Source organism: Castor canadensis, chromosome 8 (assembly GCF_047511655.1).
Source record: "Castor canadensis chromosome 8, mCasCan1.hap1v2, whole genome shotgun sequence".
NCBI lineage: Eukaryota > Metazoa > Chordata > Mammalia > Rodentia > Castoridae > Castor > Castor canadensis.
Genome location: NC_133393.1, coordinates 97,108,279 through 97,216,788, shown reverse-complemented (window position 1 = coordinate 97,216,788; position 108,510 = coordinate 97,108,279). Strand labels below are relative to the sequence as shown.

Sequence of the window (108,510 nt, the reverse complement as noted above, 5' to 3'; positions counted from 1 at the left end):
GAGAGAAAAAACCCAAATTAGTAGAATCAGGAATGCAAAAGGGGAGATAACAACAAACACCATGGAAGTCCAGGAAATCATTAGAGACTACTTTGAGAACCTATATTCAAATAAATTTGAAAATCTAAAAGAAACTGGACAGATTTCTGGATACATATGATCATCCAAAACTGAACCAAGAGGAAATTAATCACCTGAATAGATCTATAACACAAAATGAAATTGAAGCAGCAATCAAGAGTCTCCCCAAAAAGAAAAGTCCAGGACCTGATGGATTCTCTGCTGAATTCTATCAGACCTTTAAAGAAGAACTGATACCAACCCTCCTTAAACTGTTCCACGAAATAGAAAAGGAAGGAAAACTGCCTAACACATTTTATGAAGCCAGTATTACACTTGTCCCAAAACCAGGCAAAGACACCCCCAAAAAAGGAGAACTATAGGCCAATCTCCTTAATGAACATTGATGCAAAATTCCTCAACAAAATAATAGCAAACTGAATTCAACAACACATCAAAAAGATCATTCACCATGACCAAATAGGCTTCATCCCAGGAATGCAAGTGTGGTTCAACATATGAAAATCAATAAATGTAATAAACCACATTAACAGAAGCAAAGACAAAAACCACTTGATCATCTCATAGATGCAGAAAAAACCTTTGATAAGCTCCAACACCATTTCATGATAAAAGCTCTAAGAAAACTAGGAATAGACGGAAAGTACTTCAACATTATAAAAGCTATATATGACAAACCTACAGCCAGCATTATACTTAACAGAGAAAAACTGAAACCATTCCTTCTAAAATCAGGAACTAGATAGTGGAGATGCCCACTATCTCCACTCCTAGTCAACATAGTACTGGAATTCCTAGCCAGAGCAATTAGGCAAGAAGAAAAGGAATACAAATAGGTAAAGAAACTGTCAAAATATCCCTATTTGCAGATGACATGATCCTATACCTTAAAGACCCAAAAAACTCTACTCAGAAGCTTCTAGACATCATCAATAGCTATAGCAAGGTAGCAGGATATAAAATCAACATAGAAAAATCATTAGCATTTCTATACACTAACAATGAGCAAACAGAAAAAGAATGTATGAAAACAATTCCATTTACAATAGCCTCAAAAAAAATCAAATACCTAGGTGTAAACCTAACAAAGGATGTGAACGACCTCTACAAAGAAAACTATAAACTTCTGAAGAAAGATTGAGAAAGACTATAGAAAGTGGAGAGATCTCCCATGCTCATGGTTGGTAGAATCAACATAGTAAAAATGTCTGTACTCCCAAAAATAATCTACATGTTTAATGCAATTCCCATCAAAATTCCAATGACATTCATTAAAGAGATAGAAAAATCTACCGTTAAATTTATATGGAAACACAAGAGGCCACGAATAGCCAAGGCAATACTCAGTCAAAAGAATAACGCTGGAGGTATCACAATACCTGACTTCAAACTATATTACAAAGCAATAACAATAAAAACAGCATGGTACTGGCACAAAAACAGACATGAAGACCAGTGGAACAGAATAGAAGACCCAGATATGAAGCCACAGAACTATAACCAACTTGTCTTTGACAAAGGCGTTAAAAATATACAATGGAGAAAAAGCAGCCTCTTCAACAAAAACTGCTGGGAAAACTGGTTAGCAGTCTGCAAAAACTGAAACTAGATCCATGTATATCACCCTATACCAATATTAACTCAAAATGGATCAAGGATCTTAATATCAGACCCCAAACTCTAAAGTTGATACAGGAAAGAGTAGGAAATACTCTGAGTTAGCAGGTATAGGTAAGAACTTTCTCAACGAAACCACAGCAGCACAGCAACTAGAGATAGCATAGATAAATAGGACTTCATAAAACTAAAAAGCTTCTGCTCATCAAAAAAAAAATGGTCTCTAAACTGAAGAGAACACCCACGGAGTGGGAGAAAATATTTGCCAGCTACACATCAAAGGACTGAAAACCAGAATATATAGGGAACTCAAAACACTAAATTCTCCCAAAACTAATGAACCAATAAAGAAACAGGCAAGTGAACTAAGCAGAACTTTCTCAAAAGAAGAAATTCAAGTGGCCAAAAAACACATGAAAAAATGCTCACCATCTCTAGCAATAAAGGAAATGCAAATTAAAACCACACTAAGATTCCACCTCACCCCTGTTAGAATAGCCATCATTAGCAACACCACCAACAACAGGTGTTGGCAAGGATGCGGGGAAAAAGGAACCCTCTTACACTGTTGGTGGAAATGTAAACTAGTACAACCACTCTGGAAAAAAATTTGGAGGCTACTTAAAAAGCTAAACATTGAGCTACCATTTGATCCAGCAATACCACTCTTGGGGATATACCCAAAAGACTGTGACACAGGTTACTCCAGAGGCACCTGCACACCCATGTTTATTGCAGCACTAGTTACAATAGTCAAGTTATGGAAACAGCCAAGATGCCCCAGCACTGACGAATGGATCAAGAAAATGTGGTGTTTATACACAATGGAATTTTATGCAGCCGCGAAGAAGAATGAAATGTTATCATTCGCTGGTAAATGGATGGAATTGGAGAACATCATTCTGAGTGAGGTTAGCCTGGCCCAAAAGATCAAAAATTGTATGTTCTCCCTCATATGTGGACATTAGATCAAGGGCAAACACAACAAGGGGATTGAACTTTGATCACAAGATAAAAGCGAGAGCACACGAGGGAGAGGTGAGGATAGGTAAGACACCTAAAAAATTAGCTAGCATTTGTTGCCCTCAACGCAGAGAAACTAAAGCAGATACCTTAAAAGCAACTGAGGCCAATAGAAGGGGACCAGGAACTAGAGAAAAGGTTAGATCAAGAAGAATTAACCTAGAACTTAACACACATGCACAGGAAATTAATGTGAGTCAACTCCCTGTATAGCTATCCTTATCTCAACCAGCAAAAACCCTTGTTCCTTCCTATTATTGCTTATACTCTCTCTACAACAAAATTAGAGATATGGGCAAAATAGTTTCTGCCAGGTATTAAGGGGTTTGGGGGGAGAGGGAGGGGCGGAGTGGGTGGTAAGGGAGGTGGTGGGGGCAGGAGGGAGAAATGACCCAAGCATTGTATGTACATATGAATAAAAAAAAATGATTATGGTAGAGCACCTGCCTAGCAAGTGTGAGTCCCTGAGTTCAAACCCCAGTACCATCAAAAAGAAAAAACACACACAAAAAAATGATTATGAATAAAACTGCTACAAATAAATAAATAAATAAATAAATAAATAAATATATCCATCCAAAGTTAAACAACAGTGTTGGGAAATGACACTTTTCCTTTTTTTTTTTGGTGCTGGACACCGAACTCAGGGCCTTGCACTTGCCAGGCAAGCGCTCTTCACTGAGCTAAATCCCCAACCCCAAGAAATAACACTTTTAAGAAGTGGTTAGATCATGAGGGCTTCACCCTCATGAATTACTACTGTTACCATGGCAGTGAGTTAGTTATTGAAGGAATAGGCTTCTGATAAAAATGAGTTTGGTCCCCTTTCTCTTGAATGTGCTATCTGGCCCTTCCAACCTTCTATCTTGGAAAACACAGCATAAAAGCCCTCACCAGATGCCAGCTCCTTGCCTTGGACTTTCCAGCTTCTAGAACTATAAAAACTAAATTTATTTTCTTTATGAAGTACCCAGTCTTGGGTATTCTGCTACAGTAGCACAAAATGGACTAAGACACTTGAGAAAGCAATAAGTCATGAAAATTAAGTTCAGCAAATATTTTCTGTTTGTTTTGCAGAGCTGAGGATCAAACCTAGATCCTTGTACATGCTAGGTAAGTGCTCTGCTATAGTGAGCAGTACTGGAGATTGAACCCAGGGCTTCGTACTTGGTAGGCAAGCTCTCTACCATTTGAGCCACACCCCTAGCCCTTTTTAATTAAATTAATTTATTTATTTGGTGGTACTGGGGTTTGAACTCAGGGCCTACACCTTAAGCCACTCTACAGCCCTTTTTTGTGATGAGTTTTTTTCGAGATAGGGTCTCTCAAACTATTGTCTGGGGCTGGCTTCTAACCTCAGTCTCGCTGATCTCTGCCTCCTGAGTAGCTAGGATTATAGATATGAACCACCAGTGCCTGGGTTTATTTTGTTTTTGAGACAGGGTCTTACTTCCTTTTCCTGGGCTGGACTTAAAGTCATGATTCTCTTGTCTCTGTCTCCTAAGTATCTGGGATTACAGTTATGCACCGCCACGTCCAGCTTATAATTTGAATCTTGACCTGTCTCCCCAAAGGTCTATGTGCTGAAAGCTTGGTTTCCAGATTGTGGCACTATTGGAAGAGGGTGAAATCTTCAAAGAAGTGAGATTTATAGAAGTTAGGTCATTAGACTTGTACCCTTGAAGTAAATATTGTGACCTAGGCCCTTCCTTCCCCTCCTTTTTTTTTTTTTTTTTGTGAAGTGTGAGGGATTGAACCCAGTTCCTTGGGCATGCTAGGCAAGCACTTTACCAGTTAAGTCACACCCCAGTGTTTAAAAAAATTTTTTATGTTGCTGCTAATTTTTCTTTCTGAAATTTAGCAAAGGTTCATTTAGTAAAGTAGAGCAAAACAGGGAGAAATAGAAAGGGTGAAATAACCCCTGATATACAGGGGTTAGAAGCAAAGAAGCTAAAAAAAATTTTTTTTTGTGATACTGACATTTGAACTCAGGACCTCACACTTGCTGGGTAGGCATGCTCTACTTAAGTCACTCTACCAACCCTTTTTTAGTCTTTTTGAGAAAAAAAATCTGATATGTAGCTCAGGCTGACCTCCAACTTGCGATCCTCCTGCCTCTGCCTCTCAAGTACAGGGATTATAGGTTTGCGCTGCCATGTCCAGCTCCTCTTTCTCTCTTTTTGATTTCTGGCTGCCAAAAAGGGAACAGTTCCTTGACTATATGCTCCTGTATTGCACTGTATCTCCCTAGGTTCAAAGGCAATGGAACCAACTGACCATGGACTGAATCCTCTGAAAGTGAGCCAAAATAAACCTTTCCTCCTTATAAACTGATTTATCTAGGTATTTGTTACAGTAAGGGAAACCTAATTAACATATGCTCTACTACCCAGCTCCAGCAAACATTTTTCAAAACCTTTCTATGGGCTAAGAGAATGTCACATTGATTAAGTTTTGGTACCTCATTTCTAGAAACTCAAGGAAAACAAAGATGTAAGTACCCACAATGATACAGTGAGAACAATACTCTATTAGGGGCATGCACGAGTGCTGTGGAAGCCGAGAAGAGACCCCCTAAGTCTACTGTGAAGTGAGGGCAGGAAGGCTTCCCAGAGGAGACAACTTCCCAGAGACTGAGTCTGGAAGGATGAGTAGGAGCCCTCTAAATGTTGTCAAGCCCCAAGTATCTACTGTACTCAAATCTCCCTTGGTGACTTCATTTACTCCCATGATTTCAATAATTACCTCTATGTTATTACCTCCCAATCTTTTTCTATCTCAGTCATCTCTCTTAAACCTGCTCCCCCACCAGATGTCTCCCATTTGACAGGTGGTGCTTCAACTTGTCCAAATCTAAACATTGAAAGCAGCCTGAGATTGTGGATTTTTATTACAATTATGTAATTTTTATTATTACCCAGGTAGATATTTTTTTCCTTCCTTCCTTCCTTCCTTCCTTCCTTCCTTCCTTCCTTCTTTTCTTTTTTTTTTTAAGTACTGAGGGTTTGTGTGTGTGTGTGTGTGTGTGTGTGTGTGGTATCAGAATTTGAACTCAGGGCATACAACTTGAGGCACACCACCATCCCTTTTTTGTGATGGGTTTTTTCAAGATAGGATCTCTCAAACTATTTTCCAGGGCTGGCTTTGAATCTTGATCCTCCTGATCTCTGCCCCCTGAATAGGTAGGATTACAGGCTTGAGCTACTGGCACCCAGCCTGGGTTTGAACTCAGGGCCTCACACTTACTAGGCAGGTGCTCTACTACTTCAACCATGCCCCCCAGTCCCTTTTGCCTTGGTTATTTTTTGAGATAGGGTCCCACTACCTTTGCCCAGTCTGGCCTTGAACTCTCATCCTTCTACTTCCACCTCTGGAGTAGCTGGGATTACAGATGTGAACTACCACACCCAGCTCCCAGTATGTCTTAAACACTGAGCTTTACCTCCCTAAAGCCCATTGCTGGTATCATTTTGTTGAACCTGAACTTTCAGTAATTTGTTTTGGTCTACCCAACAGAAATAAGCTCCTTTGTTGAATAATCAAGGAACACAATATTCTGGTCCTGAATTATACTTTTAACTTTCTGATTCCCTTAAATGCCTTTTACGGATAAACTCACCTACTTACACTGGAGGCATGACTCAAGTGATAGAGTGACTGCCTAGCACGTGTGAAGCCTTGAGTTCAAGCCCCAGTACTGCCAAAAAAAAAAATAATAATTCACCTACTATTTCCTGAACATAGCTTATGCTTTTCTATTTCAATTTCTTTCTTTCTTTTTTGTAGTACTAGGGTTTGAACTCAGAGCCTATACCTTGAGCCACTTCACCAGTCCTTTTTTTGTGATGGGTGTTTTGAGATAGATTCTCATGAACTATTTGCCCAGGCTGGCTTTGAACCATGATGCTCCTGATCTCTGCCTCCTGAGTAGCTAGGATTACAAGCGTGAGCCACCAGTGCCTGGCCTCTATCTCAATTTTTTAGTTTATGCTATTCCTCTTGTTTGTCAAAAAGTTGTCTACTACTAAAAAAAAAAAAGTTGTCTTTTTTTAGATAGAAATGATTCCCTAAATATAACATTAAAACAAAGTATATTTTAATATATAAAGAGTTCTTGCAATTAAACAAGAGAAGACATTTACTCCAATAGGAAAAAAAATAGACAAGATACATAAATAGATCATTCCTATTGATATGGCTCAGTTTAAATCTACTGCAATGCTGTGATTTTTTTCTCTTTTTTTGGCAGTACTGGGGTTTGAGTTTGTTAGGCAGGTGCTCTACCACTTGAGCCTGCCTTGAGCTGCTAGGCCTGCTGTGATTTTTTTGTTTGTTTGTCATTTCTTTTTTTTTTTTAACCTATTTTTATTTTCTCCCCTCCTTTCCTGCTGCCTTTGGATTGTTTTTGATATGTCATTTTATCTCTCCATAACTGTATTTTTTCTCCCAGTGCCTGCTCAAGGGTTTCCCATATACATCTTTAACTTGTTACAGTTTTGTTTTGTTTTGGTTTTTTGGCGGAACTGGGGTTTGAACTAATGGCTTGTAAAACAGGCAGTCTACCACTTGAACCATACTTCCAGTCCATTTTGCTCTGGTTATTTTGGAGATGGTCTCAAACCCAGACTGGTCTCAAACCCATATTCTCCCAATCTCGCCTCCCAAGTAGCTAGGATTACAGGTGTGAGCCACTTGCACCTGGATTAACTTGTTACAATTTATCTTCATATAATGTCATAAATAACATTGCCATTTCATGTGTAATGTTAAAACTTTGTAAGGCTGGAGGCATGACTCAAGTGGTAGAGCACTTTCCTAACAAGCATGAGGTTCCCTGAGTTCAAACCCCAGTACAGCAACCATAATAAAAAAAATAAAAATTTAAACTGGGGGCCTGTGACTCCCACCTATAATTCCAGCTACTCACAAGGCAGAGATCAGAAGGGTTGATGTTCAAAGCCAGCAAACAGTTTGAAAAAAAAAATCACAAAAAAAGGACTGGTGGAGTGGCCCAAGGTATAGGCCCTGAGTTCAAACCCCAGTACCACAAAAAAAAAAAAAAGGGCAGATGGGTATAATGCATGCCTAGCAAGTGTGAATCCTTGAGTCTTCCAGTACTGCCAAAAAAGAAAAAAAAAAAAGCTTTGCAAATTGTAGTTCTGTTTTTCCCTTTTCCCATTCTTCTACATATATTATATCCCATAATTCATTATGGTTATATTACTGCTTTTGTCTTCAAGAGTCAATGATGGGCCCGGCATAGTGATTTACTTCTGTTATTCCAGAAGGTGGAGATCAGGAGGGTTGAGGTTTGAGGCAAGCTTGGGCAAAAAAGTTATTGAGACCCACATCTCAATCAATAACCTGTTTCTGTTGGCATATGTCTTATGATCCTGCTATGCTGGAGGCCATAAGTAGATCAAGGTCTGAGTCATCTCTGGCAAAATCAAGAGACTACCTGAAAATTAACTAAAGCAAAAAAGGGCTGGGGCATGGCTCAAGTTGTCCAGTGCCTGCCTAGCAAGCATGAAGCTCTGAGTTCAAACTCTAGTACCAACAAACAAACAAACAAAAAGCAGTGAAGTCTTACTCCCATTTCCTGTCTGGGGAGCAGGAAATTTGTCTCTCTTTTATCCTCCACTTTATTCTGTCATACTAAAAAATCCTTGCTTAAAAAAAAAAAACAAAAAGCAAAACAATGAAAACAAACAAAAATAGTCCTTTTTTGTTTTTTCTTTTTTTTGCAGTACTGGGGTTTGAACTAATGTCCTCACACTTACTAGGCAGACATTCTACCACTCGAACCACTCCTCTAGCCCTTCTTTTGTTTTTGGAATAGGGTCTCACTTGATGATTGGGCCAGCCTGGACTGTGATCCTCTATTTACATTTCCCCTTTGTAGCTGGGATGACAGCGGAGTGCCACCATTGGTTGAGATGAGGGTCTTGAGAACTTTTTTTTGCCTGAGCAGTCCTAGAATCTCAATCTTTCCCCATCTCCCTTTCCTGAGTAGCCTGAATTACAAGCATGAGTCACCTCACCAGGCTTGTTTTGGCTTTTTAAGGCAGGGTCTCACTGTGTAGCTCAGGGTGTCCTCAAACTCAAGATCCTACTGCCTCAGCCTCCCAAATGCTGAGATTACAGATAGGCAATATCACACCTGGCTTAAATAGTCAATTTTTTAAAAACAATTTTTAAATATCTTTTTATATTTATCCACGTGTATACAATTCCCATGTTCTTTATTTTTTGTGTGAATGTAATTTTTAAAACTTTTTTGTGAAACTCGTTTTGTATGATCTCTTTTCAATAAGAATAAAGTCCCTTAAAATTTCTTATTGTGCAAGTCATAAGTTTTTGCAACTATCATTAGTCTTAAGTTATTCTTTCCTTTTGAGGGAATATTTTCAGTGGATATAGAATTCTAGGTTGATATCTTTATCTTTTAGCACTTTATTTATTTATTTATTTTTGAGACAGATCTCAAAATATCTATTTTGAGATAGAGCTCAGTATTTATCCCAGGCAGGCCTTGAACCGTCTGTATAACTAAAACTGGGCTCAAGCTCTTCCCACCTCTGACTCCTTAGTGCTGGGATTGCAGCCACTATGCCCAGCTTAATAAGACTGCTTTGTTTTATTTTATTTTTTTTTGTGGTCTCAGAGTTGAATGTAGGACTTTAAGCTTGCTAAGCAGGTGCTCTACTACTTCAGTCATGCCCTGGCCTTTTTGCTTTAGTTCTATTAAGAAAAGTTTTCACATTTTTTGCCCATGGCAGGCCTGGACCTTGATCCTCCTGTTTATGCTTTCCTTGTAGCTGGGATTACAGCCCCCACACCTGGCTTGGCAAGAAGTTTCCAAGAAATGGGCAGCAGGCAAGCACACACATTCTTAGGAATAACTTCTGGATGAAAACAAAATGAGCCGGGGTACGGGTGGCTCACACCTATAATCCTAACTATGCAGGAGGCAGAGGTCAGGAGGATCATGGTTCAAAGGCAGCCCAGGCAAGTAGTTCATAAGACCCCCATCTCAAAAAAAACTGTCACAGAAAAAGGGCTAGTGGAGTGGCCCTGGGTTCAAGCCCCAGTACTGAAAAAAAAAAGAAATGACTTTCTTGCTGGTTGAGTGATTCAACTGGTAAGAGCGCCTGCCTAGCCAGGGTGAGGCCCTGAGTTTAAACCTCAGTCCTGCTAAAAAAAAAAAAAAGAAAAAGAAAAAGAAATGACTCTCATTCCCAGAAGGAGCAAAACTCCCTTGTGCTGTCAACATTCCCCTGACATCCCAGAAGGTGAAAGAACACTGAAACTCCTTATTCTTTTCTCTTACTCCTTGTTCAGGAGCTAGAATGTATTCCTTTATACAGCAGGCAATGTGCTGCATAATAGAACCACCAGCAGAGGCCTCCAGCTCTGCTGGAGGAAACTGTCCTGTAGGATAGCACTTTTTTCTGTGAATTAGAGAAGGAAAACAGATCTTGATCTCCCTCACACTTTGGAAGGAACTCAAGAGCTTCAGGATTTGGGTCTGATGTTTTCTCAGCTGAGCTGATTTACACCAGGACCGCAGGTGTGAGCTGCATAGGTGGGAATGCCAGGAAGTGTGACTCAGGGGTGGGCTGAGGAAGTTTGGGGTATCATGGAAACAGAATGTGCAGGCCCAGTCCCTGAATCATCCCTAAGTCCCTCCCACTCCCCTGATCACTAACCAGTTTCAGCTGTGCAGTACTGGCCATCACTTCCCATATGGCTTGTTGGAATTTATGACTAATTAAAGGAGTGTGTTTGGGGAGTGCAGTAGGGGACTTCTAAAAAACAGAGGTTTCCAGGGTAATAGCCTGGAAAACTCAGCCCCATGGACCAGGGAAAGATCCCTTTCTCCTGACCCCCTCCGGAGTCTGATGGGAAAACAGGCCAGAGACTAACCCCCTCCCACCTTTCTCTATATCAAGGATGGGGTCTGGTCAGCCTTAACTTGGTCCAAACTCACATTTTTTCATTCCTGCGCTCCCCAGTTTCAGGCCCAAGACTTGCCATTTATGTATGTATGCATGTAGACACACGTGTATGTATGTATGTGTATATATGTATGCATGTATGTCTATATGTATGCTTGTGGTGCTGGTGATTAAACACTGGGCCTAGAGTGGGCTAAGCAACTGCTCTACCACTGAGCTACATCACCAGCCAGACTGGTCTTACCTTTTATATATTAGAAAGTCCAGTCCCTGCCCACCTCCATAGAGCAAGGGTGGCAGTCAGAGGGCATAGGTGATGGTTAAGAGATTGACTTCTCAAAAAAGTAATGAAAGAGGTGGGGGGAGAAAAAGAAATTGTATTCTCAGCCAGATGTGATGACACTTACTTGTAATCTCAGGACTCGGGAGGCTAACGCAGAGGATTGTGAGTTTGAGGGCAGCCCTCAAAGAGATAAAATGCAGAGAAAGAAGAGAGAGAGAAAAACAGAGAGAGAAACAGAGACAGAGATAGACTTCTCATGGGCATGAAAACCTCTACATCCTTTGACCTCCACCCATAGTCTCATAGCCCTCAGTCATTAGAAAATACTCTCAGAAGTCTCCCTACTCCTTCTTGCTAACATTTAATTAAAAATACTTCTGTCATGCATCGTAGCTCCCGTCTATAATCCTAGCTACTCAGAAGGCAGAGATCAGGAGGACTGAGGTTTGAGGCTGGCCTGGACAAATAGTTCATGAGACCCTTTCTAGAAAAAAAAACACCCTAGCAGCACAGCAATTAAGAGATAGCATAGATAAATGGGACCTCATAAAACTAAAAAGCTTCTGTTCATCAAAAGAAATGGTCTCTAAACTGAGGAGAACACCCACAGAGTGGGAAAAAATATTTGCCAGCTACACATCAGACAAAGGACTGATAACCAGAATATATAGGGAACTTAAAAAACTAAATTCTCCCAAAACTAATGAACCAATAAAGAAATGGGCACGTGAACTAAACAGAACTTTCTCAAAAGAAGAAATTCAAATGGCCAAAAAACACATGAAAAAATGCTCACCATCTCTAAGCAATAAAGGAAATGCAAATTAAAACCACACTAAGATTCCACCTCACCCCTGTTAGAATAGCCATCAGCAGCAACACCACCAACAACAGGTGTTGGCAAGGATGCGGGGAAAAAGGAACCCTCTTACACTGTTGGTGGAAATGTAAACTAGTACAACCACTCTGGAAAAAAATTTGGAGGCCACTTAAAAAGCTAGACATTGATCTACCATTTGATCCAGCAATACCACTCTTGGGGATATACCCAAAAGACTGTGACACAGGTTACTCCAGAGGCACCTGCACACCCATGTTTATTGCAGCACTAGTCACAATAGCCAAGTTATGGAAACAGCCAAGATGCCCCAGCACTGACGAATGGATTAAGAAAATGTGGTATCTATACACAATGGAATTTTATGCAGCCACGAAGAAGAACGAAATGTTATCATTCGCTGGTAAATGGATGGAATTGGAGAACATCATTCTGAGTGAGGTTAGCCTGGCCCAAAAGACCAAAAATCGTATGTTCTCCCTCATATGTGGACATTAGATCCAGGGCAAACACAACAATGGGATTGGACTTTGAGCACATGATAAAAGCGAGAGCACACGAGGGAGAGGTGAAGATAGGTAAGACATCTAAAAAATTAGCTAGCATTTGTTGCCCTCAACGCAGAGAAACTAAAGCAGATACCTTAAAAGCAACTGAGGCTAATAGGAAAAGGGGAACAGGTACTAGAGAAAAGGTTAGATCAAAAAGAATTAACCTAGAAGGTAACACCCACGCACAGGAAATCAATGTGAGTCAATGCCCTGTATAGCTATCCTTATCTCAACCAGCAAAAACCCTTGTTCCTTCCTATTATTGCTTATACTCTCTCTTCAACAAAATTGGAGATAAGGGCAAAATAGTTTCTGCTGGGTATTGAGGGAGTGGGGGGGAGAGGGAGGGGGCAGAGGGTGGTAAGGGAGGGGGTGGGGGCAGGGGGGAGAAATGACCCAAGCTTTGTATGCACATATGAATAATAAAATAAACAAACAAACAAAAAAAAAAAACAAAAAAAGGGCTGGTGGAGTGGCTTGAGGTGTAGGCCCTGAGTTCAAACCCCAGTACCACAAATAAATAAAAAATTAGAAAAAAAGGGGTGGGGCTGACCTAGTGCTGAAGCAAAAGAGGTCCTGCCTATCAAGCATGAGGCCCTAAATTCAAACTTCAGTGCCACAAAAAAAAAAAAAAAAAAAAAAAAAAAAAACTTCTACACAAACTCTTGCTACAGTTTGTGGACAGAGAGGGAAGGGAACAAACAACACAAAGCACCCAGGAATTTGTTCTCTTGGAATCCAGTTCTTTTTTTGGGACAGGCTGGCCACATGTCCTAACCCTTTGCACTCATTACCACATCCCCCACAGCAAGAGATGACGTAGTCAGAGGGTAAAAGAGCTGGGTCAACCTGGCTCTCAGTGCTGGGGGCTGGTGGCAGGGGTAGTCATGACAGTTGGTGGGAGCGGAATTAGTCACGCAGTCCTTACACATGTGCCCTGCCTGTAGCTACTGGCTCTAGGTTGTCTTGAGTGTCTGTGGGAAATTCCGGGTGTGGACAGCCATGTGCAAAGATCATAGCTTTAGAGTCTGTGCTTCCTAGTTGTGTGACTTGAAACCACTTATCAGAGACTCCTTCCTTTTCTGTAATGAGGCAGTAATAACCGTGCACAAGGTTGTTACTGAGATTTAAATGACATAAAGTATTTGGCAGCTTCTAGTATTTTATTCTGCCCTGTCTGGCTCCTTAGTTTTTAGACTGTGGTTCCACCTCTTAAGCCCTCCATGATCAGTGTGAGTGATATGAGGGAGGAAAGAGATGAAAAAGAGCCTTGCAGGGCGAGCAGGAGCTGTTCCCCAAACTCCATTATTTTCTGGGTGCCCCAGCCTGGTGATGGTTTCCAGCACTCATTGCTCAGAGGCTCTCTGTTTTTTCTTCCTTGCTGTCACTGGTCACCTGCAACTTAGTAACCCAGTTGGGTGCTGGGTGGGTCATTGAACCAGCATCACTGAGGGTAGCAAGATGAGTCAGGAGTATTTCCCCACCTTGACCCTGGATGGGAGGATTCCCTGTGGCCTCCCAGCCTTTCAGCCTGGGGTGCTGGGAAGGCTCAGAAGTGAGGTCCTAGTGGGAGCATGAGTTTAGTAACCCTTGCCCACTTTCCTATGCATTTGAACAATAGGTAAGTGTTGTGAATGCATAAGTGCTAGTGGCTCCTAGCAACTTAAGGAACAAAGCTTTCTGAGATCCTGAGTTCAAACTCTAGTACTGCCAAAAAAAAAAGAAAAAGAAAGAAAGAACAAAACTTAAGGGTTAGTGTGGTATCTGGAAAGAGGACATTTTGTGGGGTCAGCAGAGGAATTAGAATATAGGCCAGGCCACTTAGGAGCTCTATATTTTTGTTCAAATTTTCTGGCTGGGTGCTGGTGATTGGTGACTATCATTTGGAATCCAAACTACTCAGGAGGCAGAAATCAGGAGGATCATAGTTTGAAGAAAGCCTGGGCAAATAGTTCAAGAGACCCTATCTTGAAAAACCCCATCACAAAAAAGGGCTGGTGGAGTGGCTTGAGGTGTAGGCCCTGAGTTCAAGCCCCAATACCGAAAAAAAAAAAAAAATTCCTTCCCTGGGCACTGGTGGTCACACCTGCAAATCCTAGCTATATGGGAGGCTGGTATCAAGAGGATTAAGATTTGAGGCCTCTCAGAGGAACTAGTTCATGAAACCCCCATCTCCAAAATAACAAAACAAAATGGATTGGAGGTGTGGTTCAAGTAGTAGGGCACCAAAGCACAAGCTCTGAATTCAAACCCCAGTCCCACCAAAAAAAAAAGCCAAAATAATCCCTCCCTCACAAGACAGTTGTGAGAATTAAAAGAGACAATAGATAAAGCAACTAGCATTTCATTTTAATTTTCTTTGCAGTGCTAGGGTTTGAACTCAGGGCCTACATCTTGAGCCACTCCACCAGCCTTTTTTTGTGAAGGGTTTTTTTGAGACAGGGTCTTGCAGAACTATTTGCTAGGGCTGGCTTTGAACCACGATCCTCCTGATCTCTGCCTCCTGAGTAGCTAGGATTACAAGTGGAGCCTGGTTTGCAGCTAGCTTTTTAAGTGAACTGTTTCTCCTCTTTTGTTTATGTAACATTCAAGACCATCCGATCCTCCCAGTTATTCTCTGGGATCTATTATGGCCTCAGGCAGGTACTAGGGAGTCAGTGGGGAATCAGGCAGACCTGACCCTTCAGGGTTAGCACTGTAGACTTGCACAGTTCCTGTCCCTCAGTACTTTTTTACCCCATCTAATTCTTAGCCAGCATTCAAAGCTCAGCTCAAATCTGTCTTCTCAGCCAACTTCACAATAGTCTCATGTCCCTAGGGCGAGTCACCTGTTTAGTGCCTGGCATCTGAGCTTCCCTCTTTCAAGGTACTTGGGTCTGCCTCACCCGACCTGTAAGCTCTCTGAGGACAGCTCTGGGCCCTTCTTTGTGCCCTTAAATTCTCCTCTCACCCACACATTCTGGGATCACTAAGTGCTTGAAATAAACTGAAATTATAGGCTCACATCTACAATTCTAGTTACTCAGGAGGCAGAGATCACGGTTCTACACCAGCCCAGGCAAATAGTTTGTGAGACCCTATCTCAAAAAAAAACCATCAGAGGGTAGGATGTAGCTCAGTGGTACAGCACTTGTTTGGCATGGGCTGAACCCATGCCCTGAGTTTGATCCCCAGCACCATGAAAAAAAGGAAAAAACCCATCACAAAAAAGGGCTGGGGGAGTGGTTCAAGGTGTAGGTCCTGAGTTCAAGCCCCATACCACACACACACACAAACACACACACACACACACAAAAAAAGCTTGAAACAATGACTTTTTAGTAGAACAGACATAAGTAGACTTCAAGAGCATTTAAATTCCCAACTTGGCAGCCCTCAGGAGGCTGGGTACAAAGAAACTGATACCTCACTCTTGATCACTTCACCTGAAACCTAAGGTACCTCAGCTAACTCCTACCTCTTTGATTTTATTCAGTTTTCCTGTTCAAGAGCAGACAGGGAGCCGAGCGATGATGGCTCCTGCCTGTAATCCTAGCTACTCAGAAGGCAGACATCAGGAGGATTGCGGTTTGAAGTCAGCCAGGCGAATAGGTTGCAAGACCCTATCTTGAAAAATTCTATCACAAAAAAAGGGCTGGTGGAGTGGCTCAAGGTGTAGGCCCTGAGTTCAAACCCTAGTACTGAAAAAAAATAAAAGAGCAGAAGCTGAGGGATTAGCTGGCCAGGGTTCCTGGGACACAGAAATATCCAACTCAAGGCGGCAGCCCTGTTCCTACCCCTATCTCTCCAGAGATTCTACTCCTCATCCTGCCCAGAAGCCCACCAAAGGCAGTACAAAAAGTCTTCTGGTCTCCAGCAGAGGACTCTGAGGGGAAGAGGCTCTCAGGGGCTCTTTTTGGCTTCTGTTCTCTGGTAGGGCAGGGGTTAATGGTGAGTTGCAACATATCTCTAGGCTGAGTCACCTTCCACTGCCACCCCCCATCCCCCTCAGTTGAAGTTTTATTAAGAGGACCAGAGACTGACAGTGAATAGAACTGGAGGTAAGAGGCCCCTGCCTAGCTCTGCTCCCACAGGCTCCCAGAAATCTCAGTTCAGAGGACACGGACTGCCTCTGGAACTCTTGTGTGGTGGGACCATGAACTGGCAACAGCTGTGGTTGGGCTTCTTACTCCCCATGACAATCTCAGGCCGGGCTCTGGGGCCTGCAGAGAAGAAGGCAGCTGTGGTGAGTCCCCTAGGAAAGAAGGACCTTGGCTAGGAGAGTGACAGGGGTTCTTATTCCACAATCCCTTCCTTTTCCTCCCACCCTTTAACCTGCCTACCTTTCACTCTTTCCTCTACTCCATAATTACCCCACCCACCCCTTGGTCATTCCCTTCCTTCCACCTGAGCACCTCTCTAAGGTGCCTTTCCTTTAGCACTTCTTAGTATGTATTTGTCCTCTCTTCTCCTGATGGGCTTCGAAGCTTTACCCTGAGACTAACCCCCTTTTATCCTATTTACTTGCACTCCATCACAGGATTATCTGTTGCAATATGGGTACTTACAGAAATCTCTAGAAGGACAGGATGATTTCAGGCCAGAAGATATCATGGAAGCTCTGAGGTGAGAGGTCATATGTTTTCATAGCTGATGTTCGCATCCCTTCCTCTCCTCAGGCTTACCTATGCCTGGCCTAAATCCATGTTGAGAATCTGTTGGACAGGTGTTATCATTGTTAGGATGGTTGTGCAGGGGGCAAGATGGGGATTCAAGATGAGGAGCACAAGCCAGGTATTGGTGGCCCATGCGTGTAATCCTAGCTACTCAGGAAGCAGAGAGCAGGAGGATCATGGTTCAAAGCGAGCCTGGGCAAGTAGTTCACAAGATCTATCTCAAAAAAACCACCACAAAAAAAGGAGTGGCTCAAGGTGTAGGCTCTGAGTTCAAACTTTAGAACTACAAAAAAAAATGAGGAGCACAAAAGGCTGGGCATGATGGTGTACACCTGCCTGTAATCCCAGGCAGAGCAGGCTGAGGCAGGAGCATGGAGAAATTAAGGTCAGCCTGGTCTGTACAGCAAGTCCTTGTCTCAAAAAGACAAAAAAGAAAGAAACCAACAAAAAGATAGAGAGACAAGAAACAGAGAGAGAGAGAGAGAGAGAGAGAGAAAGGGAGAGAGAGAGAGAGAGAGAGAGAGAGAGGAGGGGAGGGAGGAAGGAAGGAAGGCAGGCAGGCAGGTAGGCAGTTGGGAGAGTGGCTCATGTGGTAGAGTATAAGCGTGAGGCCCTGAGTTCAAATCCCAGTATTGCAAAAAAGGAAAAAAAGAAAGAAAGAAATGTTCAGATCCCTTGAAAAGCCCATAGACCCTATAATAGTCCATAAGTGAATGAAATTGTCCCTGGCTGGGAGGTGGGTCCAGTCAAGAGGGGGAAGACTGAGGGAGGGCAGGCCCTCAGGTAGGAGCACTATTGGAAGACTTTTCAAATTGGGGCATGGGGCGGTGTCATTCCCCCAGCACACAAGAAGGTTAGAAATTGGGGAGGAGGGCTACACTTGAGGACAATCTTACTTAAATAAAAGACACTGAAAATGGACAGATGAAGTTGAAGTACTACCATTTTTATAGAAGAAGAAGAAGAAAAAAAATTGTTAGAGGCTGGAGTGACCCCCATCAACTTCAAAGATTCCATACCCTCCTTGGCCACTACTTTGGGTTATCCCCAGTTCCTAGTTACTCCAGATTCATCTAGCCTGGTAGACCCATCCCTTTCCCTCTTTTCCAGAGTTTTTCAGGAAGCATCTGAGCTGCCAGTCTCGGGTCAGCTGGATGATGCCACAAGGGCCCACATGAAGCAGCCTCGTTGTGGTCTGGAGGATCCCTTTAACCAGAAGACACTTAAATACCTACTTCTGGGTGAGGATTGAGCCTGGGAAAGAGAGGGAGAAGAGAGAATAGTGTGGCTCTAGTGTGTTGGTGGCACTGGGATGACTTGAACAACTAGGTCATTGTTAGAGGGCTGTGAGTGCTTATACCTAGGGGAGCTCTCTAAGCCTGGTATATATATGTATATATATGTGTATATATATATATATATATACATAATATATACTATATTATATATATTTTATATATTTATATATATAATTTGTATATTTATATTTCTTTCTTTTTTTTGTAGTACTGGGATTTGATCTCAGGGCTTACACCTTGAGCCAGTCCACCAGTCCTTTTTTTTTTTGTGATGGGTTTTTTCCAGATAGATCTTGTGAACTATTTTGCCTGGGATGACTTTGAACCAGGATCCTCTTGATTTCTGCCTCCTGAGTATTTAGGATTACAGGTGTGAGACACCAGCACCTGGCAGAAGGATCTATATTTCTAATCTACTGTTTTCTGGTTTGCTAACCAGGCCGCTGGAGAAAGAAGCACCTGACCTTCCGCATCTTGAATCTGCCCTCCAGGCTCTCATCCCGCACAGCCCGGGCAGCTGTGCATCAAGCCTTCAATTACTGGAGCAATGTGGCCCCCCTGACCTTCCGGGAGGTGCAAGCTGGCTGGGCTGATATCCGCCTCTCCTTTCATGGCCGCCAAAGCCCATACTGTTCCAATAAGTTTGATGGGCCTGGTAGGCAACAGTTCTCAGCTCTCACCTCACAGATCACCCTGTCTCCTTGAGCCAGTAATTTTGGAACCTAAATGTTCAGGCTGTCCCTTCTGCCCACCTGCACCCTGCACCCTCTGACCACTTTCTAATATTCCCTAGAGGAGAAGTTGGTCCACTATCTGGGCCTTTACCCAGCCTTCTTTTTGAAGCTCATCCCTCCTTCCCTGGCATAAATTTCCCTATCAAAGCACACACGAGAGAAGACTGTGCTAGAGAGGACAGAGTGGCTGGATAGGATAAGGGACTGTGATGGGCTTCCTGAGAGAACTGGATGATGACAGAGGAATCTGAAAAACATTCAAGAGACAGTGAATATACATGGAGGAATTTTAAGGGGATGGAGTAATTCACATTTATAACAAGCAGGGTATTCTCCAGCATAGTAGGTTCTGACTTCCTTCCTGTGTACCTTTGCCTTTGTCCAGGGAGGGTCCTAGCCCATGCTGACATCCCAGAGCTGGGCAGCGTACACTTTGATGAAGATGAGTTCTGGACTGAGGGGACCTACCAGGGGGTGAACCTGCGCATCATTGCAGCCCACGAACTGGGTCATGCCCTTGGACTTGGGCACTCCCGATACACCCAGGCACTCATGGCTCCTGTTTATGCTGGCTACCGGCCCTACTTTGAGCTGCACCCAGATGATGTGGCAGGGATCCAGGCTCTCTATGGTCAGTCTCTCTCCCTAGTGAGCATGAGGAGCAGTCTAACTAGCATCTCTGTATGCATCTAGAGACAGGCCTAGCCTCCATGGAGGGAAGTGGCTTGGTTTCTTCCTCTTCCTTTACCCACTGGTTCAGGCTTCTTCATTTTCAAGAACTGTTTCTTTCTGATTCTTCTGTGTCTAATCTTCCTTCTAGGCTTCTCCCCTTATTCCCATTCTTGAAGATAGACCATATACATTCCAGAAACCTCCTTCTGCTTTTCTGGTGCCTCTCCAAACTAAAAAATATCTCTGCTGATAACTGATATATTATGGACTATCACTTCTTAAGATTCCCTTTTCTCCTCTCTATGCTCAGCAGAACTTAGAGTGTACGGGTAGAGAGGCCCAGGTGCTATGACTTCTTTCCCTGAGTATTTCACCTTGCAGGCAAGAAGAGTCCAGAGACAAAGGATGAGGAGAAGGAAGAGACAGAGGTCCTCACTGTACCACTAGTGCCCACAGAACCCAGTCCCATGCCAAACCCCTGCAGCGGTGAACTGGATGCTATGATGCTGGGTGAGGCCCTTTCCCAACAGGCTATAGGCAGGCAGTGGGCGCAGGCTGCTGACCCCAATGCCTGGATAAATGGGAGGACATGGGACCATAGAATGAGCAATGGAGGTTAGATTCCAGGCAGGGATTGATGATCATGGAAGATACATGTAGCACGGAGAAGGATGGTTCATAGCCAAATTAAAAGAGGGCAGGCAAGTATTTACCAATGTGGCCACCATATCAGGGCCACTAAAACATATGTAGAAATGCAGCAAGATGGAATTGACTGGAATGCCTAGTAGAGAGGGCTTTGCACCTGGCTGGAAGAACTTACAAGCCACTGGGGTAGAGAAGGAGGTCCTCAAGGAGAAATGGCTATCTTCAGGGCTTTTGTTTTGTTGAGTGAACCAGAACTAAAATGCTCTGAACAATAAGGGAGAGGCTGAACATTGGGTCCTTCTTCTCTGCTTTTAATTTTTCTCCTTGAGTTGAAGATGAATGAATTTTTGAAGAATCAGCCTACCTGAGATACTCACTTAAGCTGCACCTCCAGCCCAGTCTTTGTCTTTTTGATCCTGTCTTTTTTGACTTGTTGGCCTACCTTTGCTCTCAGGACCCCATGGGAAGACCTACGCTTTCAAGGGGGACTATGTGTGGACTGTGACAAATTCAGGTCGGGGCCCCTTGTTCCGAGTGTCTGCCCTTTGGGAGGGTCTCCCAGGAAACCTGGATGCTGCTGTGTACTCTCCTCGAACTCAATGGATTCATTTCTTTAAGGGTAAGGGGGTTAGCTATGTAGTTTTACATGGGGATGGCCTAGTCATAGGGAAGCCCTAAAAGGGAGGGGGAGTTGAGAAATTTCTGAAAGGGTGGAGTACAGGGATCTAAAGCTCTACCTGAGGACAGAGGTGACTTGTTCTTTCCTTATACATTCTCAGGAGATAAGGTGTGGCGCTACATTAATTTCAAGATGTCTCCTGGCTTCCCCAAGAAACTGAATAGAGTAGAACCCAACCTGGATGCAGCTCTGTACTGGCCACTTAATCAAAAGGTGTTCCTCTTCAAGGTATAAAGTTCAAAGCAAGGGAAAATCTCATACTGAGAAGCAAACTCTTTCTCTCTCTTTTTTTTTTTTTTTGGTGGCACTGGAGCTTGAACTCAGTGCCTTCACCTTGAGCCACTTCACCAGCCCTTTTTTCAAGATAGGGTCTCACAAACTATTTGCTTGGGGTGGCTTTGAACCTCGATCCTCCTGATCTCTGCCTCTTGAGTAGCTAGGATTACAGGTGTGAGCCACTGGTGCCTAGCACAAACACACATTCTGTGGTTGCAGTAGGTTTGGGATCTGGGGTCCCTAAGCTTTCTCCTTATTTTCCTCTTCTCCCCATCCACCCTATACCTAGGGTTCAGGTTACTGGCAGTGGGATGAGCTGGCACGAACTGACTTCAGCCGCTACCCCAAACCAATCAAGGAATTGTTTACTGGAGTGCCAGACCAGCTCTCTGCTGCTATGAGCTGGCAGGATGGCCGTGTCTACTTCTTCAAGGGCAAAGAGTACTGGCGCCTCAACTGGCAACTTCGAGTGGAGAAAGGTTATCCCCAGAATATTGCCCACAATTGGATGCACTGTCCTCTCCAGACCCCAGCCACTATCTCATCAGTTGGGGATGAGACTGCCTCAGTCACAGGCACAATCTTGAGTACACTCCCTCAGCCATGGATACTACACCGTTCACCAACAGACTCAATCATGGACATTACCCTTTCAGATACAGACTCTGCCACTCTTTCACTCCCTGCTAATGTCACCCTCCAAGAGGTCTAAGACCTAACCAAATGTCTGCTAACTAAAACTAAGCAGGTGCTACAGTCCAGGCATGAACCATAGACCTCATGTCTCTAAAGTTCCAACTCTTGTCACAATTTCCTGAGTTCTTTCCTTTCTGGGAAGTACTCCTTTAATTTTCATTCAGTCACCAACTCCATCCATTTTCTCCTCATATTAGATGGCACTTCTAACTGTGCCATCTACTCTCTGGAAGACAATGGTGGAGGGAATTGTCTACCAGATCTTTAGCAGATAGGAGCCAATAGCTAGGGAGGCTGGATACCTGGGTCCTGTTCTTCCTAGATATAATGCAAGAAAACAGCATGGCCAGTTAAAATGAGAAAGGACTTTGGAGTCCTTGAAAATCATATTCACTTGCTCGTAACTTTGGACAAGCTTATTAATCTTGTTGAACACTGAATTCCTCATTTGCAAAATAAGGCTAATATTAACCCTGCAGGGTTATTGCATTAAATGAAATACTATATGTGAAATGCCAGGCACAGTGTCTGGCACACTTGTGTTTAATAAAGGCTTATTCCATGTTCCTGAGAGAGGACTGAACAGCTCTTCCTCTAGCTGTCTGAGTGTCTAGCACATCAGTGGTCTGATAAGGGTAACTTTCTCAGATTTTTTTTTGTTGTTGTTGTACTGGGGCTTGAACTCAGGGCCTATACCTTGAGCCACTCCACCAGTCCTTTTTTGTGAGGGATTTTTTTTGAGGTAGGATCTCCCGAACTATTTGCCCGGGCTGGCTTCTAACCACAATCCACCTGATCTCTGCCTCCCGAGTAGCTAGGATTATAGGCTTGAGCCACTGGCACCCAGCTCTTTCTCAGATCTTTAGGGGACAGATTTGTTAATATGGCTATCTCTTTGTTTTGGAGTACAGAGAAAGAAAAGAGCAGCAACGGTGGAAGCTGGACTTCTTGGGTTGAGTTTTCAATGCCATTTTATTCACGTTTCCACATTCTTCCTCTCTCCCAACATAGCCTTTCTGCCCAGGGGAGGGATATGTCTTTCTTCATGCTGTCTGGAAAACCAGGGAACAGACTTTGGGCAGGAGAGTCTGGGGGGAAAAGGTTAAAATAGTTAGTGGCTGGAACAAAATCCTGATTAAGGCAAAATCTAGTATCACCTATATTGAGGCAGAGAAGGCACTTGTCTCTCACACAGCCCTTGTGAAGACGAGGTTCCTGTGGGCAAAATGGTAAGAGTCTGACATGTGTCCCAATGCTTTCTTCTTGTAGTGAGAAGCCAGCTTTTGAAAGGTGGGTAATGAGGCAGGTGCTGTGACCTTCCTCTGGTTAAGGAAAGAAGGAGAAGCACCATGGAGTACAGTGTTCTTTGCTGAGGTAGGAGAAGGGGGCTCAAACCTATGGGGTCTAGGAGGAAAGAGCAACCAGCAACTCAATTACTCCCTAATGAGGGGCCTAAGGGGGATCCTGGAGCTCTTCTGTGCCATTCACCCTATCAAAAAGCTATCAAATACCTTTAAAAGCTCCCTGATTTTCTATAGGTCCTTACAAAAATAAAGCCCTTAATTTTACCATTGTGATGCACGCTGAGACAGGCATTTAAGGCTATTTGAGGGTTGAGAGTGCAGCTCTGTGGTACAGTACTTGCCTAGTATGCATAAGGTTGTGGGTTTGATCTCCAGCACTGTTAAAAAAAAAAAAACTATTTGGGTAAGGGTCCTCCTTGGTTTGGAGGAAATTAGGGAGTTAGTTTCTTAGCAATCAGGGCACTGGACAGAAGTAGGTTTTCATACTTCTGCCCTCCCCCTCACCCAACAAGAGTCTTCTCTGCCTATCTCTGAAACATTACTACCGTGTTGGTCTGGAGCACAGATCTCATCCCTAAGACCAAGAGGTGGGGAAGTTTGTGTGTGGATCTTGTGGGTTCAGGCCCTGTCCATTTAGCATTCCCAGACCCTGACTAGGAGTGGGGGCATGAGTGATGTTTAGGCTCAGGTTGGGGTGGAGCTACAGGGTGTGGTGAGGGGGACAGAGGAACTTCAGTCAGAATCCAGGTCCAGGATGGTGGGGGTGGGCTGTGGCCTGGGTGCTTGGTCCCAGATGGCGCTCTTGAAGACTCTGGAGATAACTCTGAAGGGGTACAGGGCAGAGAGGGTAGAAGGAAGGTTCTGGGTCAGAGCCCTTCTACCCTCCCAATATGTTCTCTGCCCCGTACCCACAGGGTGCCCCATCCCTACTCACAGGTGCCAGACTGTCAGCAGGGCTTTGCACATTGGTGGGGAGCTGGTGCAGATAGCTGCCTTCACACAGTCCCACCCCAGAGGGGGTCCGGTGCCACTTGGCCTCTTGCTGATGGAGCCGAAGGAGTTGGAGATGCCTTTGCTGATGGCTTGAGACCACTGCTTGAGAGGGGGCAATACAGACTCAAGGAGGCCTTAAGCCCTGAATCCCAACCCCAAACAGACTTACACTCTGCAGAAACCTATTTGGCCTTCCTGTTATTGTTTCCTTAAATCTTAACTTCCCCTCAGTTACTGGAATTCTACTCTTTCCTCCTGGACGTCCCTAGGTTCCTCCTCTCCTTTCATAACAGCTCCAAATAACTCTTCCCTGCATCTTCTGATAATTTATTTTCTCATTATTATCCAGACCTCCTTTGGCTACTTCATTCTAACTTTCTTTTAATGCCCTGCCCCCTTGACCTTGGATATCCTCCCCAATTCTTACCCCTCAAGTGTATTTCTCCCTTTCCCCTCCTCAAGTTTGGGAACCAGGGACACAAGTAGGCACAGATTGGCCTGTACCACAGCACTAACTCACCATTGGTGTGGCATCCACGTTCCTCAGTCATGAGTTTCCACTGGGCCAGGGTCCCAAGAGCCCCCAGGGCTGGCCAGGTCCCCAGTAAGACCCAGCTATACCAGCAGAGAGGAGGCAAGGCTGAAAGAGCCTGCAGGCGTTCACCCAGCCGAATGCCCAGTGCCAGCCCCTCCAGGAAGTAGTCAGCACAGGCCACCAGCACTGCAGCACCTAGCAGGGCTGTGCCCAGAACTGTGAATGGACGTGGCCACCGAAGAGTGAGCAGGGCTCCTAGTAGTGCTAGCCCCACCAGCCCCCCGGCTGGCACCCAGGCTGAAGGTGGTTGGTAGATGGGCTCAGTGCCCAGCAGGGCCCCAGCACCCAGAGTCAGACCTAGCAGGAGACCAGTCAAGAAGAGCCCAACACTGCGAACCAGCATGGTGACAAGGCCAAAAAGGAGGCCAATGCCTAGCGCGATGCCCGCGCTCACCTCTAGGCTCAGCTGTGTCTCCAGAACCTGCTCCTTATGGCACAGCAGGAAGATCACCAGAGCTCCTGACAGCAGGCCAGAGAGAAACATCACTGCCTTGAAGCAGCGATAACCTGAGGAGAGAGGTAAGAGGCACTGAGAGGCAGAAGGGGCTTTCAACAGGGATGACTGACAAATTAGGAGAGAAATGGCTAACCAGAGGAGCAGAAGATAGTAGCTGCACACCAAGAGGACTTCACGGCAAGGTGTAGAAAGGGATAAGCTCAGGGAGGAAGAATGGGTATTCAGGAACTGTGAAGGAATGGGAAGGAAAATCAGAAGGTAAGATGGAAGCACTGAGGAGAGTAAGTATAGGAAGATGGTCCAGTCCTTTCAGGGATGGCATATGGAGGAAATCATCACAGGCTGATTCAGGTTTCTGGATGTTTCTTCAAGCATGGAGGATAATTTGGAAATGGCAAGAGGCAAGAGGATAGCAAATGACAGATGCCAGAGGTGAGAAATGGAGGGATGGGCAAATGGGGATAGCCAAGAAGATGGCAAGGGCAGTATGGGCCACTCTGAAGCTAGGTGTCTCCTCACAGAGGAGGTAAAGTGGCTGAAGAGCAAAGAAGAACTTTATCCTTGAGGGTAACAGTCTTGGGCAGCTGCCTCCCAGGACCTTGGCCCTGCCCTCACCGAAGCAGCAGTAGATGATTCCAAAGCAGCAGCAAAGGGCACACACCAGGGCAGGCGCCAGTTCAGGAGGGTTGTCCTGGGGTTCCAAGACACATCTTGGGTCTGGTAGCTCTGAGAGTTGTTGATTAAAAGGTCTGGGGTCAGATGTCACAGTCAGAGGCAGCAAGGCTTCCTCCATGGCTGAAGAGAAGGTGGTCACAGTGTGGGAGGTTAGTGTCAACTCCTCTCAATCATCCATGAATGTCTTGAGGGGGTTGAGAAACCTGCGAGGGGACAGGAAGAAGGGACTCAGGTGCCCATGAATCTTGAGAACTCTGTACCTTTTATTTCTTTTGAAGAATGGCAGATATCAAGAGGGAGAATGGTCCTGTTGGGTTAACTGAAGAAATCTATAAGATTGTGTTCAGGGGGCTTTACCAACCTCCAAAACGAGGATACACAATACAACTTACACAAGTGAAACTCTTGTAAAGCAATGGACTTTTGCCTTCCAGGGCCAGGGTAAGAGGAATAGGAAGCCCTGGGTCTGTGAAGGGAGGGGTGCAGGGGCATAAATGGGACTGGGGCTAAAGGCCAGCAGTCCATTCCAACTATAAAGAAAGCTTGTTTCGTCTGCAGCTGGGGCTCAATAGTACTCCACGGGATTGGAAAGGGTGGGGTTAATAGAGAGGGAGAGGGAAGAGGAAGAGGAGAGAATGAGTCATGTGGGGTTGCAGGACAGCTGCTTCAACCCCAAGGAAAAGAAGGAAAAGCAAACATCAAAAGAGTTTGAGACAAGTCACCCTCAGTTTGTGAAGGTTTTGAAGCCTTGGCTTCATGCTGAGATGGAGTTGTTGGGGGAAGGGGCCATATAGCCACAGTCCAAGTCCTATGGCCCCACATGGAATATGCAGTCTAGGGACATCTCATACTCTGGTATCCTCTTGCTCTTCCCATCAGGATGGGGGAATTTTCCTACCCATCCCTTCTCCAGGGCTGTCTTGGCTGTCAATGGGATTTGAATTCAGATCCTGAAAAGAGATCATGGAAGAGGGGCTGCCATTTGTGTTGTTGTGGGAGAGGGGTGGTGTGGGTGTCCTTCAGCTGTCTTTTCCATATCAAGGTCCTTACAGGCTAAAGATTGGCTTGGAAAATTCCTGGGTTCTTCTCATTCCGACAGGAAGTCTGAGACTCTAAAGTAGTGGATATTGGGAAGGGAGTGTTTACTACTCACCACCCTGCCAGGGCTGAGAAGAGGAGAGGGATGGAAGTGCTTCCTAGTCCCCAAGCTGCATCCCAGCCTGGAGGTCTTAGGCGCTGGGCTGGCTGTCGGCTGTGGGCACCTTCAGGACCACTTTGTTCGTTGCTTCCTAAACTCTTGCAAAGTCCAAGCCTAGTGAGCTAAATGCAACTAGCCTGGGGGTAGAGGAAGGGAACAGTGTGTGTGTGTGTGAGAGAGACATTACGGGGGGGGGGGGGGGGGGAGGGTGTGTGTGTGTGTGTGTGTGTGTGTGAGACATCACGGGGGGGGGGGCGGCGGGACCCTCCAAACCTTTCCCCTGTGTGTGGGGGGACCCAGATTGACTACTGTTCTAGTTAAAGACCGGAGATCCTTACCATAGCAGGGAAAGGGTCTTGGGGCACAGCAAAAGGTTAGGGGAAAGGTCTCTAGTGATTAGGACATGAATCCACAACATGAAATTCTCAAAGTCCCAACCGGGGTCCCAGAATCCCCCTCAGTTCTAGCTTGGTTTCTTCCACTTCCCAGAGAATTGGAGTATTGTCTTCTGGAGGACCGGGTGGTCGGGATCGGGTACCCCAGGAAGGGGTTTTTACTGGTCTGGGGGCGCTAGTGGCGGGCTCATACATGGAAAAACTTGCGGAGCAAGACGGGGTCTGGCAGGGGCACTTGCCAGAACTGTAAGGCCAGAAAGCGCGTGCAGAAAAGGGCACCCAGTAGGATGTGCGTGGGGGCGGGGGCGCGGGCGCGTGTCGATAGCTACCAAAAGGCTCGGTATGCAAATGAGCTGCAAAGCGGCGTGAAGATGAGTGCAGTGTTCTCTTGCACTAGGCTCTGAGCCCAGAGGAGCTAAGCCCTCAGCTTTCTGTCCTCGCTCCTTGACCAGGCCTGCGAGCCGTGTCCAGAGGGGGCCGGATCAGGGGCGTGGGAGCTACAGCTAATAAGGGGCAGCTCGTTAGCTGGGTCAGGCGCGGGCTAGGCCAAAGGTTGCTTGGAGAGGAGGGGCTTGGCTGTAGAGCCAGGACGCGGGCTAGCCGGGGCACTCTCTTCTCTGCTTCACCTCTGCAAGACACAAAGGGACCTCTGTTCTTCTACAGCCGACAGAGAAAGGATCAGGGCGGTGGCTCCTCTGCATTCCCTTTTTTTGTTTTTTATTTTTTTATCTGCAAGGAAAACAGACTATGTATAGCTTGGTGGCTGTTCTCCATCTCCCAGTCTCGGCAAGGCTCAGGAATATAGTCAGAGCAACTAGGAGAGTCTGCCCCCGGCCCGCAGGCATTGCTGCAGAGCCCACTTCGCTTCCTGCAGCGCGACCTGAGCAGAGAGCCATTCCAGCACCCGGAGGGCGTCAGTGGACGGCCCTTTAAGGGGCGGGGCGAGGGTTCTCTAGGGCCGCTTTTCCTTTTCCTTCCCGTCTTTTCCCTGGTGACCCCGGAAGTGGAAGTGAGCGCAGATCGGCGGCCGCGGCGGGGACGGAAGGCGGAAGCAGAGCGTGAGCGGGAGGCGGAGCCGGGGGAGCTGCTCTCGTAGCTCCCCCTGGCCTCAGGCCCAGCTGCTCGAGGGGGAGGAGTTACCGCCGCTGTTCGGTTCGTTACCTTCGCCCCTACAGCGCACCCATCCTGTGGGTTCCCGGGTGGTCTTTCTCACCCGCAATCCTAAGCTCCATTCCCAGCTTTTCTTTTACAGCCGCACGGTCCCCACCCTTTTCTGACAGTCTGTGCCCCCCCTCCTCCCTTTCCGGCAGTCTTTCCTTTTTTCTAATAGTGACCCCCCCCCCTCCCGACCACACCCTTTGCGGTACCTCCCTCTTTACCTGACTGAAGATTTTAGCTTCCTGGGAAAAGAAGAAAAACTAAGATTTGGAGGAGGGGGGAGGGTGCAATCAGGGTTGTCGTTGTGTCTGTTTCTGATTTATTGAAAGAACTTGGGAGGAGTTGGGTATATTGAATAACTACGCAATGTAAGATTGTTTGTTTAACTCCTCTCTTGGTTCTGTTCTTGACAGAACCCCCATGATATCTTTGTTACAGGTATTAGAACTTACCATGATGGCTGTGACCTAAAATCCTCAGGAAGTCCCGGGGTCATGGCCCAGAAGCACCCCGGAGAAAGAGGGTTTTGTGGAGCCCACCATAGTGGTGGTGCCTCTCTCAGGACTTCAGGACCCTCCGTGGACCCCGAAATACTTTCATTCTCAGGACTCAGGGACTCAGCAGGGACTGCTCCTAATGGTACCCGCTGCCTAGCAGAGCACTCCGGTCCTAAGTACACACAGCCCCCAAACCCAGCCCACTGGTCGGATCCAAGCCATGGTCCCCCAAGGGGTCCAGGACCACCTAGAGAAGGAGAGGATCCTGATCAGAGTGAGGCATCTTCAGAAGAAGAGTCAGGAGTGGACCAGGAACTCTCAAGAGAGAATGAAGCTGGGTACCAGGAGGATGGGAACCCTTCTTTTCTTTCCATTCCATCTGCTTGTAATTGCCAGGGAACCCCTGGGATCCCTGAAGGTCCTTATTCTGAAGGAGGAGATAGTTCTTCTAGCAACTTTTGCCACCATTGTACCTCTCCAGCCTTGGGAGACGATGAAGAGTTGGAAGAGGAATATGATGAGGAGGAACCTCTTAAGTTCCCCACCGATTTTTCACGTGTGTCCAGTGGAAAGAAACCCCCATCCCGGAGACAGCGGCACCGCTTTCCAGCCAAGGAAGATACTCGGGATGGTGGACGTAGAGATCCCAGGTCCCCTGGTCGACATCGGCTGGGCCGGAAACGAAGTCAGGCAGATAAGCGCAGAGGCCTGGGATTGTGGGGAGCAGAAGAACTATGTCAGCTTGGACAGGCAGGCTTCTGGTGGCTGATTGAACTGTTGGTGTTGGTGGGAGAATATGTGGAAACTTGTGGCCATCTCATCTATGCATGTAGGCAGCTGAAAGGCAGTGATCTGGACCTTTTTCGAGTTTGGGTGGGAGTCTGGGCAGGGAGGCTGGGGGGCTGGGCCCAGGTGATGTCTCAGTTTCTAAGCCAGGGCTTTTACTGTGGGGCAGGACTGTTCACTCGTTTCCTTAGGCTACTGGGTGCTGTGCTGCTTCTGGCTCTGGCCCTCTTTTTAGGCTGTCTGCAGTTGGGCTGGCGATTTCTGGTAGGACTAGGTGAGCGGTTTGGCTTGAGGGATAAGGCCACCTGGCTCTTCTCTTGGCTGGATTCTCCAGCCTTGCAACATTGTTTGGCTTTGTTGAGAGACAGCAGGCCATGGCAGCAGCTGGTAAGGTTAGTTCAGTGGGGTTGGCTGGAGTTGCCTTGGGTCAAGCAGAGGACTCATAGGCAGGGGAATGCATCTGTAGCTAGTGGGCGCTACTGTCAGCCCGAAGAAGAAGTGGCTCGACTTTTGACCATGGCTGGGGTTCCTGAGGATGAACTAAATCCTTTCCATGTGCTGGGCGTTGAAGCCACAGCATCAGATATTGAACTGAAGAAGGCCTATAGGCAGCTGGCAGTGATGGTGAGTAACCTTTGCCTGTCTCCTGTTACTCTTTGTTCCCATATTTTATTTTCTATTCCAGTTTTAGGGAGAGTGGAATAAAGGGAAGGCAGAGCAGAAAGCCATCTTGAAGCTAAAGAAAGGTAACATTCTTAGGAAAGAGTCATAAAAACTTTTCTCTCTAGTATAGGGTCTTCCCTCCATTTTAATCCTTTTGTGAGATTTTCTTTTTTTGGACAGTGTGTTTGAACTCAGGACCTCACACTTCACAATGTTTACTGCTTGAGCCACTCTGCCAGCCCTTTTTTGTGATGGGTTTTTTCAAGATAGAGTCTTGGGAACCATTTGCCTGGAGCTGGCTTCAAAGTATGATACTCCTGATCTCTGTCTTCTGAGTAGCTAGGATTACAGGTGTGAGCCATAATGTCCAGCTTATGAATTATTATTATTGTTATTATTTTGGAATCAGGTATAACAGGCAGTGTAGAACTCACCTGGAATAGCCTTATGAAGTCTTTAACTAGGATGGGGAAGAGGCCTAGTCAGAGAGCACCTCAGTTGCTCTCTCATGAACAAAGTAGGAATTTTTTTTTTTTTTTTGACAGGGTCTCATTATGTACCCCACGCTAGCCTCGAACTTATTATCATCTTGTGCCTCTGCCTCCCAAGTGCTGGGACTACAGGCATGCATGACCATGTCCTACAAAGGAGGGATTTTTAAACATGGGGAAACCCAGCTCTTTTGCAGAGAAGCAAGTGTGGACCTAGTGTGGGAGGATTCAGGAAATGCATGTGAGTAATTATTTCAGGACTAGGTAGAAGAAAATAGGTTATTTCTTTTTCTTTGTGGTGCTGGGAATTGAACCTGGGGCATGCCAGTCAAGCCCTCTACCATTGAGCTGCATCCTCAACATTGAAAATAGACTATTTTTCTAGATGGCAACCCAGAAGATTAGAGGAAAGGAAAATGGAACATAAATCAGAGAGGTGTGTCTGTATGTATGTCATGATTGAAAATATGGTTGCTTTTATTGATAGAGTGTGCTTGTAGGAGTTGTGATGTACTGTCTACCTGAAGGATATGGCTTAATGCAAACATGCAATCAAATTGCTGTTAGAGGACTAGGGGTGTGGCTCAAGACATAGAGCACTTGCTCAGAGTGTGAGAGGCCCTGGGTTCAAGCCCCAGTACTGCAAAGAAAAAAAAAATTGCTATTAGAAGTACATATTAGGTCGATATTTTTATACATATAATTGTTACTGCTGAGGATCAAACCCAGAGCCTTGTGCATGCTAGGAAAGTTCTCTGCCACTGGGCTGAACCCCTAGCCCTGTTACTGCTATGTCTGTACAAGTAAAATGTGTATAAGTTGCATTGGGGGCCTACTTTTAATGACTGTATGCAAGTGGACTAGAAAAACATCATAGTATGCAAATTACCTCAATGGCTGCATGACTTAAAGAGGCAACCAAGATTTCCCTTAACAATTAAAGGTACAATAAACCTCCAGGCCTGTAACTTAAATAATTAAATTAATTTGTTGGAAAGTGCATACCTTTTAGTGGATAGCCTGGGATATTCTTAGATAGCCGCTGCTTACCCTCAAATTGTTACTGATAGTAGAGCTTCATGTCTTTTAGTAGATACCTTCTCTAGGGGAATATCATTCTTGCACAAATTCTCATTTTAAAATTTCTCTTGTTGTAGAAATGTGTTTCCCCATCCATACCTGTCTCTACACCCCAAAGTTCTCTCTTCTTCTAGGCTAGAGTTTCTCTTGGCTTCTTTTATAGAACCTAGGCCCCAGTATGAACATGTCTAAAAAGCTGTTATGTTAGTTGAAGAACATGGGAAGTTTGATACCATTCTTTTTTATTTGGCATCAGTGAGAAGACCATTTTATCTCTGTACTTTTGGGAATGGGGATGGGAACAACCAGGAAGCTGTGGGAAGAGAGGTTATTTGTTATGGAGAGAAAACTAAAAAGTGTATTAAAAGCTTCTGAGATCACAATTTGCTATTTAATTTCCGGAACAGAAAGGCAGACTATTGTAGGAAGTTTTGGATATGAAAATTTTTTTCTTTCCTGTTTTTTGTTTTTAATTTTTTTTTTAAATAGGGTCTTACTAGGTAGCCCATGCTGGCCTGGAATTCCTTATATAGCCTAGGCTGGCCTTAAACTTGTTATCCTCAGCTTCCTGAGTGCTGGGATTCCAAGCATGTGCCACCATGCTTTGGATATGACAGTTTTCTAGTTTGGAAAGAATGAGTTTGAGTGAGTAACATTTTTGGAACTCTTAATGACTGATAAGGAAACTAAAATGCAAGGACTTTTTTTTTTTTTTTTTTTAGTTTTTATTTTATTCATATGTGCATACAATGTTTGGGTCATTTCTCCCCCTTTCCCCCACCCTCTCCCTTACTCCGTGGTCCCCTCCCTTTCCCCTCCTACCCCGCAGAAACTATTCTGTCCTTATCTCTAATTTTGTTGAAGAGAGCGTATAAGCAATAATAGGAAGGACCAAGGGTTTTTGCAAGTTGAGATAAGGATAGCTATACAGGGAGTTGACTCACATTAATTTCCTGTGCATGTGTGTTACGTTCTAGGTTAATTCTTTTTGATCTAAACTTTTCTCTAGTTCCTGGTCCCCTTCTCCTATTGGCTTCAGTTGCTTTTAAGGTATCTGCTTTAGTTTCTCTGCGTTGAGGGCAACAAATGCTAGCTAATTTTTTAGGTGTCTTACCTATCCTCATACCTCCCTTGTGTGCTCTCGCTTTATCATGTGATCAAAGTCCAATACCCTTGTTGTGTTTGCCCTTGATCTAATGTCGGCATATGAGGGAGAACATACGATTTTTGGTCTTTTGGGCCAGGCTAACCTCACTCAGAATGATGTTCTCCAATTCCATCTATTTACCAGCAAATGATAACATTTCATTCTTCTTCATGGCTGCATAAAATTCCATTGTGTATGGATACCACATTTTCTTAATCCATTCGTCAGTAGTGGGGCATCTTCTCTGATTCTATAACTTGGCTATTGTGAATAGTGCTGCAATAAACATGGGTGTGCGGGTGCCTCTGGAGTAACCTGTGTCACAGTCTTTTGGATATATCCCCAAGAGTGGTATTGCTGGATCATATGGTAGATCAATGTTTAGCTTTTTAAGTAGCCTCCAAATTTTTTTCCAGAGTGGTTGTACTACTTTACATTCCCACCAGCAGTGTAAGAGTGTTCCTTTTTTACCCGCATCCTCGCCAACACCTGTTGTTGGTGGTGTTGCTAATGATGGCTATTCTAACAGGGGTGAGGTGGAATCTTAGTGTGTTTTAATTTGTAAAATGCAAGGACTTTGTATGTGTATTTCAGGTAAGGTATTTCCCTGGGGTTGTGGAATTTCTTGACACATGAGACTTTCATTATTAAACTGGGATAGTTTCAGGCAAACTGGGATGTAGATTACCATGGAGCCAGATTCTGTGCTAATACTTCATATGTATTGTTATTTAACCCTCTCAACACTCTGTGATAAATAAAATATTCAAGGTCATTGAGATAAGTGATAGCTGGGACTTCAATCTAGATCTGTTTGTAGAGCCACAGTAATTAATCATTAAGCTACATTGATTTGCCAAAAAGGTGGTGAAAAAGAATACTTTGATATGGAAATACATCCGAGATGAAGAGAGGGTTGGAATGAATTTGTAATGAACTGTTTCTTTGTCTTGATAGGTTCATCCTGATAAAAATCATCATCCCCGGTCTGAGGAGGCCTTTAAGGTTTTGAGGGCAGCTTGGGACATTGTCAGCAACCCTGAAAGGCGGAAGGAATATGAGATGTAAGTTGGTGGTGGGAAATTGTGAGGTGAGGTAGATTAAAACAAAACAAAACAAAAACTCAATCGGAAAGGCCCCTGGATTTGTGGATGGAGGCTCTTAGGCAGAGAGAACTGAAGTCATTGTCTTTCTAGCTAGCCAGGGGCTTCAAAAAGCAAATAGATCAGTACTTGTAACTCCCTCAGTACTTGTAACTTACAAAGCCTTTCTTTCAGGAAACGAATGGCAGAGAATGAACTGAGCCGGTCAGTGAATGAGTTTCTGTCCAAGCTGCAAGATGACCTCAAGGAGGCAATGAATACTATGATGTGTAGCCGATGCCAAGGAAAGCATAGGTATGAAATACAGGCACAGGGATGGGACAACCACAGCTCAGGGATTGGGTAACAAAAGACCTTCTTTGGCTGGGGAATTTCCTCAAGTTAGAGTGCTTGCCTAGCATGTGCAAGGCCCTGGGTTCCATCTTTAATACTACAAAGACAAAAATCAGACCCCCCCCTTGTATTTTTGTTAATTGTGGGAGACAGATGATAAGTAAAAAAACCTGGAGGCTTCACTGTTGTTGTACCGTTGAAATTAAAAACTTGAATTAGTAATAAGAAAATAAATAGTTTTAAGATAAAAAGTTGAGGTCAGAATATACATAGACATATGTAACAACCAAGTGGAGATAATTTTAAGTGTTTTGATCATATTTGACAGTAATAATGAGACTATTAGCAATGCCATAGGTAGACCTGACATAGTATCAAGGAATCTCCTTTTGTTGGGTTGTAGAAGGTTTGAAATGGACCGGGAACCTAAGAGTGCCAGATACTGTGCTGAGTGTAATAGGCTGCATCCAGCTGAGGAAGGAGACTTCTGGGCAGAATCAAGCATGCTGGGCCTCAAGATCACCTACTTTGCACTGATGGATGGAAAGGTCTATGACATCACAGGTACACTTCTGTGTTCTAGAAATTTGGGCTCATACCTACCTTGTGTGCTCTAAACTGTGATGTTTTTGGCTAATTATCTTTCCTGTTTGCAGAGTGGGCTGGATGCCAGCGTGTGGGAATCTCTCCAGATACTCATAGAGTTCCCTATCACATCTCATTTGGTTCTCGGATGCCAGGAACCAGTGGTCGGCAGAGGTGGGTGGTATTCCTCTGAATTATCTGTCCACTATTCCAGTTTGTTTTTGTTTTTGCACTACTGGGGCTTGAGCCAGTCCACCAGACCTTTTTTTTTTTTTCTGTGATAGGTTTTTTGAGATAGGGGATCTCTCAAACTATTTGGCTGGGCTGGCTTCAAACCGCGAACCAGCTGACCTGTCTCCTGAGTAGCTAGGATTACAGATGTGAGCCACTGGTGCCTGCACTATTTAAATTTTGAGTATGGTTTCAGATGACCTGCTCTTTAGGATACCTAGATGCTCTCTAGGAAGTTTCTATGTATAGTTTTTTTTTTTTTTAGTACTAGGGCTTGAACATAGGGCTCCATGCTTGTTAGGCAGGTGCTCCACCACCTGAGCCACTTTCCCAGTCCTTTTTTTGTATTGGATATTTTGTATAGGGTCTTTCAAACTATTTGCTTGGGGCTGGCTCTGAGCCACCATCCTTCTGATCTCTGCCTCCTGAGTAGCTAGGATTACAGGTGTGAGCCACTGGCACCCAGCTTGTATATTTTCTCAGTATGTCTTTAACTTAAATAGATATATTACTCCAACATCTCTTGCTGTATTATTTCTTCTTTTTTTTTTCTTCAGAGCCACCCCAGATGCCCCTCCTGCTGACCTTCAGGATTTCTTGAGCCGGATATTTCAAGTACCCCCAGGCCAGATGTCCAATGGGAACTTCTTTGCAGCTCCTCAGCCTGGTTCTGGGGCCACTACAGCTTCCAAGCCCAACAGCACAGTACCCAAGGGAGAAGCCAAGCCGAAGCGGCGGAAGAAAGTGAGGAGGCCTTTCCAGCGTTGACACCCCTTCTCTTGTTTCCTCAAATCAATGTCAGGGAGTCAAAAGGGCTGTGTACAGCAAAGGATGGAGTTTGATTTGTTTATTTTTAACTATTTTAAAAAGGGAAAATTTTAAGCTTAAATTGTTCACTCGGTACTTGTAGGAAGCCTCTTAACTACTTTACTTCCTTCCTCAGCACCCAGGAGTTGAATCTTGTCTTCTGACAATACCAAAGAAAAAGGGGGTGACTAGAGCAAAGAACCTAGGGCTTGAACCTAGGCTGGACAATATATTCCTTTGAGGTGTGGAAACTGGGTATTTCCCTGGGGTCTGCAAGTCTTTGTCATTTGCTTTTAGAGCAGATGATAATCCTCCCTTTTAAACTGAGCATAACTTACTTCTTGACCTGTTTTAGGGGGAGCCCCCTCTTTTACCCTGATAAACTAGTCAAAAGACAGAATGAGAAAGCATGAAGCCCTAAGTTTGGAGATGTATAGAGTTCAGAAAATGGAAACTGAATTTTTCCTCTGTTACTGTGTGGGTAAATAACTCTACTTCAGGCTTGTTGTTGCAAGGATGGCCAAAATTAATAATTTTTAAAAAGCAGACTCATGCCCTCTACCCTTGAGTGAGAGGGAATGATAAGGGGGTTTCCAGAAGCCCCCTTGTGATCCAAGGGTTTGTATTTTTTTAAGTTTGTTCATATTTGTATGTATATATCTATTTAAAGCCAGGGGATTATCTTTCTATAAATATATAACTGGCAACATACATCTTCCCTCTCTTTCTTTGCCCATGTAGCTGGAGCCCTTCTTTCTCATTTAAGAATCTTTTCCCTACTAAGTGTTAGCTGAGAGTGTAGGACACCTCCTACCAGACCAAAGTGGGATTAAAAAAAAAAAAAGTTTAAAGTTTTATATAGTAAGTTAGTATTCCATATTTCTTCCTCAGTATCACCATTATCTTTCTTGCTGATAAATTACAGCCATAGCTGAAAAAAATATCTTTATTATAAGGAAAATACACAGCAAAACAGTTAAAAGGTAGTAGGTGTAGAAGATATGGAAAAATGTCATCACCAAACAAGCTGCCCAAACATGGATAGCTTCTTGTTACAGAGGAAGGTAATTTGGTCCTTAACCTCATCTTCCTTTCCTGATTTAAGGAATCTTACCCCTAACAAGGGTAGGTCAAGGAGCCCCGTTTCCTAATTTCTTTTCCTGAGAGTTTGGGAAAGGTTGTATAGTTCTCAGGCTTTCAAGATAGAGAAGATAGTATGGAGAAATGAAAAATGTGATGGGCCTTTGTTCCAGTGCCTTCTCAATGCCTGTGGAGCTGCAACCCATCCCTTAGTATTTGTTGATGCCAAAGAGACGAACCCCATGGAATTGCGGTAACTTAGGCAGCAGTACAGTGAGCAGTGAGGCAGTGTTGATGAGGAAATGGGCAGCATCATACTTGGTGTAGAAGCTGGCCAGTAGGTAGCTAGGGGGAGAAAAAAATAGGATGAGTGTGGTTGGCCTTCCCTACCCATATTCATGCCTTTCCAGTTCCTTTCTCTTTTATTTTAAACTATCAGTCTTATTGCATGTAGTCCTGAAAAGATCTGAAAATATTCCAGCAATATCAAAAGTATTCACAAAGTATTTACTTTGGGGTTGAAGATACAATCAGAAAACACTTTTAACTAGAGATGATAAATCAATTTGTGGTGTTAATGACAAATGGCAAATGACAGCTGAAACTGTTTGAGCCTGTATGACTCTTAGAGCACTCTGCTTCCATTCTCCACAGTTAATTTTTGAAGATTAACATTAGTTCTGACTTTATTTGCTTCTTTTGGATTTTGGAATTGTAAAATAATTTAGTTGGAGTTTTATCTTTTCTCTGACCTTTCTCTATTTCCCTAGTACCAAGGAGGCAGCAAGGAATGCTTGAGTACTGTCTTCTACTTTTTTTTTAATTTTTGATGGTACTGTGGTTTGAACTTAGGGCTTTATATTTGCTAGGCAAACATTCTACTGCTTGAGCCATGCCTCCAGATTTGTATCTTCTATATTTTTACTGTTCTCTGTAGGCTCAGGACTAGTATATCTTAACATCTCCAAAGGGCTTAAGATTGGTAGGTAGTCTGCTTAATTATTTAATTAAGTACTGGGGTTTAAACTCAGTGTTCTACTGCTTGGGCCATGCCCCAGCCTGGTAGTCTGTTGTTTTCAAAGCTTCTCAATGGGCCTTTCCACCTGGTTCTTGGAAGTGTTTCTGACCCAACATCTCCCTTACCACCATAGACTCACAGTATGATAGGAGAGATGCTGAGGAACTTGCGGGAAGAGGTAAACTGGAGCCCATAGTCCATCTGCTCCCAATGTGTCAAAAGTCGAGCTTTTCCTTGGTCAGGGGTCTCAAAAGGTGTCCCTTTTACTGTATGAAGGAACACATACATTGCCTGTGAAGAGGGAAAGGGATAGTATAAGGGGCAGAAAAGTAGTCCTTCAGCTCAAGAATTATGCTAAGATCCCAAAAGGAAGACAAACAATTGAAGAGTTTGTTTTTTTTTTTGGTTGGGAAAGGCCTAAGGTGGGTACAAGGGTGTGGTTTAGTGCTCACCAAGTTATGGATGACGTTGGTCAGGGTCCAGACAACAGGAATGCTAAAGAAGGGGATGCTGAGTAGAACCACATGCAGCAGTCCTACCAAGATGATGTAGGCTAGCCAGATGCCCCGACTATTCATCACTCGAGTGTTGGGGTTTACTTCACTGTGTGCCACCCCCACATTCATCCTACCACACAGTGAGGAATCAGACAGGAATACAACACAATTTCCTCTTAATCCCTGTTTGAGCTTGTTTCCCGTTGTCTCCTGAAGAACCAAAATCCTCTGAACTCTGTTGGGAACGAAAGAACTTCCCTATCATGCAGAAAGGAACAAAACTGAAGAAAAACTATAAAAGACAAGAAGAGTCATTAACACTTTGATCCTTACACTTCAATTGTAACATGAAGGAGTAAGCCTAGGTTTGGGGCACCCACTTCAAGGAGCAGGGGAAACAGGAATATCTCATTTTGCTTCCTTGAATTCAATAAAGAATCATGAAGAAGTCATATACACCCAGAGTTCCAGGGAGTCATGCTATCAAGGGACCAATAAGAAGTGATGAGAGAGAAAAGTAAAGCTAACTCTAGTCCCCACCTTTTTCTCTGGGGCTTGTCTGCCTAGTCTCACCCTCTTGGCATGTCAGCAGACAGCAACATCATAACATCTCTCAAGCGTGAAGTGCTGCAAGAACTTGCTGACAATTTCTGGATTGGGCTAGGAAGGGACCTTAGGTCAATGCTTCGGAAGATGAGGCTCTAACTCTGCTAGGGGCGACTCTTGCCTGAACTAGTCTCTAAAATCGTGCTAGCCCGAAAGCAAATGATGCTTGGTTAGGAAGCAGCTCTCGCCCGCCCTAAAACTCCCTAAGCCCTAGTATCGTGCTTGCCCCAAGCTCCTCCCAGCGTCCCGCTTTAGCTCATCGGTTATTTTCAAGGCTCTCTTTAGCGATCCCCTCTCGGTTTTTAATTCGTCGCCTCCCCGCTGCCCATTCCGCTCGCCACCATTTTCCCCTCGGTAACTCCCAAGTTCTACGCAGTCCCTACCTGCCAGCTTCGGGGACCCGTCTACCTAGGGGCGCGGCCGTCACTCCTACACCTGCGTTCTCCAGGAAGTAGCCACCCGCCCCGGTCTGCGCTCTCTCTATTGGTTGAGCAGACTCAGCGCTACTACCAGTCATTGGTTGATGATCTGCAATGGGAACGTACAATTGGTCATTAGGAAAGACGTAGAACCCGCCCTTCTTCCCGTCCCACTTTTTGAGCGTGGTAGAGAACTGCCGAGAGGCGTGAGAGCCGCACCAGCCATTGACTAATAGGAAGAGTCGACGGTGTAAGGTGCGAGTAAGAGTGATAGCTATTGGTAGACTCTGGGCCCCTACGCCTAGGCGGGAGCTCCTAGAGGCGGAGTCAGCGCGTGGGGGGCCTGGAGGGGTGGAGGGGTAACAAGATGGCGGCAGAGACGGTTGAGCTCCATAAGCTAAAGGTACTGTAAAGCGTGGGAGGGGCTGAGGTAGGCTTTTCTGGGGATTGATTTCTGCAGAGTGGTTTGCACCTCCTATACTGCGTCTTCTCCTTGCAGAGTTATACACTTCGTTTCCCGGCTCCCGCCTTGGTTCTTTTGTACCTCCCTGCCCAAGCCCTCCCTAATTTTCCATTTCTTCTCACGGATTTATTGCTGTCTTCATCTGTTGGTTCGGACCCCTTCTTATCGTGGTATTGACTGTCCCCTTCCCCACCAGGCTGTGCAGGTGCCTTCTACCTGTTTTTTGCCGCTCATTTATCATCGGAGCTGTATTACGTCAGTGGTCCCTCCTTCGCGCCCCACGCGGACCCAGGACGCCTTTTTCTTCCTAGATGGATGCTTTTCCATCTGTTCTCCAGAAGCTGAGATTCCTCTGTTAGCAGATAACGTTTTTTTTTTTTTTTTTTGCGTTTTTCTACCTGTATGGGTCTCGAACGTGATTCAGAAAAGGCTTCTTTTCCCTTTTTCCAGGTGGGGTTTCACCCCGGGTGCGAGTTTTTAAATCAGGGAGGAGCGTCGGGAGTAGGCCTGGGATGGGTGGAGGAGCCTTAGGAATTGGTGGGAATACCCACGCCTCAGCCTGGAAAGTTTCCCGAGCTCGCTCCAGAGGCCCAGCCCGCCAGCTTTCTCCTGCCACCCCTTCCACCCGAGAGAGATGCGCTGTTTTGGAAAGCCGGTCCCAAGGTTGGGGTTAGGGCTGGAGATGTGGCTTAAGCCGTAGAGCGCCTGCTTTGTAATTGGAAGGCCCTGAGTTCAAATCCCAGTCCCACCAAAAAAAAAAAAATGTACCAAGGTTAGGGTTTTGTCGCTGGATGACACTGAATCATAGAGCTATTTTAAATTGTGCATTTTGAGAATCTTGGTAGATTTCTCACATTTAGATTATTCTCCAAAAGTAGAAAGTAGTTCCTTTTAGGGAGAATTAAAAGAATATCTGGCTTTTTTTTTTTTTTTAATGGGATTGGGGTTTGAACTCAGGGCTTCGCCCTTGCAAAGCAGGAGCCCTAACGCTCCAGTTCCTTTGGTGAACTCTTTATTTGTGGTTCACAAGTAGTTTTCCCATTAGATGTTTTGGTCATATCATCCTGGGAACCTTGAAAAACCAGGCTGATCCACCCAAAACTGAAAACTGATCTTTTATGATTGATGAGTTTTTTTTTTTTTCTTTTAAAAACATAAGTGTAGGAAAAGGTTCTGTCTTTAGTCCCTTACTAGTGGACACGAATTAGTCTTTCTGTGAAACCTGATAACTTTCCTGACTGTTGGTCTTCAAAGTACAGTAGTGGGTTTTTGTATTATTCTAGATTTACTGTTAACTTTTTTAAAGCTCTCAAGTGTGGGGTGCTTCAAGAACTTGCCCAGTTTTTGGATTGGGTTAGAAAGGGATCTGAGCCACAATTGTACTGGAATGTATAGATTGTATCAGTGTTCTCCTAATATTTACTGTCACAAGTAAGGAAAATTGAACAACCAACTTCATTTTATATATGTGTGTGTGTGTGTGTGTATTTATATAAATTATGTACTTCTGTATTATGTATGTTATAAAACATACACAGAAAATGAATTTTTAGATGAATGCAATAAAACATCTTAACAGAACTATTTTCTTCCTATTTGTCCCATTTTTGAAATCCTGGAGTAAGTCAGCAGTTGCCGCATGACTTGAATTTATGGACTTTGTGTTGGTTTGTGGAGTTTCTTTCCATCAATATTTGTCAGGTTTACATTAAATTTATATTATTGGGTAAATCACTTTTATGTAATGTTCTCTGACCTGATTTTTGGTAATACAGTGTAAGAGAACATGAGGCACTACTGGGGGCCTAAACAGGACACACTCCTCTCTCTCCCCTCTGCCTGCTACTGAGAATTGAATCCTGGGCCTTGTAAGTGTTGTACCACTTGAGATACTCCTCCACCCTGTTTTTTTGTTTGTTTTTGAGATAGGGTCTAACTAACTTTGGGATGGCCTCCAATTCTTGATGCTCCTGCCTCTGCCTTCTAAGTAGCTGGAATGACAGGCGTGCATCACCACCACTGGCTTAGGACTCACTCTTTAATCACATTTGCTTGTCTTTGCTTTTTCTCTAGAGCACTTCTTAACCTTTTGGAGGTCACAGATATCTTTGAAACTCTGATGAAAGGTATGGACCTTCTCCCTTGAAAAAGATGTTCACATACTTTGCATGCGATTTAAGGGGCTTCGTAAAACTACTTTGTAGCCCTGAGGAGTCCATGGACATCTAGTTTAGAACCCATGCCTTTAGTTCTGACTTCTAGGACAGTTAATGTTTGATTCCACTGGTGATCTTGATGCAATGATCCTGACTTTTGGATTGACTTAGGTTTTATTACCTTAAAAAAATTTCCATTTTTATAGAGAGAATTTATGAGATTTAATATAGACTTAAGAGAAAGGAACAAGCTTTGAAGCAGGAAAGAAGAAATAACTACTTGAATTGATGTGTAAATTCATATCCACTACAAATTTCTGAAGATTTTTGTAACAATCAGTTGGGAAGACAACAATGGTTGAAGATGACTTGAACTGCAACAGAACCAGATTTTCAGTCAAATATGAGAAAAACCGGAAAGATATATTAGTGTTGAGAACATTGAGATATTTATATTATCAAAACATGACATGTATATGTATATATATTAGTGTTGAAGGTAGTTTGAAAGTAGGTCAACTACAAAGATAAATTGGAGTAATGTTGAAAAGGTCCTTCTTAAATTGTGTGGGAAGTTGTAGTTCTTGTCCTAAGCAAGGGTAGAATAGAAACCTTTGGGAATTTGAGAGGAGGAGCCTGATAAGGTCAGTTCGTGTTCTTTTGGCAGTGTGGAGGATGAGACCTAGAAGGAGAGGAATTTTACCAGTTGGATGTTTAAGGTCTTTTAATTATATCCCTGCCTATCTTTCCAGCTTAATTTCTCACATTCCAATTTCAGTAGCCTTGTTTTATTTCATTTCCTCAGAATGGCTGTATTCATTAATTGTTAATAGTGGCAAGCAATGATTGAAGCCATTTATGTATATTAATTGATTTAATTCTTACAATATTTCAAAATAAGAAAAACTGAAGCCCAGAGATAGTAACTGATTGAGTAACTTGCCCTGGTCACACAGCTAATAAGTGGTGTGTCAAATCCAAGTGATTTCCAAAATTCACATTCTTTTTTTTGTGCTGTACTGGGGCTTGAATTCAGGGCCTTCACCTTGAGCCACTCTGCCAGTCCTTTTTGTGAAGGATTTTTTTCGAGACAGGGTCTCTCGAACTATTTGCGTGGGCTGGCTTGGAACCATGATCCTCCTGATCTCCACCTCCTGAGTAGCTAGGATGATAGGCGTGAGCCACCAGCACCCAATGAGGATTTGGAATTTAGTTAAAAAAAAAAAAAAAAAAGAGACCATATAATACTGTAGTTGCTGGGATTACAGCAATGAAGAAAATAGATAAAATCCTTGCTCTGTGGAGTTTATATTTTACTGGGAGGAGGGCGCAATTAAAGTAAAATGTGGGTTGAGGGTATAGCTCAAGGGTAGAGCATATTCATGTTTGAAGCCCTGGGTTCAATTCTTCCCCCCCACCCCCAATAAAAGTTATATAGTATACCAAATGAGATTTGTAGAGGAACATAAGAAAGGGAGATTGGGCTGGGCACTGGTGGCTCACACCTGTAATCCTAGCTACTCTGGAGGCAGAGATCAGGAGGATCACGGTTCAAAGCCAGCCCAGGCAAATAGTTCAAGAGACCCTATCTTGAAAAAACCCTTCACAAAAAAGAGGTGGCAGAGTGGCTCAAGGTGTAGGCCCTGAGTTCAAGCCCCAGTACCACTGGGGGAAAAAAAAAAAAAAGGGAGATTGGGACTACAGTGGGAAGAGTAGTGTAATTTTAAATAGGGTGACTAGATGAGAGGCTATTTGAGCAAAGACTTGAATGAAGTGCAGTGAGCCATGTGGAAAGTGTAAAGGAACAGCAAGAGGCCAACATGGTTTATTAGAGTGAACAATAGTAAAATAAGAGGTAATGGTAAGGGAGGAGAAGGACAGATTGTGCAGGGCCTTGTAAGTAATCCTTGGGATTCTTGTCTTTTACCCTTAATGAAATAGGAAACCAGTGGATGATTTCTTTTTTTGCTGGTGGGGATGGGGGGTGGGGTGGGGTGGGTGGCGGGGGAGGTGGGTGCTGGGGATCAAATCCAGAGCCTCATACCAGGCAAGTGCTCTACCATTGAGCTATAGCCTCAGACCCCAGTGGATGATTTTTTAAATTTTATATATTTTTTGGTAGTACTGGGGTTTGAACTCAGGGCCTAACACTTGCTAGGCAGGTGCTCTATTGCTTGAGCCACTCTGCCAGCCCTGGATGATTTTTTTTTTTGAGTACAGGGTAAGTTAGAACTAATGTTCTGACTTAAAATTTCAAAAGGCCACTACTTTCTGAAGAACTATAGTGAGGCAAAGACTGAAGAGTTTCAGCCATACAATAATCTGAGAGAGACATACCTGAGTAATAGTAGTTGTAATATTGAGAGGGAATTTGATTCTGGACAAATTATAAAGATAGATAGATCTGACAGACCCATGATAGATATGACTCACCCACGAGGTGGGTGAGTCAACCTTCAATAGAAGTGGAATGAGGTGGCCAAAGAAGGAATCTTAGCGGTAATTTTCAGGGCTGTACAGAAGAGGAGCTGTAAGGAGGCTGAGAAGGAGAGAGACATTTGCTCTCAAAGAGCTCTCAAAAAGCTATGTATGAGGAGATGATAGCTGAAAAATATTACTAGTGAAAAAGTTGAATCAAAATTCAAGATTAGTGGAGAAGACAGGACAATGAGTGGTTAATGTCAAATATATTACAGGGTCAGTTTATCTGTCCTTTCTCTGCAGGTTGGATAGGTACAATGGAGAATGAATTTTTTTTTTCTTTTTTCTGTACTGGGGTTTGAACTCAGTGCCTATACCTTGAGCCACTTTGCCAGCTCTTTTTTGTTATGAATGGATTTTTTTCGAGGTAGAGTCTTGCGAACTATTTGCCCGGGCTGGCTTTGAACCGTGGTCCTCCTATTCTCTGCCTCCTGAGTAAACAGGCATGAGCCACCGGTGCCTGGCTGAAATAATTTTTGAAAGTTTACTTTTTATGGTACTGGGGCTTGATCTTGGCCTTTCTTTACACTTACTAGACAAGTTGTCTACCACTTGAACCATGCTCCCAGTCCTTTTTGCTTTTTAGTTTTTTTTTTTTTTTTTTAAACCCTAAAGGGCATCTTTTGTTTTTTTTGGCAGAACTGGGGTTTGAACTCAGAGCCTCATGCTTGCTAAGCAGGCTCTTTACCACTTGAGCCACTCTGCCAACCTACTTTTTAGTATTTTTCAGGTAGGGTTTTACTGACTTTTTGCTCAAGCTGGCCTTGAGCTGTGATTATCCTGTCTCTGCCACAATAAATAGAATTTTTGAATAGTAATTCATGTGCAGGTTCACAATTCTAATAGTACAAAAGGGTATATGATAAAGTGCTTCCCATTGTTTGTCCTCAGGTAGCTTCCTCTTCCCAGAATCAACCATTGTTAACTTACCTGTTTCTTGTTTAGTTATCTTGTGTACATACATCATACAGGAATATGTATGTGTATTTTTTACATTAATGTTAGTATCTTGTATACAATATTCTATTTTTGGGGGGATTTTTTTTCATCTTTATTATTCATTGTGTGTGTGGGGATTCATTGTGTCAATTCCAAAGTGCCTTACATTGTACATTGGTTAGGTTGACCCCACCATCTCTCCCATCATCACTATTGCTTTTTTTTTTTTTTTTTTTTTGCTATGCCAAGAATGCTAGGCTGGTGCTCTACCACTTGAACCATGCCCCCACTCCTACTTGTTTTTTTAAATATCCTTATTAAGATACAGTTTACATAACATACATTTCTCCCAATATACCTTGCTTTTTAAATATTTTAAAATCAAGTTCATGTAAAAATGGCTAAGGTTTGATTTTGTTATTTTTACTATTATTATTGGTATTTTTTGGTGGAACTAGGGTTTGAGCTCAGGACTGCTCACTTGCAAAGCAGGCATTCTACTACTTGAGCCACACCTTCAGTCTATTTTGCACTGGAGATGGAGGCCAGCAGTTACCCGGACTTGCCTCCAAGTGTAATCCTCTTGATCTCAGCTTCCGCAGTAGCCACTGTGTGAGCCACTGTTGTCTGACTTGTTCAGAGTTTTTAAAGATTTTGGTCCTACTACTCACATAGTTGTGCCCAAATAACACGCAAATAGAAATTGCTAATTTTTATTTACTTTGTGCTTTTACTATGTTTCCCTTTTTAATTTAGTGTCCAAATATATGAGAAAACTCCACAACAGGGGAAAAAAAAAACAAGGAAAAAGAGAGTATGTAAAAATGTGTGTAACATTCCCATTTGACCAGAGAGGGTCATGAAGGTGCTGAAAGGATCACTGAATGAGCCACTGGGGGCTGAGATATCAATAATGAATGACAATGACAAGGTTAGCAGTAATGGATGCTATTTATACCAGTGAGAACCAATTATACTGTTCTGTGTGTCACCTCTAAGTCTAGATCAGTCCATACTAGATCAGCATTTTGTGTACAAACCATCACTGACTCCATTTGATTCTACTGTCATCTGGTAGGTTTTATTAACTTCTGTGTATATGTAGGCACAATTTTAGGAAGGAAGAAACATCTATGTTAGATCTATGAACTATGAATTGCCTGACTGTTTACCAAAAATTGTTACTTTCACCAGGGAGAAAAAAAGTAATGGAGGTTTGAGAGGAAGATTGGGAGTTAAAGGAAATAAGGAAGCTATCTTTTTTGTAAATGAATAACCACTCCCACCCCCCACATAACACTATAAATATTGTATTTAAAATGTTAATCTCTTGGTGCTGGGGCTACTTGTGGTTTTTATTTTCCTCTATGCTTTTTAGAATGTCCTGATTCTAAGGTAAATACAGTTTTATAACAAATCAACAAGAGATTTAAAAATGTAACTAAAGTCAAAACACTCTTTAGGGAAGCTGGAAGAAAATAAAAGTATTAATGTGATAAAGATAAGATTCTTAATTAAGGAAGGGACCTTAAAGATCACTTACAGAGTTGAGCATATTGGTGCATGCCTGTAATCTTAGCATTAGAAAAGCAGAGTCAGGAGGATAAGTAAGTTCAAGGCCAGCCTGGGCTACATAGTAAGATCCTCTTTCAAAGAAATCTTTTAAAAAAAAAAAAAATCACTTAGAATCCATTCAGATTCTAGATTAATATAGTAAAGGTGTGTTCCATTGGCCAGTGCTGAACTATGTATTATTGGTTAATGATAAGTATAAAATTGAGAGAAAGCTTTTAGCACCTTTGTGTTAAAAACTTTTGTGTTTGATAGCACCCAAATATGTGCTTATTTTTCTGGTAATTGATGTTTTTTAATTAATTAATTTTGTAAAAATATCGGTCCATGATTGGATGGAACATTTTAAAAAGCAGGCCCATTAAGTCTACCTATTTAAAAATAGATTGATCAGTGAAATTCAGAAATCTGAGAACCAGTGATTTTTATCTAAGGTTATCTAATTCCTCACCCAGTGTCTCTCAAATATCATTACTAGCTGCCAAGCACTATTGTAAATACTTTGCAAATGTTTACTGGTTGAAATCTTAATAACAGCCAAATGAGATAGGTACTTACATTATTTTCATTTCACAAGTATAGAAACTGAGGCACAGAGTTTACTCACTTAAGGTTCCCTAGCTTGTAAGTGGTAAAGCTAGAATTTAAACCGAAGTAGTCTGGTTGCAGAGATAGTGTTGTTAACTACTGTATTCTGTAGTCACTATGCAAAAACTTTAAGGTCAAGACATAGTAGCTCATGTGTGTAATCCCAACTACTTGGGAGGTGGTGATTGGAGACTTGGGTTTGAGACCAGTACAGGCAAAAGGTTAGATTCTATCTCTAAAAGAATAAGCTAGGAGCTGGGTGCTGATGGTTCATGCCTATAAGTCCTAGCTAATCAGGAGGTGGAGATTGGCAGGATCATGGTTTGAGGCCAGCCCTGAGCAAAAACTTCCTGAAACCACAATAGGTGGTACAGTAGCGTGTACCTTTCATCCCAGCTATGTGGGAGGTGGAGATAAGGAGGATCATCATTCCAGGCCAGCCTGGGCAAAAAAAGTTCCTGAAAACTATACTCTACAGAAAAAAGCTGAGCGTGGTGGCACATGCCTGTCATCCCTTGATGGCCAGAAGCATGAATAAGAGGGTCATGGTCTAGGCTAGCCCAAGCAAAAGTGAGACCCTATTTCAAAAATGACCAAAGCTACAAGAGCTTGGAGGCATGGTTCAGGCAGTACAGTGCCTGCCTAGCAAGCATGGAGTCCTGGGTTCAAACCTCAATCCCCTCCCCCTGCCAAAAAAAAAAAAATAGGCTGTCTGTGGTGGATCATGCCTGTAAATATCAGCTATGTGGGAGACAGAAGTAGGAGCATCTTGGACTGAGGCTGGTCCCAGGCCAAAAAAAGAAAAAAAAAAAGGCCCAAGACCCTATCAGAAAAATAACTAAGGCAAAAAGGACTGAGGATGTGACTCAAGTGCTAATAATGAGGGAAAAAAAAGTAATTTTCAGTTGATGATGATCTGCTATGTTTTTAAATGCAGGATGCGGTTGGGTTGAACAGTTGTCTGTACAGCATCTTCATCTGCATGCCTGCCCTACTAGCTAAATACTTTATTGCCCAAATCATTGTAACATTAAAAACAAAAACACAAAAAATCCTCGCATTCTTCATTTCCAAATGTCTCCCTGCATGAAAATCTTGTAGAGATGCAGAGCATATTTTATAGCTGTAAAGTTGTTTCTTCTGTAGGAATCTGCTTTCTGACTTATACTGGTTGGTCTTAGATTTGTATTTCAGAACTAGGGTGATCATCTTTAATACCAAACATCTATCTGTGTGATGATCTGCACATAGAATTTCTGGAGCCTTGCTTTTCTTAATTTTTGTCCTTAGATTGTTGTTCTTGGTGAAATAAGAAAATAAGAATATAAAGAGCACATTAAGGCTATTGTATCATTTATTATGGATTCTGTATTTTATTTGCCTGTAACTTTGGTATCAAATCATACTGTTAATCCTCTTTTTCTTGTTGTTGTGGTACTAGGGTTTTGACTGTTTGCAAGGTAGGCACTCTACCACTTGAGCCACACCCTCAGCCCACTGTTAACCCTTTACCTAAAAGCCTAAAGTCTTTATTGTTTGAATTACTGGGAGCCTTATCTCTTTCATCCAGTTTTTGTTCATTTGAAGTTTTGAATCTTAAGTGTAAGATTTCATATGTATACCTTGAATGTCTGTCTGTCTATCTAGCTATCTATGTGGTGCTGGGAATCAACCCCAGTGTTTCCCAGCCCTTTTTAAATACAGTCTTCTTTTTAGCTCAATGTTCTTCCTGAAAAGAGTCCATTTTCCTTTAGTTCTGTCAGTAGGTCATTAATTATTCTTCCTGTCATCTGTAAGGTTGGTAAACATACCTTTTATATCTTTAGTCAAGTTACTGAGTTACAGATTTTCAATAGGGACTTCGCATATATCTCAGTCAGTGGTAAAGCATCTGCCCAACATGGTCAAGATAAAATAAAACAAGAAAAGTTTAACAGGACTGTATGGCATGCTGCTAGATATTTCTTTCTGTTTTGATGTATATCAGTTTATTTTTTCCATTAAGCTAACTAACACATCACCATAATTGTACAGTGATGAGACCTGTATGTATGAATATGGTAAATTGTAATAGGAGTTCTGGGATAGTAGGTGTTTATTAATCCATTTTCCATTGTGATAACAGAATACCTGAGGCTGGGTACTTTATAATGAAAAGAGGTTTAGGGATGGTGGAGTGGCTCAAGCTGTAAGAGCACCTGCCTAGCAAGCGCAAAGCCCTGGTTAAATCCCCAGCACCGCCAAAAAAAAAAAAAAAAAAAAGAAAAGAAGTTTATTTAGCTCACAACTTTGGAGGCTGAAAGTCCAACAGTCTAACACTGGCTCTAGTGAGAGCCTTATATTAGATGACATGATGGTGGGAGCAAATTTGAAGAGAGCTCACATGGCAAGACAGGAAGACAGTGAGTAGGGAAGAGTAGGATCTTGATTTTTTAAGAATGCAATCTTTAGGGTGTGTTTTGAGCAGTAGAGCACCTGCCTAACAAGTGTGAGGCCCTGTATTTCAGTACTGTCAAAAAAAAAGAAGAAAAGGGAAAAAAAACCCACTCTTGAAAATTAACTTGTTTTAAGAACTGCATTAATGCCTTCCTAGGTCAATTCTCCCAATGACCTGAATACCTCCCACTAGGCTCTACTCTTTCTTCTTCCCTCCTTTCCTTCCTTCCCACCTCTCCTTCCTTCTCCCTTCTCTCCTTTCCTCTCCCTTCTCTCCTTTCCTCTACTCTTTCCTTTCCTATCTCACAAGGTCCCCTATGCAGCCAAGGCTGTCCTCATACTGTCTGTGTATCCCAGACTGATCTCAAACTCAAAATATCCCTACCTTGGCCTCCTTATTGCTGAAATTACAGGTGTGCACCGCATACCTGACTGTTCCAGCTTTTATTAAAAGATTTTGTCATCTTCCAACATCACCACACTGGGGACCAAGGTTACAACACATGAACTCTTGAGAGACACACTCAAACCATGTCCAAACCCTATCAAGGTGTTAGGAAGAATTGGCTCTCAAGTCATTGGATTTTCTGCTTGAAGTTCGTTTTTTTCCCCCCATATGCTAGTTGGCAGAGTAATCTTTAGAAATAACCCCCATAGTTATTTATAAGGAGCTAAGGATTTGCAGTAATAAATAGGTACAAAATAGATCAGAATCTTAACAAAGTATGATGTTTATTCTTCAGTATGTTAGAAAAGTCCTCTTGCATATTGAATATTATTAGAGGAAAAGTAGGTCATCTTTTGGATCCAGAGTCTCAGTATTATTAAGTTTGGAATTGAACTTTGCATTCTTCTCTCTTTTTCCCTTGTGAGAAATACCTCTTTTCATTTATTGGGATTCATACTGTTAACTAAGGAAAAGTTTATTTATTTATTTTTTTCAGCTTGCTGAACTAAAGCAAGAATGTCTTGCTCGTGGTTTGGAGACCAAAGGAATAAAACAAGATCTTATCAACAGGCTCCAGGCATATCTTGAAGAACATGGTGAGTACTTTATGGAGGCAAGGTGATGTGTGAGGGGATTAATTTTCAGACTCTGCCAGTTAGAAGAGTTCTTCCTTTCTTAGGTCATTGGTGACCTAAGATACATTGAAAGCATCGATAAAATGGGCTGGGCATGGGAGTGCATCCCTGTAATCTATCACTTGGAGGAAGATTGCAAGTTTGAAGCCAGTCTGGGCTTGTAGTGAGTGAGACCTTATCTCAAAAAACAAAAAAGTCCACCTCTTGGTCATCCAAAATGGTGGTTATTTTAATAAATATATTTATATATGGGGTTTGAACTCATGGCCTCACACTTGCTAGGCAGGCGCTCTTATCATTTGAGCCACTCCACCAACTCTTAATTGTGTTGGGTTTTTTTGAGATAGGGTCTCATGAACTATTTGCCTGGGTCTGGCTTCGAACCTTGAGACTCCTGATCTCTGCCTCCTGATAGCTAGGATTATAGGCATGAGCCACCACTGCCTGGCTAATATGATTTTTTTATTAAAGACAAATGTTGGGAGAGGAAGGGGGTGGGATAGGTAAGGGGGGTGCAGGGGAAGTGGGGAGAAATGACCCAAACATCGTATGCACATATGAATAAAAGGAAAAAGAAAAGATGATTAAAAAAAAAAAAAAAGGACAGATGTTTAAAATTGCCTCATCTCTTGAAAAAACAAACAAAAATCCCCAAATTTGGGCTGCAGGCTCAAGTAGTAGAGCACCTGCCTAACAAGCACAAGGCCCTGAGTTCAAACTCTAATACCTCCAAAAAGTAGGATCTTGCCATGTTGCTCAGGCTGGCCTTGAATTTTTCAACATGCTATTTAAAAGTTAGCATGGAGAGCTGGGATGTAACCCTGTGTTAGAGCACTTGCCTCGCATGCACGTGGCCTTGGCTTTGATTCCCAGCACTGAAAAAATAAATGTTTGTCTGTATGTACGTGCATGTGTATGTACATATGTTAGTTAGCATGGAGAGCCAGACCTGTAATCCTAGCAGCTTGGGAGGCTGGAATAGGAGAATTGTGAACTTGAGGCCACCCTGGATAACTTGAGAACTTGTTTGGAGGTTCTAGCAGGGGAGCGTAGCTACTCCTATAACCTCCTCTTTGGGGATGTTTGTCTTCTTCAACCAAGCGTGCAGCTTCAGGAGGGACGCACATGGAAGGTACGCACATGGAAGGTGAGGGATGAAGAGGACACCCCCCTAATCAGCTAGATCAGCTGAATCAACCCTGGTGATCAATGGGGTGACAGATGTCACAGCCAGATTGCCCTCACATCCGAGCCTGGAGAATTTAATGAAACCCTATCTTAAAAAAAAAAAAAAAGAGTATCTCTAGACTGAGAGTTAAAAGGATTGAATTTTAATTCTACTCATGCCAGAAATTTAAATTTACTAGGTATCTTTTGACAGTCACTGTGTACATGACCAAGTGATTTTTTTTTTTATGGTACTGGGGATTGAACCCAGGGCTTTGTGCGTGCTAGGCACTAAACCATTGAGCTATACTCCCAGCCCCAATGTATATGTTCTTTTTTTTTTTTTTTTTTTTTGAGTTCAAACTGAGGCTTGAACTCAGTGCCTCACACTTGCTAGACAGGTACTCTACCACTTCAGCCACTCCACCAGCCCTTTTTTGTGTTGGGTATTTTTGAGATAGGATCTCATGAACTATTTGCTATGCTGGCTTTGAGCTGCAGTCCTCCTGATGTCTGCCTCCTGGATAGCTAGGATTACAGGCATGAGTCATTCACATCCAGCTATATGTTCTTAATGTTGACTAAGCACTGCCAACTTGTTTCCCAGAATTACCCTGTAAATCTGTACTCTTATGACCAGTGCAGCAGTATTCTTATATACTGCACAAACCTAAACTTGGCATTATTCTATCAAGCATCCTATTTTTGCTAATTTTATGGTGTTTTAAGTTTACTTTTCTCTCTGAAAAAAGTTTAAATGTCCTTTGTGTTCATAGCTTTTTGGGTTTCTTTGTCCATTTTTCCATTGGATTTCCTTCATTTACTTACTGGTTTGCAGGGATCTCTTTTATATTCTAATAACTATTACTTTGTTGGTTTTAGACATAGATATATTTGTCCTTTGTCTTTTAAGTTTTTCTTTGGTGTCTTTTAAAATTTTTTTTTGTTGAACTCACAAGGCCTCATGATTGCTAGGCAGGAACTCTTGATTGAGCCATGCCAGCAGTCCTTTTCGCTCCAGTTATTTTGGAGGTAGGATCTTGCTTTTTGTAGAGACTGGCTGACCTGGATCAGGATCCTCCTCCTATTTTAAGCTTCCTGCACCCAGTCACTGGGATGACAGGCAGTCACTACCACATCCAGCTTTTTTCCATTGAGATGGTTGGTGGGGGTCGTCTCACAAACCTTTTCTTTTTTTTTTTCCTTTTGTGGTACTAGGTTTGGCACCTCACAAACTCTTTTGCCCAGGCTGGCTTGGAATTTGATCCTTCTGATCTCAGCCTCCCATGTAGCTTGGGAGCTTGGGAGCTTGGGTTGACAGGTACATACCACTGAGCCCAGCTTTTTTTTTTTTTTTTCGGTACTGGGGTTTGAACTCAGGGCCTGTACCTTGAGCCATTCCACCAGCCTTTTTTTGTGTGCGTGATGGGTTTTTTTTGAGATAGGGTTTCATGAACTCTTTGCCTGGGTTGGCTTTGAACCTTGATCCTTCTGATCTCTGCCTCCTGAGTAGCTTAGATCACAGGCGTGAGCCCTTGGCACTTGGCCTGAGCCCAGCTATTGATTGAGATGGGGTTTTGCGAACGTATTTCCCTGGATTTCCTCAAACCTTAATCCTCTTGATCGCAGCCTTCCAAGTAGCTAAGATTATAGACATGCACAACTGGTGCCCAGCTTGGTGTCCATTCTTAAGTAGAAATCCTTACTTTTGAAAAGTCAATTTTTCTCTTGTTTTTTTTGCTTCTGAGTTTTGTTTTGTTTTCTTTTTAAACCCTTCCCCCCCAAGTAAATTTCAAAAATATTTTCCTATTGTACTTTTTAAATTAACTTTATAGTGTGACCTCATCACATTTAGTTTTTCAGTTCATGTGTAATTCAACTCTGTAGTGTTAGGTAGCAGTCTGGTCTTAAAATGTCCCAAGTTATATAAATACCAATTTTGCCTTCATTATTGAATTTTATGTGGGGAAAGCAAAGTGATTGTAATTTTACCCTTAGCACAGTGATCAAGATGGTTTTGTAGTGGGGCTTGACCTGACCTGAATATTTTAATGTTCTTTAGCTGAAGAGGAAGCAAATGAAGAAGATGTACTGGGAGATGAAACAGAGGTGAGTTGGAAAAAGGTTTCTTTTGTTGTTGTAGTTTGTTTGTTTGTTTTTGCAGTACTGGGATTTAAACTCAGGGCCTCAGTGCTTTCTAGGCAGGTGCTCTTAACCATTTGAGCCACTCCACCAGCCCGTGAGTTGAAATAATGAGGTTCATCACTGGCCTAATAATGTACCACTACCTTGACTACATTCCTTAATATCAATCATAGCATTTAGATGCAAATTTATAAGAGTTGCTGAAGAGGAAAGTTATGTTTCTGAAAGATTGTTTCATTTTGGAGTTACTCTTCTGTTGATGGATATTTACTTCTGATTTATGTTAACCCTTGTTTCATTTGGTTTTAGGAAGAAGAACCAAAGCCCATAGAACTGCCTGTCAAAGAGGAAGAACCCCCTGAAAAAACTGTTGATGTGTAATTATCCCTTTTTTTATAATACAGTTTTTGTATTAACAGACAGTTCTGTTTTTATTGGGTTTAAAGTTTGACTCTGTTTACCTCCATACACTCACACGGACCTTTTCATTTCTGGTTAGATTAGACATTTTTAGAAGGGTCTACTTCACGTATGGTTCTAGTGACTCAAAGCACTTTGTGTCCCAAGTTATGTAATAGGTAATTAGAACCAGGTGATTTCAAGTCCAGACACAGTTTAGTTGTAGTCTGTTCTTTCATAGTAATAGATTATTCTGTTAGGACATATATCCTCGTACAGTGTATAGAGTTTTATACTCTATTATAAAACTGCGTATCAGAATTTTGTAAGGGAGGAGGGGATTGAGCAGAGGTTTTATCTCTTAAGTAACACTGTATCCTTTTTTTTTTATTTATAGTGGATAAAGGGAGGACAAAATACTAGAGTGGGAAATGGGTTTCAATTTGTTTAAACTATCCTGTGAAATTTATCACAAATATTTTTGGGGGGGGTTCTTTCCACAAATGTCTGACTATTTTGTATTTCACATTAAGAACAATTCTGTCCCTTTTACCATTTTTGTTCCTTATAGCTATGTTGAATGCGTTTAATTATAAAGGGCAATATAGTTACAAGTAAAAAGTTAAATAGTAATAGAGGAATATGTAAATTTAAAATTAAGTAACTCCCCCAGCGGTGGAGATTGAACTCAAAGCTTCACACATCCTAGTCAAGCACTCTACCACTGAGGTACATCCCCAATGCTTCCCATCAGACTTTACAGAGTTTTTTAGTAGATTCTAGATTCTTTTGTGGTATTTAACATAAGGGATGTGTGTGTATATTTAGGAATATATGTAGTGTTTATGTGGAAATGTATATACACTATGCACACTGTTTCTTTTTTTTATTTTTTAGTAGTATTTGGGGTTTGAACTCGGGACCTTATGCTTGCTAGGCAGGCACTCTACCACATGAGCCACTCTGTTAGCCCATGCACACTGTTTCTTGATTTTTCTTTCACATTTGGAGTTTTTTAATATATAATCGGAATTTTTTTTCCAGTGGTACTAGGGTTTGAATTTGAACTCAGGGCTTCATTCTTGAGAGGCAGGCACTCTACTGTTTGAGCCACACCTCCAGCCTCCAGCCCATAATTTCCTTATTTAAATGTTACATTCTATGAGTTTTACACATCAACCTTGTAAGTATAGTAAGTTGCTCTTGTACGTGGTGAGTCTTTCTTTCTGTTTTTTGTTTTTTGTAGGAAATTGTAAGCTAATACAAAATGAGAATAGTATGATAGATTCTTCATGTACCCATCACCCAGATATAGTGGTTATTACCTTAGAACCTTTATTCTTTCTAGCAGTTAATAGTATTCTATTTATTGGAGGAATGGAAATTTATTAATTTATTTTACCTTTATTTTTTTCCTGTGGGATAGGGTCTTGCTATGTAGCCCAGGCTGGCCTAGAACTCATGATCCTCTTGCCTTAGCCTCCCAAGTACTGGGATTACAGGCATGTACCTCCACACCCAACAGGAATGGTAATTTATTTTACCATTCTCCTGTTGATACACATTTAGATTAAAAAAAAAAAAACAGTGTTCTGTGTCCTTATCTGACTGTTTTTACACTTATGCAGGTATGTCCATAGGATAAATTCTTAGCAGATTTGCTGTATCACACAGAATGTGCACTTAACATTTTGATAAGAGTTTGTCAGATATTTCTTTGTAAAGCCATTAGTTAAGTATTTGTTCAAACTTATGTTTTTGCTGGAGATTGAATACAGGGCATCATGTATACCTATCATGCATTCTGTGCTCTGCCAGTAAGCTACACTCTCAGCCTCCATTATAAGTTTATAATTAGAGATAGAGCAATAGCTTTGAAATGAAGATGTTTTGGGAACCTTTGAGAAAGAAGGAAGATCAAATGAATACAATGATAATTGGCTTGTTTGGGTTAAAAAATAATGTTGAAAGTTTGGTATATGTCAAATGTGCAATTCTCTTGTTTTAGGGCGCTTTAATTCTATTGGTAAATTTTGAAACAAGGAAATTAAAAGTAGGGTTGTGTTGGTAATTTTGCTTTTTGCTTTTTAGCGTAATAGTTGTGGTTTTAGACTAAAGTATGTATGGAAAGATTGTTGGCCTCTATTGTTGAGGGAGTGGTTTTTTTTTTTTTTTTTTTTTTATTCATATGTGCATACAAGGCTTGGTTCATTTCTTCCCCCTGCCCCCACCCCCTCTCTTACCACCCATGAGGGAGTGGTTTTTGTATGTGACTGTGGGTAAGAGAGAAATTTGTCTTCCCAGAATGTGACTTGTATTTACTACTTGAGTTTAATTGTATCTGAGAGAATTGGAATGTAGAAGGAACGTTCCTCTCTTGGGTTTCCATTCTGCTATGAGGTCTAGTGCAATGATTGTGTTTCAAGATGAAGGAGTCATTAACCTGCAGTTGATGGAGAGGACTGCTCTCTTAATGACATTGGACTTCAAGTAAAACATTAGACTTTTGTGGCCTTTTTTTGCCTGAGGCAGAAAGGGTTGGCGAAAGATGCTTAGGAAATAAGAAGTATGTAGAAATTTCTTAAAAAGTCAATAATGTTCAAGGTTGATTTAAGTTCTTTGAATATTTGGAAGGGAATCCTGTTACTTCATCTTTGACCTGAGGGTCTCCATAAATACACTTCTGTTTCTAGTTTGATGGTTATTTTTTTCCTCAGCTGAGGCCGTCAAATATTGTAGGACTTAGTTATGGTCAGCAGGGGGCACCCATTGCTTGTCTGCTGGTCCAGGAACCTCCAACAAAAGGATGGAGGAGAGAGTAAGTTCCTGTTCCAAAATTGCTTCCTCTGAAAATGTCATTAAACCATTACTCCCTTTCAGGCATCAAATGGGAAAAGTGTCCGGGATATTGGAACAAAAGCTGCCCATGTCTCTAAATGAGGGACACATTATGACCCACAGTTTTATGGGAGTTGTTTGTTAGATAGTTAATGCCCTTCCATTTATCCTGGGTATTTCCGAACTTTGTCTCCCACCCCTCCTCTTTTGTTTTCTCAAACCTTTTGACCAGTAACTTGCCATGTTTTCCTAATTCAACTCACTGCCCCCTGTTAGTCTTTTTTTCCTTCTTATTCCTTTGGCAATTTTATTTGTTCCACTTTGACTGTTTCATCTAGAACTGCAGTCCCCATGGGAGAAAGGAGGGATTTGTGAGAGAAGGAAATCAGGACTCATAGAGCATTCATGAATTGTTCTTAGGAAATTGAGAAATAAATGAGGATTAGAGGGATAGGCATTAGTCTAAAAGTAAATTTAAAGTTACTAAACACAAATGAAATGATTTTTTGGTATCCTTTGAATATTCCCTATGGCTGAAAATATTTAGCCACATTTATTTCCTTCTACCTTAGATAAAGTAGCTTAGTCTTACTTGACCTTTTTCTTCTAAATAGATAATAGTTCAAGGAACCAGAGTTCTAGTGAACTTCATGTTTCTTTGGATTAAGGGGTGGTAGAGAGATAGGGGGCAGAGGATATGACTCAAGTGAATTCTTACCCATTTCTAAGGTTTTGATCTGAAATATCAGTTTCTGATTTTTAAAACTCTTTCTTTTCTAGGGCAGCAGAGAAGAAGGTGGTAAAAATTACATCTGAAATACCACAGACAGAGGTAGGGATTCTTTTTAGTAGAACATAATTAATATTTCTTTTTTCTTTCTGTTTTTTGGCTTTTTTTTTAATTGAGAAAGCATCTCACTATGTAGGCTAGGGTAGCTTCAAACTTGAAATCCTCCTGCCTTAGCTTCCTGAATGCTTGGATTATAGGCGTGTGCCACCATGATGAGCCATTTCTGGTTTTTTTTTTTTTTTCTTTTGTCTTCACATCATTTCAAAATTTTTTTTGAAATAAAATAGAGAATCATTATTGACAGATTTTTATTTTATTTACTTATTTGTTTTAAGTAGGACTGGGGTCTGAGGTCAGGGCTTTGTGTTTGCAAAGCAGGTGCTCTACTGCTTGAGCCACACCTCAACAGGTTTTGATATTGATTTCTCATCCCAACTACTCTAAGAAAATATTTCGGCTGGCATAGGGATACCTACCTTTGCAATAGTATTGTTGTGCATAACTTTATAGTCTTAACTCTCTAAAATGTTTACAAATCTAGGATTAGAGTCTGAAAGTATTGGGTCATACCTTGAAAAGATAGCCATGGTAGATGTCCCCTTTAAACTGCTAGCAGATCAGATGGAAATTTCTTAGGATTCTATCTCAAGAACTCTGAAACCAGGTTCTAGTTGACATCTTGTGTTCATTTTTGTATCTTCAAAGTAGAGAATTATTGAACTTGCAGAATGCTATGAGACAACACCTTTTTTTTGTTTGTGGTACTAGGGTTTGAACTCAGGGCTGCAGGCTTGCTAGGCAGGCCCTGTACCACTTGAGCCACTCTGCCACTCCAACACTATCTCTTTTCTCTAACTGAAAGATTACCATTGGTGTTAGAACCAAACTCTTTCTTTGATCCTTTTTCAAAAGTCAACCAGACACAGTTTTTATGTTCTTGGCTTTGTGCAGAATGTCAGTTGTATTTTATTCTTCCCTTTTGTTTTTGAGAGCATGAACATAATAATAGGTTGTGTTTGCTTTCTGGAAACAGCTGTTACATTAAGCCTTAGGTTGGATGTAACCTGATGTGCTATAGATTGTCAGTATTTTAAGTTTAAATCTTAAGAGATTACTCCTAATGTTCATAAGATAAAACCTCTAAGCAACTTTTTTAAACCAGAAATTGAAGTTTTCATTTCTTCTCCTTTTATGTATTATCACTTAGAGAATGCAGAAGAGAGCTGAACGATTCAATGTACCTGTGAGCTTGGAGAGTAAGAAAGCTGCCCGGGCAGCTAGGTGAGTCTCCAGCTTTTTGGATCTGAGATGGTGTGAAGGTGCAGGGGTGTGACCCTTGGTTTTAGATATAATTGTTGATTTTAAGTAGAATAAGGCCCAGAAAAAAGGAAACGAATGCATTTTTGGCCCTATTCAGAATATTTCTGTTTATTTGAACATAGTAGCTATAAATTGGGCTTTATTATTGGCAAGGTTTTTGTAATTAGTTAAATGTCAGGAACCGACTGCTGATTCTAATTCTAATAGGGATTCCTTTTAGTGTATTCATTTGACTCTTGGTGAGAAGGAAAGTAAAGTGAACCTCTTTCATGGGGTTGTTAGAATTAGCTAATGATTGCAAAGTTGAGATCACAAGCAAGAAGTGTCATGTACCCTTGACACGGAGACAACCAAGAGTGTGAACAGCTTCCTAAAATTTAGCTTGTTTTTCTTCCTACAGGTTTGGAATTTCTTCCGTTTCAACAAAAGGTAAGAGTACAGAGATTTTTCTGAGAAAGTTATTTTTATTTCCTTTCTTTCCAATAGATTTCATTTCTCCAGAGTAAGGTAAACTTGTTAGCTCTAGGCGCCCTTCAGATGTTACAACATTGGAGTCTTTACTTTAGTCAAAGCCATACTTAATACTTGTGTATTAAGAGATGGGCAATTAAGAGAAGGTTTTTAAATTACCAGAGACTAAGAGGAGGTTACACCATTTGTTTTGCTTTTTCTTGGACCTCTTCAGAGAAATTTCTACCTTTCTTTCTCATTCTAGTGTCTTGGCATAAAATTTTTGTGTACCTGTCCAGTGTTACGGGATAGTATAAGTGGTAAATGGTAAAAGACTATCTTTTACCTTCATAATTTTATTTCTAGGATCCTACAAAGAAATAATCTTCTATATCTTTGAAGGTTAAGCTATAAGGATTATCACACATTTTTTTTGTAGTGATCAATAACTAGAAACAATCAGTATACCATAGGGAACTGGTTAAATGTGTGCCATAAAATAGTAGACTATATTATTGTTAAAAATAAAATCCTAGGCCTGGCCTGGTGGTCCACATTTGTAATCTCAGGACTTAAGAGGTAGAAGTAGGAGGCTCTTGAGTTTGAAGCCTGCCTGTGTTATTTAGTGTGTTTAAGTCCAGTCTGAGTTACATAGGAGACCCTGTCTCACAAAACCAAGGACTGGCATGTAGCCCACTGATAAGAGTGCTTTGCCTAACCTGCACAGGACCCTGATTTCCATCTCTAGTACTGTGAAAGGAAGAGAGAGAAAATTGTCTGAAACATACTAGATGAAAAAATAATTATGTTCCTATTTTAGTCATGAATGAGCTTGTATGGATAGGAAAAGAAGATTTAGTGAAAGTTCAACACTGATGATGTAAAGGGCTGAAGATGTTGCTCAAGTGGTAGAGCACTTGTGAGGTTCTGAGTTCAAACCACAGTACCACAAGAAAAAAAAGGTGCTATTTAAAGAATGATAAAAGCTAAAATTAATCATTTGAAAAAGAAATATGATCAATAAAGTAAATGTGTGGCTAACATTTGCAGTGTTATTTATAGAATTCTGACATCCTAGAACTACAGAATCACATTTATTTATTTATGCATGCTGTACTGGGTGTTGGACCTTGGTCCTTGGGCATGATAATCAAGTGGTCTGCTGCTTGAGCCCCACCCTATCCCCTCTTTTTGTATTTGGGTTTTTAATACAGTCTCACTAACTTTGTCTTGGTTGGCCTTGAACTCCTGATCCTCTGCTTCTACCTCAAGGGTAGCTGGAATTATAGGCATGTGCCACCACGTCCAGCTGAGAATAACTCTTAAAGGAAAAGAACTGGCTGGGTACTAGTGGCTCATGCTTGTAATCCTAGGTACTTGGAAGGCTGAGATTGGGAGAATTATGTTATGAGGCCATCCTGGGCAAATACTTCGAGAGACTCCCATCTCCGAAATACCCAGAGTAACAAAGACTGCAGTTGTGGCTCAGGTAGCTTAGCACCTGCTTTCCAAACACAAGTCCCTGAGTTCAAAACCTACTCCCACCAAAAAGAAAAGAAAAGAATTTAGGGATGTTTAAAAGGATGCATTGAGGGCTGGGGCATAGCTCACGTAGTAGAGCGTCTGCCTCACAAGCATGAAGCCCTGAGTTGAAACCCCTCCTCAAAACAAAAAATAACAATAAAAAGATTGATTAAAATAAAATTCTAAAGGGCCAGGTGAGGTGGTACATACCTGTAGTCCCTGCTACTTGGGAGGTGGAAATAAAATAGAATCAAGGCTCAAGGCCAGCCCAGGCAAAAGTTACTAGCGAGTTTCTATCTCATAAACAAGGTGGATGTGGTGGTGCATGCCTGTAACTTCAGGGAAGATAGAAGTAGGAGGATTGTGGTCTGAGGTCAGCCTGGGCAAAAGCACAAGATCTATCTGAAAAACAACTAAAAGCAAAAGGACTGGGGGCATGTCTCAAGTGGTAGAGTACTTTCAAGGAAAGTATGAAGACACTAAGTACAATCTTCAGTACTGCCAAAGTAAAGGAATATATGAAAAGTTTTTTTGTGGGGGGAGGAGGTGGCAATACTGGGGTTTGAACTTGGCTTCATTTTTACTAGGCAAGCACTTTACCACTTGAGCCACTCCTCCAGCCCTGAAAAGTTTGAAATAATAATTATTCACTAAGTTAGGGTTGGGTCTACACACAAATGAACTGCTTCTTTCTTGTTGGTAATTTCAGGATAGAACATTGACATTAAGTTGCCACAATTTCAGCTGATGATAGTAGTTTTGCTTGATTGTACAGCTATGATCTTTCTCTTTTTTTTTTTTTTCTTTTTGGTGAGACTGGGGTTTGAACTCAGGGCTTTGTGTATAAAACAGGCACTCTACCACTTGAACCATACCTTCAGTAGATCTCTCTTTCAGAAGTTTTTCCAAAATATAATTCTTAGACCATACAATAAATCCATTTTAAGTTTATGATTCATTGTGTTCTAGTTTATTCTGAGAGTTGTGTGACCATCACTGTAGTCTATTTTTAATATCACCCCCAAAAGAAACCTTGTGTCTATTAGCAGTTATATCCCATTCCCTTCTTCTATCCCAGTACCTAAACAACTATTGATTTTTTTCTCTCTAAACTTGCCTTCATATAAATGAAACCTTACAATACATTATCTTTTGTTACTAGTTTCTTTCACTTAGCATAATAGTTTGCTTGTTTGTTTCTTTGGTATTTTAATTTGTTTGGTTGTTTTTGAGACAGAGTCTCACTTATATCACCTAGACTGTAATCCACAATCCTCCTGCTTCAGCCTCCCAAGTGCTGGAATTACAGGCATGTATTACCATGCTGGACTTTTCTTTTCTTCCTCCAGTTCTGGGGATTGAACCTAGGGGCTTGTACATTCTAGGCAATTGTTCTACCATTAAGCTACATTGCCAGCCTAGTGTAATATTTTCAAGGTTGGTATTATAGCATGTATCACACGTATCACTATTCTATTCCTTTTTATTGTGTATAATATTCCATCATATGGATAGATCACATTTTATTTAATTCAGTTATTCGATGGATGTTTTTGTCTAATACGAATAATACTGCCATGAACATTTGTGTGCAGTTTTTTTGTGTGTGTGATATTAGGGCTTGAATTCAGGGCCCACACCTTGAGTCACTCCACCAGCCCTTTTTGTGATGGGTCTTTTTACAAATGGGGTCTCATGATCTGTTTGCCTGGGCTGGCTTCAAACCGTGATCCTCCCGATCTCTTACTCCTGAGTAGCTAGGACTACATACATTAGTCACCAGCTCCCTGCAAAAGCTGTGTTATTTGATAAGTACTCATAACTTTTTTTTTTTTTGGTGGTACTGAAGTTTAAACTCAGGGTCTCAACGCTTGCTAGGCAGTCACTCTCCTGCCTGAGCCACTCTGCCAGCCCCTGTGTATAAAGTTTTTGCGTGAATATATGTTTACATTTCTCTTGGGCATGTATCTAGGAGTGAAATTGTTAGGTCATATAGTAACTATGTATTTAACTTTTTTAGAAACTGCCGAGCTGTTTTCCAAAACAACTGCATCATTTTATATCAACACTAGCAGTAAATGTATAGACATGATGTCTAGACTCATTTTCTGCTTTTTCTTTCTCATTGTTGGATAAAATATATTTGTTCTATATAATCTTTTTATGCTATCTAATTTGATTTGAAGACTATTGACTTAACTTTATGACTTTAAAAATATTAAATAAAACTTTTATTTACTTCTGTAGGTCTGTCATCTGACAACAAGCCTATGGTATGAAATCTTTTTTTATTACTTGCAATGCCAGATCTTAACTCTACCCAGTTAATTTTAAAGTTAAAGACTTCTTTCCATGTCAGAGGGAACTGTCTTGAGATCACGGGTTTGGTAACTGTTCTCAGTATGGAGTTGTATGTCTTAAATAAAAAAATTAAAAATGTTTTTGAGGTACGGAGAGGTCAGTGTTACTATAGACATTTTCCTTCTTACCTCTACTTATTTTGAAAAGATGAATAGATTCCTTGTCCAGTCACTGGTTTTTAGATAATATCTAAGTTGGTTTTTTTTTTTTTTCTTTTTTTCTTTTTTGCAGTATTAGGGAAAGAACCCCGGATCTTGTACTTACTCGGCATGTGTTCTGCCATTTGAACTACATCCTTAGCCCCATATTGTCTAATTTTTAGCCACAAGAAAATCTGTGGAAACAACTTCTATTTGTAGATATTGGTTTTATTTATTTATTTTTTAACATTACCTTCTAAATATAAACTCAGACAGTAAAGAAGACTAAGCATTCTAGACTAAGAATGGCCTTCTGGGCCATTGTGACTAGACATGTTTAGAAAATGGAAATATGCTGTGATAAAATAGGTAAGCTTTATGAAATCCTGGCATAATGTTGCCATTCGGTATTATATATACAGTTGAAATGTTTCCTTATTAACATTATTAATAGAAGTGTTCTAAACAACCTGTGATAACAAGTCTCAGACCAGGACTTTTTGGAAGAGAATTGAGTTGGGTAGTGGAAGTATATTTGTCTTCTGAAGACGGGAGCACTGAAGTAGTAGTTTATCTTTGGCTTGAAGATAGAGTTAAGAACTACTTGCAGAGACTGTGTAAGAATTAATGACTTTGGATCATGCATGATGGACTTGTTGAGAGGTGATGATTTATTTATACATGTGGTTGCTTTTTCAAAGGGGTGTTAGCCTACTTTGATCTTAAACCCTTCTTAGGCTTTTGTCACCTTTGAGAAATGAAAGAGGCGGGGCTGAATCCTTCACTGCATTCCGGAAGAGGCATTTTAATAATCAGTGATGGGGGGATGCACAGGTGCTACTTAGTTCCTGAATTTGGCACATGGTGTATCTTTGATGTTATTGACTTTTTATTGTTATTATTTGGGACAGGGTCTCACCTTGTAGCCTGTTCTGGCCTTGAACTCAGAATTCTCCTGCCTCAGCCTCTCTCAAATGCTTGGATTATTACAGATGTGCACCACCATGCCTAGCTCTGGTGTTACAGGCTTATTTGAACTTTTAGCATAGGATCATAGTTTCTGCCTTCTCTATTTTGATTTTTAAAAGTACACCTGTGTTTTTGTAGGTTAACCTGGATAAGCTAAAGGAAAGAGCACAAAGATTTGGTTTGAATGTCTCCTCAATCTCTAGAAAGGTAATGTAGATTGGGTGTAAGTGCTTTGTGCTTTTTGTTTTTCTTCTCAATGTTAGAACAGTTTGACAGGCTTTTTTTTTTTTTTTTAATTGTTGACAGAGTTTTATATAGATTAGAAATGACTCTCCTGAGATTGTGAGATTGTAGCTGGCTTCTCAGCATTTCATTTTATATGATCCTTTGAATATCACCTTTTCTTACTGTTGATTTCATTATATGACCTGCTTCACAAGCTAGTTATTTTGTTCCTTAGATTGTTTTCATAGCTTTCACCCAGGCAATTGTCTATGTTTCATTTGGTTAAGATGAAAATTTGCTTTAACTTCTGATATAGGCATAATGGAAATTAAAAACAGGAGAAAACAGTTCTGTCTTTAGGTCACAGGTACCTAGAAACAAAGTTTAAAGGTGATGTGGAACAAAAATAATAAAAATATTTCATTCTTTCGGCTCCTGTGATAACTGACACTGTTTAGTTTATTAAGCAAGGTGACTTTGTTGACATGATCTTGGGGTGATCAGTTCTCCAGGGCATAGATGTCTTTGGAGTTTTGCTAGGAACATTAGAGAAAATGATAAAGATTCACCTTTTTGCCCAGTATATGTGTTCTCTTAATCTTTGTTCTCTGAGAATGGGAGCACATTTCTTGGTGTTTAAGTGGTGGTGCTATGTCAAATCAGAAAAAAATCATTAAAAAAAATCATTTTTTATTTCATTAGGAAGTGTTTAACTGTAGAAAACTATTGGAAGAAACTTGCCTGGCATTACTTGTTTTTTTGCTAGGGGAAAAAATGCACTAAAAGCAATCACTTGTGCCACCATAGATCACATAACTTTGCACAAAACTGTGTTCCATCTTTCTTCCTTTTATATTACAATTTATTTATTGGCTAAATTGCTTGCAGTGCTGGGGATCCATCACAAGCCCTTGCAGATACTAGGCAAGTACTGTGCCACTGAGCAACGTCTGTTTGTAGGGGCTGGGGGGGGTGGCGGGATCTTGTACTATTAAGTACTCCTGCCTCAACCTCCTGAGTGCTGGGGTTATAGGTGTGTACCTCTAGACCTAGCTTCTTTGTTTGTTTGTTTGTTTGTTTGTTTTGGCAGTACTGGGGTTTGAACTCAAGGCTTTAAGCTTGCAAGGCAGGTGCTCTACCACTTGAGCCATACACCTCCAAGTACTAATTTTTTTTTAAATTTTTTGCAGTTCTGGGATTTGAACTGAGGGCCTTGAGCTTGCCAGGCAGGCTCTGTACCATTTGAAGCACGCCTTGGTTATTTTAGAGATAGATAGGGTCTTGCTTTTTTCCCCTGGCTGGTGGAACTGCAATCCTCCTATTTATGCTTCTTGCAGTAGCTGGGATGACAGGCATGTACCACCATACCCAGATTTTTCTGTCAGGGTAGGGGTAGGGGGCGAGGAGTCTCGCAAACTTTTGTCTGGGCTGGCCTGGAATTGGGATCCTCCAGATCTCAGTCTCTCATCTAACTGGGATGACAGGCACCTGCCAATGCACCCAGCTTCCTGTTTTAGTTTTAATGGTTTACCAATAATAACAAGATCAGGTCCATTTGCCTAGCATGCTGAGATCATAGATGTTCAGTAGGAATAAACTTGCTAGTTTATGTGAAATAAGAAAGAAAAGAATTAGAGGGGTTAAGAGAGTAGTAGAATATATGATTCTTAAGCCGAAATATAGCTTTGTTAGGACGAAATACTATAATCCAAAAGTCATTCATACTGTGCCCAGATGACCAGGGAGAAGGGTGCTTTGGATCAGTAGCCCTGATCATCTATCTCCTTTCAAATATGTAGGCTAGGTATCTAAGAACCTCAGAATTAACTTCATCCTGCTGTTTAGGGAATTGTGTGTTTGTGTGTTCCTTTAGAATTTATAAAATTGAACAACATATATTCTGCTACTTAGCTCTTATGGACACATTCCTCAGAGAAATTTGTCCATCACACAATATTGTCTCACTGAGTTTTTTTTATAGTATGCATTATAGTGATACCAGTCTTTTCTTTGTCTTTCCCTAGAATCTTTCTCTATGTTTTGCCTATTTTGAGTAAAACAGATATGTTTATTGGCTTCTTGATCTTAAGCAAATGACTAAACTTCTTTGATCCTTACCCTAGTTGGGAACAGCAAATAATTGTATATTTGAAATTACCTAACCTACTGATGCTTTTACCCTCTGTAAATGTTTGTTTCGTCTTTTCTTAGTTCTATTGGCACATTGACTTGATTTTTTTTTTTTTTTTTTTTGCGGTACTGGGGTTTGAACTAAGACCTCAAGCTTGCTAGATGCGCTCTACCACTTGAGCCACTTGTCCGCCCTTTTTTGTGTTGGGTATTTTCTAGAGAGAATATCAAACTATTTGCCATGGGTGGATTTGAACTGCAATCGTCCTGATCTTTGCCTCCTGAGTAGCTAGGATTACAGGCATGAGCCACCAGCAGCCAGCTGCCTTTTTGATCTTAATTGAGTTAATTAGCTTCTGTGTTTTAATTGATCATTAATTAGATTTCAGTTCCCATTTTAAATCTCTGAAGGTTTGTGATCTGGTAATGGTAACTGGCAGAACTCTGATTATGAGCTCCCTTCTCTATAACATTCACTGTCAATATGAATATTGTGTGTGTGTGTGTGTGTGTGTGTGTGTGTGTGTGTGTGTGCGCGCGCGCTAGAGTAATATTTCTTAAATGGCCTTTTTAAAAATCATTTCCAAAAGACTAGTTTTTAAATTTTTCTAGTTCATTGCTGAGTGATACTTTTGTAAAATACAACTAAGATATCCCAGCAGTATTAAATTACTCTGGCAATTTGTAAACACTTTTAGTTTCTTTCTGTTTTTTTGTTTTTTTTTTTTAATGGGTCCTTTTCAAGGTAGGGTCTCACCAACTGTTTGCCCTGGCTGTCTTCAAACTGAGATCCTCCTGATCTCTGCCTCCTGAGTGGGTAGGATTATAGGTGTAAGCCACTGGTACCTGGCAAACTTTCAGTTTCTGAACTTACTGCAAACTAGTATGTTTGGAGAGCAGTACCAGGAGACAGAAGACCACCAGCAGCACTTTACTAGAATATATATTCTTTCAGGGACAGATTTATTTGGAGATTTGTGACTTTTGAAGTGTGTATGTTCTCATTTACATGGACTATAAATCTTTTTTTTTCTTCTTGAGACAAGTTCTCACTGTGTAGCCCAGGCTACCTTTTAACTTTCAGTCCTCTGTCCTCCGTCTTCCAGGTGCTGGGATTACAGGTGTGTACCACCATTCTTGGCTGGACCATAAATTACAATGTTTCACAGCTATCTAATTTCGACAGTTTGCTCTAATTTTCCTCATAAGTCATCCCATAAATGTTGTTTTGCTATCTAGACCTGCACTGTTCAATGCATTTTACATTAAGCAGCCACATGTGGCTAGTTATTATGTATTAGACAGCTCAAGTCTAGCTTCTGTCTCTCCCTCACTTTTGTTTTGGGGTTTTTTTTTTTTTGGCTCGCTAGACAGGTACTCTTATCACTTTTGTCATATCCCCGACCTTGTACTGGGGTTTGAACTAAGGACCTTGAGTGCTTGCTAGGCAGGTGATCTACTAGTTGAGCCGTTCCCCCAAGCCCTTGGTTTTGGTGTTTTTGGGATAGGGTCTCACTGTGGAGCCAAGGCAGGTGCCCTACCGCTTGAGCCACTATACTATACTCGTGTGTGTGTGTGTGTGTGTGTGTGTGTGTGTGTGTGTGTGTGTGTATTTTCAAGATAGGATCTTGTGAACTATTTGCCTGGGCTGGTTTTCAATGACGATACTCCTGATCTCTGCCTCTTGAGTAGCTAGGATTACAGATGTGAGCCACCAGCACCTGGCTTTTTAACTTTATATAGAATTCCTTTATCAGACCATAAATTTATTTAGACCACAGTTTCTGTAGCCCAGAATTTTAAAAATAATTCTAGAAAATGTAAACATTTTCAAAATGAATCTAGAAGAAGAGAAGTTGGAAGAAAGGAAGTAAAAGATAGAAACAAAGGAAAGATTCTTTTCTTTTCCCTCAAGTAACTTTTTTCCTAGAACTTGGTGTTATGCCTTTTTTTTTTTTTTAAATAAAGACAAGATCTTACAATGTAACCCAGGCTTGCCTTAAACTCTCAATCCTCTTGCCTCAGCTTCCCAAGTACTAGGATTACAGATGTGTACTACCATGCTCTGCTGTATTCAGTGTTCTAGAACTAAATCTTGAAATTGAAGCTGGTTATGTTCTCTGGGGAGTTGCCTGGTTCTAGATCTTGTGCTTAGCTGTTGATCTTTCACTGAAGATGAGTTACACCTCATATTTGGTTAATTAGCCAAAGCTTATGACATGATTAAGTTTTACAGCCATATCAGCACACTTTTAGCCCCCTCATCTTGGGATTTCGGGTTCCATATAGCCTATAGTTTGGCCACTTGTCTTTCAGTTTTATACTTTTCTTCATTACAGATTTTATTCAGCAAGGTATGGGACAAATAGTGGTGGTTAGTAATAATTAGTGTGGAGTTACCTCTTCTCTACCCCAGTGTTCCAGATAAGACAATGAGAAACCTACCCTGTTGTCTCCTTTGCACAGGGCTTGTGTTTGCTTTCTTTTCAGTATATTTGGGTACAGATCAGTATTCATGAATAAAGAAAGAAAGACGTGTAAGAGCAAACAAACCAAAGATCAAGTGATGTTTATGACTTTTTAAAGTTACAATCTGCTCATCTCTTCATATTTTGGGTTTATAACTTGAGCATTACAAATTTGAGGAAACAATTTCTGCTGTTCTTTCATGTTGGCTTTTGCATAATTATTCATATATTTCAATTCAGCTCTCCTAGCACACCTATACATATTAGGCATGACATAGAAACTTAAAGAAATCTGGCTTCCCACACTTACTACTCACTCTCTCCCTCCAAAATCATCTTCCTTCTTTTTCTTTGCCCAATAAAAGTCTCTCCATTCATGTTTGTAGCTTAGCTGTCCATGAATAGGATCCTGTTGGTTTAGGATAATGGGAAGTGACAGAGCAAAGAATGGCACTGGCATTTATAGACATTTTTTACACAAGAGGCTGTAAATTGTCCTTCCAATTCTTTGGGCTATTTGAGGATAGAATGACATGCCTTTTCTCATATATGCTTCATGGTGACTATGGACTAAGAAATCTCTCACCCCCTCAGACAAAACAAAACCCAGATAAATAAGATCTGCCTGATTGATTCTGATTGATCACCAGCTTCATTTTTAGTCTTGTGCTTGACTGGTTGTTTTTTTCTCTGTCAGTTTTCCATGCCTCCCAAGAGAAGTATTTGGGGTAGTCTTATTGGTGAAGAACAGGACTTGGCCTGGTACATAAGGAAACTCATCTTTGAAAGGAGTGAGAGTTGGGTAGAGGAAATGGAGATGGTAAATGAGTTCAGTTGTTACGTGATGGTCAAAGGACATCAGTTTTGGTAAAACCTAAATCTGGACTCTGACCTGTTATAATATGAGTGGGTTTTTTTTTCCCCCAAACATTGGCGCACTTGGGAAAGTGAAACTTCGTATTTTAGGAAGTTACAAAAAAATCCATCTAGGTGTTTTTTTTTTTTTTTTAAAGAAAGCAAAACAGACAAACAAAAACTTAGACACTACACAGAACACTGGAGTGTGGTTGATTTTCTTCTTCCTTTCCAGGAATATAACCAGGATGTGTTAGTGATTCTTAATTGGTGGTAGAAGACATAAAGCATCTTGTATCCCTGTTGACTTTAGTTCATCTTCCTTTTTGTTGTACTAGAATATTACCAGGTTTTCCCTACACCTATACCTCTTCATATAGGTAACTAACTGTCCTACCAAATTATCTTTTTGTGTGTGTATGTGTGTGGTGCTGAGGATTGAAACGAAGGCCTTTTTTTTGTGTGTGTACTCAGGGCCTTCACCTTGAGCCGCTCCACCAGCACTTTTTTGTGATTTTTTTTTTTGAGATAGGGTCTTACATGCTGTTTGCCCGGGGTTGGCTTCAAACTGTGATCCTCCTGATCTCTGCTTCCTGAGTAGCTAGAATTACAAGCACACTCTACCACTGAACTGTATCTCCAAGCCTCTAATAAGTTATCTTAAGGCCTATAAATGCTGAAGGCTACTTTTCTCTGGTTTGTGGCTTTTGGCAGTTTTCCTCCCTGATGATTAAGGTCTGTGTAACACAGCATCAGAATATTAAAAGTTTGCAAACAAACTTAACTGTTCCTCCACTGACCAATTTCCTATTGCTGAGGCTCTAACTATAGGCAGTAGCTATGTATGAATGTATTTTTTTTTTTTCTTCCCCAGTACTGGGATTTGAACTTAGGGCCTTGAGCTCGCTAGGCAGGTACTCTACCACTTCAGCCATATCCCCAGCCTTTTTTTTGCTTTATTTTTTAGGTAGGGTCTTGTGGTTTTGCCTGGGGCAGGCCTCAGACCCTATGATCCTTCTAACTTCAACCTCCTATGTACCTGGCATCACAGTTGTGTGACATCATACCCGGCTTCTTGGTTGAGGTGGGGTCTGGCTATCTTTTTGCCTGGACTGACCTTGAATCTCAGTCCTTTTGTCTGCCTCCCTAGTAGCTGGAATTACAAGCAGGAGTCACCAGGTCCATCATGTGTATGTTTTTCTGGAGACAAAACCTAGGGCTTTGCTCATGCTTAACAAGCATTTGACCACAAAGCTTACACCCCCATCCCTAGAATATTTTTTTCTGGGGCGGGTGGTGTTTACTGGGTTTGAACTCAAATCTTCACAATGGCTGGGCAGGCTGTTCTACCACTTGAGTCATACCTTCAGTTCCCTAGAATACCCTTAGTAGCTGCAGTAATTATTTCATGAACTTTTTGTATTATATCTTTGCTTATTATTATTTGAAGATGAACTACAGGCTGAGAGAGATACTAGGATACTCTTGCCACTTACTAGCAAGTTGCAACTCTCAGTCACCCGTTTGATCATCGGGTTAAACAACCGGTACTCTATAGTGTACTGTGTTGCTAAGCTGTGATGTTCAGTAGATTAGGTGTATTAAATGCATTTAAAAATTTTTTTTTTCAATTTTTATTTTTTTTGGTGTACTGGCGTTTGAACTCAGTGCCTCATGTCTGCTTGGCAGGCACTCTACCACTTGAGCAATGCCTCCAGCCATTAAATACATTTTTGGCTTACAATATTTTCAGCTTGTGTTAGGTTTATTGGGACAACCCCACTGTAAATTGAGAAGTATCTTCTATGGTAGAGATAGCAATTAAGGTTGAACATTATAGAGGGTGAATTTCAGGAAGATCTACAAATTACCCTCACATAGTTTTCAGGATTTGGGTAACATTTCTCAGAACATTTTAATGCTTAACAAAAATTTAACCTTGCCTTTAAATTCCCTTCTAATTCATAATACTTTGAAAATAAGCATGTGGTGTTTTCAAGGAGAGACACAGTGTATAATCATCTATCTTTTTTTTCTCTTCCTCTTTAAGGTAAAAATATAAACTCTCTCCATCCACTGCTCCAATGGAACAAACCTTGAGGGAGTAGTAAAGGAACTGTTTAAAGAGGAAACAATAGGACAAACTCTCTGACCTCAGTTTATCCAGTCATCTGGTTCTTCATTTGTCTCTGCTGAGGAACAGAACTTGTCTTTTGTCTGTAACACAAATACATCTTCACCCTTTCCCTTCCCACCCCCCTTCCCCCCCTTCTCATTCCCTTCTATTATGGTTCCAATCAATGATGTCATTATGTATGCCATTCAACTGCTGTTGAGCCACTTGGCTATAGGAATTTGGAGGAGCAAAGGGGCAGAATAGAATTTTTTTTTTTTCTTTTGCCCAGGGCTCTTGAAAATGTATTCTAATTTTAACTAGAGAAATAGAGGAGTAGAGTTTTTCTTTGCTCAGCTTCTCCTTCTACTTTCCCACTATGCCCTAACGTTAGACATACACTTTTCACTTAGGAAAAGTATAAAGGAAAAAAGCCAAATGGACAAATGTTAGGAATATAAATTGAACACTTTGTAAGAGGGAAAATTTTTAAATGGGGAAGCAAGGTGGAAGTTTGGATGCTATGTCAGTATTCATGGTCATGTTTACCATAAACTGGATATTTGGGAAGTTTAGATATGGTTAGACTTCTCTAAAGCTACATGGTTGAGACTACTAAGATCTTGTACTCTTTTATTTTATTTTCACTCTGATTTCATTCATTGAATGTGAGCCCAAAAAACTATAGGTAAAATTTGTATTAAGAAAAACTCTTTTCCCCTGTTTAATACTCTACCCCCCACTAATGTTTTTGCATCCCTTCCTCTTAAAGTGTCAGAACTGATGACTTTGGTAGAAAACAGATTTTATGCTTCCCTAGTGTCCTGCTTTGCCCCAAGAGAAAACACTTCCTGAAAAGTGGGGAAATGCTGGATTTTGTTGAGTTTATTTTAAATACCTTCATTTCTTTTTGCCAGTCAAGTTTTGGAGGTAGGATCATTCCCTGAGTGAGTTGTTTTTGTTTTTTGGGTTTTTTTAATTCCATTCTTGTACAGATAAGTTATTTTTTAAGTCACATTGTGTATCTAGTTGTAGTTGATAACAAAATTGCGTGATCAGTAACTGACCTGACTTTTTTAAGTAGAACAATGTCTACTTACTCCTAGATGCTCCCTAGCTGTGGAGAAATATAAGCTAACTGTTTGAATCCAAATATAGCCATCCTGTATGGAAGGAAACAAAGTGGTGGGTGGGAGGGTACTTTTTGAGTGGGGGGTGTGTATTAGGCATTTTTGGTAGGAAACTGTGGTCAAAGGCTTCTCATGATGTGAGAACTCTTTGCAGTTTAGGAATGTTTAAGATACATTTTAATACTTGAAGGGTTAACACTTTAGTGTTGATGTTTGGGCTGGCTTTGATAAAGGAGCTTAACAGTCATATATAAGGATGAATTCAGATAAGATTTAATAATTACATGATAGTTCTTTTGTTTTTGGTGGTACTGGGGTCTGAACGCAGGATTTCGTGCTTGCTAGGCAGGTACTCTACCACTTGAACCACCCCCTCAGCCCTTTTTTGTGTTGGGTATTTTTGAGATAGGGTCTCTTGAACTATGTGCCATGGCTGGCTTTGATATCTCCTGATATCTGCTTCCTGAGTAGCTAGGATTATGGGTGTGAGCCACCAGCTCCTGGCTGATAGTTCATTTTCTTACATATTCACCAAATAACACAATTGCTTTTCATGCCTGAAAGATGATGGTAGTGATTATTATAAAGTACTGAAGCCTTATTTTTAGCATAAACTGTTAATGGTAGTGATATTTATAAACTATTGAAGCATTATTTTTAATATAAACTGTTAAAATCTAGAAGATGTTAATTTCTTTCTTCCTCTCCATTTTCAATGCTACTCTTTTCTCACTTTTTCTTTTTAAAAAAATAGTACTTTAAAGCTGGGTGCTGGTGGCTCACACCTGTTATCCTAGCTGCTTGGGAGACTGAGATTGGGAGACTTGCAGTTCAAGGCCAGCCCGGTCAGATAGTTCTTGAGACCCCGATCACCAAAATAACCAGAGTAAAATGGACTGGAAATGTGGCTCAAGCATTAGAAAGCCCTGAGTTCAAATTCCAGTCCCGCACACAAAAAAATTTATATATATATATAAATTTATTTATATATTTATATAAATAAATTTATAAATTTATTAATATATTTATAATTATTATAAATTAATTTTATAATTAATTGATTATATAATTAATTTTAATTAATTATAATTAATTTATAATTAATTTTATGAATTAATAATTTATAAATTAATATATTTATTAATTTATAAATTATATAAATATATAAATTTATATATATATATATATATATATATATATATATATATATATATGTAGTATTTTAGCCAAATCTTACCTTTTCATTCCCAGAGCAGATTATTACTACAGAAATGGAAATGCATTTGCAGTGTTCTCCATTTAGAGTTCACATCTAATATTAAACCTTTAAATCTCTAGGAATGGAGATGTGGCTTATTTTTATCTGCTTTTTAATTTCTCTCCACAGAGATGTGTTATTGAGGAGATTATGTTTGAAATGCTTCATTTGGACTTTAGAAAGTATTTTGGTGGAGACCTTAGGGTTTGAAGTAGAGGCAGTTACAGAATTCTTATTATCATGCCCCTGGTTAGATTTGTAGTTGCTGAGGAGAAGGTGCAGTTGCAAATGAATATAACTATAAAATAATAGACTTTATAGGATGGACTTCCCTAGTGCTCTAGAGGAATAAGCAAAATATGTGAGCCTTATGAGAAGTCTGTTTAACCTCTTACTTCATTATTATTTTTGTAGCTTAAATTTCAGGGATTCACTTAAGCCACACTTCTAGTCTTTTATACTCTGGTTATTTTGGAGATTGGGTCTCGGTTTTTTAATTTTTTTTGCCCAGGGCAGCCTAGACTGTGATCCTCCTATGTTAGGCTTTCTGTTGTCCTTGGGATGAGAGGTGCATGCCACTGCACCCAACTTTTTCTCCATTGAGATGGAATCTTGAAAACTTTTTTGCCCTGACTGATTTTGAACTGTGATCCTTCTGATCTCAGCCTCCCAAGTTGCTGAGATTACAGAAGTGAGTCAGCTGACCCCTGGCCCCACTTTATTGATATTCCTTTTTTTTCTATCAGTTGTGTAGGAAAAAAAATGCCTTTGTGTGCTCGCCATTCACTTTTGCCCCAGATCTTGTTTTTACTTTTTTTTTTGTGGTACTAGGGCTTGAACTCAAGATACACTGTGGGCCTTTCCACTGGCCCTTTTTTATGATGGATTTTGTTTTGTTTTGTTTTGTTTTAAATAGGGTCTTGCAAACTATTTGCCCTGGCTGGTTTCAAACTGTGATCCTTCTGATCTCTACCTCAGTAGCTAGGATTACTGGCACCGGCTTTTTTCTTTTCTTTCTTTTTCTTTTTGTTTTGTTTTTTTTTTTTTAATAGACAGGGTCTTCAATATGTAGCATAGGCTGGCCTCAAACTCTTGATGCTCCTGTCTTTGCCTTCTGGATGCTGTGATTATAGTCATGTGCCACCATGCCAGGCTTCCCCCCCCACCCCCACCCAGCATAGGCTCTATGTTGCACACAGCCTCCAACTCCAGAACATAAGCCATTCTCCTTTGGCATTTTTTTCCTTGTATTAAACTATCCTGGTAAAAGATTCTGAATACTTTTCTATTTGAGAAAAAAGGTTTTTTGGTTTGTTAGTTGGATTTTTGTTGTTGATATGTTTTGTTATATGTGTTGGGGATTGAACCCAGGGCCTTGGCATGCTAGACAAGCACTCTACCACTGAACTACATCCCCAGCTCTTCTATTTGAATTCTAGGAAGATAGTAAGACAGGTGTGCTACTCAGCCCCTCTGTTATTCCTTCACAGCTTTGTTTTTACCTTCACATCCCTGCAGCTTAAGTATCTGTAGAAAGAAAAGCATAAACTTTTTTGGAAGGCCCTTAGTGTTTGTGGGGGAAAATGGAACCAGATGGCAGTCTTATTTAGATTTGAGAATTTTAAAAAAAAATTTGTTCTGTAAGCTGGGCGTCGGTGGCTTATACCTGTAATCCTAGCTACTTAGGAGGCAGAGATCAGGAAGATCACAGTTTGAAGCCAGCCTGGGCTGGCGGAGTGGTTCAAAGTGTAGGCCCCGAGTTCAAACCCCAGTATTGGGAAAAAAAAAAAATTGGTCTGTAATTTGTTAAAGATATTTGCAATTATTCCCAAGTATGGCTGCTGCATGGAAATAAGGATCACCAGAGGGACCCTTTAAAAAATTATAGTTCTGTAGGCCTGCTCTTTTGAGATTCAGATTTATTAGGTTGGGGTTAAGCCAGGAATCTGCATTTTTAAATACTCCAGGTGAAAAGACTTTTTCCCGTGCTTATTCTAAATTTCTGTGCTCAGGTAACTGTCCTTTGTTTCTTCATTCTCTGTGTATTTTGGCTAAGGCAGCATTCACCTCCCTTCAAAAGTTTTAGCTTTCCTCTTTTGACTTCTTGACATTTCTGCCAAGCTCTGCATCACTTATCCTTAAAAGCAGCAGCTTCCTGGCTTTTAAGGGAGGGAGGTGGGGACTTTTAATAGAAACTCAGTTTCCGGGGGTCTCAAGTGTGAAGCCTTCATTTCCTCCACCTGCTTTGCTTTGTCCTATAGTCAGCTAGAGCAAGACCGAGACGACCTCCTCTGGTGCTGAAGTTTGGGGGGGGGTGCGGTGGGGAAAGAGCTTGATTTGGATGTGAGAAAGAAAGTAATAGGAGCTGGTGAGACAGAAGAGTGTTTGGTTCTGAGATGTAATTTTGAGCTTCAAATCCTGTGAAGACAGGAGGCGATAACAGTTCTTGATGGTCTCTAATTCCAGTGAGCTTTATAGTTTCTTGCACCATGCTAATCCTAGAAAGTTGGTTCTAATCTCACTGTTGGAAGTTTTGAGAGTAAGACAGATCATTGAAGAGGTGTTATGAGTATGTGTGTAGAGTGTTGGAGTATCTCCTGAGCATGTATTTGCTAAGGGGGAGGCATACTTTTCTAAGTCTAGTCCTTTACTCTTTAGATTGCCTAGGCTATATGCATTAGTTTTTGGAACCACCCCATGTTCTGTGGTATGGTTGGAATAAATACTAAGGAATAAACAAGTTCAGATGGATATCAGAAACTGGGGTGGGAATGTGACAGCTGTGTATTCAAACACTGAAGTGTTCCTGAGGGAAAAGCCATCAGTTGTCATTCATTCTGTATGAAATTAGAAGCTCACCTACCCTGAAGTGTTTCATAACCTTTACCTCTGGGAAGTCAAGCCTACGTCATTGTTGTCATTAATCTACCATTGCCTGAAAGCCCCCAAGGTCTGCTTTTCATCCTGTCATCAGTCACATGGCAGTGGGATTCAGGAAAGTAATCCTAAAACTCCAGCTTTTTCTTCTTGCCTTGCTACTTTACATTCCTTTGGAAAATCAGATTGGTCTGAGAACTGCTAATATCTTAGTATTATAATTCATTTACAAAAGACTGCAGTTATTTGTTATTTTTTGTAAAATGTAACTGTCTTGGGCTGGGTATAGTCCTGTTGTAGAATGTGTGCCTAGTATGTGTAAGGCCCTGCCCCACCCACCTCCCCCAAAATTGACCATTTTAGCTCACTATCAGTCTCTCTTCCATTGCTCCAGAAAGGACTTTTGAGGGAAAAAAGTAGTGCCTGAGCGTCCCTCAAATGTTTCTTTTTACTTGTGAATATGTCTCTGAATTTTTTAGGCTGAATTTGTCCTTTTCTTCTATGGTATAAGGGGGGGTGATGTGTGAGTGAGTTTTTTATACCAGCCAGGAACAGTGCCTAGCTGGGTCAGTTCTTTGGCTTTCTTAGAATAGTGAGGATATTTCTTATTTGAATCCAGCAAATACCTTGCCTTGTATTCTTGGAATTTCTGAGTTCAGTTTTTCCAACTGTGCCTGGGTTACACTTTAGATCACTATTTTGTTTCTAGTTTCTTTTTATGATCCAGAGTAGCACTGGTAAATAAGACTGAAGGAGGTGAATGCTTTGAATATCCAGCCCACAGGGTGCTAATTACATCAAATTGCCTGCTTTGGGCAGAGCAAATAGCCCTTGCCCAGGAAAGGAGCAGTTTTTGTTTTTTGTTTTTTTTTTAATTGTATTCAGGATAAAATTAGTAAGTTTGGACAATGTTCTTGAATTTGCATCTTTTTTTTTTTTTTTTTTGGTGGTACTGGGGTTTGAGCTCAGGGCCTGACGTTCTAGGCAGGCACTCTACCACTTGAGCCATTCTACTAGTCCTTTTTTGGTGTTGGGTATTTTCTAGATAGGGTCTCACAAATTATTTGTCCGACTTGAAGTTGCACCTTGAAGAGAAAAGTTGAGTTTGGAAAGTAACAAAGTTAAGCTGGGTGCTGGTGGCTCACGCCTGTAATCCTGACTGTGTAGGAGGCAGAGATCAGGAAGATTGTGGTTCTATCTCAAAAAAAAGTCAATACAAGAACAAGGCTGGAGGAGTGACTCAAGTGGTAGAGCGGCTGCCTAGCAAGTATGAGGCATTGAGTTCAAGCCCCAGTACTGCCAAAAAAAGAAAGAAACTAACAGAATTAGAACTCCATTTTGTGTGGAGATACTAATATTGATATTCTGCTGGAGAAAATAATTGGCAATCACTTAAAAAATATCTATGGTATTCAGCTGCTGGTTGTTGGACTTAATATACTGGCTACTGTGCTTATGTTATGGGAACCATTGCCAAGAACCCTTAATTTAATTTAAAATTTCTGCTTATAACCTGGTTACCTCTTTTTTCCTTCCCTCTGTCCCTCCCTCCTTTTCTTTTCTTTTTTTTTTTTTTTTTTTGTGGGACTGGGGTTTGAACTCAGGGCTTTATGCTTGAAAAGCAGGCACTCTACCACTTGAACTATGCCTGAAGTCCATTTTGTTCTAGTTATTTTGGAGACAGTCTCTCAAACCTCAGTCCTCTTAATGTCAGCCTCCCAAATAGCTAGGATTACAAATGTGAGCCATAGCACCTGGCCCAGTATCTTTTTTTTTTTTTTTTTTTTTTTTTCCAGTACTGGAGTTTGAATTCATGGCCTACACCTTGAACCAGTCCATCCAGCCCTATTTTGTGATGGGTTTTTTTGATATAGCATCTTCATCTATTTGCCTGGGCTGGCTTTGAACCATGGTCCTCCTGATCTCTGCCTCCTGAGTAGCTAAGATTACAGGTGTGAGGCACCAGCGCCCAGCCCAGTATCATTCTTTAACGTGGAAAAATGAGACTTAAAAACCTACCACTTGAGCCACACCTCCAGTCTATTTTGCTCTGGTTATTTTGGAGATAGAGTCTTGTGAACTATTTGCCTGGGCTGACCTGGAGCCACGATCCTCCAAGTCTCAGTCTCACAGGTGTGAGCCACCAGCACCTGGCTATGGATCTCATTTCTTTCTGCCCTTTTATGATTCTGTCTCCTCTGTAGAAGAGTGATCAGCATAGTTACCTTCAAAATTTTTGTTGGTTGCCTCAAACTTCAAGGACCAGGAGGAATGTATATATATGGGGCTAGGATGTGAACTGAGGGCCTCACAGCTTGGGTATTACTGAATACCTCTTATATGATAGTTTATGTGCCAAGCACTTTTGCATATGTAATTTGTATCTTTGAGCAGCCTTGAATGTTCTAGTCATTTGCTTTAGCAGGTATCATTTATATTTTATATTTTAAAGATTTACCAAATTCAAAAGGAAAACAAGGAGATAAGTGAATTTTGAAAAGTTGAGGATGTCTTCTAAAGGGCTTGGTTTTGTGCTATCTTTATTCCACAATGGAAGAACACAATAAATAGTGACTCATAGAAGTGTATGGTTTTATGAAATATAGATCATGATCTCTTTACTATTTTATATGGGTGCTCTCTCCTGTTTTGCACAATTCTTTCTCATTTTATAAATGAGGTTTTTTTAAAAAAGAAAGGCAAACACAAGATAGTTATCAAGTGCCATGAAATTATTGGCATCAGCCACTTAACATGGTGTCATAAATCTTGAGGAGTGAGAAGGTTGGGTAAAGTGAAATACATGAATGAGAACAAAAATCCAAACCTCAGGTTTCTCCCCTGAGTTTAAACGCGAGTTGTATGTTTGGAGGCATTTGCATTTGATGGGAAATAAGGACACTTCAGATTCAAGGACTTTTCTTCCTGCACAGGCATGTGCATGGAAAGGAAAAGGTTTGTTAGTAGTTGAGTGATTGGGGGAGGGATTTGAGGTAGTGAAGAAGGGAAAGTTTTCCAAATGCGTATGACACTGAGCTGGAGGGATCAGGGCTGCTTGCAGATGTACATCCCCATTTGTGCACTTGGGCACGGCCTGGGGGGTGGACATTGGCCTGATGAATGCAGAATGAGATGAGTTTTGATAGAGGTAATTTCTTTCAGATGGGTTTCACTATCCCATGAATCAAAACCTGTCAGCAAGGAGCTAAAGATGGAGTGAAGTTTATTGTATGTTTGTTTCCATGCAACACTGTCACGCTAGAAGGATCAACTGAGAGATCATTAGAACTGTGTTGATTTACTGGGCCTGTTGTGCACTTTCCCTGCAGGGCAAGGAGGAAGGAGGCTGGGGGATGCTGGGTTGAGGAGGGAAGGGCAGGCTGTTTGTTGTGGTTGGGGAAGCTGTTGTAGGAGTTGGAGGTATTCCCTGCCCCCACTTAGAGTCCCTGAAGGGTTTGAAGCAGATGCTCTATCTGGACCTCCAGGAGAGGCCCCAAAGATCTGATTTTAAAAGAAGCTCATGGGGAAATCTCTGATATTAGCCTCAATAGCTAGAGAAGTGCATCCTCATCCCTTCTCTTCTGGGTCCTCATTCTTTCCTCACCTTTGAGCTCAAAGGGAAATGTAAGAAATTTAATTTAGAATTCAAACTCCCAATTTTAGGATGTAGCAAAAATAAGGAACAAGGAAAAAGACTGTCTTTTCCACCCCCATTTCAGATAGACATAGGTTTTTTGATGAAATTTATGAAAGAAATGGCTTCCGGGTTTGTGCTAGTTTTTAGCAGTAGTGTGTCCTCTGTGATTTGAACTTGCTGAAGTACTCTTAGCACTGAATTAAATTTTAAAAAAGGTTTATAGTGGTAGTTCATCATAATGTTGGTCTGGTCTCTTAAAAGAAGACATGCTTCTTTTATTCCCTCTGAAACTGGTTCTCATTATGAAATCTCCATTTATATCCCTTATTTAGTTTTATCTTAGTTGTAGTAGACAAAAATAAGAAAATTTTCCTCCTTAACTTGGAGAGTGAAAATATGGTAGGGTTTGTGTTTGTTAGAAACCCTTTAGTTTTTTAAAGGGTTTCTTTTGTAGGGCTGGGGTTTGAACTCAGGGCTTTGTACTTGAAAAGCAGGCACTCTACCGTTTGAGCCACACCTCTAGTCCATTTTGCTTTGGTTATTTATTTTTTTGGGGGGGAGTGGGGAAGTCCTCATGAACTATTTGCCCAGGCTGACCTCAATCAAGGTTCAAAGCCAGGCTGAACAAATAATTTGGGAGACCCTGTCTCAGAAAAACCCATCACAAAAAAGGGCTGGTAGAGTGACTCAAGGTACGGGTCCTGAGTTCAGGCCTCATTCCCACCACAAAAAAAAAAAGAATGAGATGATGAGATGTTGCATGTAAAGAACCCAATACACTGCATGGCACATAGGAAACACTCATTTAGGGACTATTATATTACTATTATTTTACTCCATGATTAAGGGTAAGAATACTTTTCTTAGAAAAAGTAATTTAGGATTACATGAATTGGCTACCCACTATAGATTTGCTGATGAAAAAGATAGAAAAACTAGGCAATAGTTTATTCTAACAATACACTAAGACTACATAATTCACGTGTAGGATTCTTAACTCTTTCACAGCCCCCAAGGTTTTGTTTTTGTCAGTAATAGGGTTTGAATTCAGGGCCATGCATGCTGTACCACTTGAGCCACACCCCTAGCCCTTTTTGCTTTGAGCATTTTTTTTTCCTACTGGGATTTGAACTCAGGGCCTACACCTTGAGCCATTTCACCAGGCTTTTTTTTTTGTGATGGGTTCTTTTGAGATAGGTCTTGTAAACTCTGCCTCCTGAGTAGCTAGGATTATGAGTGTGAGCCATTGGTATCTGGCTCAGGTTAGTTTCTTGAGAGTATGAGTATTGAAATTTTCTTGTTTATTTATAGGTCTCATGATTAACTTTGGTTTTGACTCTGTGGTCTTGGGATACACCAAGTTTACAGACAGAATAGAAGGACTATAACTTCCTTCAGTTTGTGTGGGTTTTTTTTTGTTTGTTTGGTTTTTTTTTTTTGGTGGCACTTGGGTTTGAATGCAGGGCTCACGCTTGATAGGCAGGTACTCTACCCACTTGACCCACCCTTATCAGCCTTCCTTGAGGTTTAAAGAAAACAAAAATCCAGCTCAGAAGCACCTCATAGAAACTCATTTAAAAGAGACTGTCATGCACAAGGTATAGTGGGCCACATGTATAATCCCAGCTCTCAGGAGACTGGGATGAGAGGAATGCCAGTTTGAGGCCAGCCTCAGCTACATAGTAAGTTCCAGACCAGGTTGGGCTACATAGTGAGACCCTGTCTTAAAAAAAGAAAAAAGGGCTGGGGGCATAGCTCCTGATATAGTGCCTGCCTAGCAAGTGTGAGGCCCTGAGTTCAGAGCCAAGTCCTATAAAAAAGAAAAGGGGAGGAGAGGAGAAGGAAGGAAGGAAGACTATTCTGAGTCAGATATGGTAGTATATGCTTATAATCCCAGCTACTTTGGCAGTGGAGGTAGGAGGATCTTGAGTTCAAGATCTTGAGATTGGGTTACAACCTTGTCTAAACCAAAGACAAAGGAGAGGGGAGCAAGGGAAGAAGGGAAAAAAGAAAAAAGCTGTTCTGCTCTGTGGTGGAAGTAGGGCTGTATGTATGGAACAGAGGTTATGAGATTATGAGAAGGTGGGATCTTTGGATAGTTGTGCCAAGTTTTAGAAATCCTTCTGGTTGAAAAACACTTGGAAAGTCCTCCTAATAGTTTATAATCCTGAAGCTGAGTTTTTGATTTAGGTGTGAGAGGAAGGTAGGGAAGGAGAAAATAACTTGAAATGGGATGAAGTGGTATCATGTAGGTGCTGATGGGAACGTGTATAAGATTCTTTTATTGAAAAGAGTTGGATATGAACAGTAGTTCAGTCCTTAGAATACCTATAAGAGAATGGCCAGCTCCAGTTCATAGTAAGATGAAACATTCTTTCCAGTTACCTGGCAGACAACATGAATATCATGGATGCTTGGAAAATACCCAAAGAATATCTGTCTTAGAAAGATGACTGCAGCTGTCTCCTTGGCTCATCTTTTTTCAAAATCATTTCAAACTATTCAGAGCTTTCTATAACTTTGCTGGATGTTTCAAGCAAACACTGGCTTTCTTTACAAGTTTTCAGAAACGCCTCTCTGGATCTCTTCCCCTTCCCTTCCTTCATAAGTAAATGAAATTTGTAAGTAGTGTTCAACAAGCGGTTCAGATACCTTCTCCCAACCTGTTCTCTGCATGAGTTACTGAGTGGAACCCCAGTTTTTTCCATAACTGAACTGCCAGAATGTCTCTGTGTGTGTGTCTCTCTCTCTCTTTCTCTTTTTCTTGGCAGTACTAGAGTTTGAATTCAGGGACTTGTGCTTGGTGGGCAAGTGTTCTACCACTTGAGCCATGCCTCTAGTCAAGAAATTTGTTTTATGATTGTTTCTTACTGTTTCTTTACTGCACCTATGAGAATTGAGGCCCTGCTTAAGATTTTAGTCATTCTGGGTACTATATGCCAACTGTATTAGTCTCATTTTGTTACTATCAGGAAATAGCTGAGGCTAAGTAACTTGATAAAGTAACATTTAGCTCACAGTTTTGGATGATGAACGTTCAAACAGCAAAGCCTCTCCACTGGCTACATCATATCATGACAAGTAATATCATATAATGGCAGGAATGCTTGGGAAAGGAAGAGATCATATTCTAGATAAGAAGCCACAACACAACTCAGGAGTTAGGCTTGCTTTTAGAATAACTCACTGACACAAGAACTAATTCAGGGTCCCATGAGAACCACTTTATTCCCTTCTGAGGTAATGCCACCAGTGACCTAACCAATTCCTACTAGGTTCCACCACCTTCCACCATCACATTAGAGACCAAGCTTTCAATTCATGAACTCTTGAGGGGTAAACCACATCCAAATAATGGCACTAGCTTATTTAGTTTCTTATCTATCTTTTCTGTTTGTGTGATCCTTGGTTCTTACTATATAGTTGGCTTGTATAGTGTAGCCAGTAAATTACAGTTTCATTCCTATGGACTTTGTGAATAGACACTAGTTTGTTTCAACTGTTTTCTTTGTTCTGAACAGTCTGAAGATGATGAGAAACTGAAAAAGAGGAAGGAACGATTTGGGATTGTCACAAGTTCAGCTGGAACTGGAACCACAGAGGATACAGAGGTAAAATAGAATGCTTTGTACATTTCTTAAAGGGAAACAAGGGTGAATACATTGAATAGAGAGGAGAAGACACCTCTGTTTCCCCAGCCTAATTCCTACGTGCCCAAATGAAGAGATATTTGCCATTTGCTTGATAATTTTTTTTTCAGGACAGAGTAGTCACCAATGTATTATATCAAATGACAGCTAGTTTCCATTACAGATACACTCAAATCAGTCAATCAACATTGTCAGTATTCATCCTCAGTGAATTCAATGTCATTGAACTTCACCAGTGTATTTTATTCAGTTTTAGAATCTGTTAGCTTATTAGCAAACAGCAGAAGATTTGGAAATCACGTACACTTGTATTAAAAATCTGTGCAGTCAGGCGCCAGTAGTTCATGCCTGTAATCCTAGCTACTCAGGAGTCAGAGATCAGGAGGATTGTGCCTCGAAGCCAGCCCAGGCAAATAGTTCTTGAGACCCTATCTCGAAAAAACCCATCACAAAGAAAGAGCTGGTGAAGTGGCTCAAAGTGTAGGCACTGAGTTCAAACACCAGTACTGCAAAAAAAAAAAAAAAAAAATGGCTATGCCACTTTGTATTACTCATAAGTTATGGTGCTTTGCAGAGCCTTACTTCTTTCACCATCTGGTAAGTGGAGATGATATACCTACCTCAAAGTAGGATTTTAAGAATGAAATGAAGCAGTTCTGTTTAAAAAGTGATGGCTTTATCTAAAATGCATGCAACAATATGTGTATATTGTAAGCACTCAGTGAGTGGTAGTTTATTATTACTTGCTAGATATATTATTTCCTTTGATCATTTAATGAACATTTAATGAAAGCCACCTCCAATCTAGACAAAAGTATAGTTGTGGCCTCTAGAATAGAAGTATTTTCAAATGCAACTTCTCATTCTTACATTTTGTTTACAGATAGTTTCTCAGAATTAAAGAAAGGGAATTTGTTTTTTATTGTAGCCTTGCTGAAACAAGGCCTCAAAACTTGATTTAGGACTCAGAGTTGTTCCTGTCCATGGAAATTTTTAAGATTTCGATGGTCTGAAAAGAACCCATGGTATAAGAATAGGGTTTTTTTAGGCTGGGTGTGGTGGTGCATGTTTGTAATCCCAGCACTCAGGAGGTTGAGAGAGGAGGACTGCAGGTTTAGGGCCAGCCTGGGCTATATAGTAGTTTGGGCTACTGTATGTAGTATGGGCTGGACTACATAGGGAGACCCTGTTTCCCCCCAGAAAAGACTGTCCACCCTCAGGTGCCCAGGCTACAACTCAGGGCCTTGCACATACTAGGCAGTTGTTCTACTACAGAGCTACATCCACAGTCCTGCAGTAGTTTTTTAAAAAGACTTTATGTTCATCCATATCTCAGATTTCCCTGGGGTAACTTACATTCACTGAGATTGAGTATTGACAGTGCAGGTTTAGTGGTTTGAGTATATCTGTAATGGAGACTCGTCATTTGGAATATACATAAAGAGAAGTTGAAATAATGAATATGTGTAGAATTATAGAAAGTTTCTTGGGTGGCAAGGCATTTGGAATGTTGTTTTTTACAATCCCAGTTTTCTTCTGTTTACTTTTGGAGATGATAGCCTCTAAAAATTTATTTTCTTATTTAAAATCTTGTGAAGTTTCTTTATGAATAAATATCACAGACAGTCTTGTAAATAAGCCATGAAAATTACAATTTACACTCTCCATTAGGAAAAAAATCTAAAGGAGTTTATATTCTTTATGTCACTGAGTATAAAATGCTACCTATTGTAAGTATCTGCTTACTTACTGATTTATCAGAATGAGAATGAAGTAAACTTAGGCTTGTTTTAATTCTGGTTAGAATTACTCCCTCCTTCTCAGGGAAACTTGTTAAACCAGACATGCTCACTAAGTAGGTACATTTGGCCTCTCCAAGTTAAGGAGGATGAATATTGGGTGGCAAGGAACAGTGGCTTTTATTGGAAGAGGCAGTGTTTTTAAGGGAGTAATAATTTCTGAGGCTAATGGAGTTTACATGAATCCGGATTTTTGTTTGATTTTAAGGAATTTTGTCAGTAGTTCAGATGGAGTGGGCTGGGCTTGTATGTATTCAGCTTTCTTTTGAAATATATATTTCAAAACTTGCTGTGTGAATGGGCTGAATAAAAGGTCCCTTGTGCCCTGGGACAGTGGTTGAAGTGAGGATGAAGGATCAAATTCTTTTTTGTGAGTCACTCCCAGAGGGAAAAAATTCCTCTGCCCAATTTTGTGCCCTCTTTCTAATGCTGCCTTCCTTAAGAGATGACAACGGCTCTCCAAGAAAACCCTCCTTCCCTCAATTTATTCTGTTTGCATTGAAGATTTATGTACATCTCTGTGAATTGGAGGTCCAAGGCATAGCCAAAAGGAAATCCTTACTACCTCAGTGAATAGCATTGGTTAACCCTTTGTCCTCTGAAATCTCTCATCTCCCTACTGACTAGAAGACTTTCTCAGCATTATTATTTCCAGGCTGTTTTCTAAAGCAGAGCCATCTTTTCACCTAAGGGAAATTTGTTTTCTTTTTAAATTTGAGATAGAGTCTAGCTGTGCAGCCCTGTCTGGCCTGGAACATGTGATCATCTTGCCTCAGCTTCCCGAGTGCTGGGATTACAGATGTGCACCACCACTACCTTTAGAAAATCTTTCTAAAGATTTTCTGTTCTCCTCCTTTCCTTTCCTCTCACCTCTGATAATCTTCTTTCCTTCTTATCCTTCTTTCTCACTAAAACTCCCCAGCTCTAACTGAATTAATTGGAGGGAAGTCTCTAGTTTAAAGTCTGGGTCATCCCTTCTTGAACCTTGTGGTAGTTCATATGAATGTGGATTAAGTAGCCAGGAATTTAGGCCATTATTGTTTTGCAATGTCATTTTTTTCTTCTTGTTTTTTTCTAATAGGCAAAGAAGAGGAAAAGAGCAGAGCGCTTTGGGATTGCATGATGAAAAATTCTTCCTGCTTTCTGTTCTCCAGTGGTTTCCATTTCTCTGATTCTTCTTGGTCACATATATCCCTAAATGCACAGTCATGTGCCTACTACATCCTGCCTCCCAGTGAGGGAGCATGTACCTCAGGTACATCCGTGAACTCCAGCAGCAATTGGACTTAATGCTGTTCCAACTTCAAGGTTGTTGTGTTTTTGTTTTTAATTATTTTGCTTGTTAATAAAAAAAAAAAATAGAAAAGAGAACAATGTGTTTTTTTAGGTGCTCCTTTAAATTCTTGGTGCCAGAGTAGACCAGATGAGGGGAGCTTCAGGAGCACATATTAGGAGAGATTAGCCATAATGCCATTATCCTTAGAAAAGAAGACAAGGAAGAAGATTGAGTCTACCCTTTAAGCTTATTTATTCCCTTCTTCATATGCACAGGCATCCTTTTACCTCTGTCCTCTATGAAGAGGCCAAGTTATCCCTCAGATCTTTGCTTAAGTATGGTTGAAGTTAACCCTTGAGATAAAATAGGGAGAAACGTGGTAGGTTTCGGGGGGTGCAAAGGATATAACTATAAGGCCAAATGATTGTTAGTCTTCTGCTATGAGCTAATAATGAAGCCTTGTTGAATAAAATGGAATCCAGAGTCCCATAGTAAGTAAAAGGGCCCTCTTTTCAAGAGGCATGACTGATATTGTCTGATACCAGAAGTCAGTATGTGGGACCTTTTTGGTTATGCAGTTCAGGAAGGTCAATGGGCTTGATACCCCTCAGATAGAATTCAGAGCATGACAGAGGATGTCAGAGATATTAAACATTATTACCTAGATGATTGGAAGCATATAAGGAGTCAGACTAGGTGACTAGGTGTTTTTTTTTTTTTTTTGGTGATGATGGTGATGGAAATTGAACCCAGGACCTTGCACATGCCAGGCGTGCACTCTACCAGTGAGCAACCAACCTCATTTCTACTTTGTAGTCAACCCATGAATAGTTTAGGGTGCTAGTTCTTTTCTGTTGTATGTGTGCTATTGCTCTGTTGGTGGTAATGTGTCTTAGCTATAAAAATTAAAGTTTTGTATAGGATTTCTCCTCTTTATATATTTGGATTTCTATGAAAGTTTTGTTTTTGGTTTTTTTTTTTTTTTTTGAGGGGAGGGTCATAAAACTTACGAGCCTGGCACCTTATCTGAAGATTTTGCTACCATAATTAGATCCTGTGTTGCTTTGTCCTTATCTGTACCAAAACCTGCTTAGTTTTGTGACTAATAGGTAAAAGTTTGATCAACTTTCCTAATACTAAGAATCTCTTGCTTGGGAAGTGGCTCAAGTGGTAAAGCACTTGTCTAACAAGCAAGGGCCTGAGTTCAATCCCCAGTACTGGGGTTGAGGGGAGGGGATCTAGTTCTGTAAAGTCTCTGGTTGCTGAGGACTGCAGGGACCTAAGTTCTAGACACTTCAGGAAAACTGCCATGGAGAGCAGATTCAGAGGTTGCTCATTTTGTTGTGAATTTTGTGCCATTTGAGACTTTGGAGAACTGGGAAAACTGTATAAAAGACTTGGGCAAAGTGTTGACTGGAGAGAATGATTATGGGCTGGGGGCATGGCTCAAATAATAAGGGCAAACAAAAGGGAAAGTTGGTTAAACTTCCGTCACCTCCTCAACCAAATAAACCATACAATTGGAGTGACTTTCTCTCTCTTCCCATCTGTCTCTTTTGTCTGCCTCCCTTTCTTTACTTCAGGTTCTGGTCTCTAGATTAGCTTTTTCTTTTTACTTTATCTAAAAACAACTGAGAGAATTGTCCTGGATGTTTTGATTTTTTGCAGTACTGGGGTTTCAACTCAGGGCATTGCACTTGCCAGGGAGGCATTCTACCACTTCACCACTTGAGCCACACACTCCCCTTGGCCCTTTTTACTTTAGATTTCGCTTATATGCCCAGGCCAGCCTGGACCATGACCCTCCTATTTATGCTTCCATGTAGCTGAGATGACAGGCTTGCACCACCAGTGCTCAGCTTTTTATTGGTTGAGATGGGGTCTTGTGAACTTTTTGCCCAGACTGGCCTTGAATTGGGCTTCTTCTGATCTGTGCCTCTGAGTAGCCAGGATTATAGGCTTGAGCCACCTTGCTGTTCTGTTCTCTCGTAACAGAAGAGAAATTATAGATTTGGTAAGGATTTCTACCTCAGGGTGGTGGGGGTGGGGAGAATATAATAGAGCAGATGCTAATGTAATCATTTTTTTTTTTTTTTTGGATGGTACTGGGGTTTGAATTTAGGACTTTGCCCTTATTACTTGAGCTATGCCTCCAGCCCATAATCATTCTCTCCAGTCAACACTTTGCCTAAGTATTATACAGTGTTTCCCAATATATAAGATTTTTGTTGTTGTTAACCATTTTTTAATCCCATTTCTGCTATTCATATGTTGGTTAGAAGACTCTAACCTACAAGCCTGACCACCAGGTCCTCCTCTTTCTGTCTTATTGTAGTTATTCCACACATACTTTATTTAGAGTTTGAATAGTTTAAGATGCCTATGTCCTTTTACTAATTTAGTCTTAAAAGGTGTTAAGTCCATTTTGTTCACTTAGACATACAGGCTTGTGATTCTTTTTTTTTCTTTTAAGCTTGTAATTCTTTATCTGGGACCCAAGTACCCTTCCTTCTTGCCCCCCCAATCTTCTTCCTGTAGCTGAACCAGCATCCAGATGTGATTAGCGGAATCTAGTCTTTTCCTTGTTCTGAAGCTGTGACATTCCCTGCATACCTGGAAGCTCTTAATGAGGGTGTCTTTAAAGCTCTGGAGGGAAGTAGCTTCCTCAGCTATAAATCTGCACCTTTTTATAGTTCTCTAGGATCATTCTCCTTTTCTCTACCATCACCCTAAAATGCCCTTTCCCCTGTCCCAGCTCTTGAGAACTACTGAAGATAGAAGGCTAGAAGCTTCTGTAGAGATAAAGGCTATAGGAAGGGAAGTACGAATAAAGGCAGAACTTCTTGGTATTCGGCTGAGTCTTGTTGCTATGTCTCACATGAAAAAAAAAGAGAAGATGGAGCTGGTGGCCCATGCCTCCTAGCTACTTGGGCTGTGGTTTGAGGCCAGCCCAGGCAAGTAATTTGCAACACGCTATCTCCAAAATAAACAGAAAAAAATGGACTGGAGGTGTGGCTCAAGCAGTAGAGTGCATGCTTTGCCAAGTGCAAAGCCCTGAGTTCAAGCCCCAGTCCCATCAAAAAAACAAACAGATGAGAGGGGAGGAAGCAACTCAGATAATTAAGACAGGATAATTTCTTCTTTCTCTTATGTGAGGCCTTTGATAGACAGTGTCACTCACTTCTGATTATTGAACTCCTCCCAAAATCTAACCTGTCTTCTCTTGATGTTTCCAGACTTTTATTTTTGTGTGCTACTGGTGTTTAAACTTAGGACCTCATGCTAGGTAGGCACTCTACCACTTGAGCCATGCCCCCAACTTGCAGGCTCTTATTTTTCCCTCAAAAGCATTGTAGATCCTTAGACCCTCTTGCCCAAGGGGTTTCCAACTATTTTATTGTCTCTTTTGTCCCTAAGTTTAGTTTTCTCTCATATTACTAATACTAGAGTAAATTAGATTAGATTGCAGTAATGGTATTAACTACTTAGGGTTAATTCCTTGTTTTACCATACTAGTTTTGAGATCTGGGCAAATTACTTAATCATTCTGTCATAGTTGGAACCCTACTGTGAAAGTTGCTATGAGAATTAAGTGATACCATATTATATACTTAGCACATTTTGCATACTATAGTTTGCCTAGTAGTCATTTTACTAAATATTAGCTCTTAAGTTTACTAGAGTAGAGCTGGAAGTGTGGCTCAAGAAGTAGAGCGCCTGCTTTCAAAGCGTAAAGCCTTGAGTTCAAATCCCAGTCCCACAAAAAAAAAAGTTTACTAGATTAAAATTAAGATTCAGTGTAAATAGAAAATTTTTTTCTTTAGACCATGGGGGTATGAGTGGAGTAGTTCGGGACTTTGTATATGTGCACACACCTGCTTATGCAATTATTTTTTGGGGGGTGGTGAAAATTGCAGAGTCCAGTTGTTTCCTTAAACCCAGCTGTTTGGCAGGAAAGCTGACCTTATCACCTAGATCCATTGCCTTTAATGTTTCTGTCTCTCACATGCAAAAGCTGGACAAAGGCAGAGTATAAGACAGTTACTCATACATTGACTTGGAGAATGTTAAAACTTAAAAGTCATTTTACAGTTTCTTCTGATTGTCTTCTCAATGTAGGAAATAAGTGAGCAGTAGGAGGAGAAAACACATTTTGGCTCAGGTCAAATCACATGGATAAAGCAGGCAGTTCCCTTGGAAGAAGACAGAGTGACAGCTTTTCTTTTTTTTTTTTTAGCGGTACTAGGTCTTGAACTCAGGGCTTTCGTGTTGAGCCACTCCACCGGCCCTTTTTTGTGATGGGTATTATTTTTGAGAATTGTTTGCCGGGGCTGGCTTTGAACTTCTTGACTTGTGCCTCCTGAGTAGGTAGGATTATAGGCATGAGCCACCAGTGCCCGGTGAATGATAGCATTTTTATCATCTGGGCCCTACCTCACTCATTCCCAACCTGTTATGTAGTTAGTCTGCTGATGAGACAGGAAAAGCATGGTGGTGTTTATTACTGTGGCGCTTTCCTTTTCTGTTTTTAAATGTAAATCTGGTAAGATTCTTTTAGCACCCCCAACTTTTTTTTTTTGGTAGTGGGGTTTGAACTAAGGCCTTACACCTTGAAGCCACTTCACCAGCTTTTTTTTGTGAAGGTTTCTTGGAAGATAGTGTCTTATGAACTAACTGTTTGCCCAGGGGGCTTCAAACCTCAATCCTCCTGATCTCTGCCTCCTGAGTTGCTAGGATTACAGGCATGAGCCACTGTTGCCCAGCTCGCAACAACTCTTATACATTGGGAATAATGCTGTAGGTATATAAGAACAATTTTTACAGCGAACTCAATGTTTGAGGTGCCTAACTATTCTTGTTACATAGTGAAGGTGAACAGCTGTTGGTTTGGCTTAAAGGTTTTGTTGACACTGTTGAAGCTGCCTAGGATTAGGGACTGCTGAATGGGACAGACATTCAGACATTAGCTGGATCATCTCAAGAGAACTTTTAGATATTCATTCTGTGGAGGCTTGGAGAGGGCTTTTTGTAATCTTTGGGACTGTTACAGAGCAAGCTTTGTAAAAAAAAAAAAATTTATTTCTTTTTCTGATGGTACTGGGGTTTAAACTCAGGGTGTAATACTTGGTAGGCAGGTGCTCTACCACTTGAGCCACTCTGCCAGCCTCCAGAGAAAAATTGTAAGTCCTCTCCCTTTCCCATCCTCAGATTGCATGTCTTAACCCTCATTCCACATTTCCTTAGTGTTTTCTCTCCTGCTCCAAGGACCCCCAAATTCTTCATCCTAGAGCAAAAGGTTTCCTCTCTTATATCTTCAGTTTCTGGTCTCCACCATGTAAATGTGACGCTTGATTAGGGAGAAGAGTTCAGCACTGAATTCTAAACTCTTTGACTGCTTTTATTTTTCTTTTTTCAGGTTCAAGTGCTGGATTGTGTCATGTGACTATCCCAAAACTCAGAGCACCCTATGGCCATCTTTGCCCTCTGTCACATAACTTGAAAACTGCCTGATGGCCTTTTTGCAATGGTTCCTCCTTCCAGGAAGCCTTGATCTCAGTGAAGAACTCCTTTCCCAGCATTCCAGTGCCCCTGTCAGCCCCATACCTCTCAGGCATCCTTAACAAAGGCAATCATACACAGGATGTAACAAATACACAAAGTAAATAATTACACTAATAATGGTATGTTTGGAGGGGCGCTGGCCAGATCCACACACAGTAAGATGTGTGGGTGTGTGTTGGGGGCCCAGCTCCCTCTGGGTTGCTGGGCCATGTCCCCAAGCCTCTTTATTCCCATGCCTTTTTTGTGGATAGGGAAGAACAAGGGACTGAAACTTCAACTTACAGATTATATTCATGAGAACCCTCCATACCCCCCTTGCAAAGGTCTTTATTTGATGGCAGTAAAGGGGCAATACTTTAACTGTTCTGCAAGTTTAATGCCCCAGCTCTCTAGACTATAGAGGGAAGTTACCTGATACCTATTGCCCACCCCCCTCCCTGCCCAAGATCAAGAGGCATTTGACCCTGGAGAAAGTATCTTCTCTTTTCTGTTCCTGTCCTTCTACCAAGGAAATGTGAATGTTAATGGTCAGGTATGTCTTGTTCTCCCAAGATTGGGGCAGAAGGAAGGATGAACAGGGCCAAAGAGGAGAGGCTTGGGGTTAACATAGCTGCTATATGGGAGGTGAGTTGAAAAGCTTAACAGCCCTTGCCCATTCCTCTACTAAAGCACTTTGTCTCATTTTCTCACTATGAGAATAGGAGAAAGATGCTAAAACTTGCCAACATCACCTTCCCAAGGGTGGTTGACCATGTATCTTTGTTCTTTCCATGGTCTGGTCCAAGCAGGAGAGACATGCTCTCAGGAAGAACAAGCCTTCCCAATTTGCTTTCCAGCTTGGAGTTCAGTACTGTTTCTATCAGACCATAACTACGGGCTGTACTTAGTGGGTTCATTTTGTTGCAGCCCTCCCCCTCCACGTACATCCTTTAGGCTATTTTCTGGAGCAAAGAGGTTGCTGGTGAGGTATGGATAGGGTGTGAAGATTCTCAACTCCTTGGCTTTAGGCACTGTGCAGCTAGGAGGCAGAGGGGAACTTGCATTCTGAATCCTGTGACTCCTTTAAGCCTCACATCTCTTCATCACCACTCTGGTGCCCTGGTTACGTAGTCCCACAGCGAGAGGTATTTTATGTCCATAAAGTGCCCGTGGTAAGTGCTCAGAATTCATCTCTTGGCTGTGGCGGGTGCTGCTATTTCTCATTCCATCCAGGGGAAGAAACTGAGGCACAGTGAGTTCAGAGGATGGCAGGTCAGGATTGTAGAAGGAAAATGGGCCCAGCTAGTGACTTGAAGTGGCAACCAGTCAGTCTGCCTGCTTCCTAGCCTTCAAAACCAGGAAGTCTCCATCTTCCCATCCTCTATTATAACTGGCCTTGTCTTATGCCTCTCCCCACTGTACTGTCCCCTCCCTGCTGCTCAGACACTGCTATATTCCAAAAATAAAAGATAAAAATTATAGACACTCTACTCCCTTGTATCCGTCCTTCCACCCTGAGCTTTGGGGTTTGGGGACTAAAATATCCCCCCTCCAGAATCCCTTCCACCTTGGTCTGCTGGCTTTATTCCCTAGCCCAGAGCAGTGATTTGGATTCAAATGCCCTGTACCTTCAGCCTCTTTATTACTCCTTTCTTGACTCTTCCTAACCCTTCCCAGACCTGGGGCCTCTGGGATCTCTACTCTCTTACTGACCTGAAGCTAGAGGCTGGGAGCAGGGGCATTCCACAGGCTCTTTGGTCTCTCTTGGCTGAGGGGAATTTGGGCATAAGCAAGCTGTACCCTCTGGTTAAGTAATACCATAAAGAAAAGGTGGGTCTGAGGGTTGCTTTAGTGGCTCTCACAAAGATCCTGGATGTTGAGGGCTCCCCTCCCTGCCCCCCATAGCTCTTAAACCCTAACTTATGGTTTCTATGACCACTCAGTTCAATCCATTTGGTTCAAAAAAGTTAGGGTGATTATGGGTTAGAAACTTACTTGCCCTTTGCTCCCATTCCCAACCCTGGAGGCTTTATACAAGTGCTTTAGTGGGTGGGTATTGGGAAGAACAGGGTTTGGGGATTAAGGAACAAATGGGGCATAGTGGGCAGGGGCCCTCCTATTCCAGTAAAGCCAAATACCAAAAAATGAAAAGTCACAATAAATAAATAAATAAATTTCCCAAATCCTTACTTTTGCCCCTGTCCTCACTTCCCTTCCCCTGACCACTGTTGGGAGAGAGGGAAAAAGCTAAGAATGAATTTTTGATTTTCTCCTACTGATGAGTAGTCAGGGGAGCTCCCCAAACTATACCAAGCCTCATTTTGCCAGTGGAAAAAAGGTGGCTTGGTGTAGGGCTTTCATTTATTACTCTGTTTCAGTCTCCTTCTCAGTGTTTGTCTCTGCCTAGTCTGTCTCTTCTGCCTCTCTATTCCTTTGCCTTCTCAATGCTGCTCTATTTGTTGCTATCTCTGTCCCTCCCATCTGTACCTCTGTTTCTACATCCCTCTGTCCTCTTGCCAGACCTTCTCACCTGCAAACTTCAGACACTGTCCACCCTGACCATGCCCCTCCTTTTCCTTTTCCCTTAGCCTCTCACCCCTCAATCCCCACCTGCCTCCCCTGTTGTATTGCACACTGCTTGGTCAGGGAACAAGGTGTGATGTTCATGGGAAGAGGTGGAGGGAGCTGTAGGGCTTGGGAGGATGGGGACCAGGGCTGGGGATCTCAGGGTAGGGTCTGTGGGGGAGGCGTCCACTGTCCCCCACCTTAGGAGCAGCCACAGCGATCCACCACCATGCCAGGGATCTTGCCGTAGATAATCTGCTGCTTGTCATTGAAGTAGAGCATGTTGATTGGGGACATCTTGGTAGGTGTGCAGCAGGGCCCAGCAGAACCTCTTGGATTGGCCTGTTGCACCAAGTGGGTGTGTGGATACTTTTGCATGAACATGTACTCGCATTGGCCGGAGCAGTAGTTGGCCTTGTAGCGCTTAGGTGCGATGATCCAGTCCCAGCCAAAAGCCTCAAAGTCCACTGTGAGGGGATATCGGCAGCAGCGGGACTCGCTTGAGTGCTCATCACAATCCAGGCCCAGGTTCCTCCGGGACCGTTTTGTGTTCTCTAGGACTCGAAGCTCCATGAAAGGATGCTGAGGGTCAGGGAGAGGGGAAAGAGATGTGACATACCCCTGAATAATTCATCTTCCCTGTTCTTTTCCCACCTGCCTCTCAACAGGGGCATCAGAACAGAAACCATTGACTTCTCAGCTTTTCCATTGCTCCTGTCTCCAGACCTTATCTTCTGTACACTTTCCTTGCCATAGTCATCTCTCAACTCACCTTCCCTAATTCTTCTTTCCTGTCAACTTGACCCTCAACAGCTCCTTGGCCCAGGGCCTCATCAAAGACCAGTTTTTGTTTTCCCAAGTGTCTTCCATTAACTGACACCTTTTTGAGGGGACTGGGGTTTGAACTCTGGGCCTTACACTTGCTAGGCAGGCACTCTACCACTTAAGCCACTCCACCAGCCCTTTTTTGTGTTGGGTTTTTTTGAGATAGGGTTGAGAGAACTATTTGGGACTGGCTTTTGAACCATGATCCTCCTGATCTCTTGCTTTCTGAGTAGCTAGGATTACAGGCATGAGCCACTGGCACCGGCAACTAACACCTTTTAACTCAAATCCAATTTTCAGCTGTTGGCTGATTTGGACCCCTGAAAAGTTTTAGTTGCCACTCATACCCCAACTCTAGATAGCTCCTCGCTCTAATGAAGCAGCACTTATCACCAACCCCCTTCACATTCCTTATCTACTTTTTCTACTAACCCCACCTCCTCAGGGCCAGGTTACACATATCCACCACCACTTCAGGCCCCCTGCTCACCAGCCCCTCAGCTCCCGGCCCCAGGGAGGTGACAGCCAGGTCTGTGCCACTGGGATCAAACGCGTTGATCTCGATGCCCCAGTTGCTCTGCGGCTGGCGGAACCAGCTGTGTAGCACTTGCTTGAAGTCGATGCTCTGCCAGTGGCCGGAACGTGAGTGTAGCTCAATCTTGAGTGAACGGATACGGATGTGACGCCGGCCTCCACCCCCTCCCCCTGCGGTCCCTTCCCCAGTTAGGGGTTTCAGTCGCAAGATCTGCAGGTAGACTGTGGCTGGGCGGGGAACAGGCCGAAGGTACACCCACAGCTGGGCCTTCAGTACCTTTGTGAACATCACCTTGGGGCTGAAGTGGAAATGGCAACAGAGAGGGCTGCCATCTGTCTGCACTGCAGGGTCCGCTGATAAGAGAGAAGGGGGCACAATATCAGCAAAGGGAGTTTGTGGAGGGGTTCAGCTGCCCTGGTGACACTGGCAGGTTCTTCTGAGCCTGAGTTTTGCAGTTCTTTACCCTTCTCCCATGCCTGTCTTGTTAACTACCATGGTGTCTGTGCCCAAAACAGTGCCCCTCTAGGATGATGCCCATTAGGTCTGATTCCTTAATCCATTTACCCTGATGCATATGTTCTCTACCAACTAACCTGCAAAGATAGTTATCAGAGAAGTCTCCTTCCATCTGCATCCTTCCTTTCCTCCAATATTTTCCCAGCATGTAAGGCTCCAATTTCTTCTGAATCTTTAATGCTCTTCATAGAAGCTGTACCTCTTACCACACCTGCGGTCCTCAGGTGACCTTGTCCTATTTCTGCTCTGATTTGTCTAATGAGCAGGTGGAACCTGGTACCCTCTCTCAAAAATGAGAATAAAAAAAAAAAAAAAAAAAAAGATGGCCTCAGAGGACATAACCCAAGGTCCAAAGAGGGAGTGTGTACTAAATTTATCTCATATACCAGAATTCAGATCTAGGCTTCTGGTCTTATTCCCAACAGCACAGCCACTAGAATGGAACTTCCTGTGCATCTGACTCCTTGTTCTTTCTCCTCTAATAAGTTTCCTTATCTGCTTCCTCATCACCACCATTACTGCCTGAGCCTTTTTTTCTTTACCCCCATACAGGAGTTTGAACTCCAACTAATGTTCTACCACTTGTTCTATGCCCCCAGTGTTTTTTGTTTTATTTTTCAGATAGGGCCTTAAGTTTTTTGCCCAGGCTGGCCCTAGACTGCAGTGCTCCTATCTTCACCTCTCAAGTAGCTGGGATTAGAGGCATGAGACACCATGCCACTGCCTCAGCTTTTGAGGAGGGGAAAAACTTGTTTTCTCCTATTTGTGCAGGGCATCACAAATAATATTCAGCAAATCAAATCAACTATAATCAGTTGTCTTCTCCCCAGAGTGTCTTTCAGTTCCTCAGTCCAGTGCCAGTAAATCTTTACAAAGGTCTAACATCTAAAAGATGGGCTTTTTTTTTGTTTTTTTGTTTTTGTTTTGGCAATACTGAGGTTTGAACTCAGGATTTTGCTCTTGCTAGGCAGGTGTTCTACCACTTAAAGCTATGCCTCTGATTAAAAGATGATTCTTAATATATCCTTCTGCTTCCTCATATTTCCAGCTCCTTTCAGTTCTCCTTCCTAATCACTTGAATCAGTTGAGAATGCCCTAAATCATGTCTTTGGACAGTAATGGCCATTCTAACTCTAGATAGGACGACTCTGGAATGAGTTTTTCCAGTCATGTAAGTACGGTGAGGAAGTCTAGGGCTTTGCCTAAGTTTCACATTGTGCATAATCATGGAAGACTGAACATCTGTTGTCTCCCATCAGCACATCCCTTACCCCACCCCAGGAGGAGAAAGGACCCTCCAAATGAGATGGGGAGAAAAGTGCTTAATAATCTTATATTCAGAACACGATACATAAAATTCTTTTGCAGTATCTTTTTCCTTGGTTCTTCTGAGGTCCCAGTGCTGGCAGTCCTCCTAGTTACCCTACTGGCTGGACCTTCAGTGATGATGCAGTGGAGTAGGGTATGAGATTCAGAGATTAGGAGAGTAGTTAGGGCAGGGAAGCTTCTAATGGGATCTAGAATGACAAGCAATAACCTAAATGGTATGCTATGCCTAATTGCAGCACAGAAATTGTCTGGGTTTTTTTGGTCATTACTCATCTCCTTGAAGGTAGGCATTGTGTCTGTTGATACTGTGTACTTGCTCACTATTATAGCTTTAGTATTCAATAAACACATGCTGAATGGAACTCCTGATCTTAAGTTACACAGGCAAGGGCCTGAGAGTTCTTCCTCAACTCTCTTCTTTGGCTACAACTGAAGCAGGTTTAACCACTATCTGACTCTTTAACCAATGTCTAACCTTACCCAACATGCTTCTCAGTGTGATACAGATAATTCTTGATTTATAGGAGGGTTGAGCATTAAATAAACAATGTGAAAATAGTAGTAGTTTCTCAAATGTTTTGTTAATGTTCTAAGCTCTATAAACATACTCCCTACCAAAGTTGAGCCAGAGTTTGGGAGATGAGGAAATGGGCACCAGAGCTCCATTCCTCTAAGTCTGGTTCGTTTTCCCCAATCTCCATCCCAAGAAATCCTCATAAACTTTTTCCTGTGTGGGTATGGGGACAGAACATAGGGAAAGGGGAAGAAGAATCAAGGAGAGATTGTAGATGTTGAGAAGGTAAGAATGAGAAGAAAATGTTAGGAATGAAGAAGGCAGGTTAGAGGAGATGAGCAGAGGCATGGAACAAGTAGATCACAGTAAAGGGAGGAGAAATAAATTTGGGAATTGGAGAACACTGGGGCTGGACAGAAAGCAGTGAGTGAGAGTTAAGAAGCTGAAGTAGGAGGGAGCTAAACCTGGTGGGGTCAAGTAAAAGGGTACAAAGTGTGCTATGAAGGAACAAAGGAGAAGCAGGTAACAGTAGGGGCTTGAGAATGTCCCCAACACACACATAGGCCCAGCTCCTGTAGGGAGGGGAAGGGGCCACATCTGTGTTGGATTGATTTGGTTGGTGGCAGGCAGCAGGTCAGGTTTAGTAGGCGGTGCTGGTGGGGGAGAGAGGTCATTGCACTATTTTCAGCAAAGGCCCAACCCCCTCCCTGCTCACTGCCTCCCCTTCCTCCGTCCCGTCCCCCCCCCCCCACAACTACACACCCTCTCCCAACCCAGGCTGGAAGGCCTAGGGGCAGGAGGTTGGGCTAAGAGGGCAGGGGCCTCTTGGTGTGTGCAGGAGAGACAAACTGAGGGGCTGGGCTTGGCTCCCAGAAGGGCAGGGGGCTGAGTTCCCAGGAAGAAGACTGGGGTGGGAGAGCTTGAGAGCATAGAGGGAACTAGGGCAGGCATAGCAGTCTAGTAGAGGTGGGGGCTGGGGTCCACCGTTGAGGGCTGGGGGAGGGGAGGCAGGGGGGAGGGGAGCAGAGGCCATCTCTGCTGACAAACACCTCCCCCGATTAGCAGAGCACAAGTCTCTTATTAAAGCGGGTCCCTGGGGATTAGACTATAAAAGTCTCTTTTTCCTTTTCCCCTCTCTCCCTCCCCTCCCCTCCACTCCCCCTCCCTCTCTTAAGAGCACAGCTAGACTCTTAAAGGGGAAGTACAATACCTGGCTGGATACCCAGTTCCCTAGATACCCAAGTTCTGGGGTAGTACTGAAGTGGAAGTTGGGGTGAGACTCCACCTGCTGATTCACTCCTCCCACTCCCCCCACCAGGCCTAACCTGTGCTGTCCAATCCATGCACAGATTAGGCCTTCACTTCCTGCATCCCCATTACCAAAGCTAATTCTGAGCTCAGGCCTTATGGTGAAGGGACAAGGAGAAGTCGGTGGTCACCCATCCTGGAAATCCACACACACACACACTCTACAACACACAAACCAGAGTATCTTTTTCCCTTCTATACCCTTCATCTTCCAAGAAACTAGATTAGAATTCTTCTACAACTGTTTTCTAGGATCCCCATCCCCACCCCTGCTCTCAGTCAATCTCAGACTGACTCATTTCCAAAAGCAGAAGCTTTAAGAACAGAAGGGAAACTGAGGAACTCAAGACCAAATCTCCATGCCTTCACCCACACCCATACCTACTTAGTTTCCTGGTGTTTTGTTTTCTTTACAATATTGATCAAGAACTGTGGAGTTTGCAGAAATATGGGTGGCAGCTTCAGGCACAGCCTCCCAGAAGCACACCTGGGTTCATGTGCCTCTTCCACGGGGTGGGCCACTAGGACTCCCCTCAGCCCCAGCTTTTTATGACCCATCTGCCAATAAACCAGTCTCCCCCTCTGCTGTCCAGAGCCATAAAACCAAACAGTGTGTGTGCCTGGGGGGAAGGGGGGGAAATCTTGCCAAACCACTAGGGAATAGAGAGGGCCAGATTCCCTGGAGTTGGGGGTGGGGGGAGACCCAGTGGGGGAGGGGAAGATGGAGTCACCTGACACTAGGGAGAGCTGGGGGTGGGGGTGGTGGTATTGGCTTGGATTTTCCAGGCCATAAAATTTCAAAGCAGCTCATGTCTATTAACATGTTCATCTTCCGTTTGGCCAGGGGCTCGGATACCTGGGTCTCCTCCCCCGCCCCCCAATCTAGTTCTTTTTCTTTCTCCCTGGGTTTTCCTCTGGCTACTTAAGTCCAGCTGTGGGTAGGGCCGGTGAATAAGGTCGGAAAACACCAAAGTCTGAGTAACCAAATGGTGTCCTTAAGCCCCCAGCGCAGTGGAATTGACTTCTCTGAGCTCCGTGGGTACAAGGAAGTCACAGCTTTTCTGCCCCCTTGGGATACCCAGTGCGAAACAAGACTCAGGATGGAAAGGGTGCCAGTTGGGCTGCTGGGAGGGACACAGGGTTCTGGGATCTTATTCGTGGGATGGCGAGAGGAGTACTCAGTTCTCCGCAGCCCGGTGGGCGCGTCGGAGCACGGGGGCGGGGAGTTGGTGCCAGAGGGTGGGGAGACAACACTGCGGCCCACCTAGGACAACGGGAGTCCCCGAGCCCCCCAATTCTGTTCCAGCCTTCCCCCACAAGGCCCCTCAGGAAAGTCACTGCCGGGTCTCCTTGGCTGTGGACCCCAGCTTCTCCGGACTCCTTCAATATGGGGCTTTTTCGCACATCGGGGATGGAAGGTAGTATCTCGCAACCCGCCTCGTTTGTCCCCCCCTCCCACCTCCGGGAACGAGGCGTACACACAACTCCGCTGCCCATCTTCACCGCTCGAAAAGTTCTGTGGAGTAGCCCCCGCTCCCCAATCCATCAAGTTTTCGCAGAAAAAAGCTTCCGGACCGGGGCACCCGGGAGCGCCCCGCTCGCAAGCGGGAGGCGTCCTTCCCAGAGCCGGGCCAGCACCGCACCGCTCGCACCCCACAGCCCACTTACTCTCCTGGGCCATGCTAATGACCGTCTCAGTGGTGGCGTGGTACTCATCCTCCTCCAAGAAGTCCTCGGGCTGCAGCGCGTCGCCCTGGAAGTCATGCAGGTCTAGGATCTGCTGCAGCGGCGGCGCCTTGGGCAGCAGCTGCTTTACCACCTCGCGGCTGATGTTGGGCGCCTCCTTGAGCCGCAGTTTGCTCAGGATCTGCGACTTGATGCTCTCCAGGCGCAGCTCGCGGCTGTGCTGCCGCCACACGCACACCGGACAACCGTCCGGCTCGGGCGCCACGGACGGGGCCGGCCGGCTCGAACGCTCCCCCCCGGCCCCGGCCGCCGCCGCCGCCACCGCCGCCGCCGCCGCCGCGGGGCCCTCGGCCGCCTCCCCCCGGGGCCGCAGCTCCAGGGCGAGGAGCAGGAAGCCCAGCAGCAGCGGGGCCGCGAGCACCATGCTGGAGGGGAGGGGAGGAGGACTGGGGGGCGGGGACGCCGGAGTCCCGCGGGGAGGGGGCGGAGGGAGGAGGGAGGGAGGAGGAGGAGGGGGTCCGGGCGGCGCGGGATTGGGGGCTGCCCGGCCGAGGGGGGGCCAAGGGGGCCGGGGGGCGGCGGGCGCGCGGGCGGGGCGGGCGGGCGGCCGGGGCGGGCGGCTGGGGGGGCCCGAGCCCGGGCCAGGCCCTTTATAGCCCAGGCCCCCGTGTCGTCAGCGGCCGCGATTGGCTGCGGAGCCAACAAAAGAGGTAGCGCTGTCATCCGAGGCGAGAGAGGGAGCTGGAGAGAGCGGAGGAAAAGAGAGAGGGAGGGAGCGAGGGAGCACCGGCCCAGAGAAAGATGAAGAGACAGAGCGATGAGGGGGAGGGGGAAGGTAGAGAGGGACAGTCAGAGTCAGAGAGGCCAAGGAGAGACAGAGAGATAAGAGGGTAAGAGAAATCCAGGAGATTCAGGTAGGAAGAGGAGGGATGGGAGGGGAGACAAAGGAGAGAAAAGAGTCAGAGGAGGCAAGGCACAGAGGGGAGAGACTTAGCTAGACAGAGGCAGAGAAGGAAAAAGACGGACAATTAGTTAAAGAGTGGATAGAGTCAAAGACAAAGATACGGGGGGGTCAAGAGAGAGGTGTGACTAGACTGGGGGATACTGAGGTCTACAGAGACCAGGAGAGATGTGGAGGCACAGAAATGGGAATGGGGCAGAGGAATTGATGGCACAGAGACCAGAGCCATGGGGAAGAAAGAAAGAGTGGAGCATAAAGTGGGAGATACCAAGGAAGTCCCTGAGGAGGTAAACACAGAGGATCAGGGTGATGGCAGAGACTCCTGAGGGAAGGAGGAACAGGTACAAGAGTCAGCCTTGGTGGGAGAACCAAGAGCTCAAGGGAGAGGTGGTGGAGAACTTGAACCCAGCAGAGACCCAGCTACCAGAGGTAGACCAAAGTTTAAAGAAGCCATGGAGGCTGTAATCACAGCCCTCTGGAGGAGCCAGCCTGGACTAGCTCATAGTGAGACCCTGTCTCAAAAAAAAAAAGAGTTAGGGATGTAGCTGTGTTAAGTCCCCAAGAATGGGAGGTAGCTTTGGAGGGAAACTCCAATTGACTTCATCAGAAGGATCAGAAAGATTAGGAAAAGAACAGGCTGGAAACAACCTGAGAAGTTGAGGAGGTGATGGGCAGCACTGACACAGGAGCAAATTTTACAGTTGGGAAGATTGTGAGCTTGAAATTGAGATTTAACGGAGCAAAGGGAGTGAGAAGGTTGGAAAAACTGGGAATGTGGAGGCAAGGCTGGAGAGAAACCTGGACTCTGGGATTCCTAGCTATGCCTTCCTAGCTATGTATCTGCAGGTCTTAGATGTCTAAGAAGGGGGCTTGAAGTTACAGGAGTGAGGATGGAAGAGAGATCTGACCTTAGATGCCTGAGTTAGAGACAGCAAGTTGCAAGAGGAGAAACAAAGCTGGACGCCAGTGGCTCACGCCTGTAATCCTAACTACTCAGGAGGCAGAGGTCAGGAGGATTGAAATCAGCCCAGGCAAATAGTTCAAGACCCTGTCTCCAAAATCCATCACTTTTTTGATAATGTGACTTGATATGGAGGCCCTAAGTTCGAACTCCAGTACTGCAAAAAAAAAAAGAAAAAAAAAAGGAGAAACCCAGAAAACCCAGAAGTGTGACCAGTCTTCAGAAGTATGACCATAGGCCCAGCCACAGGGCAGAGTTGAAGAGTGCCAAGTTGGGGGAGAAATGACCCAAGCATTGTATGCAAATATGAATAATAAAAATATATATATATATATATAAAAGAGTGCCAAGGGATCAAATGCTTTGGAGGTATTTAGATTCTGGTACTGATTACCTCTTCCCAGACCTCAGTTTCTCCAGGTTTACTCCTTGATCCCATGTCTTTGGTGATCCCTAGGCAGACTGAAAATGTTTGAGGGGTCAGGTCTTGCTCTTTTCCTGGCACACACCATACGTGTTGAATATAATGGATAGACTTCACTACTGGGCTCCTCAGACAAGTAGAAAGGTGTTGGTTTCCTCTCTGGAATTAGTGGCCAATAAAATATCTTATTTATTTATTTTGGTGGTACTGAGATTTGAACTCAGGGCCTTGCACTTGGTAGGTAGGAACTCTACTCCTTGAGTCATGCCCCAATCCTTTATGCTTTTATTTTTGGGATAGGGTCTTGAATTTTGCCCTGGATGCCCTGTACCACTGTCCTCCTATTTACACTTCCCCATAGCTGGAATGACAGGTGCATGCCACCATGCCCAGGTTTTACTGGTTGAGAAAGGGGTCTTATGAACTTTTTAACCGAACTTGCCTTGAACCTCTGTCCTTCTGATCTCTGTGAGCCACCAGGGCCTGGCTTCTCTTTTTTTCCTTTCTGATCTCCTAGAGCAGTGATTGTCTTACCAAATATTCTGTTATGTCCTGTCCTTCTCTGATGCCATTTGCTCAGCAAAACAGTAAACACCCTAGAACAGAGAGGGTATCACCTTCTTCTCCTCCTTTAGAGAAAGTAGTCCATCCTTCACATCCTCTCCAAATATGTATGTAGTGGAAAGTGCAAAGATAAGTAAGACTCAGGTCCTTTCTTCCAAGAACATAGAGTACAAGATGGTAGATGAATTACCGGATAAACACTCCAGCCCAGACATCCGGAGTCTCTCCATCTGGATGAACCAAGGCATCTCAAATGTCTCAGATGTCACAAGTTAAGTAAGGGTTAAGTAAAGAACTCCCATTGTGCCCCAACCTGCAGGTTTTTTGTTTGTTTTTTTTTTTTCCATTTAGTGAATGACAGTCATCCAGGCTAGATACCTGCATGTAAAATTCCAGTCTCCTCATTTCCTCTCCCTCCCTCCCTCCCTTCCTTCTCCCCCACCCCCCCACTGCCTTTTGAACTCAGGGCCTCATGCTTGCCAGGCAGGCCAGGCACTCTATCACTTGAGCCATACCTCCAGTGTCTTGATCATCTCTGAATCTTTGTGCAAGTTTCTGATTCTTTCTAGAACAACTCCCAGGCTGAAGCCTGTAGCTAAGCAGTAGAGTGTGCTCTTAGTGTATGAAAGACTCTGGGTTCAATCCCCAGCACCCAACTCCCACCCCTCAAATCTCTTAGCCAAAGTTATTCTTCCTTAAGACTCAGTATAGATGAGATTTTAGATTTGCCATCCAGGAGTCCTTTCCTGACTCTAGCTTCTTGGCTAGAACTAGGCTGCCTGGTTTCATCTCCCAGCAATTCTTCTTTTCTGGCTGTGTGAACTTGGGCATGTTATTAGACCTCTTTACACCCTGGATTCCTTATTTGTAAGACGGAATAACAATATTGTACCTACTTTATAAGGTTATGAGGATTAAATGTTTCGTACACCATTCTAAATGTGTTAGTCATTACTCTTACCCCAATTTATAACCCTCACAACTGAGACCTAAGAGAACAGGAACTTTTTCACCAACGTATTCTTCAGTTGCTTTAAATAAAGAACAAATAAACTTAAGTAAATGGACCAAGTCAGAGCTGGATTAGGGAGAGAAAATTGTGTATTTGTGTCCATGAAGTGTTGCTATTTTCTACCAAATACTGGAGACAGGAACAATTTGAGACAAAAAGGATTTCTATACCTTGGCTTTCTCCCCACGATTTCTAGGACAACTCGTAATCCAATAAATGGACAATACTGCCATCTTGTGGTTATAGTATAGAAAGAATGTCAGCTCCTTGAAGGTGGAACTAAAACCATGACGGTTTTCGTATGTTGCATATTTTTCACTTTAGACTTCTAGTCCAAGAAGGTTTTTTTTTTTTGTGTGTGTGGTGATGGTACTGGGGTTTGAACTCAGGTCCTTATGATTGC

General features: G+C 42.3%; 6 protein-coding genes across 14 annotated transcripts; 3 read left to right on the top strand and 3 right to left on the bottom strand.

Annotated features, from left to right (window-relative positions):
* The first annotated feature begins 16,344 nt into the window (after positions 1 to 16,344).
* Positions 16,345 to 22,592, top strand: Mmp19 (matrix metallopeptidase 19). Of its 3 annotated transcripts, none has more exons than XM_074083571.1 (9): positions 16,346 to 16,391; positions 16,871 to 16,956; positions 18,117 to 18,247; positions 18,744 to 18,959; positions 19,424 to 19,669; positions 20,092 to 20,220; positions 20,813 to 20,977; positions 21,138 to 21,265; positions 21,603 to 22,592. In XM_074083571.1, the coding sequence occupies exons 2-9, from the start codon at positions 16,943 to 16,945 to the stop codon at positions 22,023 to 22,025; spliced, it is 1,452 nt and encodes a 483-aa protein (XP_073939672.1). In that variant the 5' UTR covers positions 16,346 to 16,391; positions 16,871 to 16,942; the 3' UTR covers positions 22,026 to 22,592. The 3 variants fall into 3 exon arrangements, with proteins under 3 accessions (XP_073939673.1, XP_073939672.1, XP_020034677.1); XM_020179088.2 differs by having other exon boundaries at positions 16,346 to 16,576; XM_074083572.1 differs by lacking the exon at positions 18,117 to 18,247 and having other exon boundaries at positions 16,345 to 16,576; positions 18,744 to 18,877.
* Positions 21,674 to 27,407, bottom strand: LOC109696160 (transmembrane protein 198-like). 3 transcript variants are annotated; one of them, XM_074083573.1, is made up of 5 exons: positions 27,187 to 27,407; positions 25,974 to 26,236; positions 24,827 to 25,408; positions 24,248 to 24,408; positions 21,674 to 23,097 (listed from the first exon to the last, which is right to left on the bottom strand). In XM_074083573.1, the coding sequence occupies exons 2-5, from the start codon at positions 26,149 to 26,151 to the stop codon at positions 23,053 to 23,055; spliced, it is 966 nt and encodes a 321-aa protein (XP_073939674.1). In that variant the 5' UTR covers positions 26,152 to 26,236; positions 27,187 to 27,407; the 3' UTR covers positions 21,674 to 23,052. The 3 variants fall into 3 exon arrangements, with proteins under 3 accessions (XP_073939674.1, XP_020034666.1, XP_073939675.1); XM_020179077.2 differs by having other exon boundaries at positions 21,674 to 24,136; positions 24,248 to 24,405; XM_074083574.1 differs by lacking the exon at positions 27,187 to 27,407 and having other exon boundaries at positions 21,674 to 24,136; positions 26,020 to 26,152.
* A 1,120-nt stretch (positions 27,408 to 28,527) lies between these two features.
* Positions 28,528 to 37,218, top strand: Dnajc14 (DnaJ heat shock protein family (Hsp40) member C14). The gene is made up of 7 exons (XM_074083569.1): positions 28,528 to 28,778; positions 29,198 to 30,691; positions 34,406 to 34,512; positions 34,726 to 34,845; positions 35,288 to 35,448; positions 35,541 to 35,643; positions 36,258 to 37,218. The coding sequence occupies exons 2-7, from the start codon at positions 29,279 to 29,281 to the stop codon at positions 36,466 to 36,468; spliced, it is 2,115 nt and encodes a 704-aa protein (XP_073939670.1). The 5' UTR covers positions 28,528 to 28,778; positions 29,198 to 29,278; the 3' UTR covers positions 36,469 to 37,218.
* A 221-nt stretch (positions 37,219 to 37,439) lies between these two features.
* Positions 37,440 to 40,204, bottom strand: Ormdl2 (ORMDL sphingolipid biosynthesis regulator 2). Of its 4 annotated transcripts, none has more exons than XM_074083575.1 (4): positions 40,092 to 40,204; positions 39,058 to 39,337; positions 38,745 to 38,896; positions 37,440 to 37,932 (listed from the first exon to the last, which is right to left on the bottom strand). In XM_074083575.1, exons 2-4 carry the CDS (start codon positions 39,229 to 39,231, stop codon positions 37,797 to 37,799), a joined length of 462 nt encoding a protein of 153 aa, XP_073939676.1. In that variant the 5' UTR covers positions 39,232 to 39,337; positions 40,092 to 40,204; the 3' UTR covers positions 37,440 to 37,796. The 4 variants fall into 4 exon arrangements, with proteins under 4 accessions (XP_073939676.1, XP_073939678.1, XP_020034730.1 ...); XM_074083577.1 differs by having other exon boundaries at positions 39,058 to 39,232; positions 40,092 to 40,202; XM_020179141.2 differs by having other exon boundaries at positions 39,058 to 39,394; positions 40,092 to 40,182.
* Positions 40,205 to 40,403: 199 nt separating this feature from the next.
* Sarnp (SAP domain containing ribonucleoprotein) lies at positions 40,404 to 90,289 on the top strand. Of its 2 annotated transcripts, XM_074083578.1 has the most exons (11): positions 40,405 to 40,530; positions 51,707 to 51,806; positions 55,075 to 55,121; positions 55,467 to 55,534; positions 59,175 to 59,226; positions 60,392 to 60,465; positions 60,905 to 60,933; positions 64,726 to 64,751; positions 66,087 to 66,155; positions 86,163 to 86,252; positions 89,172 to 90,289. In XM_074083578.1, exons 1-11 carry the CDS (start codon positions 40,495 to 40,497, stop codon positions 89,211 to 89,213), a joined length of 633 nt encoding a protein of 210 aa, XP_073939679.1. In that variant the 5' UTR covers positions 40,405 to 40,494; the 3' UTR covers positions 89,214 to 90,289. The 2 variants fall into 2 exon arrangements, with proteins under 2 accessions (XP_073939680.1, XP_073939679.1); XM_074083579.1 differs by lacking the exon at positions 66,087 to 66,155 and having other exon boundaries at positions 40,404 to 40,530.
* A 4,160-nt stretch (positions 90,290 to 94,449) lies between these two features.
* Positions 94,450 to 104,609, bottom strand: Gdf11 (growth differentiation factor 11). Its single transcript, XM_020179217.2, has 3 exons — positions 104,168 to 104,609; positions 98,788 to 99,185; positions 94,450 to 98,054 (listed from the first exon to the last, which is right to left on the bottom strand). Exons 1-3 carry the CDS (start codon positions 104,607 to 104,609, stop codon positions 97,674 to 97,676), a joined length of 1,221 nt encoding a protein of 406 aa, XP_020034806.2. The 3' UTR covers positions 94,450 to 97,673.
* Between the last annotated feature and the right edge of the window lie 3,901 nt (positions 104,610 to 108,510).

Excerpts from the sequence above, each read along its gene's own strand:
- Mmp19 (XM_020179088.2), top strand. The coding sequence starts at position 16,487 with ATGAACTGGCAACAGCTGTGGTTGGGCTTCTTACTCCCCATGACAATC. Across the intron at positions 16,957-18,116 it reads GATATCATGGAAGCTCTGAG|AGTTTTTCAGGAAGCATCTG; the intron begins GTGAGAGGTCAT and ends CCTCTTTTCCAG. Across the intron at positions 21,266-21,602 it reads AAAAGGTGTTCCTCTTCAAG|GGTTCAGGTTACTGGCAGTG; the intron begins GTATAAAGTTCA and ends CCCTATACCTAG.
- LOC109696160 (XM_020179077.2), bottom strand. The coding sequence starts at position 26,151 with ATGGAGGAAGCCTTGCTGCCTCTGACTGTGACATCTGACCCCAGACCT. Across the intron at positions 24,406-24,826 it reads ACGTGGATGCCACACCAATG|TGGTCTCAAGCCATCAGCAA; the intron begins GTGAGTTAGTGC and ends CCTCTCAAGCAG. Across the intron at positions 24,137-24,247 it reads CTGCTGACAGTCTGGCACCT|AGTTATCTCCAGAGTCTTCA; the intron begins GTGAGTAGGGAT and ends GTACCCCTTCAG.
- Dnajc14 (XM_074083569.1), top strand. The coding sequence starts at position 29,279 with ATGGCCCAGAAGCACCCCGGAGAAAGAGGGTTTTGTGGAGCCCACCAT. Across the intron at positions 34,846-35,287 it reads CGATGCCAAGGAAAGCATAG|AAGGTTTGAAATGGACCGGG; the intron begins GTATGAAATACA and ends GTTGGGTTGTAG. Across the intron at positions 35,449-35,540 it reads AAAGGTCTATGACATCACAG|AGTGGGCTGGATGCCAGCGT; the intron begins GTACACTTCTGT and ends TCCTGTTTGCAG.
- Ormdl2 (XM_074083575.1), bottom strand. The coding sequence starts at position 39,231 with ATGAATGTGGGGGTGGCACACAGTGAAGTAAACCCCAACACTCGAGTG. Across the intron at positions 38,897-39,057 it reads CCAACGTCATCCATAACTTG|GCAATGTATGTGTTCCTTCA; the intron begins GTGAGCACTAAA and ends CCCTCTTCACAG. Across the intron at positions 37,933-38,744 it reads AGCATCTCTCCTATCATACT|CTACCTACTGGCCAGCTTCT; the intron begins GTGAGTCTATGG and ends TTCTCCCCCTAG.
- Sarnp (XM_074083578.1), top strand. The coding sequence starts at position 40,495 with ATGGCGGCAGAGACGGTTGAGCTCCATAAGCTAAAG. Across the intron at positions 60,934-64,725 it reads TTCTTCCGTTTCAACAAAAG|GTCTGTCATCTGACAACAAG; the intron begins GTAAGAGTACAG and ends TTACTTCTGTAG. Across the intron at positions 66,156-86,162 it reads TCTCCTCAATCTCTAGAAAG|TCTGAAGATGATGAGAAACT; the intron begins GTAATGTAGATT and ends TGTTCTGAACAG.
- Gdf11 (XM_020179217.2), bottom strand. The coding sequence starts at position 104,609 with ATGGTGCTCGCGGCCCCGCTGCTGCTGGGCTTCCTGCTCCTCGCCCTG. Across the intron at positions 99,186-104,167 it reads CATTAGCATGGCCCAGGAGA|CGGACCCTGCAGTGCAGACA; the intron begins GTAAGTGGGCTG and ends CTCTCTTATCAG. Across the intron at positions 98,055-98,787 it reads GGCCGGGAGCTGAGGGGCTG|CATCCTTTCATGGAGCTTCG; the intron begins GTGAGCAGGGGG and ends CCTGACCCTCAG.